The following is a 144,179-nucleotide window of genomic DNA, read 5'->3' as shown; positions in this document are numbered from 1 at the left end:
ATTTCTCTACAAGAAGCTTGTGTCAACAAATGGGTCACTAACATTGAGGCTACTAACATTGCTTGGTGAGTAGGTGAAGCTTGAACATGAGTGCAATGAAGCTATGAATTGTTTTACTCGTTGGATCATGAGTTCAATGTCATGTTCCATTAATGGCCTCTTAAATTGACCCACCTTTACTACACTTGTTTACATTTCAAGTGCCATAAAGTTATGAGAGTAAGGCTCCCATTTCAGGTTGGAACATTTCCATAAATTCTTCTGTGTTGACTCAGTATGGTTAAGGGGGATGTCATGGTGAAGATATGTAATGTACATCGCATGCTTTACAGTCTTTCTCAATGGCCACCTTAGCCACTATCAAAATGTTCCACTCCGCATAATTATGTGAAGGAAAATGGGAGAATAATATGTTAAGGGTGGGACATCGGACATGTTAATAGGCAAATCTATGACAATGAAGAGTTCATGTCTTAGCCTAAGATATAAAAATCATGTTATGGGTATGCATTAATTGATTATATCACCATTGTAGTCCTATCCTTTCCTATCATCATATTGCCATGCATTAATTAATTATATATTCACCATCATATGCCTATCCTTCTTATCATCATCCTATTGCAAGGCCTTCCAGGGCACTACCCTAAACTGCCTCACGTCGGTACGGGAGAATTTAGGGAAACGTCCAGGTGGTTAGCATGATTGAGCCACAATTTGGCATGATTGGACCTAAAAGAGAGATTGACATTGCCAATTTTTTAGTTTATTTTATATTTTTTGAGTTTCATTGTGACATTTTAAAAGTTTTCTATAATATTGTTTCTTAGATACTCCTATCATTTGTTGGGGGGGGGATACAACATATCTAGTCATCCCTTTGCTTTCACCATCATGGGTTGTGTTGATAGCAAGGATAGAAAATGAGATAAACGAGGAGCCTAACATGAGAGTTGTGCCTATAAAAAATGTGTGTTCATCAATGACGAGTGTCATTCATAGTAAAGTATCATGTTTTGTACTTGATGAAACCAAATGTGAGAATTTCTTTGTTGTTAACAAATGATGCTAGTTAGTGTTCTTTAAAGTGTTCAAGAAAACCTCAAAAAATGACCTTGGATATGGAAACAAATAATTCCTTCTCTCTCTCTCTCTCTCTCTCTCTCTCCTTCCCGTTTCACTTGGATTTTGCTCGATTTTTGTGTTCACTTGATAATGTTTGCTCGGTGCTTAGTAAGACTTTGCATGAGAAAGCAATAGCTTGATTAAATTTGTCAACAATTGAAGCTCTTGGGCACTCATTCTTTTCTCATTCCGCTCATTAAGTGTTTGTGTGTGTGTGTGCATGCGCGTGCATGCCACTTGAAGGTTTGTGTGTGTGTACCCTTTGAAAGGGTGTCGAAGAAATAAAAAAGGCCTTCAATGAACTAGTAGAAAGTCTCACAGGACCCCTTGCTTCTCTAAGTTTTTCAAGCACATGGCCTAAAACCCCCTTGGCTTCACACATTCAAGCACTCAATAGCTCCAAGCTCTCCTCCAATGACCTGGGCCTACCAAGAGTGTGTTCCCACCGCTAAGTCTCCATTAGATCTAAAAGGAATGTATGTATTACCCAATTCCAAGATTGTCAAAACCCAAGAAGCTCCAATCCATGGATTTGCACAAGTATTTCCACATTTTGTAAAAATCTATTGCATCTATGTTTGCATGTATATAAGTAGTATGTCCATCGAGGTGTGTTCTCATTGCAACCAAAAAGAACATGCACCTTGGTGTTTCTTCAAAGATAATGCTAAGATAAGCCTTTAGCTTACCTTGGCCATGTAGCTTGGTACTAGTACCTTGAGCACCTTAAGGAGGGTATGTCATATGCACATGCTACCCAATGTGCCTATGGACATACTACACCTACTTCTAGGGCAAAGCAAGAGGATTAAGCCTAGGGAACTAGGTTTAACACCTTTGTGATCCCGTTCATAGGACTTAAATTATTAGAGTAGCTCATTAGTTAGTATGCATACCCTCAAATTGTACAAAGAAATATTGGGAGTTATTACACTTGATGTCATATGCACATAAATGCTACAAATACTTCTAGGGAAGATGTGGTGTTAGTCAAGCCTAGGGAACTAAGTCTAGCATTTTTGGACGGCCTAAGGCAGCAATAATAATAGGACCCCTAGTGCGAACCCAAGAGGCTAGTGTTTGGGCAAAAAACCATCTGCTAGTGTTTTCAACAAGGTACCAACGTTTTGAATCTACCTTATGTTTTCAGCATGGAGCCTTTCCTTTTGAGGCTTTATGTTGGATATGATATGGTCTTTCCTTGTTTCCCAATGCTTGTCTTCTTCCACATTCACAATAGCAGTCGCGATCTTTGCACTTTTTGAGATTCATCTCCGATTTGCGCTATTTCATGCATTGGACATTCATCATTCACCTTTGAGGTATTTTCTATCATATTCATTGTGCAGTCAAAGAAAACACAACTTTGCTCGTGGAGTGAGGGGCACTTGGAGAGTTTTGGATGTCGTGTTCTCTCTCTCTCTCTCTCTCTCTCTCTCTCTCTCTCTCTCTCTCTCTCTCTCTCTCTCTCTCTCTCTCTCTCTCTCTCTCTCTCTCTCTCTCTCGTTCAAGGGACTCATTCATTGTCTTGCTTGAGTTTGTGCAAAATATATCTTTTTTAAAGGCATTTAAGTCTTCCACTACACCTGACACTTGAAGTGGGCGTCCTAGACTATCCACATGTAGAGCACTGAGAGGCCGACTAGTGAATCGTTTTTCATGCTAAACAAGTGAGTAAGTAACCTTTTAGAGTGTCAATTTTATGCTTAGTTTGAGATCCAATATTATAAGTTAGTAAAGTTGGTTATTGAATTCAACAAATGAATTTAAAAGTTAATAAACTCAAATTACCGTAGTCATGAGAATCTAAAATTGTGGGGATCTGGGCAGGAATTCATGTGCTACCAAAGCATAATAGGTGAGTAGAAGATCAGTCCTCTCTGAGCATAACTCCCACCTTTCTAGCATCATGTCATTGTTTTGGGGCTTCTTTTCATTTTGGGATAGCCAACCTACATTTTGGGCTAGTGTTTAGTCAGGACTGAGTGACACAAGCATGGGACAGTGGGATCTACGGTGAGGGGATTGTTAATCGTATATCTTGGTGGTGGCGCTCAAAGTAACCTAGGGTAACCTAGATTACTTTTGGCACTACCGCCTTGCACACATGCTTTAAGTAAATTTGGGCCCACATTCTTCAGAAGCATGCACATGCCCACATTCTTCAGAAGCATGCACATGATAAAGTGGTTAGGACATGTGCCTCACAAGGGTGAGGTCATGTGTTCAAATCCCATGGATGCAAAATGAGGTACCCTAGATTACTTTTGAAATGAGGGTACCCAAGATTACTTTTTGAAATCTCGGGTACCCTAGAATACAAAAAGTAATCTTGGGTAGTTGCATCCCAGATCTATGGTCCATAATCCCCTCATCATATTTCTCACCCTCCCATGTTCGTTTCACTTAGTCACATGAGGCTAGCTAGTATTTTGGGCCTGATAGGGTTTGAGTAGGCCGCGTTCTGATTTATAGGCTCTCCTTCTTTCCAAGTGTTACTCCTCCTATACATTCATAGTAGCAGATACAATCTTTGCATTTTTCATAATTTGTCTTTGGTTTTCATTATTCTTACATTTCCATTGGGCATTTAGTTGCCTCCATCATTGTCGACATTCAACATTTGGCATTCACCTACTGAGGTATCTTTGTATCGCATTTCATTTGTGCAAGCAAAACAAATACCACTTTGCTTGTGGAGTGGGGTGACCCTTGGAGGGTTTGGGACCCCAACTCATGTCCTCTCTCTCTCTCTCTCTCTCTCTCTCTCTCTCTCTCTCTCTCTCTCTCTCTCTCTCTCTCTCTCTCTCTCTCTCTCTCCCCGATTATCCATTTTTCATCACAAGGAAGATAGGCTTTGCTGCCTAAAAGTTGGCACTTGAGAGTGGGGTTGGCTATGGAATCACGTCTAAGATGGCAAGCCCTTGGGTTCTATACTATCATCTTTAATTGTCCTTACTCCCCACTCAATGCCCTCCTTCCCTTACCGTTTGACAGTATGTTTTCTATCTCCCCCCTAAGGGGTGGGGGACATGTCTTTGTAGGATGCTCTGAGGGATGGTCTCATGACCTATCCCTAGATGATTGGAGCACAACTCATTGCTCCTTCTCTTGGACAGATTGCGATGCCCCCCTTCTCCTTTCCCCAGATTCAAGGTTCTTCCCCTCTTCACTCAATGCTTCAATTTCAAATCTCCAAGGCACTTCAGAATAGAACCATTTTTTAGATGAGCTCTCATCCTCAACACATGGACTTAGGAGCAGCGATATTGCTAGCATTTGTGATGGTAGAAGTAGGGCAGTCTCTGCCCACTCATTTGTATCAGAACCAAAACATCATTTGTCAATAGATCCTCCGTCGCGTCCCTTTAGGTGTGCACATGGATGTTATATGTGTTAAGGGTGACTTGTTAACCCACAAAAAGACAGCTAAGATTTTTGTTTTTTCAGTGGGCCTGTCAAGAAAAAAAAATACTAGTGAGCCTGCCGTGAATGACAAAAAGCCCAATGGACCAGCAACTTAATAAAAAAGCGGGCCCGCATGGTAGCATTTTTAAGTCCATAAAGTAAGAAAGAGCTTGGAATGAGCTGGATGTGTTTAGACAGCTATTCCAGAGTGATTGTTAGAGTTAGTTGATATCAGACTTAAGACTTTAGACCAAACTTTAGAGTACTAGAAGACAGAATTGAAACTTGAAATGAAATGACACTGGAAACATTGACAAGAATTGCAATTCTGTTACTCAGAGATTGAACAGAGTACATTGGAAGCAGCAGTGAAAGAGCTTCAACTTAATGAGATTACAAAGTATGCCAACCAATGGCTCAAGATACAATTACAAGGCCTGGGGTTATAGGAGATCTAAAGATCTAGAGATCAAAGTAGCGGAAGAGTGAGAGATATCAAGAGACATCGAGAGAGCCCAAAATGAAATAGTGGGTCCTATGTATAGTCCCCTGGATTGGTGTCTTATTGACTATGTATTGTTTGTTATCGTAGTAAAACTTTGGTTATCGCTTTTGGAAGCCTTTAGTACCCACCATTTTCCTTCTAAGGGGTTTTCCTGCCTTCTACATTCCTCCTTCCCCTTCTTGAATTAATGTATGTATGTATTAAAATTTGCATACAATGCCAGTGTCAAAGGTAGCTCCATTGCTTCCTTTTATCTCTTGTATTGGAGCATTAAATCCTCTAATGTCAGCTAGGAATCTACAGGTGCCTTATCCACCTTCATCACTAAAACCATTAGATATACTTCATCTTGCGAAATGCCAGTAATGTCTTGCCAATGTCAAAAAAATTTAGTGGTTTAACCAGTGTTTGTCCAATGGACCTTCTTCTTGTCAAGTGCTTTCTTTTTGGGAGGTTTGTAAAGTACTTTGAAGGGTTCAAGAGCACTAGGAGCTGCATTGTCGTTCTAAATTAGTCTATGTCCACTTGCTCTTGTTGCTCCTTTTCAAGATTTCTTCATTTCTACTTCATAAGGTGTTAGTGGATTCCATGTCTTGGTGTCAGCATCATACAGAGTGCATTTTCCCTTTGTCAGTCTAGCCTGACCAACTTATGGCAGTAGGATGCAGTGTGGATCCTGCCTTGAGGCAATGGCTGATTACATTTGATGCATGCTTTGAACAAAATCTCAACCATTTTCCTGAACTAGGGTTGAAAGATTGCCTTATCTACTAAGTCCTTTTTTGGGATCTTGGAGGCTTAGACTGTTAGCTGAAGAAGCTGGTTTGTGATCTTAATGAGCCTTTTGATATCAAATTTCCATTGGCCCATTAAGAGTTGAAAATTTTGCAAATCAGCAATGAGCTCAGTGGCCACCTTTCTTCTTCATCGCCTCCTGAAACCCTTGATTCCATGCCAACCACTCTATGGAAGCCTCCTCATACTAGACCCTAAGCCCATCTGCTATCTGAACATACCGTTGATGATCTTCTAGCTCAGTGTGAGGTAGGTAGGGTGCTAGAAAGAAGCAAAGTAGCTCAGATTCTTTGGATGGAATGGCATATACTAGTGCTAGAGAATCAAGTAAAAACTCTAGAAATTTGATTCTCGTGCTGCATCATCTTTCTAGAGATCCGCACCAGATGGATAAGCTTTTCATGTGTGTCACCTACTCACTGAGAGTCATTCTAGTCTTGGTCCTCGATTGCTAGTCGCATTGTTTTCCAATAGAGTTTTGACCCTTAGATCCAAAATTCCCCCTGACACATTGCATCTGTATGAGCATCTCTTTGATATGAATCCTGATATCTTTCATACATTGGTATGTCGGTTTGGTGCCCAATAACAGCTCTACATGTATCCTAGAGACTTAAGATCTACAGTGGGGGTTAAGTCTTTGACTGTTGGGTTTATAGCTTTATCATCATTTGTTTGGCACCATATCAGAACCCTATCTAGTACTTGGATGCAGCTCAAATGTGGTGGAAGCTAACATACCGTTTGTTCATAATAACTAGCCGACTTCTAGTCTGGCACCATCCACCTGGCCCAAGTATTTCCAGATTTGGAGATGCTTTTGATTCCTTAGTCTCTTATTCAAGGTTACCAATTCAGAGTAATGCTGGTCAGCATCAAAATCTGTTTCAATGATAATCGCTTTGCCTTTACTATCTTTATTCTGATGTTGTGCTGCTTGTTGCCTTGTTTGCTAATTGGTTTAATTCCATTGTTGATTCTCCTTAGCAGGTGGTGGATCAATAGTATGTCTGTCCTTGGCATGATTTGACGATGAACCTCCAGTTGGTGCTACCCCACCTGCAGCTATCCCTGTATCATGTACACCTTGATTGTCATCATCATCATCATCATCATCATCGTTGTCTCTCTGCTGGTCCTTGTTCTGATCATCCTCATCCCCATCATCCTCCTCTTGATTCTTCTGATTCTCTAAATACTTTGTAAGTGCTTCATTCACCAGAGCCATGGTGTATTTGTTTAGCCTTTTCTTGGAAACTGATTGAATGGATTCGATTACATTTTCCAAATCAATCACATTCAAAGTCAGATCTCCATCTTTGTTTGTTATTTGTATCAAAGAGTGATAAATGTACTATTCTAATATGGCATCTTTTGTCATGTGACGCTTCTGATATAGTTTCCTATAATCAACTCTTGTTGCCTCTAGCAATTTCTAGTGGAATAGCTTGCCCAATAGATAATGTATGAATTCAGGAAATCTAGAGATCAAAGTAACAGAAGAGCGAGAGATATCAAGAGACATCAAGAGAGCTCAAAATGAAATAATGGTTCCTATTTATAGTCCCTCGGATTGGTTTTTGACTGACTGTGTACTGTCAGTTATTGTAGTAACTCTCTGGTTACAGCTTTTGGAAGCCTCTTGTACTTGCCAGCTGCATGCTAAGTGGTGTGCCCGCCTTCTACAGAGATCTAGAGAGAGAGAGAGAGGGAGGGAGGGGGTCATGTGGGAGCGTGCTCTACATCGCAATGTGCAACAATAGTAGTAGAGTATCTGACCACTCATGTGCTTGTATTATGTGTATGTTGTGTGGTAGCGTGCCTTGTGTCGTATTGTACAATAATAATAGAGTACCTTACCACACAATGTGTACATGTGCATTAGTCGCTCTATGGAATGGTGCTTACCACAAGGACATCACCTCGGTTACGCAAAAAAATATGGTGTCCTTGTGGTAAGTATTGGCTCATCATATGGATACTACGATAATTTGATGATATTAGTATCATTATGGTGACTCAACTTTTCTTTTTCATGCAAAAGAAACATATGGACATCGATCGGTAACGCGGCCCTATGATGCTCGTATTTGAACTGTTTTTACTCTTTATATTCAAGCGACAGGCTTGGTCGATAACACAGCTAATGTGTGTCATTTATTAGAAGCATGTGTTTATGCATAAATGCGACATTCAGATTGTTGACCCAGTTGAACGCCCTATAAATTGTATATGCATGTATATATATAGTGTTTGTTTGAGTATTATGTATACAAAATTCTTGGTATATAACACAATCGTGAAGAGTGTTTCGTGTATAAATTTTTGTAATGTCTATAAATGTTTATGTTGAGTGTTCTTGTCAAAGTATATCATATCAAATCATAACAAATCTATAAAAAACAAACAAAAAATTTAATTATATAACAACTATTTGTTGAATTATTTGTCAACAATTTTTATTATATCAACATTATTTTGGTATAAAAAGAACATTTTAGTGTTTCTTTTCATAAATTTAAAGAAAGTGACACATGAAATCTAGAAAATATATCAAAAAATGCTTTTGTCAACTTATAAAATGTTTTCCAAAGTACGTATACAAATTATAACACGTCACTTTTGTACACAACTTCAATACTAACTACACTTATGAAAAGTACCTTTGCAAAACAACAATGGATGTTTCACTAAAATTCATACTTTAATCTAAGAATAAAATGAGGAAGGTGCATGCAATAATTCATTTTAACTTCTTTATTTCTTTGGACATGAAACATTTAATTCATAGAAATTTGCAATGTCTTATGTTGCATATGTAGGACATCTATAACTCCATTACATAAGGTGATACTATTTGATGGTTATACAAGCCATATTTATCCATTTATGCACACAAACTATGCATGTTGTATTTTTATTTATCAAAGATTAGAGTCAAATAAACTCCACTTTTGGATTTTTTCATTCATCTCACTTATTTGTATATAAATACCTCATATGGACACAATTAGGAAATTCATAAACACACTTCCATTAATTTTCCATAGCAATGTTTTTTTTTTCAAGAACCTTCATTTATTTAGAGTTGTCAAAGTCGACAATGCGGAAATGTAGAGACCAAGGGGAGTGAGCAGGGTGGGGGAGAGAGAGAGAGAGAGAGAGTCTCCTGAACCAATCAACCTTGGCACTAAATAATTGAATGTGTATACAATGGAGGCAAGAGGTTGCTTATATAGCAATCGCAGTAAATTGCCCTACCCAAGACTTTGACAAATAAGTAAAATAAATACCTAAAAGCCAAACTAAATAATGGGATCACATTGGGCAGTTCACTTGAGATGCCTAAGCTTTAACAAGAGTATGTATAAGAGAAGTAGAGAAGTGAGGATTGAAATTATAGTTTAATACTGGATAACCAAAAAAATAAAACCGATTGGGAAAAAAGTGTCCTTGGGATACATGCATTATCAAAGTACTTATTAACATGAGAAATCTATACTATTATAAAAGTTCCGGTTCCCCCCTTGACATGTGGCAGAAGCTCCTTGAAGCGGTAGTGCAGCCTGCAACATTTGGGAAGACAGGGGACTGAGCGCTTGAGAGAGAGAGAGAGAGAGAGAGAGAGAGAGAGAGAGAGAGAGAGGGGGGGGGGGAGAGAGAGAGAGGCGGCCGAAGGCCGCCAACCACACTAGTATTAGTAAAGTACTGAAGGGATTATTGTTCCTAATCGACATGCTAGGATATGATGATCTTATATAATTTTATGGTTGATTGTCTTCTTGGTGTGCCTTCTCTGGATACTGTGATTCTTCTCCCTTCTCCACATGAAGACTATGGAGGGCGATGCCTTACCTCTGACTGAAAGTTTGATGTTGATGATCGTTTGTGCTTGGCTAGCACTTACTCAGAATCCGGCTTACTTCTATTCATAGGTGTGTGCTCTACTCGCTCTACTTTTATTATATTCATTTACCTCAAAGATTCCGTGTGATTCCCTTCTTTACACCTAATCTCCTAGGCTTACCTCATTAAAGGAAGAGCGGATTCGAACCCCTGCAGATGGAAGTAGCATCAACTTCTGGTGCCCACCTAACCACTCGATCAGTTGCCTTCAGATGCTTCAGTACAATTCCATTCAATTAAAAAAAAACATTTCTTACTCTCCTACGAGTCTCTCTACGCCCACCCTTCCGCTTCACCTGCCGCCACCCTCACCCCTTGTCCTCTGTTGGGCGCCTTGCCATGGACTCCAAGGGATGACGCCCTGCACAAGAAGCTCCTAAAGCACTTCTCTCTCTCTCTCTCTCTCTCTCTCTCTCTCTCTCTCTCTCTCTCTCTCTCTCTCTCTCTCTCTCTCTCTCTCTCTCTCTCTGTGTGTGTGTGTGTGTGTGTGTGTGTGTGTGTGTGCGCGTGCTGCAATCGGGACCTCCTCCTAAGAGATTGCATGAGGAGAATCAACAAATGATTCTCCTCTTCTTTTCTTTTTCAAAAATTGTATCCCCATACAAGACATATACTGGTGTGTTTCTAATTCTATTGGCTGGAATCTTCTAAGGTTCCCTCTGAACGATGCAGTCTCCAAAATTCGTATGCTTAAATGAGATCAAACCCGTGACTTGCAGTGTGAATAGCTTTCTGAGCTAAGCCTACTCGCCGTGGAGGCTCTTGTGCACTCTGCGTCATGAGGTTCAAACAAAACTTGTCAGCCTGCTCTGTCGCGAACCATCCCGCCTGGCTTGCTTCTCTCTCGGGCTTGCATCACGCCAGGGTTGGGAGCCGCCCTGCGTGGCTCTGCCGCTTACTTCCTCCTTCGCTGTTGCTACACGCCGTTGCTTTCTGCTCGCTGTCTTTGCTATTTGATCAGATAGATAATCTTCGCAAGATTTTGCATATTTCGCTATTTTTTGAAATGAGGACATACTCATTTCTACACAGATTCCTGTGTAGAGTCTCATCGCTCTCCTTCCTAGGACCTCCATTTGTAAAAGGGATAGATTGAGAATCGATCTCATACCCGAAAACACGAGTAGCCTAACTTCGATTCCTCTAACCAAGAGCGCCAGCAGGTCGACGCGTGAACTACTCAATACATAAACTTTAAAATAGATATATGCTTTTGCCCGCCAGTTAGTTCTCTTGCTTCAACCCCGCCTCAAGCTCCTGCTGCTTCGTCCCCGCCTCACCCTCTTGCAATGTATTTGCCTACGCCTCCTGTTCCTTCTTTCCCCTCCCTCTTCTTCTTCTCTTTTTTTTTTCCCTATGCAGTATCGTCACTGATTCGCTTCTTTCTTTCTTTTTTTGAAATCGTTGTCACATATTGAATCATTTCAGCTTTATTGATTGGTATTAGTGCTTTGATGTTTTGGTAGCTGTAAATCACTTGCTGGGCGTTTTGAGCTGTCTACACTTAGTTGGTTACTTTACCCTGACCTCACCAACGGCATTGTAAAAGGTTAGGGTTAAAGTCCGTCAGTATAGACAGAAGTCTGAAGCTCGTAGTGCCCCGGCGATGGCAGGTGCAGGGATAGGTGCGGCGGCACGGTTAACGACAATGATGATGATGCTGATGTACAGCGTGCAGGGCGCTTTAGCATCGGCCAGAGAATGGAGCGTTCAGGAGGAGATTGCGGGTAAGCAGGAGTCAATTTTGCACACAAAGCTGGCGCGGAAGCTGCAAGAGGGCACCATCACATGGCCCTTCTATATAGGGATAGGATTTGCAGCGGTTGCATCCGTGGTTGGGATAATGGTGGCTTTGGATGCGATGGCGGTGTGTATAGTGTGGGCGCTAGGGTTCAGATCGCAAGGCATAGCTGCAGGGTCGAGGGCAGCGGCCATGATGAGCACGTATGGGGGAAATGTAGAGGCTGGAAGCGTCGTGGCCAATTTCCAGAGCGTGGGCGCGCTGGGTGTGGCGGGAGTGAGCACATGCGGCCGTGTTGCTGTGATGCTCTGCCTGGTGCTGGCTGTCGGACTCATCATCTACTTTGTGGGAATTAAGGTGCTTGTGCATGCAGATGATGATGGGTCTGGATCAACTATTTCGATGGAGCTGATGTGAGTGAGGTGTGGCAGTCCCTTGACAAGCTTTGTAGCATGGTCCTCACTCATCGCGACTCTCTTCTGCGTAAGTATTCTGCTCCTTGAGCTTGATAGATTGGGGGACGCCATGGTTAATCATCCCACTCGTGTCATGTTAATTATTACTCGTGTCATGTTAAGTATGTTAATCACCATAGCTAGGAAGTATGAGTGGATCTTATAGTTTGAGAAAAGTGATCCTCAATTCATCCTTGAGCTGATTCATAAGTCGATTTAGTTGGTTGAGAAGAGAATAAGAAGATAAAAATTTGCTTCAAGCTACATGGCAAATAGTGTAAATTCGCAAAAAATGCCACGTTTTTTTCGGAGAGATGTCCTATGTAGAATATATAAAAGGGATAAATGTATGTTTGGATTTTTTTTTTTAACAAAGAGTCGCACTGGCTCTATAGATGAGTGCATAGATAGTGCCATAAACAAAAGTCAAAGGCTCTTTCTTCAACATGTGGTTCATATATAATATGTTTGCATACTCAAAATAGTTTTTGATGCCATGTTCTCTTCTTACCATAAAAATGCGTTTCTTCATGAATAAGAAAGCCAAAAGATTACAAGAGGGGGATTGTACATGGCACTATAAGCTAAGGAGGGCAAAATACAATGAGGTAATCCTTACTCTTATGACTGCAAGAAGCTACTCTCCTCAATTATGCTATGAAGATTTTAGCGTCCTTCATTAAGCGCTTGTTGATGCTAATAATGTCCGAGGCTTTAACAAGGGCATTGCTACTGTGGCTCAAATGCTTCATTAGATTACAAATAGAAAACTAGGATTGTAGTGCAATTTGTCTATCTTAGTTTTTGGAAGGTGGATTAAGACGTAGGGGTTGACTGGTCCAGTTTGCTTAATTTTTAGTTAGCACTCTCTAATGATATAGGGCTAAAGCTTGTACAATTCTCTTAAGTTTGCTACCTCAACAAGATTATAGATAGTTTTTTTATAAACCTTAAAGTCTATTGCTCTTATACAAGTTGCTGCCGTCTCATGATGTGCTTATAATTATGCATCTATGTTAACCACTTGATCAAGCTTCAAAACACCAATTAAACAAAGCAAGTCGTTTGATACATCACGTGTTTAGTACCACTCGTTATGACTATTGAGAATTTGATCAGAGGCATTGAGAAACGAAAGGGTGGCATTCAGAAAACAATCATGTAGGGGTGCGGGGTGCACACGACGAGTGTGTTAATTTTGTGAGCTTGCGATTATGAGCTTACTTACAAAACTTAGGTCTTTTAAACTTTTAGGTTCGACGAGGCACATTTTTGAAATGTGTGTCAAACAAGTGATTCCTTGATTTTTGAGCACTCAGTAGTGAGGACTCACAAGATCTCCAAGAGAATTTATGGACCCCCACAAAATTGACCACACCTACCGATAACCCAATAAAAATCCAAATGGGTGCCAATTCTAAAAGTGTTTAATTTTTTCTTGTAAATTTATGTAGTTCTTTTTATTGCCTTAATATGTTAGGCGTTGATGTATCACTGTGTTGACAATGCACTTGCCATAGCTACTTGTTTTAGTTCTAATTTTATATCATTTCCTCTTTTTTTTTGAGAAAACCATCTACCACTTGGGAATCAACGAGTATTGGCATACAATTGTAATTATCAAGTAGACTCATTCTTTTTTTTTTTAAGACAAAATGCTCAATTGAGCTTGAATTGCTTAACACTTAAAAGGTTACAGAGAGCCTTGTCATATCCTTTGCCTTGGGTTTCCAGGAAAAAATACATCGGGGGGGATGACCATCCTTACTAGCCTTACTTAATTAACTTGCAGTTCTTATTACAATGTATTTTCCACCATCACGTTTCTAAAATAAAATTGGAGTTATGTAGTCAAAGCAAAACTTCTTCCATTGGGAATTTGATCTATTTGAATAAAGAACAATATATAAAAGATGAGTCAAAATACCTTACCAATTTAAATGTGACAACGAAAGAAATGCTCTATAGAATTGGCAAAATGTATAGCTACATATACATATGTTTTTTCTCCTCGTCAAATGTGCTATATATACATATGTTTATTCTGTTGGTTTTGTTTCTCTTTCTTCTTCTAGATTTCAATACCAAGCCAAAAATGATCTCTATATCAAGTTCATAAAGAGGGTTGTGATGCAAGGTCACTTTGTCGGTCCTTTTTGGACCAATGAGCATGGTGTGTTGCCCTATGCAAAAAGCTAGCAAGGATTATTTGATTTTACTGCCATATTTAGCTAGATCCACTGGATCACAAGGCTAGGATTATCATCCTTATCTACTATGCACTATGCGCTAACATCTGATTCGTTCCAGACCTCCATAAATGGACTTCTCAGCCTAGTCTTCTTGGCATATCATGTGATAAAAGAAGTTAAATATGCATGCTTCATGGTTCCTAAACTTCTTTGTGTATGCCCCTACCATGGCACAAGCTTTATAAATCAAACAAGAGTCTTGATTTATGGGAGATTAGGTTAGTTCACAAATTCTACATCCTTGCCTATTAAGACAAAACATGCAAAGAAAATTCCCCACCATATAGTACACTAAGCGAGGATATGGTGTGTGCATACATGTGACCATAGGATTTGGCATACAAACTTTCCAAAGCAATATCCATCTCGATGGTATTGTCATTTTATTCTCTATTTGTTAATGCATGCATAAACCTCGGAGTGCTTTCGTAGCACATTCATTTGAAAGGGGCCGGCTTGGAAGCTATAGCCACCTAAAAGAGCACCACTTTTCAAGTACATACCTAGGTGGAGAGGTATGTGCCTCACTAGAAAAAGTTTATCCTTATGTCCATGTCACACAAATAAGAGGCTCGTTTAGGCATTACTTGATGCACATGTGATCATATTTGACAACCATTTGAAACTTGATAAAGTTCATCTCTTCAGTACATCTCTAGACTAGTGAATACACAACTAAGAAATGAACAAGCCGACGTGCCTTTGATTACTCATTCATATCCAAACAAGAGAACCAAAAGCATGGTCATCCTCGAGGGTGGGTCGGGGACACAACCCTAATGAAGCATTTGGTAGTGCTCCCTTATATAGAAAACAACCATTCATTCACAACCTATAAAGAGAAAACCAAAAACATATGCATCCTTAGGAATGTGTTCAGAACAAACAAAATAAAGCATATAGTAGTGGCTCCTTCATATTTGCAAATGTTACATTCAAGGATTGTGATCTTGTGAGTTAGAATATGGAGCGAGCTTTATTTTTTGGATGGCTAATGCACCATTGTTGCTTACCTCCTTCGCCACCAAAGCCACCCACTCTTCTCCTCCACCCTCTCCTTCTCTTTGCCTCCTTTGTCACCATCTTCGCCTACCCCCTCTCATCCTCCCTATTCATCTACCACTACTCTCTTACTCTCGCCCTTCCCCTGCCTCCACTTCTCTTTCTCACTGACATCTTCCCTCTCTCCCTCTCTCTCTCTCTCTCTCTCTTCTTAACCTGCACCACTCACACTACATATGTCTCTAGCTTTCTCCCTCCTTTTACTCCATGTTTCTTTCTCACTCTTCTCTCTTTTTTCCATTCTTTCTCCTGTGTCCTCCCTCCCTTGCACAATCCTCTCTCTCTCTCTCTCTCTCTCTCTCTCTCTCTCTCTCTGTGTGTGAAGTAGGGTTTTTGAGTGGCCGGGGGAGAAGTAATGCACGAGCTCGACGTGATAGTATCTTGTCAATGTGCTCTTTCAACTCGCTGCCCGGCGCATCTGCGTCGTTCGGCAACACCTTTGCTAGTTGCACCACCACAAATTTCAATATGCCCTCAGTCAGAATACCAGGTTTCTGTCACATTTTCCACAAGCGCTGCAGCTCCACCATTACTCACGACAAGCTGAGCGAGTAGTGGACTTTGGAAACACATCAGCTGCCACAACAACCTACAGATGATCTTCTGCACATTCTTTCTTTCCACGCATTTCCTGGAGTGGTGAGCCACCTTCCATCTGAGTTCAATCCTTAAAACGGCGGCCTCACATGCACAAGTGTATGTGCGAATCAAATGAGCTACAGTCCTATGAAATTTTGATCAAACATCCGCACCAACCGAGCTACTGAGTAGTCATTGTGGCAGTGTCCCACAGCTTTGCATTGAGAGATTCTTCTATTTGAAAAGCCGCAAGGACAGTGTCCCACAGGTTTGCACACAGCCAAGCTTCAAGGGTTTTTTTACAGTCAAGGTCCACTCGAGTCATGTCTTCCTTCAACACGCCTACCCCCATCACACGCAACGGTTTTCTTGTTGTGGCAGTTGCACCCAGAAAGGATCCCGCCGCTCACCAGGACGCGAGGATCACGGCCCTAGAGACTCGGATCCAAGCACTTGTTTTGGAGAATGCTACACTTAAAGAACGCTTCGGTAAGCTCGAGGATGCGGCAAAGAAGAATGAAACTCTACTCGCAGAAAAACATGAAGTCGAAGCTTCTCTCAATGAGAGTGTCAAGACAGCTCAGCAAGAAGCCAAAGAAGCATCACATAAGAAGATCGACAGTGAAATTCAAGCAGCTTTATAAGAATGCCACCTACAAGAATCCCTTGCCCTCAAGATTAGAATTGGAGGACTCTCCTCACCATGGTGCACCGAGGAGGACACCCTTGAAGAAGCCATCACCAAGCTCAATGACACTCTTTAACCAATCAACATCGAACCCGACATTGTCTCTTGGATCGACGACACGCATAGGCGTGTACCACATGGCCAATGCATTCGAGCACTTTCAAAAGCAAATAAGAACGGACAAGGCTGCTACGCCAATCCTACCACCTCAAGGGGACAAAGCTTTGGATTGCCGAGGAATTGACTACAAACCAACTCAAGCATAAAGCAAACGAGCTTAAGAAGATGCATGAAGCTCATAAGCGAGGTAAATGGACAGTCTACCGTGGTGGTAAAGCCATCATTCATAGCAGTTTCAAACTCCCAAGCCAGCTCCCCCTCCACCTGACACCGCTTAGGTTTTGATTTTGATCTTGTTACTACACTTTTTCCTTCCCCTTTAATGGACCCTCAGCCCCTAATTGATATGTGTCTAACGCCTCCACCCTTTTCCTTCCCCTTTAATGGACCCTCAGCCCCTAACTGATATGTGTCTAACGCCTCCACCCCACAAGAACGGATGTAATGTTTTGTTTTGGTCTCATAGGTCATATTCGACCTCCGTGGATGATAATTACATCTCTCTCTCTCTCTCTCTCTCTCTCTCTCTCTCTCTCTCTCTCCTTGGCATTGGGGCAATGGACAAGAGTCCCATCAACTACTATGCACATCATGCTCACTGCAAGTTTGAGAGTCTGAGTATCACACAATACTAGAGTGCTCAGATCTTGTTCACATGGTAACATCCTCTTCTTCATCCTCGTCCTCTTCATTTGTTGTGGTTTGAAACTCGGAAGGTTCTTTCTTATCTTCACCTCACCATTGAGCTCTAAATCCATCTCTGTCTCTTCACTATCTGTGATGCCTACTTTCTAGAGCTCTGTCCTCTTGTTTGTATGGAGCTAGGTGCTGATGAAGGACCTGCTACCGTTCGGACAACATGCTTTGACTTGTGCAAAACATCAATCTGAGAGTTGGCCGATGGTAGTTGGTTGATCATTCCGAGGGATTGATAATCTATCTTGTAAGCACTAGCCCTGCGTTCATGTATCTTTTGTTTTTTTCATTGCTCTTCATGTTTGCTTTAACCAAAATCTCAAGGATGTAGTTCCCCAAGTCACATCGGACCACTCTTTGTTCAGAAAGCCACATTGCCATGACTACTGCAATGTGCAAGTTCAGCTCTATATACCTTGGCGGATTCTGTAATTTGAGATGCCGAGAGATCAACCAAAATGGCAGCTCTGTTTCTGAATATACCAAGTCCTTGTAGGTGAACTTATGGTCTTACTACTTCATGAATGCTTTGACGTTGTCTATGGCCTTTGTTTTGAGCAACAAGTTGTGATTTTCGAAAGGTAGGTGGAATTCTTGATTGATAAGATTAGTGGTGATCCGAACCGTAATTGTCTCCCCATCCTTATTGGTTAGTATAGCCTCGCCATTGTGCTGGATAGAGCTCATCGGCTTGTGGGCTCTCTAAGAGTCTGTACCCCATGGCGACAATCTAAAAAATGTGTCTATCTATAAACATCTAGACCCCTTGACGACTTCTCTTTGCTAGTGCAAAGTCCAAAGCTCTTTGGGAAATATGGTCATTTGGACCTTCGTGCTATCTGCTACTTGAAATCTCTCAATAAAGATGTTGGCTGGGATTTTTGCTAGCTCCTCCTCCAAGATGTGAGAATTTTCATTCGATGAGATCTCCACCAGCTGGTAGGGGGGAGCCTCCCACTGCTTTTTTTGGTCGTCTGCGTGGCATTTTGTCATCAAAAAATCATTCAATTAGCTCTAGAATTTGGCCAACAATTTGTTGAGAAAGTCACAAAAAAGAAAACTTGAACATGAAATAAAAATGAGCATAGCTTAATCAAAACAAATCCAAACTTGACCAACATTCACCACTGCATTTATAGGCCCTAGGTCATGTGGTTACAAGCCAGATTTGGCTCTGGGGGTCATGGATTGCGATCCATATTGGAACACGTATTGGAATTCTGGTGGTACCATCTGATAAAGCATGCCTTGGGGATGCTATGGTTCACTTATTTATGAATTTGGATCATTGGTGTTGGGGTATAAAGCCCAATGTGGTCACCCAGGTAAGTGGGCGGGCCGCCAGGTACGTACACATATTCTTTTGTAAAAACCTAATAAGAACTCACTATGCTCTACACATTACAGTAGAGCGAGTTCACCATATCGTTGTGCTCTTCTTCTCGCACTCTCTCTCGCGTCACACTTCCGCTCGTACTCCTTCAACTGGTATTAGAGCTCCAATCGAGGCTAGGGGCAGCATTTGCAGGTACCCAGAGTCACCTGCTCAGATTGGAGTGAGATTCGGCAAGCGAAGACACGGCCCCAAATCTTGTGGGAGAGCTCGAATGGCTTGGTGTTCTCAGAATTTCATTCTGAGGTCATCTCAGTCACTGTTCGGCTTTTACAAAGTTCTCCGCAGGCTCCGCAGGCCATTTTCGACTACGTGGTCTCAGCAGGTGCAGATCCGACTCTGCAAATTTGGGGTTTCGGCCTACGATTGCAAGTGCTGAGGATATCGGCACTCCCAGAATGTTGATTTGTGGCTGTCTACACATCGAAGGACGGATCACAGTTCTTGGAGACGTGTCACATACGACACGGGCGCATCTACACACTGATTGTAGGCAACATCCACTAGTTCATCAGGTAGCTTGTGTTTGCTGCTTGATATTCCAGATTTCATCCTGACATTGCAGATACTTCCACATGGGATGTATTGTCAGAGATGATGTATGTCTATTGAGGGTTTGCTGGCTATGAGTCACGCAGCAAACAACTGCCGCAGCGGTTACAGAATATAGTGGGAAATTTGTGGATGTATGATTTTGTGGGAAGTCTATGTATTGTCAGATTTACTGCAGCCTTTTTTGATGGTCGAGTGAGGTTTTATTGAGCTGGGGGATTCTCGAATGTTGAGATCCTTTCGGTGATACAGGTCTTGGAGCGATCCCTCAAGCACCCTTAGATAGGCAGCTAGGATGTATTGACTGTGAGTTAGACAGTTGCGATTGCATCTTTGCTTTACTGCCGTTGAGGCATTGTCGCAGTCTATGCTTATAGGACAGTGACAGGACAGTGAGAGACAGTACAGGTGCAGGACAGGTTTACCCGCAGCTTACAGTGTCAGAGAGACAGTGTTTTTTGAGCTGTTTTTTGGTCTGTTTTTTAGTACACCAAAGCCATTTTACAAAGGAGACTCTGCCAAAATTTCTGCAGAATCTGAAGATTTCTTGGTTCATTTGACAGGTTGATATTGGTTCAGAGGTCAGTTTACAGAGGAACCTCTGCTGAATTTTTCCCAGGAAAGTAAACTACTGTGAAGCGTAGCTATGGCTGGATCACAAGACACTGCTCTTTACAATATCAAGAATCTGGATGGAACCAATTTCCCATTGTGGAAGAAGCATATTTGGCACGTGTTGGTACAAAAGAAGCAGATAAAACCTATAAAGCTCAAGGGGATAAAACCACAAGATATGGACGAAGATGAATGGAGCGAAATGGATGAATTGGCACTTTCTACCATTATTCTAACTTTGGCAGAAAGCATTTACTTCAATGTAGCAGACGAGATGTCGGCTTATGAAGCATGGACAAAGCTGAGTGATCTTTATGACAAGCAGAGTGCAGCTTCACAGGTATATTGGCTTAAGAAGCTTGTTGACTTGAAGATGAAAGAAGGGACACCTATGTCCAATCATCTGAATGAATTCAACACCATCTACAGTCAGTTGTCAGCTCAAGGTGTCAAGTTTGATGAACCTATTAGAGCTATGTTCCTGTTGATCACATTGCCGGAAAGTTGGGACACTTTTCGCACAGCTTTGAGTAATTCTGCACCTCCAGATGGTTTGAACATAGCAGGTGTAGACGGAAGTCTGCTTACTGAAGAAACCAATAGAAAGACAATGGACAAAGGCAAAGGAACATCCTTAGTTGTCAGGGGAAGGACCAAAGAAAAGTACAAAGGTGAAAAGAGGAATCAGTCTCGTAGCAAGTCCTGCAGTGCTAAAGGCAAGAGTGACATAGAATGCTACCATTGTGGCAAGAAGGGTCACATGAAAAGAGACTGCAGAGAATGGAAAGCAGAAAAAGGCAAAGAGAAAGCTGAAGACCATGGTGAGAAGAACAAGTCCTCAGTGAAGATTCAAGAAATAAATGTGACAAACACTGTTGCAGAAGATGACAGTCTAGTGTCAGGAGACATCTACTTCTTGAAGAATACAATGGACTCAGCTCTTCTTACAGCATCTGATGGAAATGCACTGAGTGACTAGATTATAGACTCAGGGGCATCACTTCATGTGTCTCCAAACAAGGAGTGGTTTACCTCTTATGTGACCACTAAAGATCATGTTTGGCTAGGCAATGGGAAGACATGTGAGATCTTAGGTGTTGGAGATGTTCAATTGAAGTTTCAGAATGGCTCTTCTTTCACGCTAAAGAATGTGAGACATGTTCCTACAATTACAAAGAGCTTGATCAGCACAGGTTTACTTGATGATGCTGGCTACGTCACCACTTTTGGACAAAACATGTGGAAGATATCCAAGGGTTCGATGACAGTAGCACATGGAGTAAATTTTGGAGGACTTTACATGATTTATGTATCAAATGTCTCTAAAAATGTAATCAATGTAACCGAGCAGCCGAACGTTTCTTTGTGGCATAGCCGGTTAGGACATATGTCCAAGAAGGGAATGGAAATCTTGTCTCGTTCTAGTTATTTTCCTGGCTTTTCATTTAATGATTTTGAATTCTGTGAACATTGTCTGTATGGTAAGCAAACACAGCAGCCACATAAGCATAGAAGCAGTAGAAGAGATACACAGTTGGCACTTGTTCATAGTGATTTGTGTGGACCTATGCCTAACCTATCTCTAGGGGGAGCTTCTTACTTTATGACATTTATAGATGATTACTCGAGGAAAGTATGGGTTTACTTTCTCAAGCACAAGGATGAAGCGTTTAGTGTTTTCAAAACATTTGTAACACTTGTGGAGAATCAGAGTGGCAAGAAGCTTAAATGCTTACGCACTGACAATGGTGGAGAATATGTTTCAAAGGCCTTTCAGGACTTTTGTGAGTCAAAAGATATAAAACGTGAACTTACTGCTCCTTACAATCCTCCTCAAAATGGTGTTGCTGAGAGGATGAATAGGACCATACAAGAGAAGGTCAGAAGTATGTTGTCTAATGCAAAGCTGCCAAATGGGTTTTGGGCTGAAGCTGTATCAACAGCTGTTCATCTTATAAATAGATCTCCTAGCAAGGTTTTGAAGAAGGATTCAATGCCAGAGATGGTATGGTCAGGCAAAATGCCCTAATACAAGCATCGCAGAGTCTTTGGCTGTGAGGCATATACTCACGTTCCAAAGGAATTTAGGAACAAACTTGAGCCAAAGAGTAGAAAGTGCATCTTTCTAGGCTATGGTAATTCTGGTGATGGGGTACAGACTTTGGGATCCCGAATCCAAAAAGGTTATCCGCAGCAATGATGTTCACTTTAATGAATCCAAATATCATTCTAAACCAGAGAGGGTTGAGGAGATTAGAAGAGTTGTCTTCTAAGAAGATGGACCTGCACGTGCAAGACAAAATGTCATGGCTCAACAGGAGCAAGGACAGGATAGATTGGAACCACAGGTTGTGGCTGAGCCTGAGCCACCTATTTTGCGTAGATCTGGACGTATCACGCGACCTCCTGATCGGTTTGTTCCATCTATGAACTATGTCATGTTGACTGATTGCAATGAGCCTTCATGTTACAAGGAAGCAGTGCAAATGAAGGACTCCGGGAATTGGCAATTGGCATGCAGTCAGAGATGACAGCTCTGCATAAAAACCGAACATGGAAGCTAGTTAAATTACCACAATGCAAAAAGGCTCTACCTTGTAAATGGGTTTACAGGTATAAGATCACCGCTCATGATAGTCAGCCAAAGTACAAAGCAAGGCTTGTTGCCAAGGGCTTTAAGCAAGAACAAGGCATTGACTTTGATGAAGTCTTCTCTCTGGTGGTCAAGATGACTACATTGAGATGCTTTCTTGCATTGGTTGCCATATTAGATTTGGTGTTGCACCAAATGGATGTCAAGACAGCGTTCTTGCATGGTGATTTAGATGTGGAAATTTACATGCAGCAGCTAGAAGGGTTTTTTGAGAAAGGCAAGGAAGATTTGGTATGCCAGTTTGTTAAAGAGTCTTTATGGCTTAAAACAATCACCGAGGGCATGGTACAATAAATTCCACAAGTTTATGCTTTCTCAAGGCTACAAGCGTAGTGAGTTCGATCACTGTCTATATACAAAGAAGGCTAAGGATGGCAGTTGGCTGATCCTTATTTTGTATGTGGATGACATGTTGATTGCTGGCAAGCACTTGGAAGAAATTTCAGCTTTGAAGTCAAAGATGGAAAAATCGTTTGACATGAAAGACATGGGTGAGGCAAGTCATATACTTGGTATGCGCATTGAGAAAGACAGATCAAAGAAGTTGATCTCGTTATCTCAAACAGAGTATATTGACAAGGTTTTGCAACGTTTCAATATGGAGAAGCAAAAGGCATTGAGTGTTCCATTGCCACCATATGTGAAACTTAGCAAACAAGATTGTCCTGTGTCTGAGGAAGAACGGGCTGAAATGGATAAGATTCCATATGCTTCTATAGTGGGTAGTTTGATGTATGCAATGATTGCTACTCGCCCAGACATTGCATTTGCAGTGGGAGTAGTAAGTCGATACATGTCAAACCCAGGCAAGAAATAGTGGGAGGCAGTGAAAGGAATATTGAGATACCTGAAAGCTACAAAGAGTATGCGTATATGCTATGGGAGTCAGGAGCTAAGTTTAAAGGGTTTTACAGACTCGGATTATGCAGGTGACTTAGACAACCGAAGGTCTACGTCAGGGTATGTCTTTACATTGGCTGGTGGAGCAGTATCATGGCGTTCTAGATTACAAGATTGTGTTACTCAGTCTACTACAGAGGCTGAATATGTTGCAGCATCAGAGGCATGCAAAGAATCAATTTGTCTTAATCGACTAGTAACAGATTTGGGAATCAAAGAAGAGATGCCCGTGTTATATTGTGATAGTCAGAGTGCTATACAACTGGCTCGCAATCCAGTTTATCACTCAAAGACAAAGCATGTGGATGTGAAGTATCATTTCATCAGGGAAATGCTCGAGGATAAGCAAATTCAGCTTGTCAAAGTTCACACCACAGAAAATCCTGCTGATCTACTTACAAAAGGACTTCCCTCAGAGAGCTTTGCGCATTTTCGCAAGCAGTTAGGTGTAGGGTAGTACATCACTTCTCTACATCTCTTGTATATTAGCTTGTATAGTAGCTTCTCTGACACTTAAAGTACCACATTGGACTTTAAGTGGGAGGTTGTTGGGGTATAAAGCCCAATGTGGTCACCCAGGTAAGTGGGTGGGCCGCCAAGTATGCACACATATTCTTTTGTAAAAACCTAATAAGAACTCACTATGCTCTACACATTACAGTAGAGCGAGTTCACCATATCGTCGTGCTCTTCTTCTCGCACTCTCTCTCGCGTCACAGTTCCACTCATACTCCTTCAATTGGTTGGAATTTATGCCACTTTTTGGAAATTTTCTTAGACTTAGAGAATTTTGGAATTTTTGCAAGGGATTTGAAGTTAAAATGACTTGAAACTATAGGGTTTGGTCATTCTTGGCATTTGGGGCTTGATGACATGACTTGTTTTGGAAAGCTCACAAGGGATCATGGATCGTGATCCATGTTCGGCATCCTTTTGGGGTGAAACTGGGGGTACCTGTTCTTATAGCATATCCTAACACACTGGTGAAGTTATTTTCAAATTTGGACCAGTTTCTCTCAAGTATTCCCAATTTCCCAAGTTATGGCCCAATTTGGTCCGACTTTGCCATATTTGGTTTTGGTTGGTAACTCTTTGATCCTTGATGATGACCAATCTATTTGGGAGTTTTCTCTTCTAATGATTTGGGGTTGGAGTAGTGCCCAAATCCTAGCTGTATGTGGATTTCTGTCCCAATTGGAGTCTCTTTAATTGCCCTAGTTTCCTTGAAAAAATTGGCCCACTTTCTAGGCATATTCAGGCTTTTCTTGAGTTACCATAAGTGCACATGTACTCTTGACTTTGCACTTTGCTAAAAAATGCAATTCTAGTCTCTAACACTCTACTTTGAGAAATGAAGCAGTTTACATGAATAAGAACTGAATTCTTGGCACATTGCACAATTTCTTGCCTATACACATACTTTACAACCAATTTTGACAAAATATGCATCGGGGGGTCATGGATCTCGATCCATGTTTTGAACCCAAATAGACAAAACTTTAATGGTATTTTCTTGCTATGTTCCTTAACTTATTGATGCACTTTTTTCTAGGTTTGGATCAATTTTTCCATCTGTGGGTCAAAATGACCATTTGGTGATTGAAATCCCAACTTTACTTGATTTTTGGTGGTTCTCATGTTCATTTGACACCAAATTTGCAAGGCACACTCCCCAAGGCATTTTCAAACTAACTGTATCACAATTTTTTTATTTGGGCAAGTTGGGGGTCATGGATTGCAATCCATATTGAGCAATTTTCTTTTAAACTATGATTGTCGATAGATGCTTTTCTCAGCATCATTTTGCACCACTCAAATTTGCAAATTGAGGTGGGGGCCATGGATCGGATCCATGTTCCACCCCATTCCCAGACTGTGATGGTATGGCTTGATTCTACTAGCAATTTTGGACATTCCTATGAACTTGTTGTGAATTTGGACTTTGTTTGCCCTCCCTAAAGTGATCATACCTGCGAAATTTGGTGTAGAGTGGGTGTATGATGTAGGTGTAGTAGGAAAAAACATGGTGGAATGCTCTAGCTAAAAAAATTTCCCTCTCTCTCTCTCTCTCTCTCTCTCTCTCTCTCTCTCTCTCTCTCTCTCTCTCAAAGTGTCTGACTGTAAATGAGGCTTGATTTGCCCATTTTGCCTATATGTGTCTGGCTTGTCCCAAGTGCATTGTACATATTTACCTTAATTGCCCACATTTTTCATGTCATACCAGCTGTGGATCATACGGCTCATCAATTGGACACCTGGTCATTAATTGGTCTTGATTCTGCAATTCTTGTCCGTTTAAAGTTGGCCCAAATTTTGACATGTGCCATATCCTTCCATATTTGACATGCTCAAAGATCTTGTTTTGTAGGTTCGGCACTTGCTTTAAGAACTTGAATCCGAATTTCTTGTCTTTGTTTCTTAATTTTTTTATCATCATTGGGTTAAAAAGGTAAGAAAATTAGTCAAAAGTACTAATAATTATTATTAATGGACTAAAAATTTTGCCAAAATTATTCCTCACACTCATATATACATACTCGCACTTTAGGTCTCTCGCCCGCCCAAATTTGTCAATATGGCTCAATACTATGCCTGATAAGAGCAAAATTATACTCAAATTTAAAAAGAAAGCAAAAATTTAAGCATCAAAACACACTATATACATTGTACACATAATCTCTCATCATCTTGTAGTGTGAGATCTTGCAATATGCTGCTCAAGCTACAATTACTCCCATTTTGAGTCACCCTAGATGAAGGTTTGTGCGATGTGCATGGATGCAAACAACGTGTCTATGTAAGGCTGTGAAATGTGGCCCTATCATGCTTATGGAAGAGATGAACTGGGTAACACAATGTTGTGCAAGATGTGGATACTGAGCCAATTGTTGAATGGTTTTTGCTAGCGAGGTTTTATCTATGCTGCAATTCCAAACAAAATTTTTTGAAGACAAATCGCCCGCCCTTTGATGGTTGGTTTGGTGAGTACGATGGGTTGGTTGTTGATTTGTCTTGGCCTGGCTTTAGGTACCCACTTTAAGATTGGTTTTGGAGACTTTGAAGGTGTTTGGCGGTTTGATGGTTTTGGTCTTCATTGCCATGTTGATACTTTGGTGGTTGTAGACTTTTATGATTGCCATTTGGGAATCCATTTCTACTTATGCACTCCCAATGAAGCATTGAGTTGTTCATTGGATTTCCTCCACCGTATTGACCTTGGCTGAGGTGTTTTGGCTACTTGGAAACTTGGCTTGGTCTAGTAGGAAGGGTGATTAGAAAGCAGGGCTTTGGGTATCCATAACTGTTGCGGTTTCGTTACCATGATTAACTTTTTTACCCAAACTTGCTTAACCTTTTTTCCATGAATGCTTGTAGATTGTTGTGGTTGGATAGCTGACGGTGGCTCAGATGTAGGCGATTCTCTTCTATAAGACCGTACATTCCAAATGTGATATATTTGTGCCAAGCAGGGATTTAATATTTGCGTGATTACGTCAAATTTTGTGTAATCACAAGGTCTTATTGACACATTTACATGATCACAGTAAACATGATCACACAGAAACCGGTTTAGGGTGACTTGCAAACCCAAAAAATTCTCACCGAGCATTTCTGTTTTCCCGGCGGGCCCGCCGGGGAAACAGAAAAGCCCGGCAAGCTATTTGTGTTATATATACGCGGGCCCGATCGGGTCCACTGGGTGTATTAGCGCTTTCGTCTTGAGAGAGAGAGAGAGAGAGAGAGAGAGAGAGAGAGCTTGCGCCGCCTTTACAAGTACGTCAAGAGGAGAGAGGAGAGAGGGAGAGAGGGGGTCGTGTGGGAGCGTGCTCTGTGTCGTAGTGCGCGGCAGCAACAGAGTACCTGACCATACCATACAATGGGAGTGTGTGTGTAAGTTTTTCTACGGAACAGTGCTTATCATGGGGGCATCACCTCGGTGATGCGGGGAAGATGGTGTCCTTGTGGTAAGTATTGGATTAATGTCTGGGTACTACATCGATAACGCGGCGAATCTAGTATCCTTATGGTAAGTCAACTTCCCTTCCCATTTCCCAAAAAAAATATGGGCATCGGTCGGTAACGTGGCTATATGATGTTCGTACGTAGGCCATTGTTTTTTCTTAGATTCAGGCGGCACTCGATCGGTAACGCGGCTAATAGAGTGTCGTTTGTTAGAAGCATATGTTTTTGCATAAATGTGGCATTCAGGTCGTTAACCCGGTCGTATGAACGTCATATAATTTGTATGTGCATGTGCAATTAATTTTTTAAGTATTAAGTATATGAAATACTTGGTCGGTAACGCGGTTGTGAAGAGTATTTCATATACAAAATGTACGAATTGTTTGATTTTGTTGTTTTTAGCTGTCCATTTGAAATTATATACTAGCTAATCATATTCAAAAGAATACTTTATTCATCAATCATTGCTATTTTAAATGTTCCATTTATATAGAATACTTTATTCATCAATCATCACTATTTTAAATGTTCCATTTATATAGAATACTTTATTCATCAATCATCTCTATTTTAAATGTTTCATTTATATAGAATACTTTATTTATCAATCATCGCTATTTTAAACGTTCCATTTACATAAATTACATGTAAAAAAATATTTGCACACAAATTGCATGTTTAATATTCGTTTTTAATCTTTTTAAAGGACTCTCAAGCATTATCGCTAGTTTTAATGTTTCATTTACATAAATTCTCTGCAAAAAATCTAAATACATACAATTTGCATGTTAAATATTCTTTTGTATCTTTTTAAAGAGCATCAATTATCATTGCTTTTTGATTGCTACATTTACATAAATTCTATGTAAAAAACTGTGTGAACACAATTTGCTAGTCCAATTTGTATACTTCCAATGTTTTAAATGTTTTTGAAGATTTTAAGTCGGTGTGTGCTTTGTTTGAATTAGTATGTGCACACGGAGAAAAATATAGGTTAAAAATTCAATATATGCTGAAATGTTAAAGAACGTTAACATGTATTATTTGATCTGCATTAAGTTCTTATAAACCATTTGTTTGAACTGCTTTTTACACGTGTAACAGATTGCAATTTTAAGTGAAGATTATATTCAATTTTTATCAATATTTCCTTGCACATTTGTTAAAGTCTTCAAGTGGTGGTTAAGAGTTTACCTGAGATAGTGTGAGAGTGGTAGTCTCATTCGCAACCATGAATTTGTATTTGATATGCTGTTTTTGTATTGTCCAGTGCAAATATGATGCCAGATCAAAAGAAATGTATTATGCGTGCCATTCGTAAAGAATGTATTTTGGCAATATCATCATGTGCAGTTGATCGCATATAGCAGATTAGTGAAAGTGATGTTTACATCAAAGACATCACTAGCACTATATGGGAGAACACAGAGCGCAGGTTGCAAATTAAAGGCCAATACGAGTTGTTGAGTCCAGCTGGGATACGAGAATTTGACCCCCACCACAAGGTCAGGACAGTGTTGGGCAATATGAAAGTATGATGCAGAGACTTAAAGGAAGATATCCCACCTGCTTGCGACATGTCAAAATTAGAGCTTTGGGATAAATTGTGGGAAGAACAGAAGGTAAAGATGAAGCGTGTGAAAGCGTAGGACCAAGCAGCTTTACCCAAGAGATTGAAGATGGCCCAAGATGCGCAAGCAGCTTTGGGAGGTCGATTTGATGCCAGCGGCACTGGCACAATCATGCGCAGTGTTTTGAATGCAAAGTGCACTCATCTTGTCGGCATCCCTCACGAAGCCTTGGTAGAAGGTACGAGGATTGGATCAGGCTCCTTCGGTGTGTGCACATTGTACACTATCAAAGGCATCTCATTTTTTCCAAACCACATTACATATGTGATGAGTGCGCGGGTGCGTGTACGGAGTGTGCGCAAGAGAGGGAGAAGAAGAGAATGGGGAAGGGGATGAAGCACACAGACAGGTTGGGTTAGTGGAGAAGAAAGAGGAGTGGTCAACTCTTCATCTTTCTCTCCCTATATTGAATAGGGGAAATTAAGTGTACAAGGGTGGTTTCCCACGGCCACCTGGCCTACACCCCTACAACCTCCCACTTGAAGGTCATGGTGGCCAACAGTGGCATTAGTATAGTTAGTCTATACAAAATTGATGAAGCATTGCCGAGGCTTCACCCTACACCCATAAGTTCTATACAATGTGTAAATCTCTTCGAGGTTAGGCTCTTTGTGAGAGCATCTACGGGGTCGTCATCAGTGTGAACCTTGACAAGCTCGATACGCTTGCCAGCCAATGCATCTCGTATGACATGGTATCTGACCTCTATGTGTTTTGACTTTGAGTGAAACACTGGATTCTTTGCCAAATCAATGGCACTCTGACTATCACAATGTAGTACTGGAACCTCGTGAATGCCCAAATCTCCCACTAGACGAGCCAACCATATGGCTTCCTTTCTGGCGTCAGACGCAACAACATATTCTGCCTCAGTGGTAGATGAAGACGTGCAATCTTGGAGACACGATCTCCAAGAGATAGCTGCTCCAGCAAACATGAACACATAGCCAGATGTGGATCTTCTACGATCCACGCAACCCGCATAATCCGCATCCGTGTAACCTACAATAGATGCATCACTGTTTCCGAAGCGTAAACACTTGCTAGCTGTACCTTTCAAATATCTGAGGATTTTCTTGACTGCTTCCCAATGCTTCTTGCCAGGGTTTGCCATGTACCTACTAACCACTCCCACTGCATGTGCAATGTCTGGTCTTGTGGCTACCATAGCATACATCAAACTGCCAACTGCTGAAGAATATGGTACTTTCACCATTTCCTCTTTCTCAGCCACTGTCTTGGGAGAGTCTTCCTTGCTAAGTTTGGAGTATGCTTGCATTGGGGTACTCAATGACTTCCCCCCCTGCATACTAAAACGTTGCAAGACTTTGTGAATGTACTTTTCTTGAGATAATTCAAGAATTCCATGTTGCCTGTCTCTCTTGATGTGCATACCAAGAAAGTGATTGGCATCTCCCAAATACTTCATGGAAAACTGAGTGCTTAGCATCTTTTTCAAATGATTGATTTCATCTATTGATTTGCCTGCGATAAGCATATCATCTACATACAAGATCAAGATGATTAAAGAACCATCGTTCAACCTTTTTGTGTATAAGCAGTGATCCTCTTAACTTCTAATGTAACCCTAAGATTGCATGAATTTGTCGAATTTTTGATACCATTGCCTTGAACCTTGCTTGAGGCCATAGAGTGCCTTTTTAAGTCTACAAACCAATTCGGTCCTCGCGGGTTTTTGGGTTTCACATACAAAGCCCTCTGGTTGTTTCATGTAGACATCTTCATCTAGATCCCCGTGAAGAAATGTTGTGTTCACATCCATTTGGACAAGTTCCATGTCCTGGATAGCAACCAAGCCAAGCACAGTGCGAAGTGTAGTCATCTTGACTACTGGAGAGAAAATCTCATCAAAATCCACACCTTTTTGTTGCTTGAAACCCTTGGCAACTAGACGAGCCTTGTATCTAGGCTCGGGATCTTCCGCCATATATGCATCTTGTATACCAAATTGCAAGGTAAAGCATTTTTGCCTTTTGGTAATTCAACCAAATCCCATGTCTCATTAGCCACAATCGAATTGTATTCTGATTGCATAGCCTGCTCCCACTTAACACTATCCTCCATTTGTATAGCTTCTTTGTAGCAGGTTGGCTCTCCACTGTCAGTGACCAAAATGTGATGTATACCCGGCTCAAACCGCTCGGGCGCACGTGAGACTCTCTCAAAGCATCTGAGTGCCTAACTGCTGAATTCTGCTCTCTCCGGAGCAATAGTAGTATCTTGCACTTGAGGAGTAGGTGCGACACTACTGAACTGAGTTGGTTCGGAGGCTACATCCTCAAAACGAACACGTCTGTACTCAACATCTTTGATGGGCTTCTTGTGCATTTTTGATTCATTGAAAATCACATGGGAGCTACGAATGACTTTGTTTAATTCTGGGTGCCAGAGACGATATCCCATCTCTCCGTTTGCACCATAGCCAATAAAGATGCATTTGTGTGATCTGGGATCTAACTTCCGACGAAGTTCTTTGGGCACATGTGCATATGCCTCACATCCAAATACACGTAGATGCTCATAGCTTGGCCTTTTGCCATTCCATAATTCCTCTGGAATTTTGAAATTCAAAGGAGAACTAGGTGACCTGTTGATGATGTGCACTGCTGTCAAAACAGCTTCCCCCCAAAACTCTGGAGTAAGCTTCGCCATAGACATCATAGAGACAACTCGCTCTTGAATCGTACGATTCATTCTTTCAGCTATCCCATTTTGTGCAGGTGTGTATGGAGCAGTAAACTGCCGCCGAATGCCTCTTCTATTGCAAAAATCCTTGAACTCTGTGGAGACGTATTCTCCACCATTGTCCGTGCGAAAAGCTTTGAGCTTTGTTCCTGATTGGTTCTCAACCATGGCGAGGAATTTTTGGAATGTCGAAAAGACTTCTTCCTTACGCTTAAGGAGATACACCCACACCTTTCTGGTAGAATCATCTATGAACGTGAGAAAGTAGTGTGCCCCCCCTAGAGTTTTATGTGGCATTGGACCACACAAATCACTGTGCACCAAGTCTAGAGGTTCGCCTAGTTTCTTATTCAATGGCGAAGATGTCAATCTAGTCTGTTTTCCATACAGACAATGCTCACACAATGGAAAGTCCTTGTAATCTAACACAGGTAGGTAGCCAAAACGCTGAAGTGTTTTCATTCCCTTTTGGCTAATATGCCCTAGCCGGCTATGCCATAATTCAGGAGACGGCAGCTCGGCAACATAGATAGAGTGTTCGTCGACACTCAAAACAAACAAAGAGTACAGGGATCCGTTTTTATTGCCTTTCATCATGATAAGGTTGTTCTTGCGGATCATCCAAGAACGATTACCAAAAAACTGTAGTGTAGCCAAGATCATCCAATTGCCCTATAGAAAGCAAGCTTTTCGTAAGCTTGGGCACATGTCTGACATTCTGCAGCACAAAAGTAGTGACATTATGCATTTGAAGTTTCACATCACCAATGCCAATAATGTCAAGCTCATAGGAATCACCAAGCTTGACTATTCCATGCATGGGTGCATGAGAGGAAAACCACTCTCTATGCGGTGTGACATGAAAACTTGCACCAGAATCAAGGATCCAATTCTGTGCATAACCCTCATCCTGTGCAAGCAAAGCATCTGGAGTGAGATCTGAAGTGAAAATGAGAACATCGGAGGCATCTGCTGTCACCTTGGGATGAATCTTTGTGGGCATAATGAGCGTCACTGGAGGAGGAGCATCCTCTACTGCAGTGGTAGGCATGGGAGACTCAACAATGTTGAGCTCCTCAATCTTTACTGTACTTTTGCCTTTGCCAGAATTATCCTTTTGCATGTTTTTTTGATCTCTTAGGAAGCTGCGACAATCCTTTTTGTAATGACCCTTCTTGTGGCAATAGTAACACTCGACATTTTTGGCATTGCGGTCTCTACTTTGGTTCCTGTGTCTGCTAGGACTACGAGGATTCCGCTCTCTACTTTTGCTTTTGTATTTGTTCCTGTCACGGCCTCTTGGCTTTGTTGAACTACCAGCCATATATGCGTCTCCATGACTAGCATTATCGAGAGATTTACGATGAATCTCTTCAGTGAGCAACGCATCTGTGATAGCATTGAATTCTAACTTGCCATTCGAAGCCGAATTGCTAATGGCTGTGCAAAAGATATCCCATGAACTGGGTAGAGAGCATAATAAGAAGATAGACTTGAGTTCATCGTCAAACTCCTTAAAGCCCTGAGATGTCAGTTGACTGAACAAGGAGTTGAACTCATTTAAATGACCGGAAACTGTGCTACCTTCTTTCATGTTGAGCTTCATAAGCTTTTTCATGAGAAAAACTTCGTTGGATGCACTTTTGCTCTCCCATGCTGAACATAAGCTATCCCAAAGTTCCTTGGTTGTTTTCTTCCCTATGATAGTGAAGAAGACTGACTCGGCTAGATGTAGACATATCGTAGCCATGGCTTTTGCATCCAAAATCTCCCATTAAGCTTGTGTATAATCATCATCCTCTGCGCGCTCTTTCAACGGTTTTGAGAGGCCTTTGTTTATCAAAACATCTTTCATGCGCTCTTTCCACATGGTGAAGTTGCTACCATCGAACTTCCGAATGAAATACTCCTCCTTTTCTGAAGAAGAATCCATCGCTGATAAGAGGGTTTGAGAGGTGCCAAACTATGGCGAGACGCTGTAGAAATTTGGGCAGAGTAACCTTTGTATCAAGAGTAAAATCTCAATCGAAATAGACTCAAAAGTGCCAACTATGGAAGGCACGACTCGCGGGAAGTAAATCCGACAGAGCCTCCTTTGTATGAGGAGTCAAAACTCAACTCAAAATGCATATAAATGCGCCAACTGCACTAACTGGGCATCTGCTTCACAAAAAAACTGCTATGTGAGTGCCAACTTGGTGTCAAAAGCATAAATAACCATCCAGATACATATCCTATGGCGAGGGTACCGTAAAGGGGAACTCCAGCTACCTGTATCACCGAAGGTGTCTCAACATTCGAGAGCACCCCAACTCAAAGAAAACCTCACGCTACCGACCCTCCAAAGGCTAATGCAAACACAAATGGACTAGCCACAGTCTCAGAAAGGGCTCTTCCGGTCCGAGTCTCAGAAACGGCCGGGAAAAACCTAGTACAGTGGGCAGTGTCCGCAACTCAATGTACATGAGTAAAATCGCGCTCAAACATGCGCCAAGAACTGCTGCATGCAGTGAAAGTGATTCCTGCGGGGATATCTGCTCTCAAAAGAGCTCAATAGCACTATGTGTGCTCACAACAAAATGCATCTCTCAACGCATGTGTCCGCAGAGAATCTGCTGTCAAAATGACTGCCAAATCGCCTGTGAAAGCGCAGTGTCTGGTAACCTGGAGAATCTGTGAGTGAATGGGCTGAAAAACCCCCTTGTAGCCTGTAACCTGTGTGTCGGTGTCGCTATGTGCCGATTTCTGCCGCCGGGCAGAAATATGCTAGTCGAATAGCCGCCAAAGGTGTCGTATCCGTAAACTGTGTCGTACAGGGCGATCGGTGCGCTCGGTGCCGATGCCGGGTGTCACTCCTCTATGATAGAGGTACCTCACCCGCGCATGTCGCAAGCACGGTCGTCGATCGCGGGAACGCGCTCGTGTGGGGAAACGCCCGGTGTCTGGGTCGGATGTCGGAGATCCGCCACAATGAATAAGTAATGCCGAGCCGGTGCGCTAGAAATGGTGTTGTAAAATGATGCCAATAGCCGGTGCTCGAAGCCGTGGAGGGAGAAACGCTAGGAAATCGTCGAATCAGTGTTGAAAACTGATGCCGATGTCGTCTTCTGCCGACAGGCGGAAGTGGCTAGCCGAGTAGCCGTAAAACGCCAATGCTCGAGCGGCCAATACCGAGTCGTATCGGTATCGATCGCAGATCTTGCTCGGTCTGTAAAGATTGCTTTCAACTTGTAGGACTCGGTTACTTGTGCTCGCTCGCAAGCACGGTGTCAAGCTCTCTCTCTCTCACTCCCTCTCTCTCTCTCTCTCTTTTGATTCTTACGAGCCTCGTAGCTCTGCTGAACCCTAGGTCCAAGCCGGGTCAAGGCTGTAGTCCGGAAATGATCGGGTTGTCGAGGGCCTTGGGCGGGAATAGCCCCTTTCACACAAAGAAGGTTTATGGCTCAAAAAAAAAAGTAAATCGATTTTTTTTTAATTGCTTTTTACAGCTTGTGACAACGCTGACGAGCCGTAGGACACACACAGTGAGTGTGTGTGTGTGTGTTGATAAACTATCAATGCCGGCCTGTTGCACTATAGCGCTCTGCTACAACAAACTGCATGCTCTCAAGCTTGGTGCCGGGCTTCTGCTGCTCACGGCAGTCGAGGAGAGAGTCATCCGTGCTGTTGCTTATGGGCCTGGCCTTTTTCTCCAAGCCTTGCAACTCCAAGTCCGATTTGCTTTCAAATTCTCCTTTTGCTCGACGTGCTGGCCTGTCGATTTGCTACCCGAATTGCTCTCATTCTACTCGCTGCACTGTACCAGCGCTTCCTGAATGCACTGATTGAGAAATTGAAATGCCGGGAACGACCTGCAGTTGGTGCTACTACAAGCCAAAGCCCAACCCGATTCTGCAAGTCGCTATGCTTCCCCCCAAGCTACTCTCATTGTGTGTGTGTGTGTGTGTGTGTGCGTGTGTGTGTGTGTGTGTGTGTGTGTGTGTGTGTGTGTGTGTGTGTGTGTGTGTGTGTGTGTGTGTGTGTGTGTGTGTGTGTGTGTGTGTGTGTGTGTGTGTGTGTGTGTGTGTGTGTGTGTGTGTGTACACACCATCACATGATTTTGTGTAGAGCCTCGAGCCCCCATGCCCAACTGTTCCAAAGCTCCAATTGCCGACTGTCTTGCTCGATCATCACTAGATTTTCTCTACTCGACACACTTGGCTGCTTGAAATCATGCTCGATTGGCTGCTTGCCTTCCCTGCCCAAGTGTGTGTGTTCAAAACACTACCAATCCCAAGCTCGCAATGCTTCGACTTTGCTGTGCAGAGCCTCAAGACCTGAAAAACCATCTCAGATCTGCTGCCTAGTCAATCTGTCTCACAGTGTGTGTTTGTGTGTGTGTAACCACACACAATTCCCAAGCTTTGCCTAGAATTTCCAAAGCCTTCAAGTCTTCCCCTCCTTGCTTGAGTTCCTCTGTTCTTGCAGATCCACTCTTTCTTGCTTGATTCCTCAAGAATTTCCAAGATCTCCCCCACGTCCGAGAGGGGCTGCGCGCGTCGGGAAGCCGGGATCTCACCAACCTTGCTCAATCTCCTCCGATCCGTGCCGGATCTGTTGTCGAATCAATCCGATTTGGTGTCGTGATGCATCGAGCTCCATTGCCACTGAGAGACCACCGTCGCCGTCGAGCCAAAGCTCTGATACCAATTGATGAGTGCGCGGGTGCGTGTACGGAGTGTGTGCAAGAGAGGGGGAAGAAGAGAATGGGGAAGGGGATGAACCACACAGACAGGTTGGGTTAGTGGAGAAGAAAGAGGAGTGGTCAACTCCTCCTCTTTCTCTCTCTATATTGAATAGGGGAAATTAAGTGTACAAGGGTGGTTTCCCACGGTCACCTGGCCTACACCCCAACAATATGTGGGAAAATGTTACAAGGGAGGGAGTGAGACAAAATTTAACAGCTTTCAGACAGAGCAAGGAATGCAAACGCTTCACCCCTCCATTGTAAGGTGCATTCGGTTTACTACAAAAGCTCCTTGGATCACGATATGCCCATACTACAGTGGGGGTACCATGGACGACATGATGTGCTACTTATCGTTCGCTCACGGATTGTTCAGACGACACATGCACAGGCTACAACACGGCTGGAGGTCATTGCCTGTAGCAAACAACCATGTAAGCGAGATAGATACGATGTGGATCAAAGCAGTGGTCGAGCAGATGCCGGCAATTTGTCATGCCTTAATCGACGGTGTTGCGGCTGTCCACTCGGCCGGTATAGTGCACAGTGACCTGCACCCGTTCAACGTAATGTTGGACTTTACTCGCCAATAAACCCCGCCTCGGTATCATTGATTGGGGTATGATGCTGAGAACACCTGCTAAGCGCGTAGAAAATAATTATTTGCCTCCAAGCGCACAGTCGGACGAAGCAGTTTTGAATGCACAGAGAGCAGGGAGCGCCGAGATGGCTAAGCGACCATGGATTTCTCTCGAACTATACAATCCATGGTGCGTAGATGCATACACAAAATCCAGTGACTTTATGCATTGGGCTACCTGTTCGACATGCTAACAGATTTTTGGAGTGCAACCTGAAAATTTCATTTTCCAAAAGAAGTTTTTCACCACCCGGACGAAGATGTTATGAGGGCTATTCGAATTAAAGTAGATTGTTGGATGAAGTTAAAAGAGCGGGACCAAAGAAGGAATGCTTCTGACGTGTTGATATTTTTCAAAGAACATTTAAAGACAGACCCTAACCCTGTGCAACATCCACTTGTTGAACTTGCACCATCATTTTATGCGATTTAAACATTTCTATGATATACATGTCTTGTCAAGTGTATTCTTTTTTTTATTGAAGTGTATTATCTGGTTTGAAGTGGTTCACCTAATTGAGTCAATTATCTTTAGTCAGTTATCTTTAATCATTTCAAATTTGTCATTTAACTGTCAATATTTCAAATTTTCCTTGTGGTTCAATTAGTCGCATTTCAAGTGGTTTGATTTAGTGGATTCCATGCAATGTCCCAATGAGTGAGAATATATATTTGCCAATGATATTGAATATTTTTCACTCTGTTGACTACATCTCTAAGAGAAAATGGCCGATCAAGGACAAGATATTGGCACCCAATCATTGCCTGATGATCAACAACAAGCGGCTGTTAATGCATTTCAGCGCATGAAGTCTCTGGCACACGGCATGTCGGCACAGCAAGCGATGCGTACTGCTCGCCGACTCTCAAAGTGGGAAAATCCAAACCATATGTAGTGGAAAGAGATCAATAAAGAAGTGACAAAGGACATGATCAAGACAATCTGTCCATGTGAGGACATAGAGATCAAGAAAGGAAGGTGGAAGGTTTCGAAGTGCAACCATGATTGTATCAAAAATAATGCTGAGAGGATTTATTTGGAGGTTTATGGCCATCCCCTGCACAATGCAAATTGTGCGCTATATTGTGCCAAAATGTTATATGTTCACTTTGTGCAACAACGACTAGTAGACTTCTCATCAAAGCAGACAACTGTTGCCGCTCATGATTTAAGGGAGAGTTGTGTCACTTTCACGTGAGATGAGCTGGCATTGATAGTGGAAGGCACCAACCTACAGTTAAAGAGAGAGAAGGATATTTACACGACACAGTTGGCAGAGAAAGATGTATAATAACACGTCTTTCTATAGCCACCCAGACCCCGCAACTCTCACAAGTTCGGATGGAGAAAAGCATTCACCACTTAAGTCAGGACGTTCAAACCCTAACACAGCAAGTGAATCCAACACATGTACAAGGGACACACATTAGCCACCTTGTCTTGCATCCGTAGTTGGTCCCCTCGTCTACTTCAGATGCATCCTCATCTTCCCAATGTTCAGTTTGCTACAAGAATTTTGATGGATGGAGTGGGTACTATGCATTGACATGTGGTCACTATTATCATTTAGTTTGTCTTATTTGTTTGATGCAAAACAATAGTTGATGCGCAATACGTTCACAAGATACTCCACAAGGAATATATATTATGTTTGGCATGGCAAACGAATATAAATTCAAGCAAGCACGCCCAGATACCCCTAGCACAATTAGAAATCTGTTTGATGAGCAAGATGTTGCTTCAAGACAACACAATTCAGATCGACAAACTATGTAATATTGCAACAAACTATGTACTATCGAGAATATGAAGCATTGTAATTACTCAAAACACATTTGAATACAAGGTCTTTTACAATGGTTTTTGACATTTACTCATTTTACTCTCAAGCTATATTGAATCAGTTGAGTTGTTATCTAGTTCTAAGTCTAAGTTTTGTGGTTCTCCTTGTAATTCAACCTCCACATCTATTATCAAATTCTCTTCTATTTCGTCTACGGTGCATTGAGATACACCAACATTGAAATATTCTTCACTCTTGTTTTGACAATTATACAACCAGGTTGGCATTTCCTCCTCGTAGCCAGCACTTTCGATGTGATTCAGTATCTTTTCTTTGCAATACATATACACTAATTTCTCTGCTCTGTCTGCTAATAGTCTGTTGCGAATAGTGTTGTGAACATACTTGTACATACTCCAGTTTCTCTCTGAACTTGAATTTGTTGCACATTGTGCGAGTACTTTCATTGCAAGAGGACATAAGGTAGAGTAATGCTCTCCACCATTCATCATCCACCACTTCCATGTAGGTTGCTCTTTTGCCATTACCTGTACAAAATCATTCGCAAAAGGACCTTCTTTTAATCTAAATGCACTCATTTCTTTAATGCAATCAATTCGGTCCTGAAGTTGGAGTAGAATGTGTTGACCACGTGATAGAAATCACCTGCCACCTTTGTATTGGACATCAGATCTAAATTCCAATACTCTGGATTGAGCATGTAAGCCACGCTATGGAGTGGACTATGAGCGCTCTTCCACCTTGCATGAAAATACTTAGCCAAAATTTTTTGTTATTTGCCAGAGAATGGTAATCGCCACTCCTTCTCTACTACAGATTCTTTCAGCTCTTCAGGATTTTCAAGACTCTGTTGGACTGACCACCATGTCATCCACACTTTGCCCAAGTTTGGCGCCCTTTGATCAAGATTGTGGATCGCGAACATAACGGGCATCATTACATGTTATGCATCCATTACACTCCCCCACCAAGCAACCTTGTTTACATTGCCACGTAGACATGTAATTTTATCTTTCACTGTTTCTTTCTGCTCAAGCTGCCATTCATCAAAGGCCACGCAATTGAATGTGTCAATCACAGCACGTTTATTACAAAGAAGTGATTCCAAGGTATAAAAGTGTGTGCAGAACTGAGTTTCAATAGGAAGTTTCAGCATGACTGACATCCTCATCCTATACAAATCGAGACTCTCTATCGTTTCAAGATAAATTTCACAAACTGACGTGCTGTATCAATTATTTTGGCGAACCATGTGGTTTCTTCGCTAGTGTACCAATCTTTCAACACCAAGTTCAAGTTGTGCGTATTACAACCATTGGCAAAAATGTATGGAAAGCACCTCTTTATTAATTTACTGGCATTTTTACAATTCTTTGCATTGTCCATCAAAACTTGAACGACATGTTCAACACCAATTTCTTTAATTACATCAATCAAGACCTCAGAAATGTATTTGCCACTTTTAATTGCACCAGAACTATCAATCGCCTTTATAAACGTTTCTCCCCTTGGACAAACCAACATTACATTGATCAACGGTCTTCTTTGAACATTTGACCAGCCATCGCTCACAATCATACATCTTGAAGGCGAAATATTCCCAAGTATTATTTTGCCAACACGCTCTTTGACTTCGATGTAACATTTGTCCAAGAAAACATTTCTTATCGTGTGATAAGAAGGAGCTGAAAATCCTGGACAAAACTCACCGATTTTCTTCCAAGCAGCCTTCCAATGATTGTTGTCTACCATGACCAAAGCACTTCCAGTAAAGAATATTGCTTTGGCGAGTGTTGTTTGTGCTTCTTCTAGAGACTGCACTTGAAAGCTTTGATGTAATGATTTTTGACGCATTTGACAAAGTCCACCTTCATTGTGACGTTTAAAAGGAACACTACCTGGAATTTCCTCTCCTTGCGTAGGTTGTTCTCCAAGGTTAGTTGGCGTCATTACAGGATCTGCGGAGTTAATATTTGGCTCTGGGAACTCTTGATTCGAAGGTATAGAGCTATATATCTGTCGTCTCTTGCCACCCTTTTTGGCGAGCTCTTCTCTCAAATGCTCCGCAACTGCAGGTGCCTGAGAATGTTCACATTTTCTACAATTGTTTTTAGCGCTATCCAGAAAATGATCCCTAATACGTGGTGCACCACCAGATTTTGTTGTGTGACAAAATTTACATTGCCACTCCATATATTGGCCGCATATGTTGTGAGCATAATCCCACTCTTTGCGATGAGCTTTTTTATTCTTTGGTTTCTTCGTACCACTTATGCCCACATTTTGCTCCATTGCTTTTAAATTAAAACTGAAGAGAAAAGAACAAGATGTTACAAAGTGAAAATAATTTTTTTATTTTCATTATATATTATAATTTAAAAACCATTCAATATGAAAGTAACCATGATGCACAATATGAGATTTTCAATGCACGTTAGTCAATCCACATATCGATCACCTATATTGTGAGCAACCATACACATTGCAATGTAGTCTATACATGGCGTAATAACCATAACAATGCTATGGATCTCTCTATGCAATAATTATTATAATGATTATTTATATGTCCACTTTGATTTGCAAACAATAAGACACGTCTAATTTCATTTGCTACAAAAAAACAAACGAAAGCAATAAAATATATAATTGGTCATTTCATGCATTAATAATCTATCGTATAAATAATGCACTCTCTTTATAAACCAATGCATGAACTAATGCAAATAAATCTTCAATATAATCACCCAATTGGGGACTACTTGTACCCAGTGAAGGATTTTAGCCCACCCATGTAACCAATTCAATATATGAAAGTTATTTTAACCCAATCAAGGATTATAGCTCTTATATTGTAAATCAAATCAAATGTAAGACTTTAAAGATCTTTATATGCCCGGTACACTAGTAGAGGACATCCGACCCTTGACTATCGACTCGTCATTTACATATGCTCATCTTCTAAAACCAATTACAGCCCTCATTTGGACCAATGGCTTCTTCGCAATGAGCATGCTTCCCCAAGTTTTCAGTTGTTTTGGTTTCGTACCTTTATGTCGGTAAACGAATTAAAATTTTTTAGAAGTGATTACCGAATTAAGAATCACGTTCGGCCCAAAAAAAGACCTGTGACTCTGTAACCTTAGGTAAATTCACAAGGAGATGATAATACCCGGCACTCGGATACACTCCCCAAGGATTTTCCTAGCTAAAAGACTGGGGTTAGCACACTATTTATTATATATAATTATGCCCGCCGGGCTTTTTCAATTTCTCGGCGGGCCCGCCAGGAAAAAGAAAGAGCCCGGCGAATCCCGTAGGGAAATTATAAAAGCCCGGAGGGCTAACCAGCTCTATAGGTTCTTGCAGGTCAAAATCAAAGTCACGTTAACAAGTAACGTGATCACGTGATTTTTTTGTGTAAATACTAGAGTTATTTACGTAATCATCCGATCGTGATTACGTTAATGAAATCCCTGGTGCCAAGGGTGTAACATAAGCTGTGCCCTTGAGATTTTACTTCAAAGTGTCCTCTTGCAACTTGAGAATTGCTTTGTAAGTATGCATCCATGAAACTTCCAAGATGATTTCCTCAACGGTGTCATCTTGCAACTTGAGAATTGCTTTGTAAGTGTGCATCCATGAAACCTCCAAGATTATTTCCTCATTGAGGTCTGTATCAACCATGATGTGGGCAGCGGTTACTAGCCGCAACCGCCCCACAACGCACGACCAAGGCGGGGGACCAAGGCAAACTCGATTGACAAATCTACGGCACCGAGGCTCCGAAGGCTTCCGTTAGCGCCGTTGTGGCTGCGTGCATAGGAAGGCCTACTTAACCCTTGCATGGAGAAGGGTTGAAGCCACCCCATGAGGGTAAGAGGCCAACACTTTACCATCAAGCTATTGAGCCTTGTTGTGTAAAACAAGGAAATATAGCATACTTGTATTGACAAGAAAGCTAGAAGGAAAGGGAAAGCTTCAAACTTCAAGGAAGTAGTTTCACCCTTCCTTTTCACTCCTTGGAGGAAGGCAAGTTTTCCTCCAAAAATTCCTTTTTCCTCAAGGAGGTAGCTTCAAAGTGAACAAAAGCCTTCACAAAAACAACGGGTTTTTGTGAAGAATCCATGAAGATGTTCTTAGGACGAATGCCTGGGTTTTTGTGAAGAATCCACGAAGATGTTCTTACGATGAATGACATATGAAGCGCTACAATTTCCGCAAGGCGAGGTTGGCATGCGATGAAAATCGCCGAGCATAAAAAACACAAAGACTTCAAGCTTTACAAGATACAAGTTGACGTTTTTCCCTCTCTCTTTACATTAATGTGTGTTTACCATGGCTAGTGAGGATATCCCACCTATACACAATTTTGATTTTGAGCACGTATATCAAAATCAGAGCACCACGGGTGCTGCTGACACTAATATGCATGACGATAATGATCTAGGAGATCATGGTCTTGTAGTTATGGCTACTTTCAAGACTTCGGAAAACCTCCAAAGCGTACTTGAATGCAACCTCTCTGCACTCAATGCAAATGTTACAAATCTTACTGAGCTACTTGTGAAATTTATGAATTCAAAGACGGCTCAAGGAGCCACAAGTGGCATGGTTCAAGAAAACCAAGGTCGCACGACTCAAGGAGTCCAAGAGACAAGTGCTTCAGAATATGTAGAAGGTAGCAATGCATTGCTTAAGAATATCACCATTCTTGAGTTTCATGGGGAAGAGCGTGATCGCAATAAGGATGCAGTCAATACGTTTTACACAAATGGAGTTATATTCATAAGTTGAGACACACCCGTATATAAAGATGGCTGTGGAAACAAGTCTATCTCTTAAAGGCAAGGCCTATAAGTGGTGGATGGCATTTCCAATAGATGCTCGTCCTCCATCTTGGGCTACGTTTCAAGCTTCTTTCTCCAAAGAGTTTTTGGACTCCAATGAAGAAGATAAGAATTGGTTAGCATGGGATGCATGCCACATGTCTGGCCTCTCTCTCCCACAGTACATTTTGAAGTATCAGGAAATCCAATTAAAACTAGAAGTTCTAGATGAATTTCAAAAGATATGGGGTTTTAATAGGGGTCTTGACAAAGACTATCGTCTTCATGTCAAGACCCAACATCCAAAAACTTTGAAAGAATCCATCGGTCATGCCCAAAGATATAATGGTGACCAAGAGAGGAAGTGAAATGTTCCCTACTCTAAGGACAATTTTGCTAAGAGCAATGTGGCTAAGAGCCAATGGCAAGGTAGATCTCCCACACGTTCCAAGAGGAATAAACCTCTCCATGCCCACAAGAGGCTAAGAAGCCTAAGAAATCACAAGATACTCCACGTGGGTCTCTCAGCACTGCTGATTTTGAGCGTGCAAAGAAACAAATTTGTGTTTTAGATGTCTTTTGGACCATCATAACAAGAAAGATTGTCCTCTTTTGCAAGGCAAAGAAAAGGCCATGCACACGGTGCAACGAGCAACTCCTCACATTAGATTCATCTCCTAAATATTGTGCTACAGAGGTTCTTCATATGGAAGAAAAGCACAAGTGTTGTGTGCTTGATTCAATGTGGCAACCCACCTTTGGCCCCCATGATTTGGTTTGCATGCATGGCACTATTAACGGACAACGTGTTCGTATTTTAGTGGATGATGGTGAAACTCATAACTTCCTGAACTATAAGCTAGTCAAGAAATTGAAGCTTACACAGACTCCCTGCTCTCACAAGTATGTGGTTGAACAGATGTTTGGCAATGATAAAGAATTATGGGACACGGTAGTTCAAGGGGTTCAGCTAATTGTTCAAGATCATACGATGACCCTTGACTTTCAAGTTATGAACAGGGATCGTGCTGATGTAGTTTTAGGACGGGAGTGGCTCCATGGTTTAGGAAACACATTGCACACTAGTTATGAACACAACTCCTTATCCTTTATGGCCAATGGTAAACGTGTGCTTTTGCTTGGTGAGAAAAGTGTACATGATGTACTTGATGAGGAAAGGGTTGAAAATGAGCACGCTATAGGTATGCCAAAATGGATGGTGCAAACTTATGCCTCTTATGCATCAGATTGTTATGCTTTGGCTGTGTCTAGCTTACATGATGTTAAGGAACCTCTGTCTTTTGATGAAGCATAAAATTCAAAAAATTGGATGGCCGCCATGCAATCAGAATATGATGCACTTATAGAAAATGACACATGGACTTTATGTGATTTGCCTCCTAACAAAAAGTCCATTCGTACAAAGTGGGTTTACAAGTTGAAACGCAATCCGGACGGTGAAGTTGATCGCCATAAGTCTTGACTTGTTGCAAAAGGCTATGTGCAACAAAAAGGCATAGATTATGAAGAAAATTTTTCTCCCACTTGCTGTATGACTACTGTTCATTTTCTATGTGTATTGGAAGCTCATTTTGGTTGGGATGTACATCAATCCGATATTGTTAATGCTTTCTTGAATGGTGACATTTTTGAGGAAGTCTATGTAATGCAGCCTCGCGATTTTGTCAAGAAAGGACAAGAGGACAAAGTGTGCAGATATAAGAATACTTTGTATGGGTTGAAGCAATCTCCTCGTGCTTGGTATGAGAAAGCTAACACTCATTTGGTCAAATGAGACTTTCATAACAGTCCAACAGAAAGCACATTGTATGTCAAGCGTGAGGGCGATATACTTCTTATTGTTGTTCTTTAGGTGGATGATTTGCTGATCATTGGTCCCAATGAGGCACACAGTGCTGATTTGAATGCTACTTTCAAGATAAAAGATTTGGGGTTGCATGATTGATAGGTAAGCAATCTTCTGTACATACCTTAGGCTCCTTAACAAGAGGATCAAGAAAAGTAGCATCAACCATATTCAAATGAGGCATATAAAGAGCATCTCCATCATTTTCCATATCTTTCAAAACCTCAATATTCTCTTCATCAATGAAGGGATGGCCACATACATCACTACAAATGCAATTACAAGAGTCCTCATGGACAATATCCTCATTAACAAGGTCCACAACATGCTCAATAGCATCATCATTTATTGGAAAAGGCTCAAAAATAGCATGAATTTGAGAGATCTCTTCATTCACTTCCATATAAGCATCCTCATTGACTTGCAAATCATTCTCAACTACTTTACATAAAGGAGAGGGATACTCAACATCCACTTTCATATCACCCACATGCTCATCTTTCACATTGGACACATCAACAATGGCATCTACAACTTTATTCTCACCATGATTTTTCTTTAAGACTTCACTAATTGTATCCTTTTCCTTCTCATTAAATTTCACATTTGTAGAAACATCACCTTTTTCATGTGAAACACCATTGAGTGGCATAAACAACAAGGATGGCATGATGTGTACTTTCTTCTTAGTATCTTTGTCCTCATTATACTATTTTCACTCTTTCCCAAGAGAACCATCATGATACAATATTACGTTAGAGGCTTTCTTTGTATCCACATCAATGCATAGAGAAACCTTTGGCTCAATATCACCCTACAATCCAAGCTCTCTCAATCTCTCTAGCTTCCATTCCTTATGCTTTGCAGCCTTAACTGCATCCTCAAATGTCTTTGGCTTTTTAAGCTCAACCTTCAACCTCAAATTAGCCCTCAAACTTTGCATAAACATGCACTTCTTAATCATAAGAGGAGGAGCATTGCTGCCAAAAGAAACACATCATCTCTTCCACAAAGCATTGAACTCCTTGACAAAGGCATCTATGCTTTGGTTATCGCCCTGTAAAAGCCCTTCGATGGAGTTCCATACATCCGTTGGGTTTTCTACCTTCTTAAACCTCTCAAGAAAAACCTTATTGACCTCATGATAAGTCATCACTCGGGAAGGTTGAGGTGATTTCAACTAAGATTCATACTCATCATACCATGTCCTTGCATCCTCTTTCAAGGAAAAGAAAAAAATCTTTAGCATAAGCATTGGATCTTCCTTATTTGCAATAAAATAAGAAAAATCAAAGTTCTCAATGAAGTCCTTAGCATATTCATCTACATGACCATAAAACTTTGGAAACTCTGTGATCACGCCAATGAGACCTGTAAACTGAAGGTGACTTGAAGTAACTCCTCGATGGCGGGCACCAAAACACTGTTGAGCAAAAGAAAAAGTGGGACACCTCTATATATTAATAGCCCAAGAGCGTTCAAACCTCAATCTCAGCACCAAAAATTATACCAAAACCACTCTTAGTAAACCCCAACCAAAAGGCCTATGCTCCCTTGGGAATTTACAAGCACACGCCCACCCAAAGGACAATAGCACTTAGGAACTAAACCCTATCAAAGCATAAATTTACAGCACACGCAACCAATGCATATGAAAACAAGGGCCTCCCTTTCACAATTGAACACCACAAACCCATAACTTCAACATGAATTTCACAATTCATAGATCCATGCCCTCCCAATTTGTCTGCACATAATTTGTCAATATGCTGCCATTGCCATATCCCTGCAGAGAACTAGTCGTAGCTTGACGAGCACAACTCCAATTGGGGCACTTTAAAGCTTGGAACAAATCTTGAAAAATGACACGAAAGAACTGAAGATGATCAAAATTGATTCTACATGTCTCTATGTGCAAAATTGATGCAAACATAGAGCTGTCTCGGCACGACTACACTCAAAGAAGGCAAGGCAAGGGCAAAAACTTGCATCAAAAACCATCAAGGAGGCACAAAGACCCAAGAGCTGCAAAATTCTGAACTTTATCTGTATGTCTTTATTTTTTACATGAGTTTTAGTCATATGCAAGTCTCACTTCAAAAACTCACTAACGAGTACTTATAGTAACCCAATAGCTGGCGCTGCACTAGCGACTTGCCCTACATGTACATGTGCTTTCTAAAGCAAGCTAAAAAAACCCACTAAACAAAATCCCACATAACCTTTTGACATCCGACGTCATGTCCATATGTGCAACTTTTACAAAAAATCGGGTGTCCGAAATGCGTGCAACAACGTGTACTGACATGACGGTACCGATGCCTAGGTTTTTTAAAACTAGTTTATTTCCTTTGGTACAAGCTCTGATATATCCGCACGACATGTTGTGGGGGGACATCCTATATGCATGCACAAAAATGCATTTAAAAACAGTATGATGTGCAAAAGATTTTGAGGGGTACTTGAAAAAGAAGATGTAGTTATAAAAGCATATGACATAGCTTTACAAGCTAGCACCCCTTTAGGAAGGGTTTTCATTGTTGAGCATATGTGCTCTCATCTTACTGTGCACTGATGTAGGAATTTATATCACTCCACCTGTTTTAAGTTAATAGCCTTTGACTCTTATGCTCATCTCTTCCAACATGAGCAACATGACTTAGATAAACTCAACTTTGCAAGATTGAGTGTAAGCCTAATAACTATGACTCTTAACACAATGTTGATTAAGACTTGAATCTTTGGGACTAATGCTTTGCTCATTTCATGGCTCAATAGCCCAACTTTGACTATGCCAAATAGTGTTTTTTACACCTCGATGACTTTTTTACATTCTTGTGCTTACTATAAGCATATCTTCAAATACAAGTGAGCTTGAATCCTCAAAGTGAGTATTATTGACAGACTAAGTTAGCATTGAAGGTTCTTTTCACCATACCTATTTAATCACCTTCAAATTTGTAGCTACATCAATTGTGTTGTCCAACTTTGAATGTGAAGACTCCATTATCCGTTTGATTCTCCTATATGCATATCAAAAGGAGCCTTTGTTGATTGAGTTGTCCTTCTTTGACTATAAAGACTCCATCATCCATTTGATTCTCCAAGTAGGCATGTTAAAAGAAGCCTTAGAAGTTATTGTAAGCCTATGTTGGTTGTTGGTATTTGAATTTTGACTAGGAGCATTGGAAGACTTAGGAATTGAAAATCTCATAGTGCCTTTGTAGCTTCTTTGGTGACTTTGTCTACCATAAGGTGTTTTTGAGCTCTTGAATTATTCATATAGCTTGTCCGTAATTGCCCATGGGCTTTGGTTGACTAGGAGAAAAATTCCTATATCTCTTATGTAGAATCCTTGTTCAAGAAGAAGATTATTTGGAATCGACCTTTGGTTTTTATCTTCTTGAGATGTGGTAGGTTTTAGTATCACTCAGTGTTTTTTTTTTGTATTACCGCTGCCTAGGTCTCCTGGAATGTTGTTGAGGTTGATACATATTTGGACTTTTAAGCTATGGGAGGGTCTTGATTGCACTTCATATGTTGTGATCTTTGGTTGTGGTACCCATACTTGTCCAATGTAGTTCTATTATTTCAAGCTATACTATGAAGCTATCCATCCCATGTGTTTGTATTTGTGTGCTAATATTCTATCTTTAATCCACTCCGGATCATAGTGACTTTTACTAGAAGGCTTGTGATAAACACTTTCTTGACTTTTATTTGCTTTAATGAGTACTTAGGTTGATATAAATTTTTGTTCTTGGGTTTCTCCATTGAGTTTTTGTTTGGGTCATGGAATTAATGAGACCTTTGAAGGTTGACATTGCTTGAGGGAAATGATACATCAGGGTTCTTTGATGTAAAGGCTTATGATTTTGCATCTCTCATGCTAGTTGTTAACTTTACCTGCCCTTTGTGCTTTTGGATGCTAGGAGGATTATCCATTTCCCTTTGAATTATGGCCTTACCTAGGATTGCTTTGTTATCCTGCTTGCATGGATTAATCTTGAGTATTCTTTATAATGTTGTTTGAAACCATATTGCACTTTGCTTCTTTATCTAGTAGAGCATTGCATGTGAAACTTTCTCCATTTTCACTAATGAGGATTATATATATCCTTGTTGGTGGCTCTATTGAAGATACTTATCTTATTTTTATTGTAGTCTCATCATTATCTAGCTAGGTCTTGAAGGAAGGTGGTTTGAGACTTTGTGTTCCACTAGGATATCTATTGACTTAGTTGGCAATAGTGAGAGACCTTTGGCCTTCCACTTGATTCATAGTTTTTTGTAGTCTCAGTCTCCTTAACCTCTTGTGTCAGTGGAACTTCCTTTTTAGTGGCTTTGTGGTTGTTACCTACCGTGTTTTAATTGCAATTACTATTTAATTTACTTGATCTGCTTCAAGCTCGTCTAAATTTTTGTTGGGTGGAGATGGAACATCTTCATTAATCTCTAGCTTGGCCTCGGTCTCCACATGTACTATATTCGAGGAATTTTTGATGTCCTTTGTCGGTGTCCTTTTGTGGTTCTCTTCATTCTTGGTTGTATTTGAAGACTGCATCTCTTGCAAACACTGTATCTCTAGAACTATTTGGGTTAGTGGCATTCCTATATAATGTTGTATGGTACATCTTTTACTGTTATCACATGAAATTGAGCTACAAGGTTTCAAAAATCTATTCAAGTGGTGGTGGAAATGATTCACCAACATTTTGCTCATTTGTTTCTAGACATACTAATGAAATCTAGAGCATCATCTAATTGCGGTTGGCCAAGTTTTCCCCAAGTGTGAAAAGAAATAAGGTTCTTGTCTAGTTCAAAGTCTAGCTTTGCTTCCCTTGACATATTTTCTTCATTTTAATAAACTATTTTGTACTTTATCTTCTCATGGTGTCCTTGTGTATTGACTACTCTTGTTGTGGTTGTTTCGCGTGGTTCAACTTCTTTCACAACTTCCTTGCTTTAATCACCTACTAGCGTAGATGTTGGCTCACTTGGCTGCAACATTGAACCTTTTGCTTACAATTGTTGTGCATCATCTACCTACATTTGGGTAAATTTTGACCTTAGAAGACCCGTTGTACTTTCTCTCTCATAGAATTTTTCTCTTCGGAGGAGATTTTGGCGTTGACCTTTGTATAGCTTTCTAAGCTTCAGATTTCACCAATTTTGAGCTATCTATAACCTAGTTTGTCAACTTTAAGTTTTGCACCAGCTTGGAAAAATCTTTGATTTCTAACTTGTTATTTGTAGGGGTTTGTATAAGGCCATGAACTTGCTAGTATTCATTGCCATCTACATCTTGATATGCTTATGTGAACTTGGTTACATGCAATTGCTTGAATACTATTGAGTTGGATGTCCTTTGACTTTGACTTGTTAAAGTCAATTGAAATATTAGTCCTTACAATCTTCATACAGGCATTTCTCACTAGATTTTGATGGGATTTGGGTCAACCGGTAGCTTCCAACAACCATATGATTCGGTAATGGCTTATTCTTTGAAGAGGTCAGGCTAGACATTATAGGGCTTCTAGTTGGTGTTGCAATCCTTTGTATAGGAGCTAAGCTTGATGGGGTTGTACTTCCCCCCTTTCTAGAGTGATCACTAATGCTTTTTTCATGAGTAGGGCTTAAGAATGTTTGGCTCTAGTTTGGTCTCATTTTTTGGGTTCGTGAAGGCATATTGTGTGTTCCTCTATTGATGTTTGACATCTGCAAACTTTTTGCATAGTTTTTAATGTATCTCCATGAAACATGACATATGTTTCTCTAAGTCAGACTTTAAATAGCATTATCTTCATCCTAGTATTTTCTATCTCATGGGTCTCCTATGACCTGAGCTTTTGCGGATTCAGGACCCAAAGCGTCATAGATTATAGACTCTTGTCTATATCTATGTCCATCTTGGTCATGATATGTGCTTGACTTTCGGTGGATGGTAGTTTGGATCTCGATAGATTTTTGGATTCACTTGGGTAATTTTATTCAGATCTCGAGAGGATGAGAAGTAAAGATTTATTACTTGAAAAATAAGCCACCCTTTGTGATCTAGCCTTGGGAAAAATACAATGAGATGATATGTAGGCCTCTCAAATATTGTTCGATTCTTTTTGTAAAGTTTTCCATCTTGGTCTAGTTAATGTGCATAAGAGTTATATGTGCCATACAATGATAATAACATTTGCTTTGATGCATCCCTTAGACTCATAGATGATTGAACACTACTAGAGTGGATGTACATAAGACTTATCTGTGCCATACCATGCTAACAACATTTGCTTTGATGCATACCTTAGACTCATAGATGATTGAACACTACTGAGTGGATGTACATAAGAGTTATATGTGCCATACAATGCTAACAACGTTTGCTTTGATGCATCCCTTACACTCATAGATGATTGAGTAGTGGATGTACGATCATTTACAAACCTAACACTTTTTGTGACCTTCGTTCCTGGGGGATTCATTATGTATATCTATATAGTATCACGTGAGTGTAAGGAAGGGGGTTTTAGATAGGGGTGTCATAAGCGTATACAAGAGGGGTAAACCCCCCTTATTTCCTGATTTCTAATGTAGATTGGTGGTGGTGGGCCGTTGGGGGGGGTGACTTCTCTCAAATTGGAAAATTTAACCCAGACTTTCAAAATGCCCTAAAAAAAGTTCAAACTTTTAAAAACAAGGGTATGTTTTTATGGGTATCTGCAGGAGTGTATAATGCTCAATCAAAAACTAATGGCAATCATGTGTGCATTTGAGCATACCAACAATTGGTGTCTTCCCCATGAGCAAGTTTCTTGGAGGATACTAGTGCATAACAAGGCTATCTCTGTTCTGTTTGCTATACAGCCTATGGATAAAAGTGATAGATTATAACAACATCTCAATGACCACAACAAGAGAATCTCTCATCATTGCCTTAAAACTCTTAGGTAGTACTGATGGCTTATTTTATTTGCAATCTTTTGAACTAGCACCACTTTGGATGCTCCCATCCATCATAATAGTCTCTATTTTCTTATATCATATCCAATGAATGGTGTCCTCCTTTAATAGTATATTGTAGGCGCTCATATATATCCTCCATAGATGAGAGTGGGAGATACCAAAGTGGTAAACAACCATAGATTTGTGTGTGACCCGAGAAATGTAGGTCTTCATATTGTCTCTCAAGTGCTCCCAAAGTTGCAGTTTTGTGAGTCAGACAAGCAGCCATTGGCTCCCATTATTGGCTACATTTTGAAAGGCGAGTTTCCACAAGGCTTCATAAAGGCTCAAAAGAGGAGGCTCATAAAGAAGGCAAGTGTGTATCTCTTCCTAGCATGCTCCCTCTACCAAAGAGGAAAGAATCAAGTGCATGTTCGTGATGTATATACTTGTAGTAACACCCTCGATCCAATAATAATGAGGCATGTTCTTTTCATTCATCATAGCCTTAACAACTTATACTATGTGTCTGTTCTTTCTTCTGCAACATGATTTTTTTGTAGAGTAGACATGTATGAGAATTACCTCTAAATTCCACGACGTTTTAGAAAAAAATTGAACTCATTTGCAAAGTATTCTACCCCTAAATCTAATCTCAAACACTTTACATGTTTTCTAGTCTATTTTTCAAACATAGACTTTAAATTTGGAAAATGCATAAACACCTCACTTTTTCCCATGCAAAAGAGAAGGCAACTTTCCCATGAAAAAGAGAAGGTGACAGGAGTAGCTCTAAAAATAGAAATCTTCTTTTTAGGACCTAGGGTGAGTATTTTTGGAATAACTTGAAAAAGAAAGCATCTCTGTAAAAAGGGTACAGGCTATTTATCAAAATCAATAAGATGAACAACTTTGTAGTTCGGAGACTTTTCATTTGAGGACAGGAAGAGGGAGTTTTCTTCGTTTTCTACAAGATTGCGCTAGAGAGAGAAGGAAAAATTCTATCTTTTGTTGCTCTTGAGAAGGTTCCCATCCCGAAGCACTAGCGTTGTCACTTTTTTTTTTTTTTTTTGGGGGGGGGGGGGGGAGGAGGGGTTCTTTTTCTCAATGCCCAACAAAAGGGAGGGCCTCATGGCCCTCCTGTGTGAACCTGCCCTCCCGAGTGCTTCTCAATATCACTCTCTTATGTTGTCATTTGTATAAGAATGTGGGTGAATTGAAGTAAAGCCAAATACAATAGAAAAGAACAGTTGCGTCCTAATCATATAATTGAACTTCATAATGTAGAAAATGATTTCTATAATGTTGCATTAATCTCATTAGAATTAGTTAATGAAATAGTGTAACTTCTTGCCTATTTACACCTTGCTTCAAATTTCTAGTGCATGTGTTTCTACTTGGAGGTAATCCTCTATTTGGATTCATAGAGTAGAACTCAAATCTTTTTAATCCTACTCTTAGCAAGAGAAAATATTTAAAGCAATGCAATCCAATAGATTGCACCATGGACAAGCCCAAGGAAATAATACTATCGAGAAGCAATTTTAAATGTGCTCTTTACTTCAACTAATTTGGCTTTACTTCAATTCCATACAAATATAAATAACAAAGCACTCTAGGAAGTGGACGTTAAAAACAAAACATCCTATTTAAGGATGATTTGGTTATCTGCTTGCAGTTCAAAAGAATCTAATACTAGGAAGAAACAAATTCATGTGCTTGCTCATCAAAGGTTGTTGAGAAAAAAAAAAATGTTACTTATATTTCAGTCAACATATATGAAAATTGTAGTGGCTTTTTGCATTTTATGAGTGCAAGATATGCCTTGGGCTTGTGCATGGTGCAATATGGTGGATTGCATTGATTTAAGGATTTCCTCTTGCTCAAAGCAAGAAGAAAAAAGTATAGTTCTTCTCTGTGAATCCAAGGAGAGGATTGTCTCCAAATGGAAACACATGTACTTGCAACACATATTATATGATTTGGATGTGTCATATAATTTTCCTTCCTTTGTCTTGCTTCTACTTGTGATTTCTCTTATATCTCACGTTTTCACCCTCTCCCTTTACCTCAAGTTCATACACATTATTTCATTTCAAATGCGGCTAGCAAAGCACGAGAGAGAGAGAGAGAGAGAGAGAGAGAGAGAGAGAGAGAGAGAATGAATTGGAACGTAACTTTTGCAAGGAGTATGTTGTGTTTGCCATGTAGGCTTGAATGCAATCAAAGCGCACATTATAGCTGTTGTAGGTGTGCTTGTTGAAGTTGCTCTTCTGTGTGTTTTTCTTGCATGGTGATAATAGGGTAAGCCTAAAATGTACCATTGCATGTATTTGTGATTTTATATACGGCTCTCTCTCTCTCTCTCTCTCTCTCTCTCTCTCTCTCTGCATGATCTCATTTTAAGGAAGATGTAGGTGCGAAGAGCGTGAATAAGGTAGCAAGTTGGCCACAATAACTCCTGCAAACCAAAGCGCAGCTGTTCTATTTTCAAGCGCTCAAGGAAGCAGTTGGGAACTTCAATTTTACCATCAATGGTGTTGGCGGATTTTGGGTTGTTTACAAGGTACTCTTCATTTTCACTTCTATATCACCTCTTATGGTGCAATGTGTTATGTCTTCATTGATTGGTTGCCCATGCCTCTTTTTCAAGGGGTACATGGCATGTTGTCCTTTGTAAGGTGCATGCCATTTTGCATCTAGCCACTGCTAAAGTGGCCTTTTGTCCGGTAGAGTGGGATGCTTTGGTACTTGGTAAAATGCTCACCAGTGTGCCATGGTGGCATGCAACTATACAGTGGTGATTAGGTGTTCATAAACTCTTCTCTAGACATCAGAAAAGGAATTATCTCATTTGTTTTTTTAGGTAAAGCCATCGACAAGTGGAATGATTTAACTCTATGAGAAACATTTACTAAGAGGTTGCAAAAATATGCTATATATATGTGATGTGGCCTAACACTATGGTGTTGAGTTCCTAGGATTGACATGTATAGTAGTCTGTGTGTATAAACTAGTTTTGGTTAGTAAAAGATTGTTTTCAATCCATTTTGCGTTATGCTAAGTTGAATTGGTTAGATATGCAAGTTTTATGCAACGGGTTATGCATGAATTTAAATATTTCTGAAATAATTTCAAGTAATTGAATCATGTTACAAGGTTAGGTTTATTATTTTGTATTTTTATCCAAACTGCAAGTAGGAGATTCTCCTACAAGCAATAGAAATTTTCCTATTTCATATGCAAGATACTAGTATAACACTGAGCATAACTTCAATTGTTGATAGCAATAAATCAGAGCTAATACCACGTCACTTATGAGTGAGATAGTAAGAACACCAAATCTTTGCATTTAGTTTATAGGGATTATTTGTACAACATAACAAACACTGCCCATAGAAGTAATGGAAGCCCTAAAGGCTAAATTATTAACATGAGTGTCAAAGGCAAGAGATCGTGACTAAGTACTGAGGGGGGAACTAATGAGTCCAAATTGGCTAGAGGCCTAAGTTATAAGCCTATCGTTGTAAAAATTGAAATGTCCATTGTATATATATGACCTTCACACTAATGTGGCACCAAGGCAGCACAAAAAGTGCAAGTTTTAATATATCCCAAAAGCGGCCCCCTAAAAGAGGATAAATGACACGTGTACGGTATCCAAACCTCTCTTCTTTATAAAGAGGCCTCATTCTCAATGCAAATTATCAAGGTTTTTCTACGTGAGTCCAATGCTATTAGTGAACTTGTCAATATACACACTAGTCTCAAGATTGTGTTTATGAGTCCAATTTTGATAGCGGCTCTTCAGTCTATCGACGCAAAAAGAGTGATGCTTTTAGGACTTTCCCTCAGTGTCGATATGCGCGTCATAAAAATTGAGGGCTGATTTTCAAATTTTGTCCCACCTCTCTCTTGGAACACGCTCGATGGTAAGTCTTCAAGGCTTCATGTAGGAGGAGAGACTTGATGCATGAAAATCACAAAAAATATATTTGTTGATTTTGTACATAGCTATGGGTTTGACACGTTTGAATCTCGAAAATAAGCGAAGGTAGGAACAAACCCTATGAAAACAAAAAATTCAATGGATGATGATTCTACCTGACGGTCACTATCGGTGCAGAATAAGAGTCAATAGTGAAAGGGAGGAGAATCTTATGCATTATGGAGTTGGCATTAGCAAAATATTATCAAATTCATGCATAACTCACTTGTGGACACAAGGCTTGCACATGGAGTCAAGAGGGGACCACCTGGAAGACTTTTGGAAGGGAAAAGAAAGACACATATTTTTGGAAGATTTTCCTATTTTTTTCTATTCCAAATTGGAAAAAGATTTCAGCAGCAAAGTTGTAGGCGTGGAGTTGATCTTTTTGTTCCTATTTTTTAATAATTTTTGCAGCTACGATTTGGGAGATATGGCCGAAATGGTGGAGCCTATATGTCCACATAGGAAAGAAGTCATGATTATCCAACTCCACTGGATTTTCTCTTATTTTATCAAGATTCTTTCAAATATTATAAGGAGGCTTTTGGACTCAAGCTATGGAAGGTGGCATGGAGACAAAGCTCGTCATGATGAAGGCAATAAGGAGGAAATTGGTCAATAAGCAGGGCACACGGAGCTCTCTCATTGGGGGAATGCCTCTAACTCAGGTTACTTTGTAATAACTCCTCTTGCTCATAATCTCTCTCCTAATCACTCTCTTGGCCTATAAAAGTAGGCCTCCTCTTTTGGCGCACACACACAATCAAGCTTAGGGAGAAAACACAATCAAGATCTAGCACTCACGCTCTCATATGTACATCCTTATGTATGCACCTCTATGCACACATAGTTTTACTATGGCATAGTATTGGCTATAGTCCTTCGTTTTGGTTTCTTAATGGCCAAGAGGTTAGAGTTACCATGCACACATGAGTTTGTGAGATGTTGATTATGTGCAATTCCTCTTGTAAATGTTTGTATGGTGTCTATCAAGCCTATGTTAATGAAGCTCTAATGATCTCCTCCTCTCCCTCTTTCTACTTCTCTCACATCTTCATTGTGCTATGTTCCAACCCCCCTACCATGCGTCCTAGCCATATTCCAAGCTAGGTGGTGACCCTATTGTGTATCTCCCATGACAAGGCCATCGTGCATAGTCCTGGTGTAGAGTCCGTCGGGTCTGTTTTGTGCTTCCACCTACCATTTTGTACCCCCACTGAGGAGGGCTTTGCAAAGACCTTTAGTCAACAAAGAGTAGCGATGCATGCCATCACCCATGAATGAGTGTCTACAAGATTTTTCAAATCGGAGGACTGAAGAAGAGGAGATTTTAGAAGCACTCAAAGCCTTCATCGAAGTGCTACTGCCAGGTTGTAGCGTCATCGATATCCAAGAGGTAAGCTCCCCATCTCGCATTGCTTCTGCTAATCACACATCAAGAGATTTAAGAGGGAGGGCTATGGAATATCATCATTGTTGTCAACCAAATCATTTTATCAATGAGTGCCGACAGAGGAGGTGAAGAAAGAACGGTGAGGTTTGCTTTTGAAAACTGCATCACCACTCTCACATCAGTCGGATTTTTGTAGCACCAAGTGTTTTCTCTCTAACGGTCAGAGAAGAGTCATCAACTACATCAACCACAAAGTCCAAGCCACAAAGCCTAAAACATTTGGCGGAAGCAAGTGCGCCTACACTCTCTCTAGGCCTAGAGAGTTCAAGTGAAGTACGACCACCCAAGCGTTGCTCCCGCATGCAAAATGGAAAGCCGATTGAGGTAGACTCTTCTCACCCAATCTATTTTGAACCCGATATGGAGGATTATGTGGACTTCAACAAGAGGTCGAGGCATCTGGTGAAGGTGACACCTCGTGAACACTTAAGGTATGCAACTCTAGTCTTCAAATCCTTTCCCTACATCCAACATGGATAATCACAATAGAGTAGACCACGGGAATTAAGCACGCTAGGCATGATGAAGCTTCAAAAAGGGAAGAAAAGATGAAGGCCCAAGAGGGAGTCAATCAAGAGAAAGTCTAAGCCACGACAAAAATTTGGCATTTCAGATTTCACAGTTGGTGAGTCTATAGAATCTTGTGATCTTGTGAGTGATGTTTCGATGTAGGGCTTGAGCATCCCTAAGGGGGAGGGATACCCAACTATCTTAGGAAGACCATGACTCATGTCCATTAGAGCAAATCAATATTTGGAAACAGGAATTCTCAATATGCAAGCTAGAAAGAGCAAGGAGAGCCCATAAAACACGAAGGCTGGTACTAAGCACCGAGAGATAGTTGTAGAGACTACTACATATGATCTCTCTAGCAGTTCTACTACAACATCAAAGGAGGAGCAATCTACCACAACCAATGATAGTGACAACTCTCTTGAAATCATGGGTCTCATTCTCATTGATCATAACAAGGTGGATTCACTAGATATACAACATTAAGAACGAAGCATGAAGTCTTTGGAACTACCCCAATTAGCGGAAGGTATTGGAGAGAAAACAGGAATGGTTGTTACCAAGGAATGGGACTGTGAAGTTGACCCTATGGAGATTCTTAAGCAAGTGGATGCAGTGGCAACTTATTGGAGATTTGGGTTTGGCAACTGTTGGAATTAGGGTTGCAGAGAAACGCACACAGCTTGGAAAAGATGAAGGAAGTTCAAGGCACACAATAGAGAGTATGTTACTTAGTGTGCAATGGAAAGATAGATAGCCCTAGAGTGATGGGCGTATATACAATGCTTAGGGGGGAAAACCTCCTAAAGAGGAAAAAAAATGCCCCGATGGTCCTAGTGTGTTCACACACATCACTACCACATGTATATGGTAACAAAACCCCCCTGGAGTGATGCGGTGAACAAGAGCTGACACATGAGTAAAGGGAAGTGCCATGCTCTGAGGACATGATCAGTCCACAAAGGGGAGTAAGCCCAAAGCTTTGTGAAAAGTTTCAAGCTTCTCACAAGACAATGGCTTTGTGAAAATATCTGCAAGGTTGTCCTGTGTTGGCACATAAGCCAAGTTGATCTCTCCCGCTGAGAGCCTCTCCCTGACATAGTGGTAACGCACCTCAATGTGCTTTGTGCGAGCATGAAAAACTGGGTTCCTCGCAACTGCCAATGCGCTCTGACTATCAGTGTAGATAGTGTTGGCAATGTCCTGTCCAACACCCAAATCAACCATAAGGCGTCTGAGCCATACACACTCAACCGTAGCTGTGAAGACTGCCCTGTACTCAGCCTCACAACTTGAAGTGGCCACAGTAGGTTGCTTCTTGCTCAACCATGATATACATGAACTGCCAAGCATGAAACAAAAACCACTTGTGGACACTCGCGTGTCAAAACAACCAACCTAATCTGAGTCTGAAAAAGCATGTAAGTCTGGTGGCAATGATCCCCCCTTGGGATAAAACAAGACAAGATGTAAAGTGCCACTAAGGTAGCGGAAAATCCTCTTGACAGCCTGCCAATGCTTAGACCCTGGGCTATGCATAAATCTGCTGACCTGTGAGACTGCAAACTGAATATCTGGCCTCGTAAGGCATACATAAATGAGGCAGCCAACAGTAGTTTGGTAAAGAGTGATATCAGCAGGATCGCCAGCATCATGTAGACTCAACTTCAAATCTGTTTCCATGGGAGTGGCAATAGGTTTGCAATCCTCAAGTCCAAACTTACATAGTAATGTCTCTATGTAACTTTTTTGACACAAGGCAATACCACCATCACACTGCTTAAACTGTATGCTCAAATAATGATGCAACAACCCCAAATATTTCATCTTGAAAGTAGCATTCAAATCAGCCTTAAATTCAGCAATATGTCTCTCATTTGGTCCAGTGATCAGCAAATCATCTACATAAAGAACCACAATGGGAAGTACATTACCCTCGCGCGTTACATACAATGTGCTTTCTGTTGGACTGTTACGAAAGCCTTGTTTGACCAAATGAGTGTCAGCTTTCTCATACTAAGCACGAGGAGATTGCTTCAACCCATACAAAGCCTTCTTACATTTGCACACTTTGTCCTCTTGTCCTTTTATGACAAAGCCGTGAGGCTGCGTTACATAAACTTCCTCAAATATGTCACCATTCAAGAAAGCAATAACAATGTTTGATTGATGTACATCCCAACCAAAATGAGCTGCCAATGCACATAGAAAATGCACAGTAGTCATACAACAAGTGGGAGCAAAGGTCTCTTCATAATCTATGCCTTTTTGTTGTGCATAACCCTTTGCAACAAGTCAAGCCTTATGGCGATCGATCTCACCATCCGACTTGCGTTTCAACTTGTAAACCCACTTCGTACCAATGGCCTTTTTGCCAAGAGGCAAATCACATAAAATCCATGTGTCATTTTCTATAAGTGCATCATATTCTGATTGCATGGCAGCCATCCAATTTTTTGAATTCTGTGCTTCATCAAAAGACAGAGGCTCCTCAATATCATGTAAGCTAGACACAGCCAAAGCATAACAATTTGATGCATAAGATAGAGAGCCTGAACGAGTACGACTAGACAAAGGTGCATCCAATTTACTGTCATGCAAAGTGTGCACCAGCCATTTTGGCATACCTCTAGCCTGCTCATTTTCATCCCTTTCCTCATCAAGTACATCATGTACATCTGCATCAGTAATAGGCTGATCTGTAACATTTTTAGAAACCCCCATAGGCTATACATTTGCCTCATTGGAACTTACATTCGTATTTCCATCACTGAAAAGAGGCAACAAAGTGTCATAAATGTCCTCTGAGCTTACATTACTGTCTCTAGTACATGACAGCAAGGGCTGAATAGAATCTTCCACAAACACTACATCCCGTGAAACCAGAATACATTTTGTTTGCGGATGATGCAACTTGTAACCTTTGCTTTCAGCACTATAACCAGCAAAAATACATTTGACAGCCTTATCATCCAATTTTCTGCGCTATGTTTGTGGCACCAAAGCATATGCCAAACAGCCAAAAACACGCATGTGCTCAATAGAAGGCTTTCTATCATGTAAAGATGACAACAATGCCAACAATGGCGGGTCAGCAGATGCACACCAATACTGCACTAATTTCATAAACATACATCCTATGTCGATGCCGAAACTATGGGGATGTTGAGGGCTCGCTCCAAAACCTGTATCACCGAAAGGATCTCCACATTTGAGAATCCCTCATCTCATTAAAACGTTAACACGACCTCAACAATAGGCTTTGCATATTTCTATCACAATACATAAACCACATAAGATCTACGTCAACCACAGAAACCCTTTTCTATAACCGTTGCGGTGGTTTGTCTGATTTTTTAACAGACCTTCAAGACCTTACCTCAAATATGCATAACATTGCAGAAAGAGTCTGCAACGAAAAACCTGTACGCAGAAGAACCGACAAAGGTAGACCACCCTGTTGTCTGAACTGAATATCTCTCAAACCGTGTAAAATTTGCAGAAACTTCCTTCTGCAAAGTTGTAGACCACGCGAAAACGGTTGGGAAGAGCGGGAATGGACATGAAATAAGTTGTTTTTACAGATCAAAAAAGATCTGTAAAAATCTGCACCTTCTACTTCATAACCTACAGGCAGTCTGAGTGACGTATCTCAAAATTGGTGAAGAAAATTGTTAGAAGAAGAGAGGAGACACAGGTTTGGGTGGACTCCAAACACAATAGTGTTAGGGTTATGAGTCCTTATTCTTTTATGTAGAATGAATGGTCAGTGTTAGTTCCCGATAATCTCCAGCCTCCCAACACTCAGGCACGGCACATTGGGCTTTACCATCCCAACATAAGGTTGGTGGCTTATTACCAATGTCAGCAAGGCAATGCACCTTTTTGATAGCACCAAAGAGGATAGTGACTCTTTTGCTAGCTTCACCAATAGCAATAAGCTAGGTTCTGAAGAAAATTCGGACTTGCCACATCAACAAGGAAGCTGCATATGGAAAAATCTTGGTACAATCTTGGGGATCATGATTCTAAGTATTGTCTTAGAAGGAGCTAAATTACTCAATTATCCTTTCACTTATGGTGGTAACAAATCCTATCCTTTTGGGCATGAAGCAAGAAATCTTATTGTTAGCATATTGCAGGTAACTAACATATTCTTTACTTGGGATCTTGGAGGATATTGGCACAAAATTTTGGAAGCCATAGGCTTCCCATTTACTCACATCAATGCTACTCAAGCCAGGGAGCCTTGTCAAGACGTACTTCTTTTCTTGAAAACAGGTAAATGTCCCAAAGATCTCACTAATGACCAAATGCAATGGCTAGTTCAAATGGCAACTAGATATCGGCTCCTCTACTACTCAATCAACTCAATTATGAAACTAGAGCCATCATTGCCTCTAGCTTCACTGAGAGGGCTAATGAGGGCCGATTCCAAATTTTGGCCACCTCTCTCTTGGAACACACTCGGCGGTAAGTCTTCAAAGCTTTGCAGAGGAGGAGGGACCTGATGCATGAAAATCACAAAAAAATTATTATTATTTTTTTACATAGTTATGGTTTTGACACATTTGGATCTTAAAAATAAGGAGAGGTAGGAACAAACCCTATAAAAATGAAAAATTCATTGGATGACGATTCTACGTGACAGTCACTACCAGATGATAACTACTACAGGTGCACAATAAGAGTCAATAGTGAAAGGGAGGAGAATCTTATGCATTATGGAGTTGGAGTTAGCAAAATATTATCAAATTCATGCATAATTTACTTGTGGACACAAGGTTTGCACATGGAGTCAAGAGGGGACCACCTGAAAGACTTTTGGAAGGGAAAAGAGAGACACATATTTTTGTGGGATGTTTCTCTATTTTTTCTATTCCAAATTGGAAAAAGTTTTCAACAGAAAAATTGTAGGCATGGAGCTGATCTTTTTGCTCCTATTTTTTTAATCATTTTTGTAGCTACGATTTGGGAGATATGGTCGAAATGGTGGAGCCTATATGTTCATATGGAAAAGAAGTCATGATTATCCAACTCCACACACACAATTTCTTAAAGGTTTCTCTCCATTATTGCTAGATTTTCTCTTATTTTATCAAGATTCTCTCAAATATTTTAAGGAAGCTTTTGAACTCAAGCTCTGGAAGGTGGCATGGAGACAAAGCTCGTCATGATGAAGGCAATTAGGAGGAAATTGGTCAATAAGCAGGGCACACGGAGCTCTCTCATTGGGGGAATGCCTCTAACTCAGGTTACTTTGTAATAACTCCTCTTGCTCATAATCACTCTCCTAATCACTCTCTTGGCCTATAAAAGGAGGCCTCCTCTTTTGGCGCACACACACACACACACACACACACACACACACACAATCAAGTTTAGGGAGAAAACACAATCAAGATCTAGCACTCACGCTCTCATATGTACATCCTTATGTATGCACCTCTACGCACACATAGTTTTACTATGGTATAGTATTGGCTATGGTCCTTCGTTTTGGTTTCTTAATGGCCAAGAGGTTAGAGTTACCATGCACACATGAGTTTGTGAGATGTTGATTATGTGCAATTTCTCTCGTAAATGTTTGTATGGTGTCTATCAAGCCTATATTAATGAAGCTCTAATGATCTCCTCCTCTCCCTCTCTCTACTTCTCTCAACTCTACCATATGCTATGTGCCGACCCCCCTACCATGTGTCCTAGCCGCATTCCAAGTTAGGTGGTGCCCCTATTGTGTACCTCCCATGACGAGGCCATTGTGCATACTCCTGGTGTAGAGGCCATCAGGTCTATTTTGCGCTTCTTCCTCTCAATATCAATTGTGATATCGATGCAAGTACCAACTATGATATCGACACTCTGTAAGAGCAAAAAAAAATCAAACTAAGTTGCGAGTTCATTTTGAGCTATCATGGTAAGAAATAGATCCACGTTCTTCAAGTTTGCTGCAAGTAAACTTTGCCTCTCTCTCTCTCTCTCTCTCTCTCTCTCTCTCTCTCTCTCTCTCTCTCTCTCTCTCTCTCTCTCTCTGTGTTGTGTAGTTTTGCACAAAGAAAGACACACATATGCACTGCAAATCTATACATATATATTTGAGATCTACATACACATAATTGAATACAAGCACCTACATACACAAAATTAGAGAAAAATATTTTTTACAATTGATCGTTAGATTAAAAATAATAATTAAAATATACTAAAAAATTTAAATAATTATAGTTTTTTTTAGTATCAATGTAAAATTTAGACTTGATTTAAATTTCAATTTAATTTTTAACTTTGAAGTTTTAAATTTATTGTTATTTTTTGCTTAAAATTTAGGATTTAAATAATTTATTTGATTATCAATTTGTGTTAAGTTTAGAATTTGAGATTTATATTTTTAAATTTGAGTATTCGATCCACGTTTTAAAATTTTAGTTTTAAAAAAATTATATTTATATTTCTAATTTAAAGTTAAGTTTAAATTATAAGTTTAGTTTTATATTAGATGTTAAGTTTAGTGTTTAAATTTCATGATGTGTTAAACAAAATTATGTTTAAGTTTACTTTAGAGTTAACGTTTCCCTTAGATTTAGCTTTTGAAATTTAAATTTAGAGTTTAAGATTTATGTTTAGATATGTGCTTAGCACAAACGACAATAGACAAGCTGCTTTTGAAGTCGATAAGTTTGCGTTTTTCTTTTAAAAATGAAAGAACTTCAAAAATGTCTTTTTCTATTATTGTTTTTGCTAACAAAAATACATACAGCTCACCAAAACCATCAATAGGCAAGTTGGCAAGTCGTATATCAAGCAAAAAGCACATATGGCAAGTGTGCAAGCCATTTTTGAAGTCCGTTTGCATTTAAGGTCCTTAAAAACACAAACAACATTTGAAATGGTATACGCACTTGCCATTTGTGTTTGCCACTTCGCATTAAGTTTTCCCTTGTACTTATTAGTGGTTTAGACATGATGGCAAACAAAAATGACTATTGCGCAAGCCATTTTTGAAGTTTGTTTGCATTTAAGAGAGAAAAAATACAAAAGGACTTTAAAAACGGCTTGTGCACTTGTCATTTCTATTTGCCATCAGGTGCAAACCATCAAAAATGGTACATAGTAGGTAATTTCTATGCTTTAGTACCTTAACTTGCTAGTTTAATGTCAAAGGTCAAGTGGGATACAGTGTGATCTGTCAGTGTTCGACACATCAAAGGTTCAGTCCATTGCCTTACATGTCACCAAAAATGGTGGTTCTCGTGGAATCATAATATTCAAGTCCAAAGTAGCCCATGATACTATATTGTACCAATCAAAGAATCTCAAGGACGCCGAGTTTTAGTTCTCTAAGATTTGACTCCTATGCAAGCTTACCAAGGTTCATGAAGCCAACAAAGAGAGCAAATGGGTAGTCTATCATGAAGGACATGTCATCGTTAAAGACTTTTGGTCTACCAAGGCAGACCCCAATGATACTACATAACCATTAGCTTTTCCTTTGCTTGTAAAAATGGAGTTGACACGGCCACTAGGTCCTTCCATGAGACTGTTAGTGGTAAAACCTTTTCATTCAAGGTTGTGGACACCACCCTCTCTCGTGTGAAGAGGAGACTCTTTTGCACACTCCCCTTTTAGAGAGGAGAAATGGTTTTGTATGAATCTTTGGTCCCATGGATCATATATGACCTCAATGGCTATGATAATGAATCTCTCTCTCTCTCTCTCTCTCTCTCTCTCTCTCTCTCTCTCTCAGCCCCCCCCCCCCCCAATCGCACTCTCCCATAGCCCCCGTGCCACGTACTTCAACCCCCAGTCCCCCACCCCTCCCGTTCGCTCAAATCCCCTTGTCACACCCCCCCCCCCCCCCCCCCCCCCCCCCCCCCCCCCCCCCCCCCCTCTTTTGTGTCGCAGCCCCTAGCTGCAAAAAAGTTCTTGGGATTATAGTGAAATTTTTTGGGAAATTCAAAATTGCAAGAAGCAGAGAAGCATGTAGAAGAATCTCATAAATGTTTAAATTGTTGAGATTGAATTTAGATGTGGAATAAACATGTATGCATGTTGTGGGAACACATATGCGCAGACAAATGTGGAATAAACATTTATGCATAATGTGAAAACACCTATATACATAGTGTGGATTTTTCTCTCAAGAACTTTCTCCCTCTCCCTCTCCTTTTGCGATTTTCCAACATGAAGAAGCAAAATGGCAAGGATGACCCTTTGGAGGATGCCATTCAAAAATGCAAAGAAGAAATGTGTGAGATCATTAATAAGATTAACCGCAACTTCCTGGGCACAATAAAGACGCTTGAAGAATGCATGTCAGCCCAAGAAAGCACGATAAACACACTTGAGGATCGTGTGACGGCCCAAGATAAGAAGATCGCATTACTCAAGAAGGGGCTTGCAGAGTTGTAATCAGAAAACACACTCGAAGAGAGAGAGCTTCAACTCTCAGCATCAAAGAAGGTGAGGAGCAACACAAAGAAATGACAATTTCATGGGTGGATGTTGTTACAAAGACCCAACAAAAAGCGGACGAGACCGAGAAATGGATTGAGATTGCCAAGAAAGGAACAGGCAAGGAAACAACCCCCACACCCACCATCATTAACTTGACACTAGAAGAGGAGCAACGGAGGTATGTGAGTGCTTTAGACGTGAGGATTTGTGGCCTTAAAGACCGAGATAATGTTGATGAAGAGGTAAAAGAACTCATGACTATGATGGGGATTAATGAGCCTTTAGGGACTCTTAGAGATTGAGAAATAAGCAAAGGAGAAAGCTCAAAGGAAAGGGCACTTATTCTTCGTTTCCCCTCCATAAAAAGGAAGAAAGGCTTTTTGAAGAAGAGACCAACTCTTAAAAAGACAGACATCTTTCTTGTTGAAGATGACCTCACACTCTCGCAGATTGCTCATATGCAAGAGGTAATGTTGGATATTTGAGCGGCAAAGGAAAAAGGTAAGATTGCTTTTTATCGAGATGGAAGGGTTGTGATATTGGAGTAACACTCTACATGACATTGCGAGACCTATGGGACCACATTAAAGATGGCAGCATGGAATTGTAATGGGTCACTTCATCTTAATGTAAGGGCATTTGAGAACATCTTTACAGGAAGAGACATGGTAGTTCACGCCCGACGGACGTGACGTCCCATCCCATTGGGTGGTCTCATCGGCCCGCCTGGTGGTTTTAACGGCCATTACAAAAAATCCTCAAGCTCTCCATTGCATAAACCTCTCAAGCTCAAGTTTCAACCCTCAAGAGTCAAGCTCTACATCTCTCAAGTGTTCTATCAATTGTCTGACTGTCTCAAGTGTAAAATTTAGGCTTAAGAATTGTGTGTTTTTATTTTCAAACGTATGTAACGATGTCGTACGACATAAAATTTTCTAGTTCGATGAGTACTGCACGTCTTGGTACGTGGACAAACGTGCGTGACTATACGAGAACACCCTGAGAGACATCGTCATTTACTCACAGACACATTAGGCACCAAGACAGCCTATGCCACATGTGATTGGATATAGGTGGGAGGCAGCTTGTTGAGTAGAGACGAGATCAGCCAAAGGGTCAAGAGGACTAGGAGTCACTCGCTTGTGCACAGTGTTCAAAGAGATGATCATGCTAGATACATATGAGTGAGATTGAGGGCTGAGACAAGCAGATTCTTGTACATTGCTATATGTTACGTTTCTCCCAGCACTCTTGTACATTGTTATATGTTACTTTGCCCCTAAAACTTCAGTGTATACCGCACCTAGAGGACAGTCCCCTTTCTCTGTATTAGACGAGAATATATGGGAGTTCTCCAAAGATGGTGACATCATTCTCTTGGGAGACTTAAATGCCTGCGCGAGAAATCATCGGACAATTTTTTATGATACCTTAGATGAGATACTGAGAGAGCTAAATATTAGTGACATGGAGCTTGACAAATGCTCACAGTATGAGTACATTGAGTATGGGAGATATTAGATGGAAATGGGGACCTCACATGGTTAGGCCATACTTAATGACCTACATCAATTTCCCATTGCAGCTTGGCTTACTTGTTTCCCACACAAGCATGAGGCCAACACAGTGGACTATATCATGGCACAGTCATGTTTCATCCCTCGCATTTAGAATTTCACAGTAGAACCCAGTGGGTGTAGCAGTGGATCATGCTCTCTTGACACCTCCAGTCTCCTTTTAGTATTGTACATCTCAAGTGTCAGGAGGGAGGACACATACCCGCTATACATTTACACCATAGACTAACTCTGTTTATACAGAGGATATGGTTGCCTATGTACAGTAGCAAGGCCAAGACTCTCAGTGGAGGAGCCCACCACTTTAATGATTGAGACATTGCATGATGCACTAGCAGAGGCATACCCACACACACTCAGCCCGATCAAAATTTTCATCCTGGAAGCATGCCTCAGAACAGCTAGTATGATGAGGAGTGCAGAGAGACAAGATCACAGCTTCAAAGGGATCTTCCATCAATCACACACAGTCTTGGATAGCCTTCTGGATCCTTGTGCGATACAAAAAGTGAGTGTTTCTAGCTCAAATGGAGCGAGTCTTACACCAAAACTCCTCAAGTAAAAACTCAAGAGAGGCATGGCGTCTCTTTCATGAGCACTTTCCTCCCCGAGTGATGACTTCCCCTAATGTGTGGAGTCAATATGCAATATACTTATATATGGTCTCTAGAGAGACACCCCTTCCAGATCCTCTTGAGCCATGCCCATCTACAAGTACCTTCTTGACCACCAAGATGGTAAAGACGGCCATTGACAAGATTAGGACCAAGAGGGCATATGATCATGATGGTCTTGTAACATAGCAGTTTATACATGCTAGAGATATGTTGGCAGTTCTTGCAGTTCTTTTCAATCGTGTCGTCATGTGTGAGGGTCTACCTAAGACTTGGAAAATGTGTACTACTGTGCTTATCTTCAAGATAGGTGATCCTATGGAGCCTTGAAACTACTGTACTATTATTACACACACTTGTACGGTTGTATGCGCATGCATTCTATCCTTGAGCAGTAGTTGAGCAGATGGGCAAAGAATGAGGGCATATGGGCATCGAGTTTCAAGAGAGGATTCTTCACTCCAGAGCCATCATTGAGGAGGGTAAAGCACGTGGGAGATGGATTTACTGTAGCTTTGTGGATTTTCGCAAAGCATTAGTGCCCAAAGCTAGATTGATGCGCAGACTACAGGAGATGGGAGCACCCAATGAGTTGATTCGAGGGATCATGGCTCTATACAGATCAGTGATGTGACAAGTACGCACTCCAGAGGGGATGTCTGATTTAGTTCACTCCACTATTGGAGTGAAACAAGGTTGTGCATTGTCCCCTGCTCTAAGTGGTCTGTATATAGATGAGGCTTCTAATTACATTGATAGATAGGGTGGCAGAGGTGCCCAGCTAGCAAGGGCATGGATTCCATTGTTGTTATATGCTGATGATATTGTGTTGATCTCTGACTCATCAGAGGGTATGCAGCAACATTTGGATGCATTACATAGCTTTGCGGAGGATAGTAGATTGTTTGTAAACCTTGGTAAAACTAAGGCTATGGTGTTTACACCACACCACAATGGGTCAAGAGATCAGCACCTACATTCACTTATGGACAAGAGACTTGTGGAGTACACAGATGCATACACTTATCTTTCCCCCTGTGGAGATAGAGGTGCTTACCAGATTAGTTACCTTTATGCACAGCTTATGGGATACTACAAGAAACAGATATTCCGGACTGGTCCTTGAGTCCTCCAAACAATTAGCTTTACAGGGGGACACATCATCATGGTAGGCACAAATGTCATCATGGTTCCAGATACATGGCTTCACCATGGAAATATTACCTCCCTTCCAGTACTCCCTTGATGCACCATCGTTGTCTCATACAAGGGTGGAGATTACTAGACTCATTCACCAGGACCTACCTACTTGGACACCACAAGGACATGGATAGAGCCGACACGGGAGTGGAGCAAGAAGGTAGCTTTCTATAGAAAGCATCTTCTCCAACTCAGAAGGGATGGGTTTGTGATTCGACAACTATATGGATACACATCTTTCTCATGGGTTATGGTGTGCCATTGGTCAAATACAGACATCTTCACACCACCTTGCGATTGAGACTAGTAGGTTCAAAGGGATACTAACAACCATCAGGATATGCCGCTTATGCCATATAGAGCCAGAGATGGAGAAGCATTATATATGTCATCCCACAGTGTATTGCAAGATATGAGGTTGCTTCCACTGTCTATTCAGAGAAGGATTCTACCTTTCTCCAGAGTCATGAGCTATCAAGACCCAAGATGTCTTGGGCTATATCTACTTGAGTTACACAAACACAAGGACAGTTTACTAAGGAGATCTGGAAAGAGACGATCTCAGAGTCAAATTACTAATTTCTTAACTCTAGACATCAGACACATAAGGGAGCATCCACCACTACAAAGCTCAACTCATACTCACACCCGCAATACTTTCATTGACTGAGCATTGGAGCTAAGGAAATTGAGACGCCCACGGCTGAGGGGAGGAGCTTCACAACATCGATGGAGACTACAACAGATGATTCAAGTTATATCCAAAGTGCAGTTGAGGATTATATCATCCTCTTATTTTGGGCATCCACGGTATCAATTATCACACATATCCCACACAGTTTCAGCTAGTAGCACTTCTAGATTCATCTTAGTATCTCTTTTTTGTACCATAGGTATCGAATTTATCAATTTGTAATGAATTGGTCTCATAGGTCATTTTGGCCTCTTGAAGACGTTAATATATCATTTCATTTCATCTCTCATCTCTCTCTCTCTCTCTCTCTCTCTCTCTCTCTCTCTCTCTCTCTCTCTCTCTCTCTCTCTCTCTCTCTCTCTCTCTCTCTCTCTCTCTCTCTCTCTCCACTTGTGCTACGTGGACATTTTTTGCCATAGTCTAACATGATCCAGTAGCTTAGGACTGAGCCTCGCACCTTTGTGAGCCTCTAGCACGGCGTGCATGTTCAGGCTGGTCACAATTGCTTACCCTCTCTTGCACAGCATGAGCATTTTTCACCATGTGAACCCAGCTTTGTGACAACATGAGAACCACCTCTTATAGGTCATTTAATTTATTAAGTGACTCATTTTTATCCAAATCGTGGGGGCTGAAATGAGCTTGCTCGACCCAGTTGGAGACAACTATATAAGCAAGCCTAGGGCGCCTAGAGAAGGTAGAAGAAGCAAGGACACAAGGAGGGAAGCACCCAACAGACAGGCCACACCCTCAATATCTCTAGCATTTTCTCATAGCAAGAACCAGCGTTTACAGCCCACGACATCGGTGTTTTCATATCAGCCCTGAACCTCGCCATACGCACCCTTTTCGATTGCAGATCCTCGCTGCATCGGCTATTGGTTGTCACAAACTGGTGACGTGGCAGACCCACTCTGACATACCCACACACACACACAGCATGTTGACGTGGCAACCATCCAAGAAATGCGCCGACAAGCTCTACAGAAGCCCAACATATGCACTGATTGTTGGCATGGCACCGTACGGACACGCTGTATGGACGTTTGCTTTTTGCACTGACAGGCTGACATAGCAGTTGTACAAAAACCCGCTTTTTGCGTTGACAGCGTATGGATTTTCAGCAAATTACACTGACAGCTTTTGTTGGCAGCTTTTGGGACAGTTTGCTTTTAAAAGTTTGAAGCTTTTGGGGCTCTACTTTTAGCATCCCTTGTAATCTTTATAAGTGACCCTAGGGGCTCACTGTGCAGAGCATCTGGACACAGAGTCTGAGAGTGATCACCCACAGGCTCAATTGTACTTTGCTCACAGATTAATATAAAAATAAATATCAAAAGGGGGGCCAGTGGGGCCAATATCTCTTGGCACGAAACTACACCGGTGGAACGTGTCGACTCTCTTGTGTTCTGTGAGTTATTTTGAAGTGAATCTCTGTTGTGTCGCGGCAGAATCTTGACTTGGGGTGTCCAAGTATGTTACGGTGGTATCAGAGCACGTCCGATTTCTCTTCTATCTGGAAAATCCGATCCCTTATTTCGCGACACTTATGGATTCCAAAAAGAATCAGTCGACTTCTTCTGCATCCGTTGAGGCAAGTGGAGACCACATAGAAGATTTAAACGAATTAACAGAGGAAGAGTACGGGCCACCTCGGCCTACTCAGTATGAACTTCAAGTGAAGCAGCGTCGACAGCAGGTTGACGAGTTCACAAAGCAGATGATTAAATTTGTGAAAGACCCTCAATTTGCAAAATTTTTGTCTCAGCAATCCATCGTTGAAGTGCACACTCAATGGCAGAAAGCCACCGAACCACCAATCAAACCGGCAATCAAGAAACCTCCTTCTCTGAGGATGTTTACAAAACAAGACTTCGAGAGGTGGTTCAGACCGAGATCAGTCACCTTTTGGACACGAGAATCAATCCAAAAAGCAATTGAAAAAGCACAACAAGGGGAATGACTACCCTCGTTATTTGGGCCGTCAATCTTCTTTTGCATCAACAGGAAAGCAGAAGAAGCATGTACGCTTTGAAGGACTACCCAGTTCTTCTTCTTTTGAGAGTTCTTCAAGCTCTTCTGACTCGAGCGAGGAGATAGAAAGGGCAAAAAGTGAAGCAAAAAGCAAAGCTTCAGAAAGGGCAAGAAAAAGGCAAAGAAACTCAGATTCCACCTAGTTTCTGATAGCTCTACGGAGGAGTCGTCCTCTTAACAGTTCTGACTCCAATGACCATATGTTTTATGCAAAGAAGAAGCACTTCTATAGAGCCAACCAATATGACTTCCTTGAAGACAAGAGCAAGAAAGCAAAAGAATTTAAAGAAGGTGGACAGTCGATAAAATCCTTTTCTGCATTCCGAGATGCTTCGAGGGATTTGGCCTTCATCCAGTAGTTTGACATAGCCTTCTCTGGAGGGCACTAATCAAAGCACTCCAAGATTAGGAGGCCTGCATCTTTTCTCAAAGGAAATGCTCGAACATGGTGGTCCACTCTTCTTGTGAGGAAAGAAGCTCTAGTCAAGTGGTTGAAATTCAAAAGGCTCTTTATTTCTTCTTGTCTGGCCCAAGAGTATGAACGGGATATAAGAACCGCTTGGAACCATCTACAGATGACCAAGGGAATTTCTTTGACCGCTTATTGCGAGAGGTTTTGGGACTCGTTTCTACCAACCTCTTCATTTAAGAAGGTCACCTTTAAGGAACAGATTCAGCAGCTTGTTGCGGACTCCCTACAGAGATCCGAGACTACTGCCTTGAACAAAAGTCAAATTCTATTCAAGAATCAATGGGTGGGTTTCTTGATACATTCAAGAAATTTGACTTACCCCACTGATGAGATATTGACTCAAAGAACTAGACAGACCTCCAACAATAAAAATAGAAAGAAAGAGTTCCCAAGAAAAGAAGGATACACAACCCCGACTGACTCTTTGAGAAAGGGCTAACTATATCAAAGAGGGGAAGTGTTTTGGTTGTAGGGAACAAGGGCACATCTCCGCAAGTGCCCCAAAAAGGCACAGCAAGGACAGACTGAAGACAGGCCAGAGAGTTCGAGAGCAGCAGAGGAACATGGTAGAAAAGGCAAAAAGAAAGCAGGACTGGTACCATATTGCATGGGTGTTGACCCAATCCAGATAGATGAAAGTACAGAACTTTGTAGAGCTTGGGGCCAAGTGAAAGATCAAGAAGCCCTAATTTTCTTCAATGGAGGAGCCAAGGCTAGCTTCATTTCACCTGAATTGGCGATGCGGCTCGGGATTACACCCAACAAGATGGAACCATCAACAGAGGCTGTTCTAGCAACACCCGGACGGTACATAGCCATTACACCTGTCATTGGCAAACTTCAGTTGCATTGTCATGGGTATTTAGGGCATGAGGACTTCTACATCATGCCTTTGGAAGGTTGTGATGTCCTCCTAGGAGTCCCTTGGTACCATAAGAACAACGCCGTGGTCGACTATCGGGCTAAGAAAGCAACTTTGACTAATGAAAAGGGCCAAAAAATTGTACTTGATGTAAAATTGAAGGGTGAGTCTGTCCCTATTGTATCGGCTTCGGCCATTTCCAAATTAATGAAATCTCGTCTCTTTGTTTATGTGATCTATTTGAAATAGTTAATGATGAACACATAAAGAAAATGTCTAAACTTGACAAAGAACGCCAAGATTTTCTCCACACACATGCAGATTGTTTCTCTGAGGGTCTGCCAGGCAAGTTGCCCCCATCTCGTCCTAAGGATCTCACTATTGATCTGATTCCTAGAAGCACACCACCGAACCAGCCACCTTACCATGTTAGCCGAGCCCAGAATGAAGAAATCATGAACCAAGTGAAAGCCCGGGGGATTCACTGTGTTTTTCCGTACGGTACCACATGAGTGTACAAGAGGGGGGTTTCTAGATTTTGTACATAAGCGTATACAATAGGGGTAGCGCCTCATTATTTCATACTCATATCGTATACATAAGGGAGGGAGAGAGAAGAAGGGAGGGGGGGGGGGGGGGCATCCTACGCCCCCCTATCCCCTCTCTACTGCTCATCAATCGTCAATGTCAATGTAGGCAACGATAAAAATTTCTATAGCTTTTCATAAGAAGACTAATTGTCTATCAATATAAGATGCTAAAACTAGAATTTGAGTTGGTCATGTAGGCTTTGGATATGAATTGCTTCATTATTTTTAGACATAATTGCCTTTTTTGGGGAGGTAATTTGTGACAAATAACATGCTAAGCATCAAAAACCAATCTCAATTGTCAAAAAAGAATGAAAATTAGGGATCATGAACAATCAAACCAAAATAGATATAAGGGTATTTTGGTATCTTGGTAATTTTCTCTAATTTTTATTTCATTATCAAGATTCATCATTTGACCTGTGAAGTTTAAAGTTTGGACGTTGGGGTTTTTCCATGACTCCATAGCCATGTGAAGTTTGAATGCATATGCAACCCTTAGGGCCTAAAGGGCCACATTGAGTCATGAGAAATTCTCACACTCGTCCTGAATCATCTCTGCCTGCTTCTCGTAAGTCCGAAGTTGTCACTAAGCAGTGAGTCGTCATCGCTGTCGCCTACACTGTGCAGTGCTCTCATCTTCGGAGTCCGAGTCGCGAGCTGCTGCCGCTGAGTCCTCACGTGCGCAGTCGAGTTCCTCTGATGACATGCTAAGTTCGATTGTCCTAATCATGAGTCCTAAGACTTGGTTGAGAGCTACGGTGTGACGGTTCACACTCTATCCGACTCTGACGGTCGACTTGATTGAAGCTTCAACCTACCGCGACTCAGCTAAGGACCTGTTGCCTCTTCCGTTTTTTGCTCGGTATTTACAGTATAGCTTATGCCGGTTTTCTTCTAAAGGTCGCCATAAACTTGAGCTTTTATCCATGTCTAGAGCCTCGGGTCAAATATGTATGTTTCGTAAAACCCTTCAACTTTAGTCATTTTACCTTTAGAAGTTTAAGTCTTTAAAATTAAACGTTTCTTCAGCACTGGCATGAATCCCCATACACACACAAATAAGCTAAAAATTTGAAAAATCTACTCCTTACGAAGTTCGAACCTTCTTCCTCTTCAATTTCTTATTTGCACATACTGACCTTGATGATTTTATGAGGAAGCCACATATTTATTTAACACAAACATGTGGAAGTCTCTATTAACAAGAAAACTATATTGTGGGTCCTATTTTTCAATACACCAACTAAGAACTTCTCATTCAAAACCACTTTATCCATGTTTCAGTATATTCTTTTGTACTAATGGAGTGGGCATAACTGAATGAAACTGAAAAGTTTTAAACGCCTCAATATTTTTTGTTTTGGCTTTACTCACAATTTTGAGTGGCAGTGTTGTATTAACAAAATGTTAATTTGTGCCTCTTTTTACAATAGATTTTAAGACTGTTAGTTTCTTTTCTATAAAGTTACACATTCTATAGTCTCAATTTTTCACATGGTCATATGGCTTGACCGGGTGTGTTATCTTGAGCTATAGTTTCTTGTCAAGACACGGCTAGCATACCTTGGGTCTATATGACGCACATAGATATAGTCTGAATTTGTCACATGGTCATATGGCTTGATCGGGTGTGTCATCTTGAGCGATTTTTACCTTCAATCCTTCTAGCTATCCATATGGCTTGATTGAGTCTCTTGAGCTATCCATTCTTATCAAATGTTAAGTTGTGTCTCTTTTTGCAATAAAAAGTGTTATAGATTTTAAAATTAGTGTCTGGATCAATTAGTGTCTTTTGGAAAGTTTGTCTATTTGTGCTCTGAAGTGAAATGGCGCCTACACAAGTTTTTGTCAGAAAATACTACAAACCCAATAATGCTTCTGATGCACTTGCACATGTATGTGTGTGAGAGAGATTTTAGTTCTTTGTAAGTGAGGTGAACTCAAAATTTGCGCTTCCTCTAGGAAGGGTAAGAAATTTTAAGCACTACAATCTACACTTTTGTTCATTTGCAATTCAACATGTATTTTTGCAAAAGCATGTGCTTCTAAAATTGTTATAATACTAGTATACTTAAGATAGTGGGTCATTACATTCCGTACAAAATCCATATGAGGGGGGATGGCTCATTGCGAGAATGGCCATATCTTTTCCATATGTAGGGGAGTAACCCCCACACCAACCATCATTAACCTGACACTAGAAGAGGAGCAAAGGAGACATGTGCGGGCCTTACACGTAAGGATATGAGGCCTTAGAGATCAAGATAATGTGGATGAAGAGGTGAAAGAACCCATGACTTTGGTGGGGGTTAATGAGCAGACGCATACAAGGGCTTGGAGAGTGGGCAATAAGAAAAGTGGGCGCAAGGGGGAAACCTCGAAAGAAAGGGCACTCATCCTCTGTTTCCCCTCCATGAAAGCGAAGGACTTCCTGAAGAAGAGACCTACTCTAAAGAAGACAGGCATCTTTCTTTCGCAGATTGCTCATATGCAAGAGGTGATGCCAGAAAGGAAAAAGGGAAGATTGCTTTTTACCGGGATGGAAGGGTGGTGATATTGGAGCGACGCTCCGCATGACGGTGCGAGACCTATGGGACCACACTAAAGATGGCAGCCTCGAATTGTAATGGGTCACTCCGTCTTGATGTAGGTGCCTTTGAGGATAGTTTCACTAGGAGAGATATCATTTCTATTCTGAGACACATCAAGTCCCTGGGCGATCCATGCCACAGGTGAGCAGATATAGATGGGAAACAGCTTGCAGACATGAGACTAGATCCGAGCATCGAGGACAAGGCTCAAGGGGAGTGGCACTTTTATTTAGGGAGGAGTTGCAGCCATTGATATATATAGCGCGCACGGATGAACAGGCTAGGTACATGTGGGTGAGTCTTAAGGTAGAAACAGGTAGATACCTCTACATTGCTATTTGTTACTTTCCTCCTAATACGTCAGTATATACATCACCTAAAGGATAGTCCCCCTTTGCTATTTTGGATAACATATGGGAGTTTTCCAAGGATGGTGACATTATCATATTAGGGGACTTCAATGCTAGGACCGCCCATCACCAGACAGTATTTTATGATACTTCTGAGGAGATGCTTAGGGAGCTGGACGCTACAAAGATGGGCCTTTCCAGACTATCACGGGATGAGGAGTACAATGAGTATGGTAGATACTTGATAGATACGGGAACTGCACATAGATTGGCCATTTTGAATGGCCTACAAAGACTACTGCTGGAGGTTTACATGCTTTCCACATCGACATGGTGCTAGTACATTGGATTATGTTATGGCCCAGCCAGGTCTCATTCCATTCTTTCAGGATTTCATGGTGGGCAATAGGCCGGTTGGAGTAGCAATTGATCATGTTATCTTGTCTTTCACTCTTACGTTTCATTTCAACACAACTCCATTAGGAGAGGTCCCCATACACACTCGATATAACTTCGTGAGGAAGATAAATTCTGTGTATATGGATGAGATATACAAGCAGCTATGCACTCGAGAGCTGGGACGGCCACTAGATGAACTCACTCAGATATTGACAGAGACGCTCCATGATGCAGCATCAGAGGCATACCCCCACAGGCAGCCTACACAGAGAGATGATCTGGGAGCATACCCGAGAACAGCTCGTATGATGAGGAGTGTAGAGAGACGAGGATCAAGTTACAGAGGGAAGTGCTCATGGGTATTACCACACATAGACAAACACGGATTATCTTTTGCTGCCTAGTGCGACGAAAGAAAAGGGCTTATCTATCTCAGCTAGAGCAGGATCTGTATCAGATATTTATGAGTCAAGACTCACGCGAAGCATGGAGACTATTTCATGAGCATTCACCACCACTTGTCGTCACCTCCACAAAGACATGGGGGAATATGCCACATCTCTCTACACAGCATCAAAGCAACCACCTTCGCCGGACCCAATAGAGACATGCCCTGATGAGACATGTACTTTCTTTACTGTCGAGAAGGGAAAGGAAATCCAGTGACAAAATGAAGACAAGGAGAGCACATGATCATGATGGTTTGGTAGCACGGCACTTCATCCATGCCAGAGATATGCTTGCAGAGCTTCTTGCTATGACGTTTAATCGAGCCATGTATGAAGGCTTTCCTGAGACTTGGAGTATGTCCACGATTGTGCCTATTTTCAAGTAAGGAGATCCCATGATTCCTGGGAATTATCACACCATCATGGTTGGTCACACATTGGCTAGGCTGTATGCATCCGTTCTTCAGCAGGAGCTGCGTAGATGGGCAGAGCGAGAGGGCCTACGAGCACCAGGGCAGGCAGGATTCAGGAGAGGTTTCTCCACTCTTGACCAGATTCTGACACTCACAGCTATTATTGAGGAGGGTAGACACCATGGCAAGAGGATCTATTGTAGCTTTGTGGATTTCCGCAAAGCTTTTGACACAGTACCGAGAGCCAGACTTATACGCAAACTACAGGACATGGGTGTGCCTATAGAGCTGATATGGGGTATTTTGGCTTTATACAGGACAATGATGGGGCGGGTACACACTACTGAGGGAATGTCTGACATGGTCCACTCCACTATTAGAGTGAAGTAGGGATGCCGCCTATCTCCGACTCCTTTTGGGATGTATGTGGATGAGTTTTCAGACTATGTAGTGTGTCAGGGAGACAGAGGGGCTCAACTAGCAGGGACATGGATTCCGTTGTTACTATATGCTGATGATATTGTGTTGATTTTTGAGTCTCTAGAGGGGATGCAACGTCATGTAGATGCTTTGCACACACTTTGCTTGTGACAGTTGATTGCCTCTCAACCTTGGGAAAACCAAGGTCATGGTATTCAACACCACATCACAGTGGGTCAGGAGGTTAGCACCCACATTTACATATGGCCAAGAGACTGTGGAGTACAGGTATGGGAACCCTTAGTAGACCATCATGGGAGATCTGGCAGCACAGATGGATGGAGATATATAGAGAGGCCTTTGGTCTCTATGATCGCTCGGATGATTCGGGCTAAGGCCTCAATGCCGCATGAGATTATCCGAGCTAAGCTAGCGCCGCCCCCCCCCCCCCCCCCCCCCCCCCCCCCTCCCTCTCGGTTGAGGCGTTGACTGGATCAGTATCCTTTATACATCGTTTATGGGACCTCCCCAGAGACAGATATGCTCGGCTTGCCCTGGAGTCATCTCGACCACTAACGCTACAAGGCGATACAACATGTTGGTATGGACAAATGACAGCATGGTTTCAATCACATGGTTTCGGCTTGGATAGATTGCCTCCGTTTCAATACTCCCTAGATGCACCCTCCCTATCTATCACACCGACAGAGATCACCATACTCATACACCAAGATCTAATTCAGCTAGATACCAAGAGCACATGGATACAGCCGACAAAAGAGTTGGGCACAAAGATGGCCTTCTACTGAGAGCATATTCTCCAACTCATGGAGGACGGTTTTGTGATTAGGCTTGTATACATGGATACGCGCTATTGGGCAAATACGCACATCCTCACATCAGCTCCAAATCGAGACAAGCCGATTTCGAGGGTACCAACAAGGGCCATGATATATCCCCTATGTCGCTTAGAGCCAGAAAGAGAGGTTTTGTACCATTCTCTGATGATGCTCAGGACATCATGGGGGAGAGAGTCAGAGACATCACAAATTTCTTTACACCAGCTAGGGGAGAGCCAAAGGAGCAGTTATCACACCAAATCTCAAAGCCCACCCACACTAGAGGTACATTGATTGAGCTAGGCGGATCCAAATGCCCACGACCTTGAGGGGTCTCCCACCATCGATGAAGGTTGCAGCAGAAGATCCAGATCACTCTTGCTCGACATGCAAGACACCCAACCAAAGTACTGACCATGGAGGATGTTGATGAGGTTTGACAACGACCGATGAGAAATTTCATTTGAACCCACCACCCCCCCTCCCTCTTATCTTGTTTCAACTCCGGATCAGCTTCCGATTTGTCTCCTTAGTGTTTGAGTGTTTTAGTGTTTTTTAGTCTTAGTTCTTTGTACTTACCGTACTCAGACATGGTATCAGATTCACCAATTGTAACTTTTTGGTCTCATAGGTTTGGGCCTTTCGAAGATGTTAATATAACATTTCATTTCATTTCTCTCTCTCTCTCTCTCTCTCTCTCTCTCTCTCTCTCTCTCTCTCTCTCTCTCTCAAACGCAGTCGTTTTTTGACCAAGTAGACAGCAGTCCACTCTTTTGATCATAACTTCTTCATCCGAACTCCGATTTGGGTGATCTATAGCCTCAATCGAAGAGCACGAAGTCCTCTACGCATTGATGTAAAGAAAGAAATTTTCAAAGTTATGGAAGGCGTTTCTGTAACAGCATTTCTGAAGTGAACAGGTTCAACAAAATTGATTCTCATCTTTTATTTTACATACAATGTCTTCCGGCACTCGCAAGGGTTCTTCTTCTTCAACAAGGTCCACAACCATTGTCGAAAATGATCCAAAATCTCCTAAGTGTGGAGATAGCAACACAACCACCCAACCAACGACATCGGAAACCATGATCATGGCGTACTTGGTATCATTGCAAGAGACCGTAAACAAACAAGGCGAAGACTTACGATGGAGAATGGCACACTAAGGGTACTTGTGGTTGAGAATGAGAATTTCAAGAGGACACTTGAGATGCAAACAACACGTTTGATGCAACTTGAAGAGGAAGTCAAGGAATGTAAACGCTCTCTTGTGGACTTGAATGCTTTGAAGGAGCGGATGAGCAAAGTAGAGCATGACCATGTATTGAAAGAGGAGAAATTTGACACTATGAGCCGGGATGTATGCGACATGAAAAATGTATGCACAAATAAGTCTTGGGCTGATGTATGTGGTAGCAATGTGGTTTCTAATTCCTCACTCATGCAAGCTATGGTTCAAACAAAGAATGTTGAGAATGTGGATGTGGAGGAGTTGAAGGAACGGGAGCGACGTTCCAAGAACATTGTTATTCGTGGAATTCCCGAAGAGAAGTTAGAGACACCTCCTTCTCTTGCCATTGTTATTGAAGATTTCACTTTGGCATGTCCGGAGTTATGGTCTATGGAGCACATAGAGTGGGGAAGCAAGGAGCTCCTCGCTCGAGAGAACGGCCAATTGTATGCACCATGCCGGATGAGACCAAGCGAAAGATTATCCTTGATAATAGTTGGATCTATTTGAGGGATACAAAATGTTTTGTATGTGAAGATCGCACTATTAAGCAACAAAATATGCGTCGCAAGGCATATGAGGAAAAGAATAATAAAAACAAGGAGATCTCTCATGAAGAAAATGTGCCCAAGGAGGAGGCAAGTCTCTCAAGCAAATAGGGATGCGTGACATATGAGACCGAGTTACAATTGAAAATATGCTTTTGGAATTGTAATGGATACCCATGGAATGCGGGGGTTGGCATTGATGAACTAACAAGCAAAACCGATGTTGTACTTCTTGTTGAAACTTGGGAGCATGATACACAAAGGATTAACTGCTTGGAGGATTACAATGTACATTCATTGATGTGGTCAAAGAATCTCAAGCAACGAAGAGAACAAGGAGGGTTAGCATGTATGGTTAAGAAAGGATTGGAAGATTTTGTATCAATTATGAAAGATGACAAGTACAAACGTTATGTATGGCTGAAAATTATGACACCAAAAAGAGCACCCATTTTTGTAGCCGGTTGCTACATTCCTCATCATGATTCTCCATTTTATGCTTGCATGGATAGAGATCAACCATTTTCTGATTTGGAAGAGGACATTGCTTATTTCAAAGGTGAAGGTGATGTTATTGTATTTGGGGATATGAATGCTCGCACAAAAACATTGCAACATGATACTCAACAATTTGATATGCCATACATCTTCAAGGGAGTTGGAGGAAGTTCACTTGTATGATCGTACTTCAATGGATGAGAAAAAGCCGGATCACTATGGAAAGTTACTTTTACACATGTGTAATAGCACGGGTATGCTTGCCAATGGTGTATCTTTGTGGAGTGGAACCAATGGATTTACATGTAGGAGACATAATGGGGATAGTGTGATTGACTATATGCTACTCTCTGAAGCCATCATGTATCGCATAAAGAGTTTTATGTTTGGTCAATGGACCCTGGAATCCGACCATCGCACCTTATGTATTAACCTTTCATGTGGAGAAGCAACTAAGCATGATAATCTCAGCCAAAGGAAAGAGAAGTTATCACTATGTATGGATTTCAAACGGACACCGATGTACATTGAAATGGTTGAGCAAAAATTATGGATGACAAAGCTTCAATGTGATGCACCATTGGAAACTAAATGGAAAGCTTTCAAGAAAGCTATTTGTTCTTGTGCGGAAGAATGCTTTGCCATAAAGCATCTCCATGGTCTCAACAAAGATAGATCACGCAAAAGGTGGTTTGATAAAGAATGTCAAGATGCTCGAAAGTCCTTGATAAAGCTTGATGCAATGATGGACAAAGACAACTATCAAAGTCATTTGCATACATACAAGGCATTGATTCAAAAGAAGAGAAGAAGATGAGAAGTAAAGCAACAAGAATTTCAAGTCCAAGAAAAGGCACATGCATGTGGAAGATTTTGGAGAAACTTGAGAGGCAAGCGGGTTGAGAATTTTGGTAACTTGAGTCTAGTGGATATCTACACACATTGTAGGCAATTATATGAGCAAGCAAATACTGAAAAAATGCCATTTTATGGTTCACTCCCATGTATGCCGTCTTTTTTTTACTATTGAGGATGTATGCGGTGGGCTTGAAAAGTTGACCACTCGCAAAGCGGGAGATCTTCAAGGCATCAAGCCGGAGATGATCAAATGGACGGGAGATTTTACCCATGAGTGGATGTGTGATATGTTCAACCTTGCACTTCAACATGGTATGCTTTATGATTGGAATACTAATTGGATTAAGCCTTTGTATAAAGGAGGGGATGTAAAGAATGTAAGCAACAACCGAACTATAATGATTGGGTCTCTTATGGCAAAGTTGTTTGGGTGCATAATGGAGATGAAATTGAGTGATTGGGCTGAAGAGAATGACAAGCGTGCAAAGGGACAAGCGGATTTTCGTCGATGCCATAACACCATTGATCATCTTGTCACTCTTCGTGTTCTTATGGAGGAAAGTCGGTTAAAAGGCAAACGATTGTATTGTTGTTTTGTGGACTTTAAGAAAGCCTTTGATATGATTCCACGTAACAATTTGTGGAGAAGGATGGAAGAACTCCAAGTGCCAAGTGAGTTTATGCTTGCGGTTTCTCGAATCTATGAGAAGGTGATTTGTCAATTGCGCATGGGAAGAGAAATTTCAAAAAAATTTGTAAGCACTATTGGGATTAAACAAGGATGTCCATTGTCACCGACTCTCTTTGGTTTATGCATCGATCAATTGGAACAAATGGTACTTGACTTTATGCAAGAAGCCATTGAAGAGGTCACTATTTGCAATGCGGTAATCATGCTCTTGTTGTATGCAGATGATGTAGTGCTTCTATCACACTTTAGAAGATGCACAAAAGCTTATGGTTGTCCTTGAGAACTTTTGCTTGCATAGTGGGCTGATTGTAAATGAATCCAAATCAAAGGTTATGCTTGTGAAAACCAACCATAAGGAGAAGCCATGCATTGTGTACAACAACGAGACACTTGAAGTTGTTGAGAGCTTTAAGTACCTTGGCCTTGAGATTCCATCCAATCAGGAATGTGCTATGCGTCGTTTGGAAGCGAGAAAGAGAGCATATTATGCATTTGAGAACATGTGTAATGCGGGAAACATCAAGAGTTGGATTCTCAAGAAGTATCTTTTTGATGCATTGGTGACACCGGTTCTTCTTTATGGAGTTGAAGTGTGGGGCGGAAACATCTCAAAGTCTACTTGGAAAGAGTTTGAGAATGTCCAAAAGCGTTTTCTTACAAACTTTCTCCAAGTTAAGACACAAACACCATATATATGCTCTTACTTCTTGAGTCGGGATCTCTTCCAATTGAGATTATGGACATGGAAAGGAATGTTGAGTACATGATAAAGATGCGTCAAAACCCCTCACATCGACTTCCTACAATTGCATGGGAAGCAAGCAAAAAAGTTCAAAAGACGCATAAAAGCAAAATCTTGAGCACGGGATGGATGCAAGACATAAAGAAGTGGTTTGGGAGATGGGACGCATTACACTTGCTACATGATGCTTCAATTGACTCTCAAGTGAATGAAGCTTTTCTACAACGCCAATGTATTACGGCTTGGGAGAAATCCAGTGGGTCACGCTTCATACATTACACCACCTATATTGCCCCCAACTACAAAACCATGTTCTTCGCCGAGAGAGGAAACCGTACTCACACTTACATGCTTGAGCCTATTCCCTTGTCCGCGATACGCACTATCGCAGCAATTCAGCTTAGCTCCCATTTCCTTCGATGCGAGATAGGGCGTTGGGGCAATGGAGAAGAGTCAAATCGATTGTGCACATTATGCTCACTGCAAGTTCGAGAGTCCGAGTACCACACAATACTAGAGTTCTCAGCTTTTGATCACATCCGAACTTGCTTCTCTCACATTTTCAGCCATAACTTAGACCTACACACTTTCCTCTCCCAGCCAAAGTGTGGGCTCTCCATTGCGACTCTCATCACTACAATTTTGGAGCATCGAGAGTCACTCATCAGCCATACACATACTACATCACATGTAACTTTGGTCCCATAGGTCATATTTGACCTCCGAGGACGATAATAAAATCTATCTATCTATCTATCTATCTCTCTCTCTCTCTCTCTCTCACACACACACACACACGCGCGCACGCGTGCACGCACACATACTATCAAAAAGATTTAACAACTTTAAAAGAAAATAACGTTCATAGGCACCCCAATGATTGCTTGGTCTAGTGCTTTTGGCAGGTGACAAACATGGGTGGACAACCATGCAGCACAAGGAAATAAGTCAAAGGGATGGCTCACTACTCAAAAGTTCTGGACTGCACAAGGGTTCTACAAGTAACAACGCTAAAAGAGATTTGTGCCTGCCAACTCCACAATGGCATGTTACAATGTGTAGCCAAAGACTGACCAAGCCAGAAGGCAATAAAAATCCAAATGTCGAAGATGTAGCAAAAGCCAGCTGTAGCTATCTTTCTGTGAGAGCCTTCAGCCCTTTTCAACTCATATGCGTATTAGGGCTCATAAGGGAGTCACTGCTATGCATGTTATGGCTCAAATGGGTGCTCACATAAGCAATAATCAGGCTATAAATCCAAACATGTATGTACAGGTGAGCAATTCACACTGGATACTGCGGCAATGAATTGATAATGCACCTTCTCATATTGGGCCCTGATAATGATTCTACAGCGGCTAATTAAGAGGGCAAGCCATGTAAAGTTGCAGCAGCCTTTGCAGCAACAGCACAGGCTTGCTGCTGGATTTTTTTGTAATCCCTGGAGTTGACAAGAGTCTTGTTAAAAATTGCATCGGACAACACCACAGCTGTAGCTCCTGCTGATAAATACTGGTCAAATGTCTCTGCTCAAAAACAAAAGCTTTTCAGATTTTGTTTCAATGCTAACACTGTAAGAAGACTAGTCAAAAGTAAGATATTGCCAGGCCAATAGATACAAACATCACAATCATAATCCTTAACATTTCCGGGAAAATCAATTGGTTTCTGGTAAAAGTGAAACCAAGAGAAAGGAGATGACACCTGCATCATATAGAGGATAAAGCAATAATACAATTGTATCAATAGAAAACAAAATTGCGTCTATTACTTTGTTTGCACTCTTGGAGAAAGACTTTTGCGCATCTGTTGCTCTGTTGGCATTTCCTGCAAAAAGCCTTCATGCGCAAATAGCTGTAATTTTTTGTATTTCCTTTCATCAGTAAGGTTTCAAGATACCAGCATTTTGCTTTAAAGACACTGCTCCTTTTCTAAACTAAACTTTGGGCAAATGTACACTTTCAAGGGCATCTCAGCTCTTCCCCTCACCCACAACAAGCTTATTTTTGTCGTAGCGACTCTTAAAGCATCCCTACTTGTGTGAGTGGCCTGTTTTGCAAAATATGTACAGTTCATGATAAGCAATCTATTTAAAAAGACTATAGGAAGAGAATTTAACAATTGATCCACTTTCATTTGCCTAGGTTTTGGTAATGCTAGTTACATGGTACAAGCATTCTTTAACAAACACAGTCAATTGAGTTTCTTTTGACTTCTTTAAGAAGGAAAGGACAACAGGCAACAGGCTATGGCTTCTAAAACTTCATGTGTGTTGTCACCTCTTTTCTTCATGTTCGATTCTCTTTTCACTTGTCCACTACTGTCTCTCTCCATATTCTTCTTGCCCATTGTACAGCAAGCACTTTATTTATAATGCATTCCTTGAAACCTTTCAAACATTTCCTTTAGATGCAAACATTGTGAAGTGTAAGGTAGCTAATCCCATTAGCTCATACCCTATAAGCATGTGAATGCCCTCTAGATTACCTTTAAATCCGCGTAATGATGTTGAAATATCAATAAAACCATTCCCACATGTAATAACTATGAGAAATTTGACTAACTGAACTTACCTAAAGTCATTCCCTGTGAAGCAACAAGTGGAATCTGAGGCATTGCCTTTCTCAACGCATGCACCAATTTCACTCCTCCCATCAATGTTACTGGATATAGCTGCAAACACATGATATAAGGTGAAACTCTCATTACATAGTGCAAAGAGAGCACGAGCCCAAAAGAAATGCAGAGAAAGCTTATAGCTGAAATCCCCACAAGGGCGGCAAGTTGCAGCTTGCTTAACAGTTTTGAGAGTCTCTGATACATTAATGGATATCTCCTCTTATAAACAGTTTGTATGATACAGCAAGAAGCACTTAAGACAAGATCAATTGTAAAAAACAAATCTGAGAGCACCACACAGAAAAATAGAAACATTCCAATAACGGGTCACTACCAACTCTCAAGCCTATCAATATCAACAAACCTTTTTCAAAACCTGGTTCCAGATCAAAGGGACTTTCTGAGTTCATATCTTGTTTTGACCCTGAGCCCTCCAATAAAGCATTTCTTGGCCACGTTTAGAACTAATCTTATCCCCTCTCTCTTAGACCAGCTTGCATGTGTTACTGGCTATTGTTTATGCGCTGCAAAAATTCTGTCACTATTTACTGGGTGTACACTTCACAATTATTACTCATCATCATAATCTGCATTATTTGTAGAATAAGCTACAAGTTGCACGCCAGGTTTGGCAATGGCTACTTCTATTTCAGGAGTTTGATTTCGAGGTAGTTCTTCACCTCAAGTAGCATCATGTCATGGCCGACCACCTGTCTCGAGTACAAACAAGTGAAGAAGCTACAGGTACTAAGAATGACTTCCAAGATAGCAATCTCTTCAAAGTGGACAAGACCCCGGAAGGTATGGCGATGTGTGCATTTGATGTCCACCAGCTTATACCCTGAAAATGCTTCTCCCTTGCAGAAAAGAAGACTACTGCTTAAGTCTAGACAATTTACTCATATTGAAGGTCAGCTCCACTAGTCTGGACCAGATGGTGTGTTACACAAATGTGTCTCTCCTCATGAAGTAGAACTTATTTTAGAAGGCGCACATAGTGGTCCCACTAGTGGTCATTGCCCTGGTCACATCAGGGCACATTATATTCTTTAGAGTGGTTTATGGTTGCCCTAGGTGTTTAGGGATGCAATTGCTCATGTGAATGTTTGTGATAGCTGTCAATGTTGTACACCTAAACCCAGTCGGCACTTCAATCGTCCTTTACAGAATCTAATGGCATGGTTGACTTTGAATGATGGGGTTAAGACTTTGTTGGTCCAATTTCTCCCCCAGCTCAACCAATCAATCGCAAGTATCTTTTAGTCGCTACACAGTATGCCACCAAGTGGGCGGAGGTACTGGCCACCACCGACTGCACAAGTAACACAGGTAAAGTTCTTGTATGAGAATACATTTTGCAAGTTTGGGTGCCCTCTTGAGATCACCAATGATCGCGGCAATCACTTTGTCAAAGAGTTGATCTCGACACTATTGACCAACTACAAGATCTTGCTTGTACTACCCCAGAGCAAATGGGCAAGCGGAGAGCACTACAAGGTTCTAATCGCACTCCTCCTTAAAGTGTGCCATTTGCATCCAATTTCATGGGCTCAAGCGCGACCACACGCATCACAGTAAACCTCAAATGGCTTCTGCAAATCTGGTAGTACCAACGTTGGATCAATTGTCAACTTCTCTTTTAGAGTCTTAAATGATATGATCTCAGGTGGTCCGCAAGAAAAAGGAACCCTTTTTTGCGTCATAATGTGTAACAGAGAAGCAATCTCCGCAAACTTTCGAATGAACCGCCAATAATATGAGCACAAACCCGAAAAGCTTCAAACTTCATGTACATTCTTCAAATCTAGCCAATCTTGAATGAATTCAACTTTGGCCTTCTGCAGAGACAATGCATCCCAAAAAGTGTATCTCTAGCAAGAAAAACTCGCTCTTTTCCCATTAACCACTAGTCGATGTTGTCATAGTGCTTGGAAAACATGTAACACATGGTGTTTGTGCTCTACCTCACTTTTGGAGAATACGATGATGATGTTAAAAAAGGTGCCCACAAATGACAGGTACTCTCTAAAAATCTTCTCCATCATCCTATTGAACGTTGCGTGTTTGTGCTCTACCTCACTTTTGGAGAATACGATGATGTTGTTAAAAAAGGTGCCCACAAATGACAGGTACTCTCTAAAAATCTTCTCCATCATCCTATTGAACGTTGCACGAGCATTCGTGAGACAGAAAGGCATCATCAAATACTCGTATAATCCAAAGGACGTCCTGAACACGGACTTGTATACATCTCCCGGAGCGATCCTAATCTGATAATAGCCACTTTTCTGGTCAATTCTGCTAAAACAAGTTGTAGCCTGTTCAGTATATCATCAATCCTGGGTATTGGAACCTGATCGCAATGGTGATTTTGTTGAGAGCTCTATAGCCAATGCACATTCTCCAAGATCCATCTTTCTTCAATACCAACACTAGCGAACAGTAAGGTGATGCACTAGGCTGCATTAGACCCTTCTCTCAAAGCTCTTTCACTTGATACATAATTTTCTCGTTTTGGGCTCTGCTAACTCGGTATAGTGACCAGTTCAATGGGGTGCAGTCGGGAATCAAATCAATGGTGTGATCTTGGGGACGTTGAGGAGGCAACTCTTCCGGTAATCCTTCAGAGAAACAATCGCTTGAGCTAGCAGAAAATCTTGTCGTTCCCTCTTAAGGGCGGACAAATTTGATGTTTTGTTGTCATCTATCTCATTCAAGTAGACTCAGTAAACAAACAAACTGGATTTCATTAATTTCAAAATGGTCAAAGCCAATACAAGTGGGACAAACTCGCACTTTAATTTTACATCAAGAACTATATTTCTACCCTTCTCATTCTTCAATGTCGCTTTTCTTGCCCTGTAGTCCACCATAGCACCGTTCTTGTGGAACCAGGGGATTCCCAAAAGGACGCCACACCCATCAAAGGCATGATGTAAAAGTCCTCGTGCCCCAGGTACCCTTGACAATGCGACCAAAGTTTGCCTATGACACGATTGATGGCAACATCCTGTCCTAGTGCCGCTAGGACTGGCTCAGACGGTGGTCCCATTTCCTCTGGCGTAATTCCAAGTCGAGCTGCGAGTTCAGTAGAGATGAAGTTGTGTCACAAATTGCTGACGTGTCAAGCCACTGAAGAATGGAGCCGACTTGCAGATCCCGGCCGAGGGGCCTAAACCCTAAGTGAGAAGCAGTTTTTCCAACTTGTTAAGTCTTGCTGAGTGGTCTATTTTTAAAGAAGTTCCCGCCAACTTATGGGATCCCATCCGAGGGGGCCCACCTAAAAAGAATAAATAAAGCAAGGTCCACACACATACAAAAGGACTTGCGTATTCAGCTGATGACGTGGCAACAGGCTATACGGACGCCCGGGTTTTGCGCTGACTTGCTAACGTGGTAGCCTGTACGGATTTCCATGTTTCACGCTAACGTGGCAACCTGTACAGATTTCCGTGATTTACGCTGGCTGATTTTCAGCGCCAGCTCTTGGGCAGTCGCTTTTGAGTTTCAAGCTTTTCATGTAAACTTCTTTTCAAGGCCAAGGGCCTTTAAATAAGTGCAAAGGGCTCAGTCTATGGCACTCTTTTGGGTGAAGGTACAGAGCGCGAGTACCGGCATTGTACCGAGTTCAAGTAATATAAAGAAATACCGAAAGGGGCGCCAACGTTTTGAGGCCAATACTCTCTGGGGTGGAATTCCGCCACTATGTGTCGCGTGTGCTCTCTCTCTCTCTTTCAGTTTCAGTTGTTATTGAAGTGCTAAAAGTCTATTCAGTCTGTTCTTTTCTATTGGTATGTGGTGCCCGTCTTGTGACAAGTTGGCCTTGGCTCCTCCGTCAAAGAAGATGAGAGCTTCTGAATCTCGTATTTTGCCTGTTAAAGCTTTGTACTTTCATCCATTTGTTCTGGGTCGGCAGTCCCCAGAACATTCGATACCAATCCTGCTTTTAGCTTTACCTTTCTTTGCTCGCTCCTCCGCTGCTTTGAAACTCTCTAGTTTGTCCTTTGCATGATCATTTGACGCTTTGTTAGGGCACTTGGCAAGGACGTGCCCTTGTTCCCCGCATCCGTAGAATTTGCCCTCTCTGTAGTACTCCGCACATTGCTCTACCAACAACCAAGGGCCCGAAGGTTTCTTTAAGTGTGCCTACATGCATTGCAAACCCTTGCTTGGCCTGTCCCATGAGCCATTGCATGGACTCGAGACTTCTTCTACAGACAATAACATCATATCCCTTTGGGGAGTCCATAGCAAAATCGCTCAACTTGTTGCTTGAAGGTGATTTTTTTAAAAGAAGAGGCAGGTAGAAAAGTATCCCAAAATCTCTAACAGTACACATCCACCAATGTGTCTTCCTTGGTCATCCTCAGATGATTCCAAGCGGCGATTACATCTTGTTCCTATTCCTAAGTGAGCCATGAAGAAGTGAAAACTCGCTTGAACCATAGCCACTTCGTTGGTGCTTCACTGTGTAGCAGTAAGGTAGACCACCATGTTTGGGCATTCCCTTTGAGATAGGGAGCCGCCCTTCGTACCTTGGAGTGCTCTGAGTAGCACCCTTCTGAAAAAGCGATGTCAAATTGCTGGATGAAAGCGAGGGTTCTGTGGGTATCCTTAAAGCTGCAAAACATATCAAACTTTAAAGCTTGCCCACCCTCCTTGAAATCCTTGGGCTTCTTGCCCTTGTCCTCAAGGTGATCGTATTGGTTGGCTCGGTATAGATACTTCCTCTTCGTTGCATACATTGACTTATGAAACGCCGAGCTCTCGGAGTGTGACGAGACACGGGAGAGAAGCAAACTGAATAGTAAGAAATTGCAAAGTACACAGAGTAGACAGAGGAAATCAAAAATCTATATTGATATAAATTGACGGGTACAAGAAGAGCGTAGCTCGTGTCAAACCTCCCGACCACCCTGGAGCTATCTCACTCTTAATCTTCTGCACAGTTCTCAATCTCAATCACACTCTCACTCTCATTCACAATCACAATCTCAGTCCGCCATCACAGTCGAATAACCTCCTTCTGATTATGGGGATTGTCTTCCTTGCGAATAGTGGCTATTTTTATCCTCTCCTTCTGTCTTTAGCAAAGCGGCCCAAAATTAGGCTCGAAAAGAGGCGTCCTGCACACGAACACATAAGAGCCGCTAAAAATCCCACACATACGAGTTAGCAAATTTAGAAACTTTTTTTTTTTTCCTCAGTCCTAAAATTCCTGGCCATTTTCAACGACTCATAGCTCTCAAACAGTTCGGAATTTGCCCGGGGCCGTCTCATAAGAATTTATCCGTCTCATCAAGCTCTTCGACAGTCGTGTGATGCGAAAAATCCACATCCTGCTCGGTTTGGCTGAAAATTTACCTGCAAGTTGCCAATTTCTACAAAAACAGTGTAAAACAGCATTTTCTCACTTTTTCCTTAACCTACGGGCTGAAACGAGTATCAAAATGAAGGAATCTGAGAAAACTCAAAGAAGTAATATTTTTCCTCATATTAAGGACTACATTTCCTACATACAAAAAAATTCCAAATTCTAATCTTAGCACCCTCAAAACTGGCTCCCGAGAGGTGTCCCAGGTCAAAATTTGAAACTTCACAGAAACAATTAGAATAAGATGTGGAAAAACTTTCACGAAATATATGGCAAAATCTTTGCAAAATAAGTCCTATTACACGGAGGATCAAGGAGTTCTCATCCGTACTTCCGAGATCTTCTACAAGATTTGCTCTTCTTGCCTTTGTTATGTCTCTGAGTCTTTCTCCTTTTCTTGTTCTTGCTATCCTCATCACTGGAGTCAGAGGAAGAACTCTCCAAACTGTCAGAAGAGGACGAGGATGAACGGGAACACCCTTGTTTCTTTGGCTTACTGGCAGCCTCAAAGGTATATTTTTGAACCAAGTAGCCGGGGGGTCTGCTGCTTCACTCTTCTTCCATGATTGCCTCTTGGTCTTCATGAGTTTATTGACTCGTCGCTCTACAACGTCATCAAATTCATTCTCCGAGTACACCTTTTGGCTTGGTACGGCCGGTGTAGATTTCGTCTTCAAAGCCGACATGAGAGACGAGCAGATGGCGGCACGCCATCGAGAGTGCACCTTGTCAAGTGGATGCTTCACCTAAAATTTTGCATATTAGAGATCCTTGGAGTACTGAAGCATCTATCGAGCACAACTGTCGACCTATTGTTGACGCTACATCTCCATTCTTTCGTAAGTTGTGGGTGGAGACAGGCCATAGTCTTCTGCCGCATCGTTGAAAGGCGGTCGATGTCCGTTAGAATCATCGTTCTTTTCTTTTGTTCCCGAGTGATCGGGTACAATAGTTTCCTCCTATAACAGTTTCCTCCTAGCAAGATTCGTCGACTCAATCCATGTGTGCTGCAAATAAAAAGAATCAAATCCTCCGTAGAAGAAGAATTGCCTGAGTTCTAATACCGCTGTAATAGACTTAGACACTCCAAACCAAATATCTAGTGCAACACACGCAAAGAAACTGAAAGAACTCAACAACTCTAAGAGAAAGAGATGACACAAGACGACGGGGTTCCGTGCCTAGAGAAACTGGCCCCAAAGACTAGCACCCCTTCTCGGTATTTCTTTATTATTATTCTTGCACAAGTACAAGGTCCGGGGGTCCTCTCTCTCCGCAACGGTCTAATACCACTATAATAGACTTGGACACTCCAAGCTAAAGATCTAGTGCAACACACATGAGAGAAACTAAAAGAACTGAGCAATGCTGAGAGAAAGAGACAACAACACATGCTAGAGTTCCATGCCTAAAGATATTGGCCCCAAAAACTGGCACCCCTTCTCGGTATTTCTTTATTATTATTCTTGCACAAGTACAAGGTCCGAGGGTCCTCTCTCCACAGTGCTCCCAAGCTAATCTACCGACAAAGGCCCTGGAAACCACTTTTGAAGGCCCTTGGCCAAAAGCAATACATGAAAAGCATAAATTCGGAAGATCCACGAAGCGTGTTCGTTTCGAGGATGATCTTATTTCTTCGTCTTCAGAGAGTTCTAACAGTTTGTGGTCCTCTAGTTCCAGAAAGGATGAGAAAAAGCGGAAGAAGCGGAGGAAAGTAAGAAAAAGCACATTTTTGGAAGAGTCTAGAGGGCACAAGGAAGCATCTAGCAGTTCAGAGGAGGAAATTTTATCCTCTGCTGACAATTCATACAATGAGCAAAGAACAAGAAGACCAAGAAGTTCAAGGATGGGGGTCAAGTAATCAAGTTTTGACACATTTTCAGGCTACCAAGACACCATCGAGCCCTTGAATTTATACAACAGTTTGACGTCGCCTTCTCAGAGGTCGTTTCCCCAAACGCTCCAAGGTGCGAAGGGTATTATCTTACTTGAAAGGAAATGCACAGACATGGTGGTCTGTTCTCTTTTGGCACAGAGAAGAACCTAAAAAGCGGGTAAAATGAGTTTTCACTTCTGCCTGAATAACTGAAGAATATGAAAAAGATGTCATCACAGCTTGGCATCATATGAGAATGACTGAGAAAGACACTTTGGATGACTATTATCAAAGGTTTTGGGATACCTATTTGCCAATATAAGCTGTCAGTGGACAAGGGTGGACAACGGGGCTACCAATAGGTCCACCGCATAATTTGGTCAAGGACACTTTTTGGCTTTCGATGCAAAGTGGATAGGGGAGGAAAACATCGCAAATTTTCTTCATCCAAGGTTGACGGGAAGAACACTAGGTAGGCATCTTCTTTGTTAAGGCCACGACATCTGCAAAGGGATACAAATCTCCCAGCATGGTCCTCTGCATCCTCTGTGAAGAGTCCCTTGAAAGTCAAAAACTTTATGTTCACCTTGGCCAGTATGCTTATCAGCTCCTCCATTGTTGCCAGGAAGAACACTAGGTAGGCATCTTCTTTGTTAAGGCCACGACATCTGCAAAGGGATACAAATCTCCTAGCATGGTCCTCTGCATCCTCTGTGAAGAGTCCCTTGAAAGTCAAAAACTTTATGTTCACCTTGGCCAGTATGCTTATCAGCTCCTCCATTGTTGCCTGCTAAGGAGCGTGCTGTAACATAGTTGGCGGAAAGTGTAGTGGGGAAGGTGACAGGGGTGGTGAGCAGTTGGTGAGGATGATGCCTAAAAGGGTAGAGGGAGCGGGAGTGGAGGACTTCTATTTAGCAAGAAAGGCTGGCACTTCTGTGGTAGTACTGCATGTCACAAAGTGATGACGTGGCGGACAGCAGAAACCCTAAAATTCCTGCAAACCCTAATTTCTACCAGAAACCCTAATTACCGAAAATCACAGAGGCTGAAATTTATTTATTTATTTATTTATTTATTTTTGGAAAATGATGAGCGACGCAAATTTCGCTTTTTCTCTACTTAAATGAGAAAGAGAGAGAGAATGCTTTTGCTTTCATGTTTTGACTCTCTGTGAGAGAGAGAGAGAGAGCAATTGCTTTTGATTTGAAGCTTTTGGGGCTCTACTTTTGGACATCCCTTGTAACCTTTAAATTAGTGGTGAGGGCCTCACTTCTCAGAGCATCTGGACGCAGAGTCTGAGAGTGAAACCCTAACCGGTCTCTTGTACTTTGATGATTGATTAATATAAAAAGAAATACCGAAAGGGGCGCCAGTCTTTGGGGCCAATATCTCTAGGCACGGAACTCCGCCGGGCCAGTGCAAATCTATTGTGATCTGTGAATTGTTTTGAAGTGGTTATTTGGTGCTGTCGCGGTTGATTCTTGACTTGGAGTGTCCAAGTCTGTTACAGTGGTGAGGGCCTCACTTCTCAGAGCATCTGGACGCAGAGTCTGAGAGTGAAACCCTAACCGCTCTCTTGTACTTTGATGATTGATTAATATAAAAAGAAATACGGAAAGGGGCGCCAGTCTTTGGGGCCAATATCTCTAGGCACGGAACTCCGCCGGGCCAGTGCAAATCTATTGTGATCTGTGAATTGTTTTGAAGTGGTTATTTGGTGCTGTCGCGGTTGATTCTTGACTTGGAGTGTCCAAGTCTGCTACAGTGGTATCAAGTCTGCTACAGTGTGATACCACTGTAGCAGACTTGGACACTCCAAGTCAAGAATCAACTGCGACAGCACCAAATAACCACTTCAAAACAATTCACAGATCACAATAGATTTGCACTGGCCCGGCGGAGTTCCGTGCCTAGAGATATTGGCCCCAAAGACTGGCGCCCCTTTCGGTATTTCTTTTTATATTAATCAATCATCAAAGTACAAGAGCGATTAGGGTTTCACTCTCAGACTCTGCGTCCAGATGCTCTGAGAAGTGAGGCCCTCACCACTAATTTAAAGGTTACAAGGGATGCCCAAAAGCAGAGCCCCAAAAGCTTCAAATCAAAAGCAATTGCTCTCTCTCTCTCACAGAGAGTCAAAACATGAAAGCAAAAGCATTCTCTCTCTCTTTCTCATTTAAGTAGAGAAAAAGCGAAATTTGCGTCGCTCATCATTTTCCAAAAAAAAATAATAATAATAAATAAATTTCAGCCTCCGCGATTTTCGGAAATTAGGGTTTCTGGCAGAAATTAGGGTTTGCAGGAATATTAGGGTTTCTAGCAGAAATTAGGGTTTTTGCTGTCCGCCACGTCATCACTTTGTGACATACCCCCCTCTTGAAAGCATTGTAATCGACCGCGATTACGCCTACAAAACCGACAAAAGCCATAAACCGTCTTAGCAGACACTGACTGTTAGTACCTACGTACTAGGAACACACATCTAGCACATGTACAAAATCGACAGTCACATCACAGGACATCACCAGACATCACATGACATTCAACATTCATTCGGATCTTAGACCATGATTTATCGTCAATATAGCTAGCAATCACATCTAGGTCCAATCGGGACCTCAACGATGTCCGATTGACTAACCCCTATTGCAACCATGTCTATTCGAGATCAATCAGACCAAAATGCTGCAGTCATTTCGGCTATCAGTTCTTGCACTCACAAGAAGTCAAGAACAAATCAGTATCATAATCAGGAATTCCATTTCATAAAGTCATCCAGCAGAATACTGTCAGCTCTCAGTATCCCTGAAGCTCAAAGAGACATCAGTGACTTTAGTATCAAAATCGAGGCATCTGTTGACAAAGGAGTGGAGTGACTCCCCTCTTGTGCATCCCACTGCAGCAGATCTCCGGCCAAGCTGAATTCTGGGTTCCGTTTGGAGTAGACTATGCTAAACCAAAACATCGAGGTAAAGTTTCACAATCCGAGGAGTATCTGCTAGGTCCTCCTCCTCCATCCACTTCGCATCAAATGCAGGAAAGTTCTTGAACTTAACCAAGAACCACCTTCGGACTTTACCTTTCTTCGTATCATTATGTACCAAAATCTGTTCAGGAACAAGGATCTCCTCGTTTTCTTCCACTTTGGGTTGCTCATCAAGCACATCACCCTTAACAGGTTTCAAGAGACTCACATGCAATGCATTGTGAATCCTCCAAGTATCTGGCAGTTTCAATTGGAAGGAGACATCATTTATCTTCTCAGTAATCTGGAAAGGTCCGTAGTATCACATACTAAGCTTTGGAAAAAGCCTCTCCTTTCCCTTTTTCTTTCTTAGGCGTGCCTTCTCAAAAGTAAGAGCACCCAATCATTCTCCTTCAGTTTCCAATCGTGACGATGGCGATCCGCTGCCTTTTTCTGTCGTTCTTGAGACTCCTGCAAAGTCTCGCGAACCTTGGCAAAAGCCGTATCCAAATCTCGCGAATATTCATCCGCTTCAAATTTCTAATCTTTCGTGCTCAAGAAGGATGGAACCTTCGCAGCAGTTTCAACAATCTCACATGGCGTCTTCCCCGTCGAAGAGTGTATCGTGTTATTGTAGGAAAATTCCACCAAAGGTAAGTTCTTTTCCCATTGAGTCTTCTAATGCGAGATACAAGACTTCAATAAATCTAAAATCACTGAATTGGCAATCTCAGATTGCCCGTCAGTCTGCAAGTGGAACGATGACGAGAACTGCAACCGCGTGCCAATGTTCTCCCAAATTGCCTTCCAAAACAAACTCATAAATCTGGGGTCTCTGTCAGAGACAATCGTCTCAAGCGTGCCATGTAATCAGAAAATCATCGTGATCATTCTGTATTCTCGGGAGATCAAAAAAAATGAAATCCATTTCAATATTTTCCCAGGGGCGGGTGGGTATGGGTAAAGGCTGTAACAATCCCTGTGCCTTATGCCTGTCAAACTTGACCTTCTGGCATACCAAGCAACTGCGCACAAACTCTTCCACATCCTTCTTCAGTCTCCGCCAAAAGAAATCTCTCTCTACCCCTTTCATGGTGGTAGCAATGCCGCGGTGACCCGTAAAAGGTGGACAGTGGCAATCAGTCATAACCTTTTCCCTCAACGGCTATGTAACACACAACATAGTCTTTTTCATCAAGTAGCCTTCCCGAAGGGAGTATCCAGCTACTATCTCCCCATCCCATATCCGTGTGAAAATATCTGCAAAATCTGTATCTGTGGCACACTGATCGACCATATCCTCGAAGCTCCTATGATGTATCGCGGAAATAGCTAGAACCAACGGTTTCCGAGACAAAGCATCTGCCACCACATTCTTCTGTCCCTGCACATGGACAATCTGGAAGTGGAACTGTGACAAGATGTTCGCCCACCGCATCTGCTTTTCCGAAAGCTGCTTCTGTGACAAGAAGTAGCGCAAACTCTGATGGTCTGTAAAGACGGTAAAATCCGCTCCGAGTAGGTAATGCCGCCACTGAGTAAGAGCGTGGATAACCGCCAAAAGCTCTTTCCCATAGATCTGTGCTGTCATCTCCGGCCTAGAGAACAAACGGCTCTCGTAAGCTATGACATGGCCTTCTTGCATCAAGACCGCACCCAGACTATGACCACAAGCATCACAAAATACTTCAAATGACTTCTGCAAGTCCGGCAAAGTCAAATCTGGTCCTGTAGTGAATTTCTCTTTCAATGTCTGAAAGGCAATCACCTCTGTGGGTCCCCACGAAAAAGGTACTCCTTTCTGTGTCAAGGTATGCAAAGGGGAAGCAACCTCTGCAAACTTTCGTATGAACCACCTGTAGTGCGAACACAGTCCCAAGAAGCTTCTAACTTCATGGACATTCCTCAAATCGGGCCAATCACGGATAGTCTCTATCTTGGCCTGGTTCATTTGCACTCCTGCTGTTGACACAATGTGTCCCAAAAAATGTATCTCTGGTAGGAAAAATTCACTTTTCGTAGCATTAATCACTAATGTGTGATCTCGTAATGCCTGAAAGACTTGAAGCAGATGATCTCTGTGTTCTGCCTCATTCTTGGAGAAAACAATGATGTCGTCAAAGAAAGTGCCAACAAATAGCCTGTACTCTCGAAAAATCCTATCCATCATCCGGTTAAATGTCGCAGGAGCATTGGTTAAGCCAAAAGGCATCACCAAAAACTCAAATAACCCAAAAGTCGTCCGAAAAGCTATCTTGTAGACATCTCCTGGCGCTATCCTGATCTGATGATATCCACTCTTCAAGTCAATCCTGCTAAAGCACAAGGATCCCTGTAACCTGTCGAGTATATCATCGATCCTAGGAATCGGAAATCTGTTCTTGATGGTGATTTCGTTGAGAGTGCTATAATCGATGCACATTCTCCAAGATCCGTCTTTCTTCAAAACCAACAACACTGGAGAGCAATACGGTGAAGTACTAGGCTGGACAAGACCCTTTTTCAAGAGGTCTTTCACTGAGTTCATATATCTTTCTGTACTCGGCTCACATGATAAGGTGGCCAATTCGGTGGCGTGCTTCCAAATATCAGATCAATGGTATGATCTTCAGGCCCTCTCAAAAGCAATCGACATGAGCGTGGAGAAAAAAATCTTGGCGTTCTTTTCTTCAGGTCAAAACATATTCAACTTTTATCCATCGTTCAGTTCTCTCAAAAGAATTGAGTAAGAAAACTGAAGTTCATCAAGTACAATCTCTAAGCCCTTCATTTATCAAAGTCGCTTTCTCGGCCCGGTAGTCAACCACGGCGTAGTTCTTGTGGTGCCAAGGGATCCCGAGTAGAACGTCACTCGCGTGCCCTGAACACCCCTGTCATTGCAAACGAAGTTTGCCAATGCTCGGTGTAATGGCAACATCCCATACGGGTGCCAGTCGAACTACCTCCGCCTGTGGCGTCAGTCTGTCGGGCGTAGTTCCAAATCGAGCCGCCAATTCCAAGTGAAAAGAAGTTGGCCTTGGCTCCTTCAAAAGAGCTTCCTGATCCTTCACTTTGCCCCGAAAGCGGCAAAGTTTGTACTTTCATTCATTAGATTCGGTGCAGGTCCCACGCCATGTGATACCAGTTCTGCTTTTCTATCTACCTTTTCTGCTACATTCCTTAGCTGCTCTCGAACTCTCAGATCTGTCGTCGTCTTTATCATTCTGTTCTTTCTGTGCCTTATCAAGGCACTTTGCGGAAATATATCCATGTTCCCCGCATCCAAAGCACTTCCCCTCTCTGATGAAGCGAGCTCTCTCCTCAGGAGTAAGCTTGGGTCGTGCATCCTTTTTTTTCTCTGGGTTGCTCTTTTTCATTCTACTTTCATTCCCAGAAGTCTGTTTGGCTCGTTGTGTCATGGCCTCATCTGTGGGGTAGGTCAAACTGCCAGAGTGAATGGCAAAGCCCCGCTTCGCATGACTCATCAACTCCTGAACAGAAGCTGACTTCTGTTCCAAGCAGTGATTTCGGATCTCTATAGGTAGACCCAAGGTAAACCGCTCAATCTGTTCTTTGTCTCTGAACGAGATCTTCTTGAATGAAGAGGCGGGTAGAAAAGAGCTCCAGAATCTTTCACAATAAGAATTCACTGTATCGCTCTTGGTCATCCGGAGATGGTTCCAAGCAGCTCGTATATCTCGCTCAAACTCTTGAGTCAACCAAGAAGAAATAAAAAGCCTCTTGAATTTCAGCCATGTAACTGGCATAGTCTTGCTTAATAGAAGCGTGGACCACCAAGTACGAGCATTCCCCTTAAAGTAAGAGGCGGCTCTCCGAATCTTGGAGTGCTCTGAATAGCGTCCTCCCGCGAAAGCAATGTCAAACTGCTGTATAAAAGACAAAGCCTTCGAAGCATCTGAGTATCTTGAAAAGTATCAAACTTGATCGAGTGGCCACCTTCCTTAAACTCTCGGACTTTCTTGCTTATATCTTCGAGAAAGTCATACTGGTTGACTTTGTAAAAATTCCTTTTGTTCGCATAAAACTTTCCGTCATCGGAATCTGAGCTGTCTGTAGACGAGTCCTCAGTAGAATTGTCAGTCTCTGGGCGAGATTTAGCCTTCTTTGCCTTTCTCTTGCCCTTTCCAAAGCGTTGCTTCTTGCTTCGCTTTTTACCTTTTCTGTCTTCTTCGCTCGAATTCGAGCAGCTAGAAGAACTGTCAGAAGAAGAAGAAGAAAAACTGGGTAGGTCTTCAAACTTGACGCGCTTCTTCAATTTCTTTGCCTTGTCAAATGTCGACCGACGATCCAAATATCCCGGGAAGTCAGTGCCTTTCTTCTGCTTTTTGCCGTGCTTTTTGGCTTTCTTTTGCGTGTCAAAAAGCTGAGCAATCCGTGCATCAACCACGTTCTCCAGTTCCTTCTCCGTATATTTCTTGGAGGCAGAAGGTTTCTTGAGAGCGGGTTTCGGGAGTGGTGTTGTGGTTCTCTGCCACTCCGTCTGTACCTCTTCCAAAGAGGTCTGGTTCATATATTTTGCCATCTTCGGGTCCTTGACAAAATTGAGCATCATCTTTGTTGCATCGCTGATCAACTGGCGACGGTCTATCTCTCGCCGCTCCGCCAAAGTAGGCCAAGGCGGGCCATACTCTCTGCCTGAATCTTCGTTGTGATCCCAGCCCGCATCTCCAGATGCAGAGGGAGTCGACTGATCATTGCCTGAAGCCATAGGTGCCGCGGAAAAAAAAAATCGGGGATCGGATTTCCCGTAGAAGAGAAATCGGCCGTGCTCTGATACCACTGTAACAGACTTGGACACTCCAAGTCAAGAATCAACCGCAGCAGCACCAAATAACCACTTCAAAACAATTCATAGATCACAATAGATTTGCACTGGCCCGGTGGAGTTCCGTGCCTAGAGATATTGGCCCCAAAGACTGGCGCCCCTTTCGGTATTTCTTTTTATATTAATCAATCATCAAAGTACAAGAGAGCGGTTAGGGTTTCACTCTCAAACTCTGCGTCCAGATGCTCTGAGAAGTGAGGCCCTCACCACTAATTTAAAGGTTACAAGGGATGCCCAAAAGCAGAGCCCCAAAAGCTTCAAATCAAAAGCAATTGCTCTCTCTCTCTCACAGAGAGTCAAAACATGAAAGCAAAAGCATTCTCTCTCTCTTTCTCATTTAAGTAGAGAAAAAGCGAAATTTGCGTCGCTCATCATTTTCCAAAAAAAAAAAAAATTCAGCCTCCGCGATTTTCGGAAATTAGGATTTCTGGCAGAAATTAGGGTTTGCAAGAATTTTAGGGTTTCTGCTGTCCGCCACGTCATCACTTTGTGACACTGCACAGGACCATGGTGGCCTTCCTCAATCTTTAGACTACCTTGTATGTGTCATGCAGTAGCAACACACCCACCCAAGCTCTCGGCCCGGAGACCCTTGAACTTGTTGGACACGCTAGAACCACTCTCGACAACACCAGGCTAGACTCGACTAGATCACTCTAGCTAGACAGGGACGAGAGACTACACCTCTATTGTGGGTGCCCCTCAATGCAATATGCTCACTTCAACCAGAATAAACACTATATAGCAATGGAACAAGAGAGCAAACTCAAAAGGCTCAACAGATAAAACTAGACTAACTCATGAACGAGTACAGACGTTGGCTGGAAGCACACTCAGCTCTCACCCCAGGACTTACAGATACAATACGGGTGTCAAGGCTCCGTCTGTGGGGGGAGAGTGCAAGTGAGCAAGTGCTAGACTAAACACAAGACTCAAGGCTCTAGACTCATAGAAAGTATGATGCTGCATACGACAACTGGAACCAACTAAACATATATGCAATCATAAAGAGCAGCCAACGTGGTGGCCGTGAACTGGCCACAGTGTCTACTGGACCACCACTCCCTGTATCTGCCACATGTCACTGCACGTTGTAGCCCGGCTACATTAGCCACTCTCCGATTTTAACCCAAGTATAAGAACATCCTACTAGTCGTCCGATAACGCCTTTCTGAGAGAGAACCTCAAAATGGTCACCTATCTTCAAATCAATGAGGCTACTGTCACAGTTACTTTTCGGCTATATTTGACCATCAAAATAAATTATGACACTCACAACACTGTAAGTAATACTCATTGAAGATAAACAATTGTTTTACCATTCTGACAACGTACTGTGAGCATACCAATTCTGATACGGTTGTACATGTAGACATCAGAAATGAGCTTTCAAAGGGCAGCTATACTTAAAATTTAATATTTGTTTCTCTCTGCTCACTTGCAAACACAATGAGGACCATGATGTCAAGAAAGAAACAAGTTTTCAAGAAACAAGTCCAAACCCAGATGAAACACTACGGCTGAACAAACTTAAGAGACAATTATTTTGGTCAACTTTGCTCTTTACTATGAGAGCTGCACAAAGATTATTTTCTCTACAATCACTAAAAAAGAAAAAAAAACACAGTTACCTTAACCAGACTTGCTCCTTGGTTGTAAGCATTAAAGACCTGCAAAAAATTACAGCATTTCAGAAAATCGAGTTGACAGATATACCAGACTCGGTTCAATCTTACCTCTGTTGGCGTAATGCTTCCTGGAATCACAAGCATAGGCCCATCACGGTTGGATTCTATCAAATTCTTTGCAACAGGATTGTTACTTCAATGGGTAACTAAACAGGCTTGAGCAGACAACCAAAATCAACCAGCTTGTCCAGGATAGAAACCTGTATTGTCACAGGGCTCATAAGGAACTTTGCTCCAGCGGCTTTTGCTGCATCAGCATCGGCAAGGGATAGGACCGTACCTGCCTACAAAAATGCAACAAGAAAAATGCAAGATCAGGATTTGAAACATGCATCAAAATACCAGCCTGTCTTGATTGCAGAGGGTGAAAGAAGCTAATGTTGGGAAAAGCAAGCTTGGGCAGTTGCAATAGTACCCCTATAAGTGTTGAAGGATACTCCTCTACTAGCTTAGCAATTGCCTGGACAGGCCACAGAATATATGATCATAAGATGCTGCCATAGACCATGACTGCAACTAAAGCATGAGAATCTTGACAGACAGACCTTCGGTGCCGATGGAGTAGTCATTGTCACTTCCAGCTGCGCAACAATGGAGAGCAGTAAGCAGGGAAATGTGCTGCAGGTTGATATACATAAAAAGAGACGTTGACAATTGTACTTAGAACTTTGAAGTCACATAATGCCCATTGCCAACAAACAAGCCAGGCTGCTAGCACGCTACCTTTCAGATGCAAATTGTAAAAATAAAGCAACATGCATTGGCAGATATATGTAACCTACGAGCCAATCTGGGACAGAAGATGACGTCAAATGTTTCTGATAAATGATACAAATTTCCTTGCCTCAAAACAAACACACACACATTTTTTTTTGGTAAATCATAATTTAATTTACAAGTGGGAAACCTCAAAACGAGGAAAACCCACATTAAAAAAGTACAATAAGCGAAGCGTTGTGATGCTCTGAAAGCTAGAAGCAATCAAAGAAAATCATGTAAGCTTCAAGAGAGATATCTCCCACATCATAAGCATAATGCAGGGCTTGTCCGAGCGAAAACTTGAAGTAAGGGAAAGGGTCAATTTGTAATGCATGAAACGTCCACGAGTTGCGCTAGTGCCAAATGGTCCACATAACCCAAAATCTGACCCGACTAAAGAAGATCTCAAATTGAGACTGTGGCGGTTGAAGAACTCCAAAAATCCAAAACCGTCTATGAAAGATTCTATATGGGAAACGAAGGCGCAGAGCGCCTGCTAAAAGTTCGGGAGCAGCGGCAATCCCAAAGCAAAAGCGTAACAGACTCGTTAGCCCCAAGACACCAGACACAACGAGCGAAAGCAATGCGTCGTACATGCAACAAAGTACCAACCAGCAGAGCACCCACCATGCATCTCCACAAAAAAATGCCTTCCTTGAGTGGTAAGTGATTCTTCCACATGCGAGAGAGTGTTTTTTGCCACCACAATTGAGATATGGAGAGTGACCACAATTGATTTCCATGAGCGACAATCCATGCATCAGACTGCAGCAAGGCATAGACTACAAACCTCTCAATGCAGCAACAAAGAGGGAAGAGAGAGAGAGCACATGCAACATGGAGTGGCGAAATTCCACCCCAAAGAGTATTGGCCCCAAACCTTGGCGCCTTTTTCGGTATTTCTTTGTATTGCATCATCAAATTACAAGCCGGTACTCCATCCTCTGCACCTTCGTCCAGAAGCATGCCAAAGGATGAGCCCTAGCCTCATATTTGAAGGCCCTTGGCCATTAAAAGCAGTTTACATGAAAAGCCTTCAAACTCAAAAGCATATGGTCCAAAAGCAGATCCCCAAAAGCTGCCAGCGTGATTTACAGAAATCCGTACAGCTGCCACGTCAACAGCGAAAATCGCGAAAATCGATACAATCGCCACGTCAACAGTCAGTGTAAAACGCGAGATTCCGTACAATCTGCCACGTCAGCAGTCAACGTGAAACGCGGGATTCCATACAGGTTGCCACGTCAACAGTAAGCGCAAAATCCGGGTTATCCGTACATCTACCACGTCATCATTTTCTATTGGCCCCTCGGCCGATGATCTGCAGAATGGCTCCGTTCTTCAGTGGGTCGACACGTCAACAGTTTGTGACATAAATAGACCCAACGGATATGCAATCCATCCTAATATGGCCAAGATGCCAATCAGAAAGCCGAGAGTCCCTAAGCAGTGGAGGCATTGGAGTAACGTCTCTGAATTTGATGCCACAAATGTCGATAATGAGCTCCCAACTCATAACGACGAGCAGCAACCGGAAAAGAAAGAACCCGTCCCGCATTATCCACCACTTGATCAACCTGGAAAATCCCTTTTTGCGAAAGAAAGTAAGCTTGTCGAGGAGAGCGTTGAACCAAAGTAAGAGAGAATGCTTTGCTCCAATGGATGCTCTCCAGCCGAAATGAGTTTCCTGGCGGAGATTGATGACCATGCCAAGATAAGTGCAAGATAATAGCCTTCCATTTTGCAACAAGGGACGAAGTGAAGGGACATCTTGGAAAATGGCCATCCAACTACTCAAAAATGACATCCCAATACGAAGGATGCCAATGACCAAAAGATTGCATGACAATGCCATCACATAAATACGAAACCATAAGCGCCCATGGCTGTCGTTGTTCCACCTGTGTAGGCAGAAGCATAGCTTTTCGAGCCAAAACATGCCGACGTAAATCCCTCCCAGCCGCTTAGGCGTGCATAACTTATCCATTGATAGAAACCACAATCCTTTCTTGTGGATGAAGTACGCCAGAAATGTTCCAACATACATGACATAAGAGACCCAAGGCGCCGCTGGGGCCAATATAAAAGTGGCAAATAGAATTGCACATCGGCCATCATTATGCTTTGGACAATTTTGAGTCGCATATGCAATGGCCGGGTCGACAATTTCCAATAGCTAAGCTTTAAGTGCATTATTTGGAGCACCCATTCAAGTTTCTGCGTTGCGAACACATTCCAACTGTCACAAGACAGGCACCACGTGCCAATAGAAAAGAACAGACTGAACAGACTTTTAACACTTCAATAACAACTGAACTGAGAGAGAGAGAGAGAGAGAGAGAGAGAGAGAGAGAGAGACGACATGCGACACCGAGTAGCGGAATTCCACCCCAAAGAGCATTGGCCCCAAACCTTGGCGCCCCTTTTGGTATTTCTTTACATTGCATCAACACAGTACAAGCCGGTACTCCAGACTCTGCACCTTCTCCAGGAAGCATGCCAGAGAATGAGCCCTAGCCCTTGGCTTGAAAAGTAGTTAGAGTAAAAAGCCTTTGAAACTCAAAAGCTTCTGGTCTAAAAGCAAAGCCAAAAAGCTGCCAGTCAATTTACGGAAATCTGTCCAGCCTGCCACGTCATCAACCAACGCAAAACGCGGAAATCCGTACAACCTGCCACAACATCATGTCAGCACAATTTTTGAAAATCTGCCACGTCATCAGTTTTTGCGTGTATGCGCTTTATTTTTATCCCTTTATGTCACTAGGGCCCCATCGGACGGGGTCCCCATAAGTTGGTAGGACTTCTTCTTCTGCTACTTGTTCTTCTTAGGGTTTAGGCCCCTCGACCGGCATATGTAAGTTGGCCCCATTCTTTAAGCTTTGACACGTAAGCAATTTGTGACATCTCCCCTTCTTGCAAAACAACTCAAGAGGGACAATCAGTTTGCTCTTTTTTAAGGAGTTACCTTCTCCTTTCTACTCTTTTGATCAAGGAGTTAGCTTCTCCTTTCGACTGATTTGATCAAGGAGTTAGCTTCTTTTTTCTGCTCTTTTGATCAAGGAGTTAGCGTCTCCTTTCGTCCAGATCAGAACTCTTGATATTCCGGCTTGGTTAAATTAGCCATCACACCCACGCCGTACTGATCTTCCACGGGTGTCTTGATGCACTAAAATTACATACCCAAGCAATCTCAACCAATTAGGAAAATTCAGTAGTTGGTACATCACAATGCAACACAAATGCTCACATATGCATGTTACAAGACATAGAAACATAAAGCCGCCGATGAACACTCCTCTCGCATAACCTAACAAGGTCCGGGCCAAGAGATCAAGGTGGTAAGGTACGTAAGGTACGGTACGTATTCAGTACGACCTGTACGTAGTACTGAATGGATAGAGTTGTTAGGTACGTTAAATTTGTAGGTTTTTTTTTTTAAATGCCAAAAACCTACAATACGGTCTGTACTTGATAAAAAATTCATAAGTATCACTCCAAGGATGTTAGTTCACTGTTCTACAAACCAAGGCAAAGCTTTCATACGAGTTCCAAATCGTGCTTGCCCTCCTATATTCACCACCGCAATGACGTTCGCGTGTGCTCTACAGATGCAAGTTGTGTCGAAATGTCTACAAAACTAGGTATTGGGATAAGGCTAAAGAAGGGCAAACAAAAAATTGCTGCCACAATAGGGTTTATTTCCACATATTACCCATAGCACCGCCGCCCCAAAAAAAAAAAAAAAAAAGTACGAATCCGTACGGTATGGACGTATCGTACCGTACAGATCCGTACGTACGTACGGATCCTACCTTGCAGGAGATATTCAACTCATATTCTTCTCTCTATCTCTCAGTCTCAGCACCTTCACGCACAGTGTCTATTCACTTTGTTTGTGATCATTTGCAATCTCATTCAGGGCACGGAAGGCTCTCCCTTCCGTAAGTAAAAGAAACCTTGAGCACGATCGGATCACTCATCTTGAGAAAGAGCAACATTCATTTCCGCTGCACCTTACAGCAATACATTTTATTGGCATATTATTTATTTATTTATTTAATTATGCCATTATGGGGTCGTGAGGCTGTTGGGAATACAACTCGACCCAGCTTTCAGCAGCTATATAAGCAGACAAGGGGTACCCATTTCCAGCAGTGCAGATAGAAGAAGCTCAGGCTTGCAGTGTTCTCTTCTCAGCAAGACGACAAAAGACTAGCGTTTTCAGCCAGCAATACAACCAACGTTTTTGGATTCTGCCAGATTCTCTAGCATTTTCAATTGCAGATCAGCCGAGCATTTTCCTCCAACAGAGTCATCTAGCATCTCCAGTTTCCATCGCCAAATTCAGCAGATCAGGTAGCGTTTTCAGTTTTCAACCCTTAGCCATTGCAGATTTAGCCCGTGCCTCGCAGATCTACCTACCCACAGCAGATCTCGCCTTACCGTCCAAACCGTCAACATTTACAATTTCAGCCTGCTATTTTCAGATTTCAGTATCTGCATTTTCAACGCATCGTCGTCGAGTCGTCGTCGTTGTCGTCACCATCCTCGCCGACACAATGTCAATGTTCAGCAGAAAGTCAGCGTTTGCAGATTTTAATTTTCACCCATGGCAATTTCAGTTTTCAGCCCGTCCTCGTCCTCGTCCTCGTCGTCATTGTCGTCCACATCGTCGGCAAGTCCATTGCATCTAGACCATTGTACCAGATTTGTGCAATCTATAGCATAGACCTCTCTCGCCATAGAGAGGGGGGCCCTTGGAGGAGGGTTTGAGAACCGTCTGGTGTCGTATTCTTCTTTCTCTCCTCTCTCAGTCTCAGCACCTTCATTTACAGTAGCATTCACTTTGTTTGCGATCATTGGACTCTCTCTCTAAAGGACAGAAGGCTCTTTCTTCTGTAAGTAAAAGGAACCCTTCAGCACTCATCTTGAGCAATATGAACATTCACTTCAGCTGCACCTTACATCCCCATCATGCAAAAGTGGCCACAGATCCAATGTGTTACAGAAACGCATCATAAGATCCCATGCCTGACGCTCCATACGCAGCATGTGTGACTGGCCAGTAGTATTGTCAACAGCAACTGGCGCATTATTAAAATCTCCACAAAGAAATGCATCAAAACGCCAACTCTACATGGAGATATCTCTTCATAATCTTGCACCATCATTAGAAGCTGTAAAAGCATAAACCCCTCCTAATTCAAAGACTTCTCCATTAATAGTACATTGAACGACCATCCATCTTCCATTTGGGTCATTATAAGCAATAGTTGGCTGTAATTCATGTCAAACAAGCATAAGCACTCCCGAGAAATTGATATTGCCTGCATCGGCAATCCAATATCCTGCGAAATAAGAAGTCTGACCGGCAAAATGATGCTGATTATGCTCTTGAAGAACTACCATATCTGCTTTATATGTATGTACACAGTGTCAGGTTAGCCTCCATTTATCATGATTGCATAACCCATGCACGTTATATGAAATGCATCTTAGTTAACCATGCATCCTATGAGATATATATAGAGAACAGCAACGAAAGAGAATCCAGTGGAAGTGCCCATGAGTACATCCACATCTACTACACAAGCAATCATAGGTGGATCACAACCAGGGGTAAAGTCTGAAGAGCTCCCGGCAAAGGAGTAGATTCTCCTGTAACCGCTTCCTTATATGACCGGACCACCTTCTCCCAAGCCTCCGCCAGAGACTTATTATCATTATACAGAAGCTTCGTTTGAGGCGCAATCTTCAGCGAGGACACATAATTTCGAGAGGAGACTAGAGCTCGAACCTTAATTGTCTTTTTGGGAACGATCCAAGCATCCCTCCCTGTGCTCTTGTCTTTGCCCTTTTCTATCTCTTTGTCTTTGTCCTTTCTTTTTCCCTTTCTTTTAAAACTGTAGAGGAGGTGCAATAGGCATGAACCCCTATTTTCCTTACTCCTTATCCACGAAGGAGGGCGGTGCCGAACTCGAAGCACCACTGTGTCTAAATTTCAAAGGGGACTTTGGGGGTGGAGAAGGCTATGCACGGAGTAGCACCGAAGGAGGAAGCTGCAAAAGGGGTTCCGGACATTCTGATTGCATGTGACCAAACTTACCACAAACAAAGCATGAGTTGGCAAATTTGCCCTATTTCAGCTTAAAAGGGCCATTCCCTACTAACGGGTCACCTGAATTTATCATTATCATTATGTTTGCTGGTGTAAGGACATTTGTATCCCACAAGATGCAAAATCTTTTAATATTCGCATGCAACCTAAAAGGACAAACCACTTTTCCCAACTGGGTAGCCATAAGCGGAAAAAAGTGACGCCATGTACAAGGAAAGTGCACCACTTCAACCATACTCGACATTTATGCCGAATGAGACCTTGATAGTCCTTAGTGAGAGTCCATGGCAATACGTGTGTCATTTGCGTGTTGAAGAACAACGGCGACATTTCAAGCAGGTAGTCCCTCGCCTCACTGCCGGCCAAAAAAACCTCATAAAATCCTCGAGCTCCGAAATAAACCCCACGAACTGCTTGGCATTTCAGCATGAAATCCACCCATAGTCCCACATCTTGTGCTGTAGGCATTTTCCCAGGAAAGAAAAGGATAACAGCATTTAACGCGTACTAGGCAATAGGATCCATCAATTGCTGAACAGAAATGACAACTTCTTTCTCAGGTTCCGGACCTCCCAGCCCCTACATGCATCTTCAAAATCATCATGCAAGCATTCCTTGATGAGGGCCATTGGATCATCTAATGAAGAGTCCCGCTTTGCGTCTTTTGTAGATGCAAGGGACTTCTGTCATGAAACTTGAACCCGCTGATTTTTCTGAAGCGATCTTGCATTGTACCGTTCCTTTGCTACTTTCTAATAAAACTCAAAGGCACTTGTTGTCCAGTTCAGTTTTAGGGGAAACTCACAGAGAACACTCACTTCTCCTTTTTTTTTTCTCACACACGCACGTGCACACACTCACACACCCCCACGTTGTACTTAGGCTTCTCACACACACACACACCGAGCAAAGAACAAAAAAAACACAGACCAGTGATGGCATTTAAAAGCAGGCAAAGAAATTAGTTTAAAACTAAGCCATAAAACTTCAAAAAATGACGAAGCCTTATAACACGAATATGTGCAAAGGCTGTAGAAATGCAAGGAGGAGCAAACACACGACCGCGAGCAGCAGAAGCAGCTCTCTCACACACCACACACACACGTGCACACACACACACACACACGTGCATGCATGCACGTGTGTGTCACTAGAGTTCATCTAGGTTCTCTTTCTGTCTCTATTAGTTAGCTAGACTATGTCTTACACACACACACACACACACACACACACACACAAAATTCTCCTTGCTATTTAAGACCCCCAAGTTCCTGTGCCGCTAATTGCTTTTATGAACCAGTCCTTGGTTCTTGGTTCAGGGTTTCGAGATTACCACATTCAGACCACCGTCAAGTGCAGCACGTGCCATGTCCAGGGCTACCCCTGCACTGAAAACGTCAGCAAACTCAACCGCCGCGAAATAAAGGTGAAAGAGAGATGAAACAGAATGAGCTTTGTTATGCTTTGAGCGGAGTCCGTGTGTGTGTGTGTGTGTGTGTGTGTGTGTGTGTGAGAGAGAGAGAGAGAGAGACCTTTCAGCTCGAACACAAGCAATTACGCCAGACTGCTGAATTGCCGCAACGCGAAGTGGGAGCGTATCGCAGCTCATGACTAGTCTGCCGTGGGACGCAGTTGTCGTCCATGACGGGAAGGCGGGAGAGAACATTGCCAGGACAACTGAAGCGCAGTACATACGACTCTAAGGGTTCATCAATGAATTTGAAGAAGGCTAGAACGATCGACAAGGAAGGAGCAGCTCCAACTGCAACTTGTTTATGACACACTTTGATTAAAACAAGTGATAAAATCACAAGGCCTGTCAATAAAAATATAAAATATTTCAACCTAGTTGAATGTTATGCATAGAAATTCAATACACGTCAAAATCTTATCTCTCACACACACACACACACATGCATGTGTATGTATCTGCACATACAAATAAGTAAGCATAGGTAGGCTCGTGGACACTCTTGCAGTGATGTACCTCGAGAGTGGAGTTGCAAACTCATGTTTGGGTGATAAGGACTTTGAATTGGGGAGCCCAAGAGACAAACAAGGATCGATCCTTGCACGATGGAGGAACTTTTCATTTAACTTTGGGGAGTTGTCGCAGATGAGGTTGGGGTGAGTAATCCATACGAAAAGGATGTTTGGACAATTCAAAGCCGACTATGAGCTCCTATTTTGTTTCAAGGAGATCAAGGCAAGGCTACCAAGGGAGACATAGAAGACGAACTTTGGTTCAAACTTGTTGAGCCAACGCAAGGTAGAGGAATATGGAGGCATCATTGGTATGGGGACAGTTTCTTTTTTTTTTTTGGGGGGGGGGGGGGGGGGGGGGGGGGGGGGGGGGGGATAAGGATTGGAGAAAAAGAGCAAGGATGCACAAATAACACTAAATCTCTTCCACGAACACACATTCATCCCTCTCCCCCCCCCCTCTCTCTCTCTCTCTCTCTCTCTCTCTCTCTCTCTCTCTCTCTCTCTCTCTCTCTCTCTCTCTCTCTCTCTCTCTCCCCCCTCTAGTCTCTAGTGTTGCGTAAGAAGAAGGCTTCACACTTGCAATCTCTTTCTCACGAGCACTAACACCCAATCAATGACGATTGGGATTGTAGCATGTCTCTCGAGGTCCACCTCTCTCTCTCTCTCTCTCTCTCTCTCTCTCTCTCTCTCTCTCTCTCTCTCTCCACACACACACACACACCCCATTGGCCGCTACCAAAGCCAATTGATTGGTTGTTGAGGATACCTTGTCGGTGTGGCCAAAAAGCAGAGGTGGATATTCGTAAGAGAGAGCTTGATGGGACATTTTGAAATGACAAGACTTCACGTTCATGCTGAATGGGAGGGGGATTAAAGGTTTTAAAATCCAACCGCACCTCAGAGGAGGGGAGCAGTTACCCCCCTCCATGGAGGCCCCCTCTTAGAGGCATATGATGTAAGGGCTTGCACGTCATATGGACAAAGGACATTTGGTCAGGGTTGCAAGTGTTGGAGAATGGAAAGGAATTTGGAGTCCTCATAGATAAAGGGCTTGAGGGTAGTACTACTGGCCGACGCAGGAAGGTTAGAACCGGACTGCAATATTCGGGATTCTACAAAAGTATTTTTTCCTAAACAACTGGGTTTCCTCCTTGTCAAGATGCAAACCAAAAACACTTGTAAAAAAAATTAATTTGCAAAATTGTAAATTATTTTCTTGTATATTTTAATGGTTTTTCTTCCCTTTACCTTAGTTTGAAACATGCTAGTCTTGATTTTCAATCAGCTCAAGGCTAAAGTGAGGCAAACCTTTCCCAAATACTGCCGGATATAGTAGCCTAAGAGAGAGAAGAGAAAGAGAGCCCCTAGATCAAGCGGGCCAAAGATTTAAGACATCAATAATAAATGGGAAATTACCAAAATATCCCTTTAATTTGTGAAAAATTCCCAAATACCCTTGAATATTCAAAAATTCCCAAAATACCCTTCTATCTTTTAGTTGAATTCATCTTCATTCCTTTTTGCATGTTGAGGTCCGTTTTTGAGTGATTAGCATGTAATCTGTTGCAAATTACCTCACAAAAAAAGCAATTATGTATAAAATTAATGAAGCGATGCATCTCCAAATCCTACATAATCAACTCAAATTGTAGTTTTAACATCTCTTGCTTTCAAATTATCCTATGCATCTGTGACCGAAACCAAAGAGAGAGAGAGAGAGAGAGAGAGAGAGAGAGAGAGAGAGAGAAAAGAGAGAGTTGTGAACTGTGTGCAATCATGCAACGCAAGAGAGCGGTGAACCTTATATCGTAGAGGGAAAAAAAGAACAGTGGCTGCTGAGCAGAGGGATATATATATATATAACGACATCCAGCTTGACTCTTACGACAATGAAGAAGATGACGAAGGCAGAGGAAGGTGGTGCACACGTTAATAGTTGAGGAATGACTCCATTCCTCTCATGTGTACATGTGCACGTGCACATTCAGACTCACACGCGTGAGCGTGCATGCAATTTGCCCGGAAATGCTTGTAAATATGAGAATGGCTGTTGAATAGCAACTTCCTCTTCATTCACCTGCACGCAAATCTATATGTTGCAAACGTTGCTTTTCTTTGTTCCCTCGTTGGGCCTTCACCATGTCGGATCCACCCGAAAAACTGTTGTCCGACCTGTCCAAGAAGCGAAACTCTAAGTTGGGTGGGTGCGCAGGCATTTTTTTCCAGCTCTTTGATTGGAATCCACGATTGAATGGAAAGCGTCTGCTCCCTCAAAAACTTCTTCCTGTTGGTAAAAATCACTGGACCTCTCTGTTCACATGTAATACATGTATGTAGGCTCATATTATGTTAATGCTTGTTATGTGAAGAGAGACCTGCGAAGCATGGCGTAGGAGCCACAAGGATGAGAAGCTGCCAACAATATTGGCCAAGTTGCTACTTGTAAGCTCTTTGCCCACTTACAATAATTATCTACTGAACTTTGATGTTTCTTGTTCTTAAGCTCTAGTGCCTTTCTTCTCTTTGTTTGCAGATTGCCAATGAAAATAGATGTGGAATTCCTAAGGTTTTAACCAATGATGCAGAAGAGGTACTCAACAAAGACAAAACACCTGAGAAGAAGAGCAAGCAGAGTCCAAGAGTAGTCGCAAAGCTGATGGGATTAAAAACTATGCCTTCACCTGAGCCATGCAAGGACAGGAAACAACAAGCACAAGAAAATCAAACTTATCCAGTGGCTGATAATAGAATATCTTGCAATCACAAACTTGTTTCTACAGCAAAGACATATGGTGTTGAGAGAGTAGGCTCTATTGAACATTCATCGGTGGATCCACAATGATCTGCCCCATAAATAACTCACATAATGTGTCCGATACTACAAATGCGAGGCCCCTGCGAGCATTGGTTTGCCACAAGTCTGATGATCCGAACTCACAACAAGTTATTGTCACCCATCAAAAGTCCCCTTGCAACAAAGAGGGGAGCTCGTTTGCTTGAGGCTACTAGAGTTTCAGGGAGGCAATCGCCAATGAGCAAATATTTGGAATACTTGGAGGACATGCACACATGGGCATGCAGCGAGCAGCTATTAGCACACAAAGGGCAACCCTTTGCCAATGTGGAATGCCTATCTTCATGGGGCAGCAGACAAGCTGAACATGAGTCGTGTGTCCAACGTTATGCAGATGGGCGCCAGCTACAATGGAGCCAATAGGGCATCGAACAAGCATTTCCGGACAAATGGACAGAGAGGGATCCATCTAGGCTTCACAACCTGGCTTTTATTGTTCTGTCTGCCTTGGATTGTGAAATAGACACAAAGAGTGTCCACCCTAGCTTCGACAGACAGACAGAGAGAGTGCGTGCTCCACTTGTGCACCTGCAGCACTGAGAGCCTCTCTCCAATCCTTGATGCACATCTCTAGTAGCACATGCCTAAAAGAGAGAAAGAGAGAGAGAGAGAGAGAGAGAGAGAGAGAGAGAGTCTGCTCGCCCCCTTGCCCACTGGCCTCCCAAGTCCTGGTCGCCTCCGTTGCTCGTCTTCCTCCCTTGTCCGCACACTGTCGAGCCACGCGTCATTTTATACTAACCGTGGGACATACTCTACCTCCTCCACGTGTCGCTGGCCCCTTTTTTAGTTCAAACCAAAGAGCATCATTGCAGATTCCTTAAAAAGAAATTGTGCAAGCCAGCACGTGCCAACTCCTCTCGTTTTCCCCTTGAAAGTTGAAGCTTTGGAAGAGATTCTCCTCCTTCCCAAAATTGGCAGGACCTGTCACCTACTCATACGGTAGCATGGAAGCCCAAAATCCTTTCTTGGTAAATGAGCATTCATTCATATTTAAAAACCCAAGACATGTCTATCATTAGATTTACACACTCTTCATTTAAATGAGTGTCCACTGTCTTGTTTCAACCAATCAGTTTATTTAGCCTATCAAAAAATGTTTGAAATTATAACTCGACCTTTTTTCTATTTTAGTCAGCAAAAAGAGAAGGCATCACTATAGCCTTGCCCTTTGGGCAGGCCAAAAATGCTAGACCCCAACTAGTTGCAAAACAAGAAGAAGAAGAACAAAAGAAAATTCAATGTGAATGCAATTATGAAAACAATCATGTTCATGAATGAAACGACCAAGTTTTTTAAATGTTGTGTATAAAAGATCCAGCCTTTGTTAGAGGAAGTATTTTGTTGGGACGACATCTGTAATTGTAGGTTGGTCCAGTTATGAAACTTACTATTGGGATAACCACTGCGTTGTTGTTACCATTTGTTTAAGTTGCCATTGTGTTGTTGGCTAGTCCAATTATGGGGCAGGAGTTTTTTGTGACGTCTTGTGTATAGAATCATAGCTCAATGCTCAAGCCAAGGGATGTTGGGGAAACTCCAATTGTACCTACCACTGTGTCACACGACGACCCTTGCTAGCTTTTGTGCCATCTCATGACTTGTTTATGTTTACAATTGTTGTTTTGCAATGCTACTAGATATTGCGAGGTTCTTGATTGTATTGCAAAGACATTAGATTTTGATAGGAAGGATTCCTAGCTAAGCCAACCACTCAACACACTTGTCATGGTGGAAGAATGAGTACAAACATTTTAGTACATGGAAGACCAAGTTGAAAGGCTATTGTCATGTAGCCTGTAACGTTTACGAGTAGGTCGACTGCTTCCCGATCGTCGAGTCGGTAAAGCGGGGCTCAAGGGGAGACCGTGATGTTGGAGTGCTCGGGCATGCCACGCTATAAGTAGAGGTCCGAGGATGATGGAAATTCAGTCTTCTTATGGTTAGGTGGTGAATAGTAAACTTGACCTTCTGGGTATATTACGCGTAACGGTATTACCTTAGAGTAACATTGGTATCCGAGCCTGTCTCGATTTTGGGGTGGCCGGGTGCGTGAAACAGGCCCTGTAGACCTTACACTACAAGAGCTCCGACGTTAAATTACCGGCGTCAATGGCGGACATCGTATATGTCTAGGTAAATTTGGAGGGAGATCGAGTTTTTAAAATAATTAATTTTTGAATTTGCGACGCATAGACCGGCGTCTATACCGATGCCTATATCGAGGAGTATACCGGCGCCTATTCCAGTGCTCCTACCAAAGTCTATACCAGCACATATAACGACGGACTCTGCAAACAACACAACCACGAGTCTTGCCTTGTGCATTTTTCCCATTTTTTGCCTCTTCTCTTGTTCTCCTCCTTCTTGCCTGCTCCAGATCTGCTGCTCAACGACTTGTCGGAGGTGAGATTCTCGCTCGTGGACTACTTCTCGGCATCAAGGTGAGATTCTTTTCAAGTTTTCTTGTAGGTTTGTGCAATTTAGTGTATGTGTGTGTGCGTTTTTGCAGGTTTAAAGACGTTTTTAAGAGTCTTTCTTGCTCAAATAGGTCGCATATGAGTGCTCTAAAGTTTTATGCAATTTTATTTTAAAATTATATTGTATTGACAAAATAAAACTTCATGCATGAAGCTTTCAATGCTTTGGATTTTTATGCAATTTTATTTTGAAATCATGCTTTGGGGAACATTCTCGCTACCATCTCATCATCATCATGCGATTGAGGTTTAGGTTATAAGTTTAAGTTTAGGTTATAGGCTAGGTTAGGTTTATGATATAGGTTAGGTTAAGTAATAGGTTATGTTAGGCTAAGTTATATGTTAGGTTTAGGTTATAGATTAGGTTAAGTTATAGGTTAAGTTAGAGCTAGCAGCGGCAAATAGTAGAAAAAACGCAAACGAACTTCGAAAATTACTCGTGTACTTCAAAAAAATGCAAACGGCCTTCGGTTAGGTTTAGATTATAGGTTATGTTAGGTTTAGGTTTAGGTTATAGGTTATAGGTTACATTAGGTTATAGGTTGGGTTAGAGCTAGCGGCAAATAGTAGAAAAATGCAAACTGACTTCAGAAATGACTCGTGTACTTCAAAAAACGGAAACGAATTTTGATTAGGTTAGGTTATAGGTTAGATTACATTAGGTTATAGGTTAGGTTAGGTTATTTTTATGTTTATGTTTATGTTATACGTTAGGTTATAGCTTAGGTTAGGTTAAAGTTAGTGGCAAATAGTAGAAAAATCGCAAACGAACTTTGAAAATGACTCGTGTACTTCAAAAAATGTAAACGGACTTCGGTTGTTAGGTTAGGTTATAGGTTAGGTTTAAGTTATAGGTTTGGTTACGTTAGGTCATAGGTTAGGTTATATGTTATATTAGAGCTAGCGGCAAATAGTAAAAAAAACCAAACGAACTTAGAAAATGACTCGTATACTTCAAAAAACACAAATGGACTTTGGTTAGGTTAGGTTATAGGTTATAGGTCATAAGTTAGGTTAGGTTATAGATTAAGTTACGTTAAATTTAGGTTATAGGTTAGGTTAGAGCTACATGGACAACAGTAGAAAAACACAAACGGACTTTGAAAATGACTCGTGTACTTTAAAAAAACCAAACAGATTTCAATTAGGTTTAGGTTATAGGTTAGGTTAGGTTATAGGATAGGTTAGAGCTACCGATAAACAATAGAAAAAACACAAACGGACTTAAAAAATGACTTGTGTACTTCAAAAAATGCAAACAGACTTTGGTTAGGTTAGGTTATAGGTTAGGTTAAGTTAGGTTATAGGTTATAGGATAGGTTAGATTATACGTTAGGTTAGAGCTAGCGACAAATAATAAGAAAAATGCAAACGAACTTTGGAAATGATTTGTGTACTTAAAAAAATGCAACGGACTTTGATAAACGAAGTAAAATAACGCAATTGGACTTCAAAAGCACACACAGCCTTCAAAAACCCTAATATATAGTCATTGACCACCAATAAAGACGAGATTATTACCCTGTGGTCCTAATCCTCGTGCACCTCTAGACCGAGGTGTGTGGGGATCGGGCATGGCTAGAGAATGTGAGGTTTGAGAGCTAGCGGCAAATAGTTGAAAAAACGCAAACGGACTTCGAAAATGATTTGTGTACTTCAAAACGCAAACATACTTTAATAAACGAAGGAAATAACGCAATCAAACTTCAAAATGACACAAAGACTTCAAAAACGTTAACCTTAATATATAGTCATTGACCAATAAAAACGAGATTATTACCCCGTGGTCCTAATCTCCGTGCACCTCTAGACAGAGGTGTGCGGGGATCGGGCATGGCTAGAGAATGTGAGGTTGTGATATATTGTCATGTAGTTAGTAGTGTGTAGTTATAACAAGATTGATTTAATTATTTATTGCATCATTGGTAGGACGATAGGATGACGTGTCCTTGTACACATTGCAAGCATCAAATCTTTCAAAAACGTAAAATTTGCGACCAGCACATACGCAATAACGGTCTCTTTTCCATAGAGTAACTACAAGACTGGCGTTATCGATCTCATGGTCTAGAGACGATAGATCAATCTCCACAAGTAGATATTGCTCCAACTTCATCCCAGAGAAGACAATTTTCAAACAAACAGTTATCGATTGAGTCCTCCCAACCAATACCTTTTGTGGAATTTCAAGAAGTAGAGATGGAGCAGATGTTACATGCATTCTTTGACATGGATCCCATCATTGAAAACATAGAAGACAACAACATTCAAGGCAATACTACGAACCAACCTCAATCATCCCTTCCATATCAAAGTCATGATAGCAACGATAAAGAGGGCCAGATGATGCAAACTCTTGTACGTATGTTGTTTTACAATGGTGCAAAAATCTCAGTTCTCCGTACCGCTTTGGCAATGCTTAATTTGTAGTCTGTCTACAAATGGTTTGACGCCTTCATCACAAAGCTTTTCAGGTAAATAAATTGTATCCTAAGCATGATAAAGTGCAAATTATAGTTCAATAATGTGATCAAGGGATTGACTTGTTCATATAACGACAAGTTGCTCAACGAGCAAATCTTGCCGGAAGGGAATCACATGTCCCCTACCCGTCCAACCACTAAAAAGCTTCTTACTAATTTGGGCTTGGATTATCACAAAATACATGCATGTCCTACTAATTGTTTACGTTTTCGCAATGAGTATGCAGAATTGGAACACTATCCCAATTGTGGATCAAACATGTATAGAGAGGACACACAAGGAAAATTTATCTCTGCAAAGGTCCTTCGACACTTTCCTATAATTCCAAGAATAAAGAGATGTTCAGGTGCAAGTCTATAGCCGCTTTGATGACATGGCACTCAAATACTAGATCGACAGATGATGTGATGCGGATACCTACTGACTCTCATGCATGGAAGCACATAGAGGAAAGTTGGCCTACATTTAAGAATGAGCCTTGATGTATCTGCTTTGGTATGGCAATAGACGGAGTAAACCCATTTGGATTACGGAGTTCGTCATGAAGCACGTGGCCTATTTGTTTGGTTAATTATAATCTTCCATCATGGCTAGCTATCAAGAAGGGCCATCTGTTGTTGTCATTGATTGTCCCAAGAAAGTACAAAGCAAAGAACATGGACGTCTATCTAACACCACTTATAGAAGAGATCCAAATCTTGTGGACATAAATCGATGTGATTGATATGTCCCAACCAATCGCACGATGAAATGTACACGTGCAAGGCATTCTCATGTAGTCCATGTATGATTGGCCAGGCTTTAGTGAGTGTTTAGGTAAGTGCCTTTGAAACCCTCACATACATGTTATTACTGGCCATGCCAACGCTTTTATATTTTAATTTTGTGATTTTTCAAGCTTGAGTTACTTGGGCAATCATGCATGTCCGAAATGTGGTCCTCGACTTGGCTTTCGCTGCTATGATCATTTGAGTAAGACAATTTACGAGGAGCATGGTAGATTTTTGCCCGAAGGACATGAGCTACGTGGACCAAACATATGCAAACACAACATGCATCCATTGAAAGTGAGCGATTGGAAAAACATGTGGCTGGAGAGGGGAGATTTCATGCCACTTGGAATGAAAAGACTTTCTATTTTCCATGAACTCCCGTATTGGAGTGACCTTTTGATTAATCATCTGCTTGACCCAATGGACATCTTCAAGAATGTGGGGGAGATCATATGGAAGACCATCACTGGAAAAAGAGAGAGCAAGGCCCAAAGAGATGACTTGTAGGTTGTAGGTCGAATGCCAGAGATGTGGCCACGACTTAAACCCAATGGAAAGTTTGCTATACCAAAAGGTCCATGGGTTTTGAGTCGTGCAGAAGAGCAACAAGTGAAGAAGACTATATCTTCATTCAAGACTCCCACTAGATGACAATCTTAGTGGTCTTAAGTCCCATGATTGGCACAAATTTTTACAAATTATCTTACCAATTGCCATAAAGGATTGTTTGACAGATGACATTAGAAGAAAAATCTACAAAATTAGTGAGTTGGTATGTTGGATTAGTTCAAAAGAGATAAGAGAAGACAACATCGATGCAGTACACTTAAATGCTATTGAAGCAGTGTGTATGGTGGAGAAGTACTTTCCAACAAACATTCTTACCATCCAAATGCATGTACTTGTGCATGTGGTCGGTTGGGTAGTCCATAGCAGTTGTATGTTCTTCTTGGAGAGATTTATGAAGACTTTAAAAAGGTTCATTCGTGAAAGGGCTCGCCCCGAGGGTAGCATGGCCGAAGGATGGCTTGTACAAGATTCTCTTGTCCTCATCAATGAATTTTTGGGCTCAATTGATCCAAAGATGCTTTGAATGTGGACTATTGAGGTCAATGTCAACAAGGACAAGGCATCATTAAGAAGATGGACATCACAATGCGAGAAAAGGTTATGAGATTTTTCCTTCTCAACTCAGACATCATGCAAAAGTGGTTAGAGAGATACTAAGAGGAAAAGCAACAACGCTTGACAGATCGCCTACAATTCAAGCGCAACCGTGTCACTAGAAATCTTCCTTTTCTAGATCATCTTCAAAGATTGCATAACTTTCCAACTGGGTGGCGGTTAGATGCGACAATCTCAGAGGCAAAGAGGAATGGAGTGTTGATTACTGGAGAGGAAGAGGAGATGTCAAGGGGTTGCGATTGGCATGTAAATTTTTACAACTTCCTTTTTGAGATCCACATGATAACATTACTTTAAAACTTTAAGTCTGTTTCAATTTTGTGGCAGCAGTATCACAAATATGGAGCTTTGTGGTCGCATGGGAAACAATTTAGAGTGCAACGAATAGACAAACAAAGGGTCACCTTCGACAGTGTTGTCAAGGCAAGCTTCGTCCAAGAAAGTAGGAGTAGTGCCAGGGATCAAAACACAGAGACTAGCCAGCTTGAATACTTTGGCTACATCCAAGACATCTTGAAGATTGGCTTTATAAAGTTTGATATTTTTATCTTTGACGTCAAGTGGTTCACAGTTATTACCAGCGGCCCTAATGCAATTTTGCGCAAAGACAAGAGTGGATTGGTTCAAGTGAACCCTAGGCGGGTGTGGACAGATGCGCGGGATACATTCGTACTTCCACAACATTGTGAACAAGTTGTGTTCACACTAGATCCACTATGGAGAGAAAATGATATGTCTAAACCGCGCAGGGTCTATGTTGTTCAAGTTGCTCCACGGAGCAAGCAAGTGTGAAAAGGATTGGAAGTTGAGGTCCAAGAGCTAATTCATGAACAAAGTGCAGGGCTGACGGATGATATCAATTTAAATTTTGAGCTAGATTTCAGCGATGAGCATATGCATGAACCTAGAGATGAGCTTTCAAATATTGAAGCTAATGCGGAGAGTGACGAAGAAGTGGAATTTGATTTGGGTAGTTGGTTCCTCTAGACCTACTACGGCCGCCCCTACGCCTAGGACTAGTGTGTCCCCTACACTGACCAGCCCCACACCTCAGTCGAGTGCGCCTCCTACACTGACAGGTGGTTCATCCTCGAGACGAGGTAGGCATCGTTCTCGAGGTGATGGTTGCTGTGGTAGCGGTTCTATCGATATGTCCACACCACCGAGAGAGTGTCCGCCACTCTCTTCAGTAGATAGTTCACCGATTTGTACACCACGTACACCTTGGGGATCACACGAGCATGATCCTAGCAAGGTGTACAAGAGCAGGAATGGGGCTATTGTGGCACATACGGTCAGAAAGGCCATGCGACAGAGGATTTGGCAGCTCTATAAAGTTCAGTTTGGCCACTCTGTGATGGAGATTTGGGATAATCAAGATGATGAAAGAAAGAGTTACATCGTCGAGGCCATTCAAAGAGAGTACAGACCGGCAGAGGGGTATGATCCAATCTCGAATTGATTGGATTTTAGGTGTGGCGAAGGCCACAATGTCACATCATCGATCAGACGCGAGAGATAGATACAATGCCGACAGTCCAAAGCCGGCATGGTTGGACGCAGAGGAGTGGGCGGGGATTGCAAGAGAGACACAAGACAATTCTGACAAATTTCAGCAGTAGAGAGGTGCAGCCAGAGCACACTTGGAGTCTGCTGGAGTATCACATCTCTAGGAGTGGAGGCTATGACACACTTCGACATGAGTTTGTAAGTATTATACGTGTGCTTTAAATTGTTAAAAATGTATATGTTATTTGAAGATTTATCTCATGATTAAACCATAATTTTGCAGGAAGTTGCCGTGAAGCACTCTCCGACATGCGAAGAGGAGAAGTATGGATACAATCATGGACTTGTGGCACTTTTGACCCAGATGAAGGAGGAGGGAGAGGTCATCGACTGGGCCGCATTACCATGAGGGTCTTCATGATACAATGTTTTTTATAGCCGTGGTCTTCTTGATACTGTCTTTCTCAGTGATTGTATACATGTACAGTTTCACGCTTATGTTTATGGTTTTGCTTTTTGTTTGCAATTATAATTGTGGTATGACAATCAGGTTATGATTATGGTTTTGCAATTATGGTATGACACAGTGATTATGATCATGGTTTGGCAACCAAGTTATGGTTATGGTTTTGCAATGATGGTATGGCAATCATGATATGGTAAGGGTTTGGCAATCAATTATGGCTATGGTTTTGCAATGATGGTATGGCAATCATGTGATGGTTGTGGTTTGGCAATCAGATTATGGTTATGGTTATGTCTATGGTTTTGCAATGATGGTATGGCTGTTATGGTTACGGTATGACAAGCAAGTTATGGTTATGGTTATGGTAATGGTATGACAAGTGGATTATGTTTATGGTTTTGTAGTTTTTGAATCATGTTTTGAATTATGGCTATAAAATCTTTATGCCGTTGTGCCTATGGTTTGAGAGTCGACGCTATGGTTATGCTTTTGAGAACTTGTCATAATCAAGCTTTTGATTTTGTGGTTTTGTTCTTCTTACAATTTTGCTAATCTGTATACACTCGCTCTTTATCGTCAAGTTGTAAGTGGAGTGCGTGTTGAAAGGATAATAGAATTGTCAGAATAGTGCTCAATCGGATTATGTCATGCTGGTCGGAATTAGCCTTAGTCGGAATATGGTTAGGTTGGATTTTGCTCAGTCAGATATGTATGCCAAGAACATTCAGTTAGAGAGTTGTAACTCTTTTTATGGTAGAAGTCATGGTTAACAAACACACAAGAGTCGAGATGTATTCAAGCTTTTGATCAATGGAGTTTACTTACTGTGTTTGAATCTTCTTCTCTTGGCTCTGACTTTGCTCTGCCTAAAGTTGTCTGACTGTGTTTTCTGATGAGTCTGATCATGGAGTGAAGTTTGATTCTCTATTGAGAGTATGTTTGTTGAGAGAGATCATTGTGTTGTTGAACCCCAACACATTTGGCGATCCTATTGTGCTTACAACTTTGTTAGGGTTTGGTCAGAATTCTCTCAGTGTCAGCATTGTTGTGGGTATCTCTATTTCATTAACTGATGATGTATGTCGGAGCGACCAAGAAGGGTATCTAGGGTCTATTACACAAGGGCTCAAACCCAAGCAGGAAATATGGATCCTTTCCATTATGAAGATACAATAGAGAAAGAAGTAGAAGTGCGCCATGGAATCAGGTAGGGGAGAGTTCAGGATCATCAACAGGAAAGCAGATGGGCCAATTTGTTGGGGCTCTACTCTTGACAGCAGGATCTGCAAGAAGCAGAAGAAGACTCCACTTTGACCCACTACAGGTATCTACTAAGCAAAGACCTAGTAGAGTACCTCAGCCCCCCCCTATGGCTGAACCACCTCCTAATCCCAAGGTTAAAGCAACAATATTTAGAGGCAAGTCAAGTCAAGATGCAGATTGTCATGTGGCTCAATTTGAGACCAAGTGGCAAGCTAGTGGACATCAGACAATATATGGTGATGATATACAATTGCAACAATTTGCAGCAACACTGGAAGGTAAAGCAATGAGTTGGTTTAGCCAATATGGAATTGCACATTTTGCAACTTATGCTGCACTTAGAGTACCATTATGAGATTTAGAAAAGAGAAGACTCCAACTGATATTCTAAAGAAAATAAGGGACAATAGACAGGGAAGTATGTTGGTGGAAGATTATGCTCAGAAATTCAAAAGTTTGGTGGAGAGATTATAGGGTAATGAGAGACCCACAAGCGAGATGTTAGCATGTTATTTTTTGAAAGGTCAAAGAAAGGGACTGAAGAATGTTGTGGACAGCATAGACATTGTAGGTGGCTTCAACAATTTGGTCACAGCTGCAGCAAGGGTTGAAAAAAGACTTGGTATGACCAGGTCAAAATCTAGGAGCAAGCATAGTTGTGAATCAGAAGCAGAGTCAGATGTTGAGTATGGAACTGATGAAGATAGTGATTCCGAGGTGTCCTCTAAAAGTGAGGCTGAAAGCAGTAAACGAAAACAAAAGAAGAAGAAGAGAAGTGGTAAGAAGAAAAAGGGCAAAGAAGAAGAATTGATTAGTTAGTTGAAGAAAATCGGATATTTTGTTATAGCTCCAAAGGAACATCCCAGTGCTGGTACAACCCTAATAATAGGAGTAGATCAACTCCACAAGCAGGTAGAGGGAGAACTCATGTTGAAACAAATCAAATAGATCCATTTAGAGGGAGGCCACCATTTCAGAGACCTCCTAGACCTCCAAGACCACCTTGGAGAAATCAGGATAATAATCATAGAAGACCACCAGACATTATGCCATGTGTGTATTGTTCAGCACTTGATCATTGGGTTGGTCTGAATTGCGCTTTGTGGGTCAAGCATAGAGAGGAGAGAGGGATCCTAGTTGTACCCTACAACCAAGATAATCAGCAGGCTAACCCATAGCAGCAACACCAACATCAACCACCAGGTCAAGCAAATGTCATCATAATTGACATTGATGAGCAACAAACATTAGATGTGTTTCTTGGTAAGAATTTGGAGTTTCCATATCAAGAGCATTGTGATGAATGGGCTTGTGATTGTAATCAGTGTGGGGAGAACCAAAAGATAGATGTAATGGTTGTTACAAGGTCTAGGGCTAAAGGTCTTATTGATTGGAAGGAACAAAAAGGAATTAGAGACCATGTTTAGAAACAGGTGCAGAAGGACCAAAGAATAAGAATGTGGATGAAAGTATTTCAAATGTCCAGGGGATCAATTGCAATAGCAATATGAGAGACCCTTGATTAAAAAAGATGACAAGGATTGGTTTGAAGCATTAATAAACTCTCCATTACAGATGTCCTTGAATCAATTATTATTTATGATTCCAGCCTTCAAAGAAAAGTTATTGAATAGATTGCTATCAAGTGAGTATCCAATTCAAACAAATAGCATACTTGAGCCAGTAGTGAACAAAGTTGATCCAGCAGATGTCGACTTTGTAGTTCCTGTTATAAAAGTCATATTTCACAACACTTTGTTTGATGAAGTATTAATGGATGCAGGATCAGAGTCAACATTCTCGCTGAGTTGGTGTATTATAAAATGAAGTTGGGAGAATTGCAGTGAGCCCATTTCACGTGAAGATGGCCGATTAGAGGAGAGTTCAACCATTAGGAATATTGAGACAACAATCTATTTATATTGCAGGAATTCAGTTTCGGGTGAATTTTGCCGTGTTGAAGATGGAGAGAGGTGATACCTCCTATGATATGTTGTTGGGGAGGCCCTGGTTTAGATTGGCTAAAGTCAAGCAGGATTGGGGTGAGAATGAAGTTGTCATAAAGAAAGGGAAGCAAGAAATTGCAATTCCTATGCTTGGGAGAAAGAATATTCCTTTTAAGGAAAGACCATTGTATGCTCAATCAATTAATTTGGCAGAAGAGGTGGAGGATGATGAAGAAGAAGCATTTTTAAAAGCAAATCCAACCATTATACCAGTATTTGAAGTTGATGTTGAAGGTATCTTGCAGAAGGAAGGAGGAAAAACAGGTAGATTTTGACTTACTACCTGGGAAGATAATACAGGGATCAGAGTTGGTGCAGATGGTGGATCGAAATTCAAATCCTAATCCAAAGTAAGCCTTACAGATAGAGGAAAAGGAAGCAAGAGAGTTAACTTGGCTGAAAATATTTACAGTAAAAGATTTGGAGGATCAGCTAGGGTGAAGCAAGATGAGTTAAAGGATCTCAATTTAGGTACACAAGAGGATCCCAAAATTGTCAAGGTCAGTATTCATATAGATGTAGATTTTTTGCATGAGTTGTTTCAGTTGTTGAAGGAGTACAGAGATGTTTTTTCATGAGTTGTTTCAATTGTTGAAGGAGTACAAAGATGTTTTTGCATGGGACTATTCTGAAGTGAAAGGTATAGATCCTGGCTTACATCAGCATCACATCAATCTAAAGGAGGATGTGTAATGGAATTGGTATTTTGATGATATATTTGTGAAATATTTGATATTTTGATGAAGCATTGCAATGTTGATTTGAATTGTGAAATATGATCACTTGTTGGGTGTTGTGTGAGCAGATCAGTGATTGGCACGTGCTGGACAATAAGGCGATAACAATTATTCAAAATAAAACTGCCACCATTGGATTTTGTGGCAAGCCTTAGTATCTTATGGTCTAGTTATTAGTTGAGATGTAGACAACTATTAATTGTTATATTGAGCTCTTTACGAGCCATGACTATTTTATGCCCAAGTGCGAACTGGTGTAACTCATTTTGAGCATGTACTTTTCTATAAATTAAATACGTGCAGGAGGGACATGCTCACTCTTGCACAGGGGGAGATTGCACCCATTGCTTGTGTCGTCTCTCTCTCTCTCTCTCTCTCTCTCTCTCTCTCTCTCTCTCTCTCTCTCTCTTCATGTATAGCAATGGCTGTGATGTCCGAGTTAAATTTCTAGGTATGCGAATTTTGCCAGTTTCGGTTTGCACGGTATAGTTTTTTAGTATTTTGCAAGGCCTTCCTCGCCTTCGTCTGTAGCAGTGGTATCAGAGCTCAAGGATGCGCTCCAAAACTAAAGATTTTAATCAATACCAGCTACGTATTTTGTTTGTTTTTTTTCCATTAATTCCTTCAATTTATAGTTAATGACACCTTTCTTTTTGGAATTAAAGAGGGTGCTTTCTTCATTGTCATAATATAGTGTTATTTGTATAATCATATTAATTAAACATATTCGTAGAATAGATTTAGTCCATTTTCCGTAATTGCTTGATTTATTACATCCGCTCTCATAAAAGTATTGCTTCCATAAGAACAAAGACACAAACACTATCAAAGAAAACGACAGAGACAAAGTTTTGCTCTTTGATCGAAAGCAAGCATTCTAGGCTAAGGTGGAACCTACGCCCGCGGGACATTACCCCAAAGGGATAAGCTTAAAATAAACCTACATCACCCTACTGCTTTTTCGGTGCTGTCAAATATACGCAATAACGATGGCGCTCTAAACCAGGATCTGCAGACCCCCTCCCCCCTACACCCACCGTGGCCTGCAGTGGCGCACCAAGCTGCCTTCACGATGCAGGGTGGCCGTCTCTACCCACCCTAGGTCGGCGCAGTCCTCAGTCACCAAACGTCTTCCTCCCTCTCATGCCCACTGCAGTCGGCTCCTTCTCCCTCTTAACTGACACCCAACAATTTCCTCCCCTCATGCAATAGCCTCCAGAACTCCTACATCAACAACCGTGTCCATACACGACCAGTTGCCTGTCATGCAGCCTCTCACTCTCCCTCCCTCTTGTTGATGCGCATCTACTTTACCTGCGCCAATTGAAGATCATCAAACTAATCACCACTTTATCTCTCAATGCCTGCATGGCGTGCCAAACCAACCATCAGTGGCGCCCTTCGTCCTGAGGTTCAGCCAATCCACTCTCTCCTTTTCTCTCATCTCGTGGCGCCCAAATGATTCACTGGACACGCATCACTCGTCAACTCTTAGTCCTCGGCCACTCACGCCCACAATTAATTGGCTGGCCAAGGCGTTCTCGGATTCGACCTTCAACTCTAGTTTTTTTTAAAAGGATTTTTCTCTTACACCCGACTCCCTACAGACAGAGGGATTACCAAAGCAAACAAACAAAAACAACCCACTTTCTGCTCGTCAGTAACATATACACACATTTTTCTTTTTTTGGTTAACACAGAAAGAAAACTTGGACCCTATTCATTCATGGCAAATTACAGAGCACGCTATTAACACACACACATACACATCATCATCGTCGACATCGTGATGGAGTGTATCGCACCTTCATACCCAAGCAGATACACTCGGAACGTGTCAATCTCTCTCTCAAAGTAAGCCGCAATGATTACCCTCATTGTTTATGCGTAGATTGTGTTTGTCATACATATCCAACAGGTTGGTAATTCTCGCCGTTCTTCTCCAATCATATGCCTCCTCTGCTATGCCGCATTCACAACCAGCATCATGTTGATTGTGCCCCGCTCCATCATCAACAACCCACTCGTTTGCATCGCTTCTACATCAAAAACCTCGCAATTGCCCTACACCACCGTGAGCTTCGCACCCTGGCGTTGGGCTTACGACCTCTTTTACTCTATTCGTCAGCGTGGAATCAAGTTGGTCGAATTTATTCGCCGCAAACCTGTTGGGGTATAAAGCCCAATGTGGTCGCCCAGGTAAGTGGGCGGGCCACCAGGTATGTACACATATTCTTTTGTAAAAACCTAATAAGAACTCACTATGCTCTACACATTACAGTAGAGCGAGTTCACCATATCGTCGTGCTCTTCTTCTCGCACTCTCTCTCGCGTCGCACTTCCGCTCGTACTCCTTCAACTGGTAGAGTCACCAGCTTAGATTGGAGTGAAATTCGACAGGCAAAGACACGGCCCCAAATCTTGTGGGAAAGCCCGGTCATCTCGGTCACCGTTTGGCTTCGACAAAGTTCTACGCAGGCCATTTTGGACTACGTGGTCTCAGCGGGTGCAGATCCGACTCTGCAAATTTGGGGTTTTCGGCTTACGACTGTAGGTGCTGAGGATATCGACACTTCCAGAGTGTTGATTTGTGGCTGTTTACACATCGAAGGACGGCTCACAGTTCTTGGAGGCGTGTCATATACGACACGGGCGCATCTACACACAGAATATAGGCGACATCCACTAGTTCATCAGGTAGCTTGTGTTTGCTGCTTGATATTCCAGATTTCATCCTGACATTGCAGGTACTTCCACATGGGATGTATTGTCAGAGATGATGTATGTCTGTTGAGGGTTTGCTGGCTGTGAGTCACGCAGCAAACAACCGCCGCAGCGATTACAGCATACAATGGGAAATTTGTGAATGTATGACTTTGTGGGAAGTCTATGTACTGTCAGATTTACTGCAGCCTTTGTTGAGGGTCGAGTGAGGTTTTATTGAGCTGGGGGATTCTCGAATGTTGAGATCCTTTCGGTGATACAGGTCTTGGAGCGATCCCTCGAGCACCCTTAGATAGGCAGCTAGGATGTATTGACTGTGAATTAGACTGTTGGGATTGCATCTTTGCTTTACTGCCGTTGAGGCATTGTCGCAGTCTATGCTTACAGGACAGTGACAGGACAGCCAGAGACAGTACAGGTGCAGGACAGGTTTACCCACAGCTTACAGTGTTAGAGAGACAATGGTTTTTTGAGCTGTTTTTGGTCTGTTTTTAGTACACCAGAGCCATTTTACAAAGGAGACTCTGCCAAAATTTTTGCAGAATCTAAAGCTTTCTTGGTTCATTTGACAGGTTGATATTGGTTCAGAGGTCAGTTTACAGGGGAAACTCTGCCGAATTTTTCGAAGGAAAGTAAACTACTGTGAATCGTAGCTATGGCTGGATCAGAGGACACTGCTCTTTACAATATCAAGAAGGTGGATGGAACCAATTTCCCATTGTGGAAGCAGCAGATTTGGCACGTGTTGGTACAAAAGAAGCAGATAAAACCTATAAAGCTCAAGGGGATAAAACCAGAAGATATGGACGAAGATGAATGGAGCGAAATGGATGAATTGGCACTTTCTACCATTATGCTGACTTTGGCAGAAAGCGTTTACTTCAATGTAGCAGACGAGATGTCGGCTTATCAAGCATGGTTAAAGCTGAGTGATCTTTATGAGAAGCAGAGTGCAGCTTCACAGGTATACTGGCTTAAGAAGCTTGTTGACTTGAAGATGAACGAAGGGACACCTATGTCCAATCATCTGAATGAATTCAACACAATCTATTGTCAGTTGTCAGCTCAAGGTGTCAAGTTTGATGAACCTGTTAGCGCTATGTTCCTATTGATCACATTGCCGGAAAGTTGGGACACTTTTCGCACAGCTTTGAGTAATTCTGCACCTCCACATGGTTTGAACATAGCAGGTGTAGAAGGAAGTCTGCTTACTGAAGAAACCAATAGAAAGACAATGGACAAGGATGAAGCGTTTAGTGTTTTCAAAACGTTTGTGACACTTGTGGAGAATCAGAGTGGCAAGAAGCTTAAATGCTTACGCACTGACAATGGTGGAGAGTATGTTTCAAAGGCCTTTCAGGACTTTTGTGAGTCAAAAGGTATAAAACGTGAACTTACTGCTCCTTACAATCCTCCTCAAAATGGTGTTGCTGAGAGGATGAATAGGACCATACAAGAGAAGGTCAGAAGTATGTTGTCTAATGCACAGCTGCCAAATGGGTTTTGGGCTGAAGCTGTATCAACAGCTGTTTATCTTGTAAATAGATCTCCTAGCAAGGTTTTGCAGAAGGATTCAGTGCCAGAGATGGTATGGTCAGGCAAAATGCCCTCATACAAGCATCTCAGAGTCTTTGGCTGTGAGGCATATACTCACGTTCCAAAGGAATTTAGGAACAAACTTGAGCCAAAGAGTAGAAAGTGCATCTTTCTAGGCTATGGTAATTCTGGTGAGATGGGGTACAGACTTTGGGATCCCGAATCCAGAAAGGTTGTCCGCAGCAATGATGTTCACTTTAATGAATCCAAATATCATTTTAAACCAGAGAGGGTTGAGGAGATTAGAAGAGTTGTCTTCCAAGAAGATGGACCTGCACGTGCAAGACAAAATGTCAGGGCTCAAGAGGAGTAAGGACAGGATAGAGTGGAACCACAGGTTGTGGCTGAGCCTGAGCCACCTATTGTGTATAGATCTGGACATGTCACGCGACCTCCTGATAGGTTTGTTCCATCTATGAACTATGTCATGTTGACTGATTGCAATGAGCCTTCATGTTACAAGGAAGCAGTGCAAATGAAGGACTCCGGGAATTGGCAATTGGCCATGCAGTCAGAGATGACAACTGTGCATAAAAACAAGACATGGAAGCTAGTTAAATTACCACAGGGCAAAAAGGCTCTACCTTGTAAATGGGTTTACAGGTATAAGATCACCGCTCATGATAGTCAGCCAAAGTACAAAGCAAGGCTTGTTGCCAAGGGCTTTAAGCAAGAACAAGGCATTGACTTTGATGAAGTCTTCTCTCCGGTGGTCAAAATGACTACATTGAGATGCTTTCTTGCATTGGTTGCCATATTAGATTTGGTGTTGCACCAAATGGATGTCAAGACAACGTTCTTGCATGGTGATTTAGATGTGGAAATTTACATGCAGCAGCCAGAAGGGTTTGTTGAGAAAGGCAACGAAGATTGGGTATGCCAGTTGTTAAAGAGTCTTTAAGGCTTAAAACAATCACCGAGGGCATGGTACCATAAATTCCACAAGTTTATGCTTTCTCAAGGCTACAAACGTAGTGAGTTCGATCACTGTCTATATACAAAGAAGGCTAAGGATGGTAGTTGGTTGATCCTTATTTTGTATGTGGATGACATGTTGATTGTTGGCAAGCACTTGGAAGAAATTTCAGCTTTGAAGTCAAAGATGGCAAAATCGTTTGACATGAAAGACATGGGTGAGGCAAGTCATATACTTGGTATGCGCATTGAGAGAGACAGATCAAAGAAGTTGATTTGGTTATCTCAAACAGAGTATATTGACAAGGTTTTGCAACGTTTCAATATGGAGAAGGGAAAGGCATTGAGTGTTCCATTGCCACCATATGTGAAACTTAGCAAACAAGATTGTCCTGTGTCTGAGGAAGAACAGGCTGAAATGGATAAGATTCCATATGCGTCTGCAGTGGGTAGTTTGATGTATGCAATGATTGCTACTCGCCCAGACATTGCATTTGCAGTGGGAGTAGTGAGTCGATACATGTCAAACCCAGGCAAGAAACATTGGGAGGCAGTGAAAGGAATATTGAGATACCTGAAAGCTACAAAGAGTATGCGTATATGCTATGGGAGTCAGGAGCTAAGTGTAAAGGGTTTTACAAACTTAGATTATGCAGGTGACTTAGACAACCGAAGGTCTACGTCAGGGTATGTCTTTACATTGGCTGGTGGAGCAGTATCATGGCGTTCTAGATTACAAGATTGTGTTACTCAGTCTACTACAGAGGCTGAATATGTTGCAGCATCAAAGGCATGCAAAGAATCAATTTGGCTTAATCGACTAGTAACAGATTTGGGAATCAAAGAAGAGATGCCTGTGTTATATTGTGATAGTCAAAGTGCTATACAATTGGCTCGCAATCCAGTTTATCACTCAAAGACAAAGCATGTGGATGTGAAGTATCATTTTATCAGGGAAATGCTCGAGGATAAGCAACTTCAGCTTGTCAAAGTTCACACCACAGAAAATCCTACTGATCTACTTACAAAAGGACTTCCCTCGGAGAGCTTTGCGCATTTTCGCAAGCAGTTAGGTGTAGGGTAGTACATCACTTCTCTACATCTCTTGTATATTAGCTTGTATAGTAGCTTCTCTCACACTTAAAGTACCACATTGGACTTTAAGTGGGAGGTTGTTGGGGTGTAAAGCCCAATGTGGTCGCCCAGGTAAGTGGGCGGGCCGCCAGGTATGTACACATATTCTTTTGTAAAAACCTAATAAGAACTCACTATGCTCTACACATTACAGTAGAGCGAGTTCACCATATCGTCGTGCTCTTCTTCTCGCACTCTCTCTCGCGTCGCACTTCCGCTCGTACTCCTTCAAAACCTTCTACCTCGGATCAGGATTTGTAACCAATCAACGTAATTACCAATTTTCCCACTAATTATGGAGACAAACGATGCCAGTAACCCCTCCGATTGGACCACTCATTCACCTCTCCCAGCACCGACCTTGGAGCAACAAGTCTTCTTGCTACAACAAGAATTAGATGTTGTGAATCAATGACTTGCAGCAAACGATCAGAAACGAGCATGTGACAACGACAACAAAGATGAACGCATGATCAAAATTTTGAAGGCCGCATTTGAAGCTCAACAATCCAGCAAAGAGGCAAAGATAAGTAAAAAATCTTTCACGTTTTTCAAGTTCGATGGTCGCAAAATTGGTAAAACAGTTCTATCTTGGTTAACTCAATTCGACGATTATTTTGCTGGTGAATCTTTCACTGAAAAAGATAAAATTAAATGTGTTACTAATCACCTTTCTGGTCAAGCTTCACGTTGGTGGAGCGTGCTTTGCAAAATGGCAGAATGACCATCAACTTGGGACAGTTTTCAAAAAGGGGTCAAAGATTCCTTCCTACCCCCTCAGTTTGGCCTTGACGCTTGTCGTGCTTGGGCCAAATTCTCATGGATGCAAGAAGACACCATCTCTCATTACACTGACCGCTTTTGGGAATGTCTTGTACTCCTCCGTATGGTGGAAGAAGTGCCTGCAGAGTCTCTCCAATGCAAATATGAAGACGGTCTTCCCAACGGTATACAGTCAAAAATCAATTCTCTTAAACCGGTGTCGGGGGATAATTGTGCGAAAGGTGAGCCAAGAAGGCACCGGGCCCTTGGCTGTGAGAGGTGCGGGAAAGAAGGTGCAGTAGATGCAATTACCGACAACAGTATTCAAAACAAGCAGTCCGTCTAGTTTCGAGTTAATCGACAGAATCCATGTTTAATCAATCGCTAATGAAGCTTAAATGCTCTTTACAAGAAGAAACCTGGCTTAATCCAGGTGCTAATCAAGAATTTAATAAGACCTGATTTGTCCCGCCTTCTGCTTCTTTCCGTTAAGGCACAGGAGTTTCCTTCCAATGGCCGTTCATTTTGGCTTCTGCTTTCCGATTCAACTGGCCAATGATGGCTTAGAAGCTTGGCTTATGGCTTCAAGAGAGTAGGTTTAATTCCGCTCTTGATAGCTTAAGAGCTTTGGCTTATGAAGGTCAACAGAGGTTAAGGATATAGAGTTTATTCGGGGAAGATTAGGATCAAGCTTATGAGAAGGAGCGCTTCCAAGCTTAAGCTTATGATGAGGAGATTAGGATAATTAAGCGAGCTTAAGATTTCCAAAGAAGGAGATTAAGAGCTCCGGGATTACGAGAGGCTTCAGATTACCTGTTAAGATGAGCTTGAGACTTTGAAGGCATGAGGCCGAGCTTCGAGCTTCCCTATGATGAGGAGAAGGCCCCCGAGCTTGAGCTTAAGGAGCTTACCCGTTTATGAGGAGCTTGAACTTCGAGCTTAATGATCTTGAGAGCCCCTGGCATGAGGAGGAGCTTCAGAGCATAAAAAGCTTATGAGGCCGAGAGAGCTCACGATGATGCTTTCTATAGCTTGCATGGCCAATAAAAATCTTTCTATTCCCGGCATCCCATTAGCGATATCGCTAATGGGACGGGGCACTTGATGACGTGGCAACGAAATTTCAAGCAACACCAAATCCGACGTGCCTGGTACCGAAACTGCGTGCGAGCTCATCCACAACACTTTTCGACTCTGTGGTGGCTTCGTTCGAGCAACGTAGCATGCGCTGCAAGCTTCCCTTTCCTCCTTGCTGCCTGCCGCTTCTGCTATGCGCCATGCTCTTCTTGTTTTTTCTCCCCCTCTTCACACTTAAGCCCCCCTTTTAAAATAGGGTTTCCCCTTTAACAATGGGTGGCCACATTTAAGTTGCTTGGGCGGCCTCTCCATAGTGGGCATACATGCCGGCCATGGCCCTTGCAAGGGTGCCGCATTTGGTATACATGTCGGCAATCATTACCCTCCATGAGACGACATTTCAACAATGAGCTCATCGAGAGCTTTTCGTGTTTTCGTAGCGGCACCACATTAAGCCTATATGCTGCACAAGCAATACCAAGCACTCGACAACCTCGGTACACCCAGTTGGCATACATACCAACTAAAGCATCGCCAAGCACAACATCTTTCTTCAGCAATCCTTGACTAACAATATCATCATGAATTTTTATTGTCCATACCGACATCTCGAATAATGCCAAAATAATCCAGCTCAGCATTGTCGACAATTGACACCGGACTCTACCTGCCAAGCCGTAGACTTCTCAAACTGCATAGAACGCATGCAAAACCTGCTGATGCTTAGTAAAATTCCTAGATGGCACACCGACTGAGCGAACTGGACTGGTACGTGTTAAGTATGGAGCCTGATTTACCCTTGTAATTTTCTGTGGTAAAAGCGCACATTTGTAAGGCCCCCATTATGAGGAGAAGCCATCGTGCGTGAAGGAAAATCACTCACCGGAAACCAAAATTTTCATGAACAAGAATCAGGGGCAACTTTAAAGGCCTCGGCGGCGGAGGCCCCCGAGACTTTTTTTCGCCGGAATATTCTTTTTCGCCGGAATATTATGGCCGGACGACGGCCGGAAAGTGGTCGGAAAACAATCGGTCGGTTGGCCGGTGGCCGGTAGTCAATGGCCGATGGCCGGTGGTCGGAAGTCAATGGCCGGTGGCCGGTGGCCGAATTCAAAAGTGGACTTGTCTTCTCAAGGGCGGCCACACATGGGCGGATTGGAGGGTCCGATTTGGACTTATTCGCACAAGGGCGGCTACACATGGCTGTCTCTCATAAGAGAGGGTAGCCCTTTTGGCCTATAAAAGAAGGCCATTTCTACACACATTTCATAGTGTGAAGTTGATGCAACAAGGTGAGTGTGAGGTGGTGAGAGTGAAGCAAGGCGGGAGCTCCATTAAGGGTATAATCCCTTTGTAAACTACTTCTTGTTTTGAAGTACTAAAGCCATTGAGTGGCTGCTTTCCCGTGGACGTACCCCACATTGGGTGAACCACATATATCGTGTGTACTCTCTCTCTCTCTCTCTACTCTATAATCTCGTGTATATAAATCTGTCTCTCTCCATTAAGTAATCTACTCAATTATCTATTTAGCTACGTCTTATTTCCTAACAACTGGTATCAGAGCAAGGTTTGCTCGTAGCTAAATTATCTCAAGGAAAGGATTCCTTGAATTGAGTGGGAGTTATGGCGGAGGAAGGGAAGCTCAAGATTGAGAAGTTCAACGGCAAAAACTACCAACATTGGAAGATGCAGATTGAAGACCATCTCTACCAGAAGGACCTCTATTTGCCACTAGGCGGTCTTGCGAAGAAGCCCGCAACAATGGCAGATGAAGCATGGATTGTCCTTGATCGAAAGGCACTGGGAACAATCCGGTTAAGCTTGGCATCAACGGTGGCCTTCAATGTTTCGGAGATGAAGATCACGGAGGACTTGATGAAGTCACTTGACGACTTCTACGAGAAACCATCGGCATCCAATAAGGTATTTGTTATGAAGCGCTTGTTCAATCTAAAGATGGCAGAGAATGGTTCAGTTGCAGAACACCTAAATGACTTTAACACAAACATAAGTCAACTTCGATCAGTGAAAATCAATTTCGATGACGAAGTGCGAGCTCTCCTTATACTATCATCTCTACCGGATAGTTGGGACAACCTTGTGATGGCTGTAAGTAATTCTATCTCTGGCACAAATACTCTTAAGTTTGATGATGTTGTGGGTGTTCTCCTAAGCGAGGAAATGCGAAGGAGAAGCACAGGAGAATCATCAAGTGCTGCACTATCAGTGGAAACAAGAGGAAGGCTTAAAGAGAGGCTCAAAAACCAAAAGGGTCGTGATCGCTCAAGGCGGAGCAAGTCACGCACAAAGTCAGTTCTTGAATGTTGGAACTGCGGCAAGAAGGGCCACGTCAAGAAGGATTGCTGGTCCAAGAAGAAGAAGGAGACAAAGCTTTTGTGCTAGCAATGTTTGAAAGCTTTTGTTTGAAAGCTTTTGTGCTAGCAATGGCATTCGGAGGCAAAGGACAACCCCAAGGACACCTCAATAAAATGGGATTTCGGAAAGGATGAACAGGACAATCATGGAACGAGCACGAAGCATGCGGCTACATGCAGGCCTACCGCTTGAGCTTTGGGCGGAAGCTGAAAGTACGTCTGTGTACTTAATCAATCGGTTACCCTCAACGGCATTGGATGGGGGAGTTCTAGAAGAGGCATGGACAGGTAAACCGGTGAATTATGCATTTCTCAAAGTGTTTGGGTGTGAGGCTTTCATGCACATAGATAGAAGCCTAAGATCAAAGTTAGATGCAAAGTCCAAAAAGTGTTTCTTCATTGGCTATGGAGAAGGAGACTTTGGGTATCGCCTATGGAATCCTGAAGATGGTAAAATCTTAAGGAGTAGGGATGTAATTTTAAACGAACAAAATATGTACAAAGATTACTTGGAAAGAAAACAAACAAAAGAAACAGGTGATGAGTACATGGAGCTTGAGGACGGTGAAGACTCAAGGACTGCAAACGGTTACAATGTGCAACAACGTCAACCAAATGAGGAGCCTCAACCTATTCCCCGAAGATCTACAAGAGCAAGTAGACCTCTAGAAAGGTTTGTTCCTTCCTTCAACCATCTCTTGATCTCAGATTCTGGAGAGCCGGAATCATATGAAGAAGCTATGCAACATGAATCCAAAGAAGAATGGAGGAAGAGCATGCAAGTGGAGATGGACTCACTACATCGCAACCAAACATGGGAGTTGGTTGAGTTGCCTAAAGGTAAGCGGGCACTTTAAAACAAATGGGTGTACAAGCTAAAGGAAGAAGAAGGTGGGAAGAAAAGGTACAAGTCTATGCTTGTGGTAAAAGGTTTTTCTCAAAAGAAAGGTATTGACTTCAATGAAATATTTTCTCCTGTTGTAAAAATGAACTCAATTAGGCTTGTCTTAAGCCTTGTGGTTGCTCATGATCTAAATCTCAAGCAAATGGATGTAAATACGGCATTCCCTCACGGTGACTTAGAGGAGGAAATCTACATGCTTCAACCAAAGGGGTATGAAGTAAAAGGTAAGGAGAAAATGGTTTGCAGATTAAAGAAGAGCTTGTATGGTTTAAAGCAAGCATCAAGACAATGGTACTTGAAGTTCGATCGATGGATGTTGGATCATGGATTCACAAGATGCAACTCGGATCACTGCGTTTACACGGAGAATTTGGGAGATGGGAAATTCATCATCCTAATGTTGTATGTTGATGACATGTTGATTGCAAGTGCTAACATGTAGGACATCAAAGACCTAAAAGAGGAGCTGTCCAAATCTTTTTCAATGAAAGATTTAGGTGCTGCAAAGAGGATACTTGGTATGAAAATATCAAGGGACAGGACAAAGAAGACAATAAAGCTATCTCAAGAAGATTACATCAAGAAGGTACTAGAAAGGTTTGCAATGCAAAATGCAAAACCAGTTTCTACACCTTTGGCTGGTCATTTTAAACTAACGAAGGATATGTGTCCAAGGACATAAGAGGAGATAGCCTATATGTCTAAAGTTCCATATGCTGCAGCGGTAGGTTCTCTAATGTATGCTATGGTCTGGACAAGGCCAGACATTGCACATGCAGTGGGAGCTGTGAGTAGGTTCGTGGACAACCCAAGTAAAGAGCATTGGCAAGCTGTGAAGTGGATACTTAGGTATCTAAAAGGGACAACAACAAATGCTTTGTATTTTGGAGGAGCACTACTGGCTATGTGTTCACGGTTGGAGGCACAGCAGTAAGCTGGGCTTCAAAGCTGCAGAAAGTGGTTTCACTTTCTACCACGGAAGCAGAGTATGTAGCAATGACGGAGGCAAGCAAAGAAATTCTGTGGCTTCACAGATTCTTAGAAGAGCTTGGATTCAAACAAGACAATTGTGTCTTGTACAGTGATAGCCAAAGCGCTATCCATCTTGCGAAGAACTCAGCCTTTCATTCAAGGACAAAGCACATTGAGGTGAGATATCACTTCATACGCACTCTTTTGGAAGAGGGACAACTAAAGCTAGGAAAGGTGCATACAAGTGAAAATCCTGCAGACATGTTTACAAAGGTGGTCAACAAGGAGAAGTTGAGCTTTTGCTCATCTTCAATCGGCATTCAGGGATAAGAAGCCAGAATGGAAAGCAGTCACAGGTTTGGTTTGGAGATTAGTCTCCAAGTGGGAGATTGTTAAGTATGGAGCCTGATTTACCCTTGTAATTTTCTGTGGTAAAAGCGCACATTTGTAAGGCCCCCATTATGAGGAGAAGCCATCGTGCGTGAAGGAAAATCACTCACCGGAAACCAAAATTTTCATGAACAAGAATCAGGGGCAACTTTAAAGGCCTCGGCGGCGGAGGCCCCCGAGACTTTTTTTCGCCGGAATATTCTTTTTCGCCGCAATATTATGGCCGGACGGCGGCCGGAAAGTGGTCGGAAAACAACCGGTCGGTTGGCCGGTGGCAGGTAGTCAATGGCCGATGGTCGGTGGTCGGAAGTCAATGGCCGGTGGCCGGTGGCCGAATTCAAAAGCGGACTTGTCTTCTCAAGGGCGGCCACACATGGGCGGATTGGAGGGTCCGATTTGGACTTATTCGCCCAAGGGCGGCTACACATGGCTGTCTCTCATAAGAGAGGGCAGCCCTTTTGGCCTATAAAAGGAGGTCATTTCTACACACATTTCATAGTGTGAAGTTGATGCAACAAGGTGAGTGTGAGGTGGTGAGAGTGAAGCAAGGCGGTAGCTCCATTAAGGGTATAATCCCTTTGTAAACTACTTCTTGTTTTGAAGTACTAAAGCCATTGAGTGGCTGCTTTCTCGTGGACGTACCCCACATTGGGTGAACCACGTATATCGTGTGTACTCTCTCTCTCTCTCTCTCTCTCTCTCTTTCTACTCTATAATCTCATGTATATAAATCTGTCTCTCTCCATTAAGTAATCTACTCAATTATCTATTTAGCTACGTCTTATTTCCTAACAGTACGGAACCGGCCCCCTATGAATCTTTATCGACCAATATCTTGGCGACCGGGATTCCTGTGCGCTCCTTGCCGCACTGTCGAAGCAAGGGACTTGCCAATACACCGTACGCGAGCCACAAACGGCTCCAAGCACACAACAAGCCTAAACTAGCAAGCTCAAGAAAACAAAGGGTGTGTCACTCACCGCTCTACGCTCGCCTTCGTGGTGGATTCCTCGTCGCGATGAAGAAGAAGCTGCAGTCGTGCCGCGCTCAACCGCTTCGCCGCCGTCGTGCCTTCGCAATGCTCGATCGCACACACACTCTCCCTCTCTCTCTCTCACACACACACACACAAGGAGGTGAAGAAGAAGAAGAAGATGGAGATGGAGCAAGAGCACTCTTCAATTGCACAAATGAGAGAATGAGTAAAAATTAGGTTTAGTTGGCTTTTATAGGAGCTCACCCCATTCACACTTGGGCGCCCATGCTTAACCAACTAATCCCTTGAATGTCCAAGTTAAAGTGCGCCTCTCATCGGCTATCACTCTACCTTTCCCTATTGGTCCGACAAGCCCGGTACCTGACTCTACCAAATACATAATACGCGTCCATCGTAGGTGATAGGGTGTCCGTGTGCCGTGAGGGTTAACATGCCCCCCTTCCTGATGTAGATTCCGTCCTCGGAAGCTATTGAGTTGAAGCTGGTTCGTCGAGGTGGAAGAGCATTTGAGATGAATGTCCTTAGCCTTCTTCAGTCACTGCAAAATCAAACAACATTGGCACAGTAATGGCATTCTCTTAAAAAGCATATGCAGTTTTAGGTAGACACATTGATTGGAAAAAGAATTTCAAACAATTTGTCAGCAATGAACATTAAATTGCAATGTAATCAAATGCATAAACAGATGTAAAGGTAGAAAATTAAACAAGTCTGGGGTTGCTAATTTGACGGTCGAAAAGCACTAGAGATCGAATATTAATACCATGGGTAAGCTTCTTAACTTTCTGTGGTCAATTAAGTTGTTTAATCGCGAGAGCCAAGTATTCATGTTCGAGGGCTGACTAGAGGCTATACCTAGAAAACTTTGTAGTTAAGCTACCATAAAAGGAATTTCTCATGAAATCATCGCCTGACTGATTACTTTTTCTTTGACCCCCCAAGGTCTTTTCATACTGATTTAATTTTGAAGTGGGTGCTTATTTTGTATGCCTTGGGTTTTTTGCTTTTCAAGGAAAAGCGCCCACACTGGGAACCTCTAGGGCTCTAGTACCATAGGCAATACATGTGAGTGAAGTACCAAATCAAGCTGAGATTTCTCTTCCAGCTTAAAATTTTACATTGTGGCACTTTGATTTTTTGTTTGTTCATTTTCATCATTTTAATTTTGTAACTTTGGGGGGCCATATAACACTGTTACCCTCCCCAGGCTCATCACATTAGTAAACTCCCTTTATAATACTTAAGCTAAAGGTCAATAGGGTTAAGCCCACTAGAAAGCCCTAGTACATTTCATACAATGCTGCCTAAATCGGATTAAGAACCTAAGTAACC

The 144,179-nt window shown here is 42.0% G+C and overlaps 2 protein-coding genes across 3 annotated transcripts; one reads left to right on the top strand and one right to left on the bottom strand.

The window, feature by feature from the left end:
- Positions 1-11,235: 11,235 nt before the first annotated feature.
- On the top strand, positions 11,236-17,134 carry LOC147423189 (uncharacterized). The gene has a single exon (XM_086502085.1). It carries the CDS (start codon positions 11,346-11,348, stop codon positions 11,895-11,897), a length of 552 nt encoding a protein of 183 aa, XP_086358211.1. The 5' UTR covers positions 11,236-11,345; the 3' UTR covers positions 11,898-17,134.
- Positions 17,135-85,978: 68,844 nt separating this feature from the next.
- Positions 85,979-113,036, bottom strand: LOC147423188 (uncharacterized). Of its 2 annotated transcripts, none has more exons than XM_086501009.1 (9): positions 112,791-113,034; positions 112,592-112,646; positions 104,927-104,962; positions 104,797-104,841; positions 104,582-104,665; positions 104,430-104,495; positions 104,325-104,363; positions 87,608-87,707; positions 85,979-86,560 (listed from the first exon to the last, which is right to left on the bottom strand). In XM_086501009.1, exons 1-9 carry the CDS (start codon positions 112,949-112,951, stop codon positions 86,397-86,399), a joined length of 750 nt encoding a protein of 249 aa, XP_086357135.1. In that variant the 5' UTR covers positions 112,952-113,034; the 3' UTR covers positions 85,979-86,396. The 2 variants fall into 2 exon arrangements, with proteins under 2 accessions (XP_086357135.1, XP_086357136.1); XM_086501010.1 differs by lacking the exon at positions 85,979-86,560 and adding an exon at positions 86,568-87,083 and having other exon boundaries at positions 112,791-113,036.
- Positions 113,037-144,179: the final 31,143 nt, after the last annotated feature.

Source organism: Adiantum capillus-veneris, chromosome 26 (assembly GCF_014529385.1).
Source record: "Adiantum capillus-veneris isolate H3 chromosome 26, ASM1452938v2, whole genome shotgun sequence".
NCBI lineage: Eukaryota > Viridiplantae > Streptophyta > Polypodiopsida > Polypodiales > Pteridaceae > Adiantum > Adiantum capillus-veneris.
Note: the sequence above shows the minus strand (reverse complement) of the source record. Positions and strands in the feature narration are given on the sequence as shown.

Bases quoted from the DNA above. Each gene is read 5' to 3' on its own strand.
- LOC147423188 (XM_086501009.1), bottom strand. From the start codon at position 112,951: ATGTACTGCGCTTCAGTTGTCCTGGCAATGTTCTCTCCCGCCTTCCCG. The intron at 104,496-104,581 runs GTTTCTATCCTG...CCTGTTGCAAAG, and splicing joins TGAGCCCTGTGACAATACAG to AATTTGATAGAATCCAACCG. The intron at 87,708-104,324 runs GTAACTGTGTTT...ATGTGTTTGCAG, and splicing joins AAGGAGCAAGTCTGGTTAAG to CTATATCCAGTAACATTGAT.
- LOC147423189 (XM_086502085.1), top strand. From the start codon at position 11,346: ATGGCAGGTGCAGGGATAGGTGCGGCGGCACGGTTAACGACAATGATG.